Source organism: Hyla sarda, chromosome 1, assembly GCF_029499605.1.
Source record: "Hyla sarda isolate aHylSar1 chromosome 1, aHylSar1.hap1, whole genome shotgun sequence".
Classification (NCBI taxonomy): domain Eukaryota; kingdom Metazoa; phylum Chordata; class Amphibia; order Anura; family Hylidae; genus Hyla; species Hyla sarda.
Window position 1 is genome coordinate 40039116 of NC_079189.1, and position 144179 is coordinate 40183294.

Below are 144179 nucleotides of genomic sequence, written 5' to 3' on the forward strand. Positions count from 1 at the left end.
GCTCTCTTTATCAATCTCTCTCTTTATTGATCTCTCTCTTTATCGATCTCTCTCGCTCTCGATCTCATTTTTGTTTTTCCTTACTTTATTCTACGTTTTTAGCTGTGCTCAGGGTGTCCGGGTCCTTACAGAAGAGTACTGAGGTCATGAAAGCCATGCAGAATCTAGTGAAGATTCCAGAGATCCAAGCCACAATGAGGGAACTCTCTAAGGAAATGATGAAGGTAAGAGGAAAGCTGCCCATTTACTTAACATAGCTTTCAGATAAATGCTCATTCAGCCTAAGGCTATGCCCCCTGATTTCCCCATCATATACAACGCTCTGCTGGAATGAGTGTGCATGTACTCTGTACGGGAAGGGGAGAATAAGCAGCTGCTGGACATCTCGGGCAGCAATTTAACTCCTGTCATTATCTGATGTTAGAGGTGTCAGCAACATTACTGTGTTTATACAAGACAGACATATTTTCCTGCAGGCTGGCATTATAGAAGAAATGTTAGAAGACACATTTGAAGGAATGGAAGACCAGGATGAAATGGAAGAAGAGGCAGAGATGGAAATCGATAAGATCCTTTTCGAAATCACAGCAGGTAAAGATAGTGTCGCACAGAGAAAAGTTGTGTCATTTCCAAATAGTGATAGATTTTAATGTATATTTTAGTTGCCATAAACACATGGGCCAACATGTACTAAACTAAAAGAAAGCTTAAAAGGGGTACTCCGGTGGAAAACATTTATTTTTTATTTATTTTTTTTTATAAATCAGCTGGTGCCAAAAAGTTAAACAGATTTGTAAATGACTTCTATTAAAAAAGAAAAGAACTTTCTCTGTAGCATACAGCTGCTTAAAAGTACTGGAAGGGTAAAGATTTTTTAATAGACGTAATTTACAAATCTGTTTAAAGGGAACCAATCATCAGATTTTACCCTATATAACGCTTGGCAAAGCGTTATATAGGGTAAAATCTTTATTTTCACCATTCCCGGGGGACGCTCCTGCCCCCAGGGATGGTGAAGATATGAGGTTATAAACTAGTCGCCGCCGTAAGTAGTCACCTGGGCGGGGAGCTCTTCTCATCTACTCCCGTTCTTCGGCCGGCAGCGACACCCTCTCCGCTTGATTGATGGGCAGCGTCATCACTCTGCTCCATCTGTTCAGTGAGCGGAACAATGACGCAGCCCATCAATCAAGTGTAGGGGGCGTGGCTCCTGGCCGAAGAACGGGAGTAGATGAGAAGAGCTCCCCGCCCAGGTGACTACTTACGGCGGCGACTAGTTTATAACCTCATATCTTCACCATCCCTGGGGGCAGGAGCATCCCCCGGGAATGGTGAAGATAAAGATTTTACCCTATATAACGCTTTGCCAAGCGTTATATAGGGTAAAATCTTGATGATTGGTTCCCTTTAACTTTCTGGCACCATTTGATAAAAAAAAAAAAAAAATAATAAAAATGTTTTCCACCGGACTACCCCTTTAAGGAACTAGAGGCACATTTATTGAAAGGTTCAAATTACTATAAATATATTTGGACTAGATCACTCTGCTATGTCAAACTTTATGCCATTTCAATCTATTCTTGTTAAAAGGGTTGTCCACAATAACAAGTGTTACTGTAATTAGAAACACACATTACCCACACATGTCAAAAGTTGTTGATTGCATCGGGTCTCACTCCTGAGACCTGCTGCGACCGCTGAAGCCAGGAAAGTTTGCCGCAGCGTGCTGCTCACCCCCTGACTGTCAGTCAAATCCGACCTTTTCTTTGTATAAGTCTATGCAGACATGTACAGGAAAAAGATTGGATCGGCCGGCCGTAGAGTGAACAGCGCTATTGCTGGCTTCCCCGGCTTATAAGTAGCAATGGCAGTGACATGTCGTCATTTTTTCTTCTAATGACAGTATCCTTTTATCCTTTTAATAGTGTGGTTAATTTTCTGAACAATTAGAGCACTGTGCACAATAGTTATTGTTCAAATTCGACAGTAGATTTTTACAGCGGATTCACTTTTGCATAGGTGTAAACTGCAGTAAATAACATTTTCTGATCCATGTGTACCAGAGGCACAGAAATCTTAGTGCTCATACCATTTGTGGGCAGACAGCTGAAAACCGACCTGTGATCATATTGCGGTGCAACTGTTGGTGAACAGGGGGAACACCCTCCCCCTGTTAACACCATAGATGCCGTGATCAGGATTGATCACGGCATCTATGAGGTTAATGCTGCTGGGACTGGAACCATCTCTCCCCCTACAGCTGCGGCGGGACTCCACGTCCAGTTGCGCTAACAAGCTAGCAACTTGGACGTATCCAGAAGTCCTGGGGCGGGAAGGGGTTAAGATGATTTTCCAGGACATTTTTATACATCAATATGTGATCCGAGGAAGTCTGACACCCAGAACCCCTCTGATCAGCCGTGGCACACTCATATACAGAAAACAGCCAAAAGCAGACAGTGCTGCTCATTGTGTAATGGCTGTGTTAGGTTATTGCTGCTGAGCTCCCATAGCAGTGAATGGGTTATTGCTGCTGAGCTCCCATAGCAATAAATGGGTTATTGCTGCTGAGCTCCCATAGCAGTGAATGGGTTATTGCTGCTGAGCTCCCATAGCAGTGAATGGGTTATTGCTGCTGAGCTCCCATAGCAGTGAATGGGTTATTGCGGCTGAGCTCCCATAGCAGTGAATGGGTTATTGCTGCTGAGCTCCCATAGCAGTGAATGGGTTATTGCTGCTGAGCTCCCATAGCAGTGAATGGGTTATTGCTGCTGCGCTCCCATAGCAGTGAATGGGTTATTGCTGCTGAGCTCCCATAGCAGTGAATGGGTAATGCTGCTGAGCTCCCATAGCAGTGAATGGGCTATTGCTGCTGAGCTCCCATAGCAGTGAATGGGTTATTGCTGCTGAGCTCCCATAGCAGTGAATGGGTTATGCTGCTGAGCTCCCTTAGCAGTGAATGGGTTATGCTGCTGAGCTCCCATAGCAGTGAATGGGTAATACTTCAACACTTCTGTAGATCATGCATTATGAATTTTGCTGAAATACTATAGTTTACTTTCCTGTACTTACGATCACTGTGTGTTCCAGGTGCCTTGGGCAAAGCTCCCAGCAAAGTCACAGATGCCTTACCGGAGGCCGACATGGAGGGAGCCACAGCTGCCGCTGTATCTGATGAAGAGGAGGAGGACTTGGAAGCCATGCAGTCACGGCTCGCTGCTCTCCGGAGCTAATGACACACTGTACAGACTCTGATCTTATTTTACTTGTACCTTTCTTTTGTGAAAGCATTTTGGGTTATATACATATATATATATAAATACTATATTAATCTATCTATCCTTGGCTTATTAATGGTGGCATACTCCTGGTGCTGTCTTTTTACCCCCGGTTCCTGGTACTCACATCTAGCCCTGTAAGACAGTGTTTCCCAACCAAGGGCGCCTCCAGCTGTTGCAAAACTTCAATCTGATATTTTTTTTTACTTCCAGGTTTACAGCATAAGCTCCCATGCACTTGCAATTTTACTGCAGAAAAGACACTAAAATAAATTTAAAAAAACACACCTCTGTTTTCTATTAATTCTCTAGTACACACACATTCATAGTGACCTGCTTTACCAGTTGTCCTGGTGCGACAATTTTTTTTTTTCCAATAAACTCTACAGCTTATGGTCTACCATGTCGGAGCACAATGTCACTTTATCCTTACACCAAACGACTTAAGATAATTTTGTACTGTAGATTGGTTTGAAGATTGGGAGATTTAGCACTTAACCCCTTAAGGTTTTTCCGTTTTTGCACTTACATTTTTTCCTCCTTACCTTTAAAAAAAAATCATAACAATTTTGCACCTAAAAATCAATATGTGGCTTATTTTTTGCACCACAAATTCTACTTTCTAATTACATCAGTATTTTTATCCAAAATTCTACGATGAAACGGAGAAAAAAAATCATTGTGCGACATAATTAAAGAAAAAATAACATTTTGTAACTTTTGGGGGCTTCCGTTTTCTACACAGTACATTTTTCGGTAAAAATGACACCTGATATTTATTCTGTAGGTCCATACGGTTAAAATGATCCCCTACTTATATAGGTGTGATTTTGTTGGACTTCTGGAAAAAATCATAACTACATGCAGGAAAATGTATACGTTTAAAATTCTCATTTTCTGACCCCTATAACTTTTTTATCTTTCCGCGTATGGGGCGGTATGAGGGCTCATGTTTTGAAGTTTTAAGCGGTACCTTTTTTTGTATTGATCGGACTTTTTGATCGCTTTTTATTCATTTTTTCATGATTATAAAAAGTGACCAAAAATACACTATTTTGAACTTTGGAATTTGTTGCACATACGCCATTGACTGTGCAGTTTAATTAACGATATATTTTTTATAATTCGGACATTTCCACATGCGGCGATACCACATATGTTTGTTTTTATTTACACAGTTTTTTTTTTTTTAATGGGAAAAGGGGGAGGGGTTAAATGATCTTTATTAACCTCCCTGGCGGTATGATTCTGTCTGGAAATTTGTACCAAAAGCGGTACAATTTTTTTAACTGAATTTCACATCTCCCCTGTCACATTCCCCCCTCTCCCTTGTCACATCCCCCGTCACATTCTCCCCCCTCCTTGTCACATTCTTCCCCCATCACATTCTCCCCCTTGTCACATTCCCCTCTGTCACATTCCCCCCCTGTCACATCCCCCCCCTGTCACATTCCCCCCCCCTTGTCACATTCCCCCCCCTTGTCACATTCCCCCCCCCTTGTCACATTCCCCCCCTTGTCACATTCCCCCCCCCTGTCACATTCCCCCCCCTGTTACATTCCCCCTTTGTCACATCCCCCCCCCTTGTCACCTTGTCTTGTTCTGCAGCAGGATACACTGGGTTTGCCGGGCAGATTTCATACCTAGTGTATCTGCTGCAGAACAAGTCCTTTCCCCTTCAGCCAATCACTGGCTTTACACCACTGCGGCCTGTGATTGGCTGAAAAGTGAAAGGTCCTAGAAGATGAATAGTGAGGAGAGGACACCCCGAACCGCACGGAGGGGAACGGCATCTGCAGGGACCGGGACTAGGTGAGCAAAAGTTTTTTTTATTTTACTACTTCCTTTTACACTTAGCTCAGTGTTTTTCTAACAGGGGGCCTCCAGCTGTTGTGAAACTACTACTCCCAGCATGCCCGGACAGCCTTTGGCTGTTCGGGCATGCTGAGAGTTGTAGTTTTGCAACAGCTGGAGGCCCCCTGGTAGGGAAACACTGACTTTTAGTATTTTTCTTTACCTGCTCTGGCCGGCCCCCGCAACAGGAGCCGACCCGAGCAGATAATCGCATGTTTTCCCGGGGGGCCGCATCGCTATATCGCATTGCTTTTGCGATATATTGTGCAGCCCGGCCGGGAACTCTGCAATTCTACCCCGAGCGTGACTCGGGGTTACCGATCCTGGCAGGGAAAATTAACCCCGAGTCACGCTCGGGAATACCGCTCAGGAGGTTAAAGGGGTATTCTAGGATTTTATTTTATGTGACTATGCTACAGGGGCTGTAAAGTTAGAGTAGTTCATAATATAGTGTCTGTACCTGTGTGTGACGGTTTTCTCGGTGTGATTTTCACCCCAATATTTATTTTTACCAGCATACAAAATGACTGTTGTCCCAGATTTTTCCCAGCTTGCAATGCGGCCGAGGCCTGACTCACTAGTCAGCTGATGACAGGGAGCCTGTCTGCTTCAATGGGTGGAGCGATCACTTGGTGGGAGAGAGATCAATCTGCAACTAATACAACAGCTGTAGGCACCCTGATTGAAAACCACAGGTCTTTTGAATGAATGCAGCTCATTTATGTTTCAATGGGTGGGGTGGCTGATGTGTGGGAGGGAGGAAAATGGAATTATGGAATTTGTAGGCAAAAGAAAACTCAAACAGGAAATACCAGTTCACAAAAAGCTAGCCACAGTTTTATGGTAATCTCACAACATAGCCATTTAGCCCCAAGACAAGCGCAGATCCTTCCTAAGCATGTCCATTACTGCCTGGTGGATAACCCCTTTTAACTTTTTTTTTTCACTTTGGTTTTGCAATGTTATAGTTCCCATAGGGGGCTATAACACTGCACACACTGATCTTCTACATTGATCATTGTTATCCCATAGGATAACATTAATCAATGATTCTGCTGCTTGACTGCTCATGCCTGGACCTCAGGCACTGAGCAGTCATTCGGCAATCGGACACGCAGGAGGAAGGTAGGGATCCTCCTGGTGTCCTGCAAGCTGTTCGGGACATCCCGAACAGGTGACTGAGCTAGCCAGGGGTAGTTTACTTTCACTTTAGACGCAGTGATCAACTTTGAACGCCGTGTCTAAAGGGTTAATAGCGTGCGGCACCGTGATCAGTGCTGCACACTATTTGCCACGGGTCCCGGCCGTTGTTAGAGGCCGGGCTCAACCTGGACCCGTGTTATAGAAAGGGAGCGGACTCAGGGTGTACAGGTGCACCCTGTGTCCTTAACGGGTTAAAGGGGTATTCCAGTGAAAAAAAAATGTTTTCATATCAACTGGCTCCAGAAAGTTAAACAGATTTGTAAATTAGTTCTGTTGAAAATAATCTTAATCCTTCCAGTACTTATCAGCTGCTGAAGTTGAGTTGTTATTTTCTGTCTGACCGCAGTGCTCTCTGCTGACACCTCTGTCTCTCAGGAACTGTCCAGAGTAGGAGCAAATCCCCATAGAAAACCTCTCCTGCTCTGGACAGTTCCTGAGAGACAGAGGTGTCAGCAGAGAGCACTGTGGTCAGACAGAAAAGAACAACTCAACTTCAGCAGCTGATAAATACTGGAAGGATTAAGATTATTATTTTTTTAAATAGAACTCATTTACTAATCTGTTTAACTTTCTGGAGCCAGTTGATATGAAAAAAAAAATTTTCACTGGAATACCCCTTTAATTTTGTGCTATTGGCGCACGATCCCAAACGTATCTTAAGTGGAGGCTGCACTTCCTGTATTTTGCCCCCACAGGACTTTTTGCCTCCTGCACTGTAGGGTAGGGTTTTCCAACCAGTGTGACTCCAGCTGTTGCAAAACTACAACTCCCAGCATGCCCGGACAGCCGAAGGCTGTCCGGGCATGCTGGGAGTTGTAGTTTTGCAACAGCTGGAGGCACCGTGGTAGAAAAACACTGCTGCAGGATAAACAAGTATTGCCATCTCCTACCAGTAAGAGCTGCTCCACCTCAGTAGATAAACGGAAGAAGTGATAAAGGGGCAACACACCCTATAGAACAAGGCATCAGTCCAGCACTGTATCTGTCTTCATCCCTATTAGAGATGAGTGAACTTACAGTAAATTCGATTCGTCACGAACTTCTCGGCTCGGCAGTTGATGACTTTTCCTGCATAAATTAGTTCAGCTTTCCGGAGACTCTTTCGTATCGGCGTATTGCCGCTCCAAGCAGGCGCATGTAAATGCAGAATACAGAGGGTCCTTCAGCGGCGGATCTGCAGCGTAAAATACGCTGTAAATCCGCTCGTCTGTATGTACCCTTACCCATTACATATTACAAGGTAACTTTCCGGATTCCTGGCTCTGCCGAAAGAATGAGAAGGTTCATTCTTTTGGCGGAATTCCACGTGGTCATAGCGCCGAATGTTATAAGCAGCTGCTGCATATGGAAAATATTTCTCTGGGTGGATATTCTGTGGTGTGAATGGGCCCTATGGGGAGATTTATCAAGTCTTGTCCAGAGGAAAAGCGGAGCAGTTTCCCATAGCAACCAACCAGATGGCGGCTTTCATTTTTCTTTATATAGAATAAAAGAAGCAATCGAGTTGCTATGGGCAAATGTGCCACATTTGCTCTGGACAGGTTTTGATAAATGTTCCCCTAAGGGCCCATTCACACTATGGGGGGGGGGACATTTATCATTTTAGTTGTAAGTGAAGCATTTATCATTGTAGGTGTAAGTGAAGCATTTATCATTGTAGGTGTAAGTGAAGCATTTTTTTTTTTTTTACACCTTTTTTTTGTGCTGGTAATGTGTAGGAACGCCAAATTTTATTAAATGATCACAGAGCATTTCATAAATTTTGTGCAGTTCACATTGTTTGAAATTTTACTCGTCACATACCCAATGGCCGACATTTATCATTGTCTTTAGACAGTTTTTTGTGTCTAGAAAAGGCGCAAAAAAGGCGCAAGCAGGGTTTATTTGCTCCTTTTAGATTACACATTTCTGCTGATTTTGAGTTGTAATCCACTGTTTTTGGCAATACACATGATATGGACGGGTTTTATTAACTGGGCCTTTTTGTGAAAAGGCGCAAAGCCACTGAAAAGTCTCTAAAACTACACCAGCCCAGACATGGTGTAGCTTTTTGGTGCATGTGAAGAGAGAAATCTCAGAAAATGTCACCTGCACAAAACTTATCAATTGCTCTGTGATCATTTTAAGGGGTACTCCAGCCCTAGACATCTTATCCCCTATCCAAAGGATAGGGGATAAGATTTCTGAGCGCGGGGGACCCCGGCAAAATAGCATGCAGCACCCACCTGTATCTGCTTCCGGCAGCGCTGGAGGTTCTGGCTCCTGACCACCAGAACGGAAGATCGTGACGTCACAACTCCACCCCCGTGTGATGTCACATCCCGCCCCCTCAATGCAAGTCTATGGGAGGGGGCTGTCACGCCCCCTCCCATAGACTTGCATTGAGGGGGAGGGGCGTGACATCACGATATTCCATAGCACCCAATCAGATTTCTTCTTTCATTTTGCAGAGGCCTTTTTTTTTTTTTTTTTTAATGAAAGCAGCAATCTGATTGGTTGCTATGGGCGACTGGTCAACTTATCCTCTGGACAGGTTTTGATAAATTTCCTCCTTTGCGCCTTTTTTTGCTCCTTTTCACAAAAAGGCGCAGTTCATAAAACCCGTCCATATCATGCGTATTGCCAAAATCAGTGAATTACAACTCAAAATCTGCAGAAATGTGTAAACCAAAAGATGCAAATAAATACTACTTGCGCCTTTTTTTTTTTTTTTTGCGCCTTTTCTAGGCACAAAAAAAAAAAAACAGTCTAAAGACAATGATAAATCTCGGCCTATGTATTTTTCAAGCTGAATTCTGCTTGGAAAACCCGGTGCAGCAGCCTCCCATTGTTCTCAATGGGATTCTGCTTGTACCATTTACACAACAGAATTCTGCGGCAGAAATTCCGGACCTCAGACTTTGCTGAAAGAAGGCACCTAGGCAGCAATAGACTAGAGCTGTCCCATTGACCTGAGTATTGCACAAGAATAATTGTATCACACTGTGCAATGTTTCTAGAGAAAAATAGCTCCAAAACATTGGTCATCAAGGGGTTAACCCAACATTTTTTTTTGTTATCACCCATTCACAGATTATACAGACATAGAATAGTCATTAATGTGACTCTGATGTGATGGAAGTGACCACAATTCCTATGCTGCACTATGGATTATATTGGTTCTGTACAGTGGTCCCTCAAGTTACAATATTAATTGGTTCCGGGGACGACCATTGTATGTTGAAACCATTGTATGTTGAGACCAGAACTCTATGGAAACCTGGTAATTTTTTCTAAAGGCACCAAAATGTCATCCAAAAAATAGGAAAAAGTGAGAATTAACGAAAAATAAGTAGATAACTAATATAGATAAAGCAAATCCTTACATATAAAAGTAAGAAAGATCTGCTGGGAGCTGTAAATCACTGTCTATGTCAGTGTTTCCCAAGCATGGAGCCTCCAGCTGATGCAAAACTACAACTCCCAGCATGCCCGGACAGCCAAAGGCTGTCCGGGCATGCTGGGAGTTGTAGTTTTGTAACAGCTGGGGGCACCCTGCTTGGGAAACACTGGTTTATGTAGAGGACAGGAGCTTCTTCGGGGTCCTGTACAGTACACGCAATGTCCTTAAAAAGTAACATGAAGTCTCCCTCACCTGGTGTCCAGAGGAGCAGGTAACCCTGGTGTACAATGTAATACCTCCCTGTACTGTAGGGGGCGCTACCAGACACCAGTCAGTGCATACGCTTCAGTAATACAGGGGTTTTACCAGTGAATGCCCATTCTGATTGGTCAGATCTTCCAGCCATTGACACATTTCACAGATCTGGACTGTCCATAAGCATTGTATGTTGAGTCTGGTTTCTAGTTGCAATTAGAGATGAGCGAACTTACAGAAAATTCGATTTGTCACGAACTTCTCGGCTCGGCAGTTGATGACTTTTCCTGCATAAAGTAGTTCAGCTTTCAGGTGCTCAAGTGGGCTGGAAAAGGTGGATACAGTCCTAGGAAAGAGTCTCCTAGGACTGTATCCACCTTTTCCAGCCCACCGGAGCACCTGAAAGCTGAACTAATTTATGCAGGAAAAGACATCAACTGCCGAGCCGAGAAGTTTGTGACGAATCGAATTTACTGTAAGTTCGCTCATCTCTAGTTACAATAGTCCAGAAAAGACCATTATATGTTTAAACTATGTTGAGGCCATTGTAAGTTGAGGGATCACTGTATTTAATTTGCAGATAATCAATAAATTTTTTTCATCTTTGCAAGGCCCTCTTATAGCCACTAGGGGGCAGTGTATGTTTGTATTCAGACAATCACAATCCTTTCTTCCCATGTATGTGTGTACAGTAATGGATGGAAGCTCTTCATGGTTTATGGCTCAGGCTATGTTCACATCAGTGTTGGAAGCTCCGTTCGCTGATTCCATTGAATGGGCCCTTAGGGAAACATTTATCAAAACCTGTCCAGAGCAAAAGTGGCGCAGTTGCCCAAGGCAACCAGATTGCTTCTTTCATTCTTAAATAAAAATAAAAGAAGCTGTCAGCTCTTCTATACAATGATATTCCCCAACCTTAGAGCGGGTGCCAGTGTGGCGGCATCATCATCTTGGTGGCAGCGGGACCCGACCTGGTAGCAGCAGCAGGTGGTTAGGCCTGTGTGCCTCCTGCTGCTGCTGCATAACAACAAATCCCAGCATGCACAGCCAAAAGAGCATGCTGGGAGTTGTATTTATGCAACAGCTGGAGGCACATAACTACAACTCCCAGCTTTGGCTTTCTGTGAATGCTGGGAGTTGTATTTATGCAACAGCTCGAGGCACATAACTACAACTCCCAGCTTTGGTTTTCTGTGCATACTGGGAGTTGTAGTTTATGCAACAGCTAGTGGCACTTTTTGCCTCTAGCTGCTGCATAACTACAACTCCCAGCATGCACAGACAGCCAATGGGCATGCTGGGAGTTGTAGTAGTGTGCCTCCAGCTGTTGCATAACTACAACTCCCCGCATGCCCTTTGGCTGTCCATGCATGCTCGGAGTTGTTGTTATGCAACAGCTGGAGGCACACTTTTTGATAGAAAAAATTGTGCCTCCAGCTGTTGCATGACTACAACTCCCAGCATGCACGGACAGACAAAATACATTCTGGGTGTTCTAGTTATGCAACAGCTGGAGGCACATAACTCCAACTCACTTTAGGTGTTCATGCATGCTGGAAGTTGTAGTTTTGACTAAGCTAGTGGAACTTTTTTTTTCAAAAAATGTGCCACTAGCTGTTGAATAACTACAACTCCCAGCATGCACGGAGAGACAAAGGGAGTTGGAGTTATGTGCCTCCAGCTGTTGCATAGCTAGAACACCCAGCATGCCGTTTGGCTGTCAGATCATGCTGGGAGTTGTAGTTATGCAACAGCTAGCGCAGTTTGAGTTGCGGAAAATCCACTGTTTCTCAAGCTTGTAGCAGGAAACTCATAAACCAGACTGCGTGTACTTACTGTAAAACACCTACACTACACTAAAACAAAATAAGAGTAAAACACTACATATACACACATCATTACACAGTTATTTTCTCCAGTTGGAGGCACCCTGTTTGGGAAACTGCCGTAGGGTATTTTGGTGGAGGAGGCACCATGCTTGCATCCAAGTCCGCCCCTATGCAAATCCCTAGTTTAGGCCTCCGGAGCCCTACCGTATTTCAAGGAAACAATTTAGGGCCACATTTGGGGTCTTTCCGTACTCAGGAGAAATTGTGTTACAAATTTTGAGGGGCTTTTTCTCCTTTTACCCCTTATGCAAAGGATAAGTTGGGGGTCTACACCAGCATGTTAGTGTAAAAAATAAAAAATGTTACACTAACATGCTGGTGTGTCCCATATTTTTAATTTTCACAAGAGCTAAAAGGAGAAAAAGACCCCCAAAATGTGTAACACAATTTCTACTAAAAACAGAAGTACCTTATATGTGGCCATAAAGTGCTCTGCGGGCGCACAACAGGGCTCAGGAGTGAGAGCGCACCATGTACATTTGAGGCCTAAATTGGTGATTTGCATTGGAATGGCTAGTAGTTGCAGCGGTTCTGACATAATTGCAAAAAATAAAAAAAAATAAAAACACCCACATGTGACCCCATTTTAGAAACTACATCCCTCAAGGAATGCAAGGGGTGCAGCGAGCATTTACACCCAGCAGGCATTTTTTTTTTGAACAGTGCACAACCTACACAAAGTATAGGACCCAAACTATACAGCTGCTGAAACCACATCAAAAAAAGCTACTTGGCAAGACGCCAATCAAATAATAAACCTCCAACAACTTGCCCATCTATGTATAAATAGTCAACAGAAGTTAGTTTATAATCAAATGATAATCTTTATTGTGAATACATATCAATAGACAACATGATTAGTGTATCCCGCCCTCCCATTAAAAACATATACACATAAGACACATTCAAATCAATTGATTGGGGAACATCCAAAATGAAATATAATATAATGATAGATGGCAAAAAATCATTACATAAATATGCATCTGTTAAAAGCCGGGAGAATTAAATGTAAACAATGAAAATAACGTGACCTGTGCCAATATACACTGCTCAAAAAAATAAAGGGAACACTTAAACAACACAATGTAACTCCAAGTCACTGACACTTCTGTGAAATCCCACTGTCCACTCAGGAAGAACACTGATTGACAATCAATTTCACATACTGTTGTTCAAATGGAACAGACAACAGGTGGAAATTATAGGCAATTAGCAAGACACACCCAATAAAGGAGTTGTTCTGCAGATGGTGATCACAGACCACTTCTCAGTTCTTATGCTTCCTGGCTGATGTTTTGGTCACTTTTGAATGCTGGCGGTGCTTTCATTCTAGTGCTAGCATAAGACGGAGTCTACAACCCACACAAGTGGCTCAGGTAGTGCAGCTCATCCAGGATGGTACATCAATGAGAGCTGTGGCAAGAAGGTTTGCTGTGTCTGTCAGCATAGTGTCCAGAGCATGGAGGCGCTACCAGGACAGTACATCAGGAGACGTGGAGGAGGCCGTAGGAGGGCAACAACCCAGCAGCAGGACCGCTACCTCCGCCTTTGTGCAAGGAGGAGCAGGAGAAGCACTGCCAGAGCCCTGCAAAATGACCTCCAGCAGGCCACAAATGTGCACAGGGCCAGCTTTAGGGGTTCAGGTGCCCTGTGCAAGCTAACCTTGTGGCGCTTCCCCACCCAACCCCACCCCCCCTCCATAAACATACACAAAGAGGAAAAAAATATTTGTGACAAATATTTTTATATCTAATAAGTCCCCTGCCCCCTTAATCACTCCCATGTACCCCTTCACCAGTCCCCTGCTCCCCTTAATCAGATGCAATATAGTTCCCCCACATTAGGTGCAGTATAGTTCCCCACATCAGGTGCAGTATAGTTCCCCACATTAGGTGCAGTATAGTTCCCCACATCAGATGCAGTATAGTTCCCCTACATTAGGTGCAGTATAGTTCCCCCACATTAGGTTATCAGTATAGTTCCCCCACATTAGGTTATCAGTATAGTTCCCCCACATTAGATGCAGTATAGTTCCCCCACATTAGGCTGGCAGTATAGTTCCCCCACATCAGATGCAGTATAGTTCCCCACATTAGGTTCAGTATAGTTTCCCCACATTAGGTGCAGTATAGTTCCCCCACATTAGGCTGGCAGTATAGTTCCCCCACATCAGATGCAGTATAGTTCCCCACATTAGGCTCAGTATAGTTTCCCCACATTAGGTGCAGTATAGTTCCCCCACATTAGATGCAGTATAGTTCCCCCACATTAGATGCAGTATAGTTCCCCCACATTAGGTGCAGTATAGTTCCCCCACCACATTAGGTGCCGTATAGTTCCCCACATTAGGTGCCGTATAGTTCCCCACATTAGGTGCCGTATATGTTCCCCCACATTAGGTGCCGTATAGTTCCCCCACATTAGGTTGGCAGTATAGTTCCCCACATTAGGTGCAGTATAGTTCTCCACATTAGGTGCAGTATAGTTCCCCCACATTAGGTTATCAGTATAGTTCCCCCACATTAGGTTATCAGTATAGTTCCCCCACATCAGATGCAGTATAGTTCCCCCACATTAGATGCAGTATAGTTCCCCCACATTAGGTGCAGTAAAGTTCCCCCACATTAGGCTGGCAGTATAGTTCCCCCACATCAGATGCAGTATAGTTCCCCACATTAGGTTCAGTATAGTTTCCCCACATTAGGTGCAGTATAGTTCCCCCACATTAGGCCGGCAGTATAGTTCCCCCACATCAGATACAGTATAGTTCCCCACATTAGGTTCAGTATAGTTTCCCCACATTAGGTGCAGTATAGTTCCCCCACATTAGATGCAGTATAGTTCCCCACATTAGGTGCAGTATAGTTCCCCCACATTAGGTGCAGTATAGTTCCCCCACCACATTAGGTGCCGTATAGTTCCCCCACATTAGGTGCAGTATAGTTCCCCCACATTAGGTTGGCAGTATAGTTCCCCACATTAGGTAGAAGCAGGCTCCCCACATTAGGCAGTAGCCAGCCAACCAGAGACACAGAGGAGGGCGGGGTAAGTGAAACCTCCCTGTGTAATGAAGAAAACTGGGCCCTGAAGCGGAATGTGACCCTCCAAATAGGGACACAGATGAGGGAGGGTAGTGGGAATGGAATGAGAGGGAGCGGCCTGCAAAGCAGAAAACTGTGTCCCTGTGCGGAGGGTCACATTCCGCTACAGGGCACAGTTTTCTTCATTACACCAGCATTTAGCGCTGCTTGCCCGAAGCAGCGCTAAATGTCGGAAGAAGTTACCTGCCCGGCGCCCGGACTGCACATCGGGCAATACAAATTACATATACCTGGTGCGAGCTGTGTCGGCCGCCACTGTTGCTATGGCACTCTGTGCAGTCGCACAGCTCGCACACCCCTAAGGCCGGCCCTGAATGTGCATGTGTCCACTCAAACGGTCAGAAACAGACTCCATGAGTGTGGTATGAGGGCCCGACGTCCACAGGTGGGGGTTGTGCATACAGCCCAACACCGTGCAGGATGTTTGGCATTTGCCAGAGAACACCAAGATTGGCAAATTCGTCACTGGCGCCCTGTGCTCTTCACTGATTAAAGCAGGTTCACACTGAGCACATGTGACAGAGTCTGGAGACGCCGTGGAGAATGTTCTGTTGCCTGCGACATCCTCCAGCATGACCGGTTTGGCGGTGGGTCAGTTATTTGAGAGAGAGGGGAGAGAGACACAGGTAACTTTATTTTCATTGTTTACATTTAATTCTTCCGGCTTTTAACAGATGCATATTTATGTAATAGTTTTTTGCCATCTATCATTATCATATATTGTATTTCATTTTGGATGTTCTCCCATCAATTGATTTTAACCCCTTAAGGACTCAGCCCATTTTGGCCTTAAGGACTCAGACAATTTAATTTTTACGTTTTCATTTTTTCCTCCTCGCCTTCTAAAAATCATAACTCTTTTATATTTTCATCCACAGACTAGTATGAGGGCTTGTTTTTTGCGCGACCAGTTGTCCTTTGTAATGACATCACTCATTATATCATAAAATGTATGGCGCAACCAAAAAACACTATTTTTGTGGGGAAATTAAAACGAAAAGAGCAATTTTGCTAATTTTGGAAGGTTTCGTTTTCACGCCGTACAATTTATGGTAAAAATGACGTGTGTTCTTTATTAGGAGGGTCAATACGATTAAAATGATACCCATTATTACATACTTTTCTATTATTGTTGCGCTTAAAAAAAAATCACAATCTTTTTAACCAAATTAGTACGTTTATAATCCCTTTATTTTGATGACCTCTAACTTTTTTATTTTTCCGTATAAGCGGCGGTATGGGGGCTCATTTTTGCGCCATGATCTGTACTTTTTTTGATACCACACCAGCGATCAGACATCTTATTCCCTCTATCCTTTCAGGGGTCTGACCGCTGGGGCCCCTGGTTTGCTCGCCAGAGAGCATATGCCGACCACCACACAGGGACAGTTTCAGCAGGCATCCCGGTCCGGTCCCCGTCCAGCAAGGCCCAGAATTCCCACGGGCGTACAGGTACGCCCTTGGTCCTTATGTACCAGGGAGCCAGGGCATACCCATACGCCCGTGGTCCTTAAGGGGTGCAGATTCTATAATGGGGTAAATTAAACTCTGGGATTTCTTACAGAACATTACCTCAAATCCACTTCAAACTGAATTGGCCCCTGAAAAATTCAGATTTTGAATTGAAAAGTTTGAAAATTGCTGCTATCCTTTAGGCCAGGGGTCCTCAAATTACAGCCCGCAGGCCACATGCAGCCCGCCGAGGACATTTATCCGGCCTGCCACTGCCTGGGACATCCCTGCATCCCGAAAGATGTTTTTGGGACACAGGGATGCGCTCTGAGGCCCCACGTTTACTTTAAAAACACAGGGGCCGCTGGGAAGGTGGCGCACGCAGGGACGTCACCGATGTCCCGTGCGTGCGCCCATAGCAACGGAGCGGGGAGCAGTGATGAGGATGTGCGCTGGCCAGCTTGGTAAGTGTTACCAGCAGCCCATCAGCTTCGGGGCTCCGACCACCGCTCCTTCGGTCCCGGGACTTACTGCTATGTCCGGACCGGAGGAGCGGTGGTCGGAGCACTGAAGTGGGGCAGAACACATGCATACAGCCTCCAGCCATACACTGTATGGCTGTGGGGGATCTATAATAGAGATGAGCGAACTTACAGTAAATTCGATTAGTCACGAACTTCTCAGCTCAGCGGTTGCCGACTTTTCCTGCATAAATTAGTTCAGCTTTCCGGTGCTCCGGTGGGCTGGAAAAGGTGGATACAGTCCTAGGAAAGAGTCTCCTAGGACTGTATCCACCTTTTCCAGCCCACGGGAGCACCTGAAAGCTGAACTCATTTATGCAGGAAAAGTCAGCAACCATCGAGCTGAGAAGTTCGTGACTAATCAAATTTACTGTAAGTTCGCTCATCTCCAAATCTATACTGCACCTAATATGGGGGAACTGTACTGCACCTAATGTAGGGTAACTATACTGCCAACCCTAATGTGTGGGAACTGCAACCTAATGTGGGGGGGAACTTTACTGCCAACCTAATCGGGGGGGGGGGGGGGGGGGGACGACTGTGCTGCGTACTTAAAGGGGTAGTCCACTAATAAGATATAAGTGTGCATAGGAATTTATTCATTTTTTTTATATATCTATAGTCCGGGCCTCCAACGCTCTGAGGGACAGTGAACTGGCCCCCCGTTTAATAAGTTTGAGGACCCCTGCTTTAAGCCCTCTAATGTCTTCAAAAAGTAAAAAACGTCAACTTTATGATGCAAACATAAAGTAGACATATTGTATATGGGGATCAATATACCATTTGGCATGTCCATTTTACTTAAATTTTTTTAAATTTTCATTACATTTTTGAATTTTTCACAAAGAAATTATGCAAAACAAAAATTAAAAACACCTTTGACAATTACAGTATGGTTTCTTCATGGCAGAGAGTTGTGGTGGTGTAGTTCGCTCCCTTCCAGGATTTTCCCCACACAACAGCACCACCCCCAGGGTGTGCAGGGAACAGCAGCCAGCAATATTTATTAGAAGGTAATGGGAAGCTGAATTGTCACTGCAGCCCCTTTTGTCTCAGGACTAGTGAATAGAGATGAGCGAACTTACAGTAAATTTGATTCGTCACAAACTTCTCGACTCGGCAGTTGATGGCTTATCCTGCATAAGTTAGTTCAGCTTTCAGGTGCTCCCGTGGGCTGGAAAAGGTGGATACAGTCCTAGGAGACTCTTTCCTAGGACTGTGTCCACCTTTTCCAGCCCACGGGAGCACCTGAAAGCTGAACTCATTCATGCAGGATAAGTCATCAACTGCCGAGCCGAGAAGTTTGTGACGAATCAAATTTACTGTAAGTTCGCTCATCTCTAGTTGAGGGACCACTGTAAGTATCAGATATGGATTGTCGGCTGCTATACGTAAACTAGAATGTTTATTCACATACAACAGGTGTCCAAACTGTGGCCCTCCAGATGTTGCCAAACTACCACTCCCAGCATGCCCGGACGGCAAACGGCTGTCCGAGCATGCTGGGAGTGGTAGTTTGGCAACATCTGGAGGGCCACAGTTTGGACATCACTGACCTACAAGAAGAGATCATCCCAATGGTGAGGAATCCAGTATTAAAATCATTGTGACTAGAGATGAGTGAACTTACAGTAAATTCGATTCGTCACGAACTTCTCGGCTCGGCAGTTGATGACTTACCCTGCATAAATGAGTTCAGCTTTCAGGTGCTCCGATGGGCTGGAAAAGGTGGATACAGTCCTAAGAGACTCTTTCCTAGAACTGTATCCACCTTTTCCAGCCCACCGGAGCACCTGATAGCTGAACTAATTTATGCAGGATAAGTCATCAACTGCCGAGCCGAGAAGTTCGTGACGAATCAAATTTACTGTAAGTTCGCTCATCTCTACTAGTGAAGAAAAGGTCTCAGGACTAGTGAAGGTATCCAACCTGCAGACCTCAAGATTTTGCAAAACTACAATTCCCAGCATGCCCGGACAGCCAACGGCTGTCCGGGCATGCTGGAAGTTGTAGTTTTGCAACATCTGGAGGTCTGCAGGTTGAAGACCACTGGTCTGGAGGTTTAACAACCAACAACTGAAGTGATGGTATACAGTGAAATGGATGTGGCAGTGAAATAGTTACTTATTGATGAAGTAGTCAAGCAGCAAAGCAAAAACACCATCTATACGAACACAACTTTATTATTTTCTTCTCAAGTACTGAAGTAATAAAAAAAAAAAAATAAAAAAAAAATTACAAGTGTTCTGAAAGACCCATTGCTAGTGGGCCGCTGCCCTTATCCCTCCCCCTCCCCTTTCTCCAATATGGTCAAAAAGAGAAAACCCCAAGAATTGTTAAATTAAAAAAAGTCAAACAAGCAACGAAATCTATAACCAGAAAGGATTTAATTACACAATTCCAGGCACGTCAGTGCTAGTTCTAAATCAATGTAAAATGATAAGAGCCTGCTTATTTACATTACACTTAGAACGCGCATTCTAGTAATGCTTCATGGCTACAATAGCTTTTGCTTAAAAACGAAAAAAAAATTAAAAAAAATTCTATGTTACCATCCTACAAGCCCAAAAAATTATGGAAAAAAAAAAAAAGCATATTTAAATCAGATTTACACAATGTTTTCAGAGGGTCTCCAAAAACAAGAGGTATATTTTGTACAGTCTAAAAAAAGTTTTGGTTTTTCATCAAATGGTATATAGAGTATGGCACCTCTAAAAAGAGGAGTTAGTAGTAGTTAGGACAATGCAGCTCTGGAGAGTCGTGGTGAACATAGTCCTCGATCCCAGGGGTTGTAAACATCTCCTATAAAAGTTCATGTTGTGTACGAGGTAACGTTCATTGAGCTAGTGATGGGGGTAGAAGGGGCAGAGAAAGCTGCCAGTGGAAGTCTATTCAATGAATCCATGCGTCAGTGTTAAACCTTCCCTATACTCGCTTCATTAGCTTTCAGTACTGCAACTGCATCCTTCACTGCATGGTAGATCACATTCTTCACCTGCAAGAGAACACACAAGATACATTAATATGAATGAAAGTACCGTATATACTCGAGTATAAGCCGATCTGAATATAAGCCGAGGCCCCTAATTTCACCCCAAAAACCCAGGAAAAGTTATTGACTCGACTATAAGCCTAGGGTGGGAAATACATCATCCCCCCCCCCCCCGTCATCGTCCAGACCCCCGTCATTAACACCCTCATCATCATTACCCTGTCATCATCCCCCCCCTTCATCATTACCCTGTCATCATCCCCCCTTCATCATCCCCCCCCCCCCCCCCTCATCATCACAACCCATCATCACCGCCTGTCAATGTCTGAACAGTGGTCTTCAATCTGCAGACCTCAAGATGTTCGATGGCTGTCCGGGCATGCTGGGAGTTGTAGTTTTGAAACATCTGGAGGTCCGCAGGTTGAAGACCACTGCGGCCTTAGTCATCATCCAGACGACCCCCCCCCCCCCCCCCCTTTAGTTTTGTACTCCACTCCGCTCGGCAGGAAGGAAGGGTGAGCTGGTCCGGGCCATCTGTGCTGCAGGGACAGTCCAGTGGGGAGGGATACACATTCCGGGTTGTCCATCTTCACCGGGGAGGCCTCTTCTCCGCACTTTGGCTCCGGAATAGTGACGTTGACGACGAAGCACAGGGACATTGCGCATGAATGTCCCTGTGCGTCGTCGTCAAGGCCACGTCACTATTCTGGGGCCGAAGCGCGGAGAAGAGGCCTCCCCGGTGGAGATTGACAACCCGGAATGTGTATCCCTCCCCACCGGACGGTCCCTGAAGCACAGATGGCCCGGACCAGCTCACCCTTCCTGCCAAGTGGAGGCGAGTACAAAACTAGAGGGGGGTCGTCTGGATTATGACGAAGGCCGCAGTGGTCTTCAACCTGCGGACCTCCAGATGTTTCAAAATTACAACTCCCAGCATGCTGGGAGTTGTAGTTTTGAAACATCTGGAGGTCCGCGGGTTGAAGACCACTGAGGGCGGAGAGTTCACTCGAGTATAAGCCGAGGGGGGTGTTTTCAGCACGAAAAATCGTTCTGAAAAGCTCGGCTTATACTCGAGTATATACGGTATTTACGGAATAAAAACAAAAAACACCAATATAGTTATGGTCTAAGACCCCTTTCACACTGACTATGTGCCCCGTCTGAAAACATCCGTCAGGCACTTTTTTGTGCCTTAATGGACATTCTTTTTGACGGAAACAACAGGGAACAACGGTTCTGACAGATTCCATTTATTATGGGGTCCATCAGGTGTTGTTTTTCGACGGGAGTAGCCGTAGGAAAAATTGTTGCATAATGCGTTTTTCCTCCCGCTATTCTCCCCAGCTTCCGACGGATGTCACATTACCGTGTCCGAACAGCAGTGTGAAAGAAGCCCAAGATGGGCAGTAAATTTCGGCAGAATTTCTGAGCTGCAGCAAAGTCCCATTGATTTCAATGGGATTCTTCTGTACTGTGCACACGGCGTAAGGCTGGGCCTCGAGCTGTGTTTTAGCCTTGCACTGGATGAATGTTAGCAGACCCAACGTATCAGAAGTATAGAAGTATCATATAGTAGGATATAAACAACTTGACAAAAGAAGCAACTGGGCACTGCAGGCAAGGAAGGTAAGTGGATATAGCCAACAGGTGTCTATATGGCGGTGGGATGAAACGTGAAGCAGGGTACAGCGTGGTGCTCACATATAGCAATTGCAGTAATCTTTAAATGTGCACAAGAGAAGAAAAATTGGAGCACACCCCGGTTTGACTTTCTTGAAGTTGTTTATTTCAGTAAATTCTGATCCAACATCCCGACAGCCCTAGACCAAACAGAGCTGGAGCGGCAGGAGCTATGGACGACCGCACAGTTTCACGCTGACGGGCGTTTCTTCAGGTCCACGGTGACGGGATGTTGAATCAGAATTTACTGAAATAAACCACTTCAAGAAAGTCAAACAGGGGTGTGCTCCAATTTTTCTTCTCTTCTGCACATATAGTAGGATATGTTGCAGCTACAGAACAAACAATAAACAGTGTGCCCCACGACACGTGCAAAGGTTAACCTACTATACGACAGATAACCAGGGAGGGTTAATATCACCTTCTAATGCACATTTCCCAACTAAAAAAAAATTCTAACTTTCCAAATATAGTAAATCATTGGTGAGGGGGGGGGGGTATAATGATGAATTAAAGTCACAGCCTCTGTGCCTCATCATATATGAAATATAACTACTCTCAATGGCCAAGGCAAAAGCGTCACAACCAATATCCCTCTATATCCCACTTCTGACAGAAAGGGCCTATGAATTTCATATACAATGAGACACAGAGCCTGTGATTTTAATTCTCCATGATACTCGCCTCAATATTGATTTACTGCATTTTAAAAGTGCCAAGTTAAATTTATGTTGCAACACGTGCATTAGAAGGTATTCTCTGCTTCTGTCTATTATCTGTTGTATAGCTACAGAAAGAAAGCTCTGAAGATATAATTGTGCATACATGGGTGTATAGCAGTGGCCTCCACATAGTGGATCTTCAGCTGTTGCAAAACTACAACTCCCAGCATGCCTAAACCGCCATTGGCTGTTTGGGAGTTTTAGTTTTGAAACAAATTGAGATCCACTGGTGTATAGTATATTTATTGTAGCTGTCCATATACAGACAATTACATCAGAGCTTCCCTGGAGAACCTGGGTTAATCTGGCTCTGTAGTTTGCCTTCTCCATAGTGTACAAGTGTCTCATGTGGCTGCCTGCAGTAACACCGCTCTGGAGGGTGCAGGTCCCTGCACCTCCACTATGGGAAGCTTCAATAATAGACCGTGTCATCAGTGACGCTTTCCTGATGTAAATGCTAAATGTAGGCCACAAACCCAGTGTGAGCCCAGACTAGGTCTTGCAGTGTCTGCCAGAGGTGTAAGCTGGATACCACTGTGTGTTATACTTGATCCAGCTCAGTGGAATAGAGTCTGATCCTACCCCATCCAGCAAATCCCCATGTATATCACTTAAATAGGGGTGTATTTTACATATATAAGCCACTTATGGTAAATGTGCCTCACTGCAGACAGTGATTGGCTCCGCTGTCAGGTCCTGCTCCTGCCTGTCTCAAATGCAGAATGACAGAAGACTGAGTGACTGGACAAAGCCAATCATAGCTGCATGGAACCAGGGCTAGGCAAGTATAGTTTTTTTGCTATTTTTCCCAGCTTCAGCACAATAAGCCAAACTCTTATCACGTTTTAAGAAAAAGCTATCAAAAGCTGACTATTTCACAGTGCCCTGGCAAATACACAACCTATGAGTACAGCTGGAGATTTCGGTAGTCATTGTACCAATCATGTACACTTTGTATTTCTAATAGTCTAGACACAGAGGGTAGATACCTGAAGCTTGTCCTCATGGTTTGTATGTGTATGGGAGAGATAGCGGAATTCCTGAGTCAGCCAGAAGCAATGCTTCACGTGTTCCGGAGATACAAAGTCCTCAGCTACTTTTATGCAGCTGTACAAGTTGTGAACCTGAGATCATCAAGGAGAACAGAATTAGGACATCATCAGTTTGACATAAATAGAAGCCACAAGGTGCAGTGTGGTATATTATTAACAATAGGCATAACAGCTAGTAGACTCATACCTGATGAGGGGCTCCAGCCGGAATGAAGACAGCATCTCCCAAGAACTGTACAATGGCCCAGCCCTGAACCCCATGTTCTTGGAGAAGTCTCTTCCTTAATGTACTGTCCAGATACCAACTCTGATCATGGATGGGATCATGATCTGCAGGGTTCTCTTGGCCTTGCTCTTCTGCTACCTAATGGATACAAAAGCACAAAAATAAATAATCCATTCAGCTCAGCACCATATACCTATACAAGATCTGTCAAGCAGCAATTTTAAACTCAAACCTTATTAAAAAAGAAAAAAATCTCAGTTATGAGGTGTGCTAGTGATCTGAAAGGGTTTTTGTAGCTGACCTGAGAAACACCTTTTGATGTTCTGATCTCATCTGTAGGGCTGGAGCAGAATAGACTAGAATTGGTGGCTGGGGGTCATTTTTAGGTTTGGGTTACAGAATACCTTCCTGTCACGTAGAATGTGAAGCCTAAGCACCTGATGATCATGGAAAACCTGTACACATCACATAGAATATCTACAACTGCCATGTTGGAATCCAAAAGGGGTGTACACTTTTTTGGGCTTTATTTTTTACTTAAAGCGAGACTAAAGCCATTAATGTTAGTTCATCTTACTGTACAGCTCTATTCCCTAATAATCACCCAGTTCAGGTCCCAGCGCACTACATTGTGACTAGCAGTTCTACACATGAGTTGTTGTGTGAAGCAGAATTCACTTTCTCTATGTAACTCTAAGAGCATCTAATACTTGCATAGAGAAAGTGACTCACATTATTTGCAATGTCCCAATATTGGTGTGGTACTGCAGCTCCATTCCATTGAAGTGAATGGAGCCAAGTTGTAATAACACACAACCTGCAGATGAGTGTTTTTAAAGAAATTAGCTCCCCCCCCCATTTCTAGATCACCGCTATAACTTAGTCAATGTGCCACAAGACAGGATCAGGGTGTCAGGAGTGCACAGTGCAATCAAATTGCAGTCTTCTGACACATGGACCATGTCAGTATTTAACTCCTTAACAACGCAGGATGTATATTTACGTCCTGCGCCGCCTCCCGCAATATAACCCTGCGTCATATCGGGTCGGCCTCAGCGGCCGGTACCCGCGGCTAATACAGGACATTACTGATCGCGGTGATTCCCTGTATTAACCCTTCAGACGCGGCGATCAAAGTTGACCGCCACGTCTGAAATGAAAGTGAAAGTATCCTGGCAGTGCAGTCAGGCTGTTCGGGACCGCCACAATGAAATCGCGCCATCCTGAACAGCTTAAAGGACACCGGGAGGATCCCTACCTGCTCCTTGCTGTCCGGTTGGCGAATGACTGCGCTGTGAGATCCAGGCAGGAGCAGTCAAGCGCCGATAACACTGATCAATAGCATGTTAATACATGCCAGTGATCAGTGTAAAAGATCAATGTGTGCAGTGTTATAGCCCCCTATGGGAGCTATAACACTGCAAAAAAAAATAAAAAATAAAAAAAAAGTTAATAAACGCGATTTAACCCCTTAATAAAAGTTTGAATCACCCCCCTTTTCCCATAATAAAAGAAACTAAATAAAAATAGACGTGTGTGGGCATAATTTTAACCATATGGACCTACAGAATAAAGATAAGGTGCCCATTTTACAAATAAAATGCACTGCGAAGAAACGGAAGCCCTCAAAAGTTACAAAATTACGTTTTCTCTTCAATTTTGTCGCACAATTTTTTTTCCCCGTTTTGCCATGGATTTTTGGGTAAAATGACTAATGTCACTGCAAAGTAGAATTGGTGGCGCAAAAAATAAGCCATAAAATGGATTTTTAAGTGGAAAATTGAAATGGTTATGATTTTTAAAACGTAAGGAGGAAAAAACGAAAATGAAAAAAAATGAAAAACGCAGAGTCCTTAAGGGGTTAAGTTATGTGGTGAACGCAGGTAGAAGTTAAATACCTTTTTCAAGAATTGTCGGATTTTCTCAGTGTCCTTTGCTGCAAAGATATGCCACAAAGCTCCAGCCTTCTCCCGAAATTCCACCATTCGCTTTATGGTCAATTCATCTGCATCACCATCTTGTAAGGTCCTCAGCACTTCTGTTAAAAAAAAAAAAAAAAAAAAAACACAACATTGGAGCAACATCAAATTAGCAGTCACAAAACCAAGACTCGCGCGAACAGGAACTATACCTTGCTCTTGATCCCCTTCATCTTTCGGAATCCCTACATAGACCATGACATTAGCAGCATCAGATATATCCAGGTGAAGATTTGTTGTACCAAATTTCCGGTCCTCTGGAGTAATTAAACCTAAATAAATAAATAAGCATAGTAAAGAAAAGTTTATCAAAATGACTGACTCTACATGCTCTAAATAAGGAGATTTTTATGCTTACCGTAAAATCTCTCTTGAAGGTACACAGACCATGGGTATATGCTGCTGTCTCTAGGAGGCTTGACACTATGGCAAGAAAAGTCGGCTCCTCCCACCAGGGTATACCCGCCCACAGGCACCTGAGGTAATCAGTTTTAGTCCCAGAGCAATAGGAGAAGACCGACAGGTCAAGAGAAAAACCACAAACTGTCCGAGCAACCAGAAGAAAAAAAAGGTAACTAAACACACCCTCGGACAGATAACTGAAATAGGGTGGGAGCGGTGTCCCCCAATGGATCCTTCGAGAAAGATTTTACGGTAAGCATAAAAATCTTTTTCTCTATCGGCTCCATTGGGGGGACACAGACCATGGCACGTACCAAAGCAGTCCCTTGGGTGGGTAAGGAAATCAGGTGGACAGCTGGACCTCCGCCGCCTGCAACGCCTTACGGCCCAGAGGAGCATCAGCTGATGCCAAGGTATGAATCTGGTAGGACCTTGTGAAAGTGTGCAAAGACTACCACGTGGACGCTTTACAGAACTGCGAGGCCGAAGCTAGGTAGCGGAGTGCCCAGGATGCCCTGAAAAACGGGTGGAATGAGCTTAAACCCTGAAGGGTGGGATCTTCCCCATGCAGCGGTAAGCTTCCGAAATAGCAGACCGGATCCACCGAAAAATGGTGGCCGTAAAAGCAGGTTGTCCTGTACGACGACCTTCCGGAAAAACATAAAAGGGAGTCACACTGCCGAAAGGAAAGAGTGACTGAGAGACAAGTCCGAACAGCCCTCACCACAACCAAGTGGCGGAGCAAACTCTCCCAGGGATGAGAAGGGGCCGGACAAAAGGACGGTAGGACGATGTCCTCATTGAGATGAAAATTCCAAACCATCTCAGGTAAGAAGGACGGACCTGGACGGAAAACAACTTGTCCTGGTATACAACCAGGGAGAGAGAATGGTAGGAGAGAGCTGCCAGCTCTGACCCCTCCTTACAGAGGTAAGAGCAATAAGAAACGCCACCTTCCGGGGAAGGAGGCGAAGAGAAATGTCCCCTAAGACACCTAAGACCAAGTGTAAGTCCCAAGGGAAAGAAGGGGAATGATAGGGAGGGGCAGCTTGTGCCACTTCCTGAACCAGGTTCAGACATGACAATTGAACGCCAGAGGACGTTGAAAAAGAATGGAAAGGCCGAACCTTTGACCCTTAAGGGAGCTGAAAGCCAAACCTTGGGCCAGCCCCGACTGGAAAGGGGTCGGGAAGGAAAACCACGACCGGAGAAAAAAGACCGAGTTTCACACCAACGAAAATAAGACTGCCAAGTATGGTGGTAAATCTTGCAGAGGAAAGCTTGTGTGCCCTCAGCATGGTGCGAACCACTCGGGAAAGAGAAACCTCAAAAAGGTCCTCAGAACCGCTGTCTCAACCGCCACGCCGTCCAAAGTAGTGACTGTAAATAGGGGTGGCACAGAAGACCTGAGATAAGAGATCTAGACGAGAGAGAAGGCGCAGCGTTAAGTCGTCCAGGAGCCTGACCATGACGACGTACCACGCCTGCCAGGGCCAGGCTGGACCACGAGAATGGCGGAAATGCCCTCTGCTGAGAGTTTCCTCACGGCCCTGAAAAGAGAGGAAGGGGAGGAAACATAAGGTAGGCAAAGCCCGACCAAGAGAGGGGAACGCTTTGGTTGTGGCGGGACGGGCAGAGGTCCACGCCTGGAGCGCCCCAGGGGTTGCAGATCCCTGCAAACATCTCCGGATGTGGGGACCACTCGCCTTGGACGACTGAGGACCGGCTGAGAAGACCACATCCCAGAGACGCCTGGAATGAAAATAGCTGAGATGCCCGGAAATTAGGCTAAAACTGATTAAATCAGGTGCCTGTGGGCTGGTATACCTTGCTGGGAGGAGCAGACTTTTCTTGTTGCCATAGTGTCAAGCCTCCTAGAGACAGCAGCATATACCCATGGTCTGTGTCCCCCAATGGAGCAGATGGAGAAAACCAATATTTTGCACCTGTTCTTACCATTCTGATCCATATACTGTTAATCTGATAAATCTGTAGTATCTTACCGTAAGCATTGTACATTTTAGGTCCCAAGTCCGGGCGGACAAAGTATGTAGGAAGACGAGCGGCAAGATTTAGCTTCCCCTCCCTCCGCGTGTACTCAGGCAGTGGAATATTGTTCATTAAATCCTCAAACCTGTAAGAAGGAGCAATAAGTTTAATACATGAATGTCATCTGATCTACAGTAAAACTAACAGGAGGCTCAACTACAACCTACAGGGAAAAAGTTGTGGAAAACATACCGAGATGGCATCATATCTCTGAAATCTTCACCAGGCGGCCAGTCCTTCAGTTTCAGCACCATTGGTTCTCCAGCATCATTTTTAAGTCGTCCTGAAACAGAATGAAAGAAAACCTGAAGAAGGAGCTTATAAATCCACATATAAATTTAGCAATCTGACAAAAACTAGCTCATTTGTCTATAGCCCATGCACATAAATAAAATTTTTTTAAAAATCAGGACAAGTAAACACATTTTGTACATACTGGATAGGTCTTCAAAACCGTCCCAGAAATCGCCAACTGTGGCTCCTGTGATTATGTCATTCGTCCTACAATTCACCAGGTCAGCTTCTTGATCCCCAAATTCATCTCTAAAAGATTCAGGTCTCCACAGATCAATATTCAATTTATTGTGGATTCCAGATACCATGACAGGCTGGAAGGGAAAATTTAAAAGTATAAACCAAATAAGTTCAAACAGCATGTTATTCTGTTCGCAGCCTGCGACATGCAAAGGCATCTATAATCCACTCTAAGAGTTATTGCATTGGTTAGAGAACACAAAGCGAGATTACATGAAGTGCACCTATATAGTCCATTGTTGCATGTACAGATAACTTACCTGTCCTTGTTTCCAACATTCACGGAAGACATTCCAGTTGCTCTTATTGCTAGGATCTTGCAGACAAAGCAACCTATTGTCACAGAGCCAGTAGTGTGGTGTATTGAATCCCATCAAACTGGGCTGAACAGCGAGTCCTTGAGGCTTATTTACAGGATCAGTCACAGGCGGCTTGGTTTGAACCAAAGAGGCAAAGATGTCATCCAGCAGTTTGGGCGTGCTCTTCTCACCACCCTCAGGCTGCAGACAAGAAAAAGTGTTTTCAAATCTATAGTAAAAAAATTGTGTTTACTTATGTGCCTAAATGACATGTTCCTGATTTCAGAAGAAACCTCACAAATCTGAGTGAGGGGAACGTTAAATGGTCAGTTTGTAACAGCTTCTTTCCATCAATTCCTAACAGATTTGTCAAAAATTACTCCTTAGGCTGTGTTCACACAGCCGTCTAGACCCGTCCCGTTCTTCTCCCGTAAAAAAAAAAAAACCGGGAAAAAAAAAAAAAAACGACAATAACGGATCCAAATGGATGACATTAGAGGCTCATCCGTTTTCCATAGACTTCAATGTTAAATTTTCTCTGTTTTTTCTGCAGTCAAAAAAACCTGAAATGAGTACAGACAGGTACAAATGGATGTTTACGGATAGTAAAAAAAAAAATACCATTGAGCAAGAACGGAACTGAAACGGGGATAAAAAACCTGGGACAGCCGGCCATGTGAACGCACTCTTAGCTGGGGGGAAAAAAATAAATAAATAAATGACTATGCACCATAGAGGGACTCAATAACAGCAGTGAGCAATAAGATCACTGTCATTACTCTAACAAAACCATGCACGTTTAAAAAAGATCTTTTGGGAACACAAGGGATAGGAGGTCTGTTCGCAGGGGTCCCGCTGCTGGGAACCCCGCGATCTAGGTGCAGCACCCGGCATTCTTTTCCGGGCGCTGCCTCCGAGACGTAACAAGAAGAGAGGGGGCATGGCTGTAACATCATGTCTCTGTTTGAGGGAGCGCACAGAACAGAATGCCAGGGGCTACCCTGAAATCGCGGAGGTCCCAGCGGCGGAACCCCTGCAATCAGACATTTTATCCCCTATCCTTTGGATAGGGGATAAGATGTATAAAGCCCAAATGCCCTTTTAAAAGGATTATACAGGAAAAGAAAAAAACAGCAAATTTCTTCAAAAGACATTAATCCTGGATAACACAATCCCATAAATTAAAAACACTAATATGACAAGGACATAGGCTCACCTTTGTGCTTGAAGAATTGAGGAGGTTCCTTAGAAACCCCGAGGAGTTACTGCTCATAGGGGAAAGAATGGAGCTACTGAACGGGTGCAAGGCGGACGCTGGCTTTCCAAAACTAGCAAAAGAGGGTAGTGCTTTGTTTTCAGTTTTCAAGGCGGATGTGAAGATATTATCTGTAGGAATAGTAGTGTAGAAACGCATTAGAACAAGATGTAGGTGAAGCATATTACAACTGGAGTACACTACTATACCCATGAGAAGTTACACTAACCCATTCAAGAAAAAAAAAAAAACTTGCCAATTCAAATTAACTTTACTTTCGCTTAAACTCAGCATTATAGGGTTTTGTTTTATGTCAAACAAGTTATAGCACTAAAAAGTGATTGATATTTTTTTAATTATTTTTTTTTTTATAAGCCCATAAATTACTACAATATCTTACATGCCTGTGCAAAAATTACGGGATGACACAGATGTCTTAAGAGCCAGGAAAGGGTTAGTTGTCAGACTTACCTTTGTTCTCCTTGTTCACGTTTGTGTTGGGAAGATTTGTTAGCCAACTTAAAGGCCCAGAGACAGAGGATGAAGGAATTTTGCTACTATCCAATAACGGATCCTGGGTTGGTACCTTGCTTGGCTGAAGGGATACATTTGGGGGTTCAGGACTAGAAGAACTCTGTAAACAGAATTGCAAAGTTATAAGCTATCCCCTTGTAAAAACTGAAAAAGCCATACATGGCAACCAGAAATAAATACTCACCTGTTTGGGCTCTTCCTTTATAACTGGTCTAGGTAAAGGCTTTTGGTGCTTGTTGGAACACAGGCAATTTGACTTTATCCCCCATTTTCCCCTTACAGAGTGGACAACATCTCCGACATCATATAGAGCTGGGAAAAACAAAAACAAAGAGCTTAGTCTTCACCATCTGCAGAGTGTTTTGGAGAAAAAGCAATGTTTAACTTATTTTTACATCAGCATAGCTGTTCAGGGCCATGTTTTTTGCCCAAGTTGCAGAATATTTAGAAGTCACACAAGTTTAACCCCTTAAGGATGGACCCATTTTTTACCTTAATGGCCAGGCTTTTTCTCTTTTTTTTCTCCTTCATGCATCTCTTTAAAATGGTAAAAACTTTAGAACGCTTTTTCTGAGCGGAGCGATTCTGAGAGTTTTTTCGTGACATATTGTACTTTATATAAATGGTGCATTTTGTTGACATGCAGCATGTTTTGTGAAAAACTGGAAAATCTCTGGCGTTTTTTTTAATGGTGTACACTGTGCGGTAAAAGTGATGTTATATTTTTCTCTATCGGCTCCATTGGGGGACACAGACCATGGGTTTATGCTGCTGTCTCTAGGAGGCTTGACACAATGGCAACCAAAAAAAAGTCGTCACCTCCCAGCAGGATATACCAACCTCCTGGCCCTGAGCTTATCAGTTTCAGCTTAGTGTCTGAGGAGGATAGACACTGGTCTGGGATTCTCCTCAGACCAGGTCTTTTATTTTCATTGTTAGGGAATGTGTTCGTTCTTTTATTTCTTTTTCTTTCCGTTTTCAGGTGGGGACTCTGGAACTGCGGTTCACTGTTGCAAGAGGTGGCAGGCATCTTGGATGTACTGTTAACCCCCTCTCGCCAACGGTCAGCGCTTGGGGTTTTACCTCATGGGTCCGGGTCCCCCTACCTCCCTGTTCGCCTCGCTATGAGCTTGGCTTGCTGAAGGTGATAATGCTGATTGAAGACTTCATAGGGAAACCTTCATTGAGGTAAGTTCTTCAGCATGAGGCGAGGTGGCGGATTTTCAACCTCTGGAGACCCCCAGTATTTAGCCCACTATTACATTAAGTCAGGCCAGGAGGGTTTTTTCCCCTCCTTTTGTCTGCTTGGGGGTCCCTTTCTTTATTATAAGGCTGGGGGACAGAGCAGTGGTGTTTGTACATTCATAGCGGCTTGCTACTAAGCCGCGGCGGTTACTTTCGTTTTGTGCTACAGGTGCTTCTTCGGCCTGGCCGCACATAGCGCTCTATCATGTCTCTCTATCGGCAGCAGAGGTACTTCGCCGGCTCCTTTCCCCATTAGTTTGCATATGCGCTGGGGGCCTGGAGCGGGCGCCATTATTACTCAGCTACATTTACTTCAGCGGGCTGGGGCGCATTAGCTCTGCCCACCGGCTCGGCGGTGCTTTGTGCGGGGGCTAGTTATCTATTGGCGCTGTGCTCGCAGAGGGGAGTTTTCAGGGCCATTCAACAGCACCCTTGGTTTAGTACGGTCCCCTCTTGCCATTGGTGCAGTGTTCAGCATCTCTCCTCAGCCTGCCAGAGTTTTAAAAAAATTTTTAAAAAAAACTTCACAGCAGCTGCCTTGGGGGCTCAGACCGGGTTTTTTTTTTTTAACTTGTCCTAGCCCAGACCTGTTCCTCCCTCTAACAGATGACTAGGTCCCTGGTTTCCTTTCAGTTAAACCCACTTGTTCTGCCTGCACCACTGCTCCCCCAGAGCCCCGTTATTTCTACTCAGGATGTAGTCCCAGACCCTGTGGGTTCGGCCATCCTTCCGGTCTGGGTATTCCCTGACTTGGCTCAGGTCTCCCGGTATGGGGTGACTGCCTTGAAGAGGTCCTCCCTACACAGAGGATCCCGTTCTCCCCCGGTTCTGATGCTCTCGCAGAGAGTCATAGGGATGTTTCATCTGTCTCATCCCCTGAGTCTTGGGCAGGCACAGGAGCTCCCCTCACAGGTATCGCCCCGTTGCTCCAGCTTGTAGCTCGCGTCACTCCTCTAGTGGACGCTCCTATGGTCGCTGCTCTGGCTCTCCAGACCCGAGTACCAGGTCAATCTCTCACCTCTTTCAGGGCCGCCTCACGCGTTCACCTTCACCTGGAGAACTTGAGGATGAGGTTTCCAATTCGGCCTCCGATTCAGAAGACCACATGGCTATGTCGGACATGGTGTACTCATTGATTTCGGCCATAAGAGACACCTTCCATCTAGGAGGACCCAGGAACTTCGGATGTGGCTCCAGAAGTTTCCTTTCATCGTGTCTGACCTTTTCCAGGGCTGCCTCACCTCGTTCCCATTCACCTGGAAAACTTGTGGATGAGGTTTCTGATTCGGCCTCCGACTGAGGACCGCACGGAGACGCCTGATGTAGTGTACGTGTAGGACCCAGGAACTTCGGACGTGGCTCCAGAAGTCTCCTTTCTTCGTGCCCGACCGGCACCCAAGACTTTCAGCTCTCGCTGAATTTTACGCCCTGCTGGTATCCGCCTGGAAGCAACCTGACAAGAAGTTTCAGGACACAAAGAAGGTTCAAGCGCGGTATCCCTTCGCCAAGGACCTCATTGCTCGGTGGACCTCCTCTCCAACTGTGGATCCGCCGGTCTTCCGCCTCTCTAAAGGAGACTACCCGGCCGTTGGCTGATGCGGCTGCCTTCAAGGATCCAGCGGACATGAAGGTGGAGACTTTGGCAAACTTTGCCTTTGAGACAGCAGGTTCTTCCTGCTTTTGCTTCTGCCTGGGTGTCAAAAGCCCTTTCAGTATGGTCTCCCAACTCCGCCAGGGTAGTCTTCAAGATCCTTACGAAGGATTTATTTAATCTAGCTCTCCGATGCTCCTCAGCTGGAGATTTTCTGTGTTCTGCTTCCATGCGCAGCCGCTGTGCTGCCTTTGCCACAAGCTACCTGGTAGCCACCATGTGACTTAAAGCATGGAATACCAACACCGCCTTCAGGAAGTGAGGTGACTGGCGGAAAAGAGTTCTCTTTCACCTCTGGATAAGGCTCACAGAACCGCTTTCAGTCGGATGTACTCCGCCTTCCGGTTCTGCGGACCTTTGGTACCAACAAAGGGTCCAGCAAGGCGCCTTCACGGGAAGGGGGCTTCCTCCTTCCGGACCTGTCCCTCCTTATCCGTTCCGGCCGTTTGGCGGCCACATCAGGCAACCGTAGGCCTTCCTCGGCCTGAAGGGTCGCCCCCCCATCCGCCGACCTCTCTCGGGTGGTTGGTCGATACTCTTCCAGGATGCCTGGACCACAAACATTCAGGCTCCCTGGGTCAGGGATGTGGTAGTCAACGGATACAGGATCGAATTTGCTTCCCTTCCATGGGATTGCCTTTTTCTTTCCTGGACCTCTCTAGCTAAGGCAGTTCGGAGCGCGCTCCAGCTCCTTTTTGTCCAGGGAGTAATTGTCCGGTTCCTTCAGGGGAACGTTTTTGAGGTTTATTCCAACCTCTTGTGGTCCCCAAGAAGGCGTTTCTGTTCGCCCAATCTTGGTTCTCGAGTATCTCAGGCAGCATTTTCTGCTTTTCCATCCCTGGCGTCCGTGGTTCAAGGGAAGTTTTCTTCCTTGGTGGACATCAAGGATGCCTGCCTCCATACCTCATTGTTTCCCGGTCTTCAGCGGTACCCCCGCCTTGCAGTTCCGGACGGTAATTTTTCATTGTGGCTCTTCATTTTGGTCTGGCCACCTCTCCGTGGACCCTTACCAAAGTCCTGGCGCCTGTGATAGCCCTTTTACGGATAACAGTTGTTTCCGTAATTCCTTACTGGACGACCTCCTGATCAGAGCTCCAGCCAGGGCCCGGATCCTGGAGAGTCTTCGTCTTCAGACCTTATCTCACTTCGGCTGGATGGTCAATCGGGACAAGTCCAACCGCTCTCCTGGGGATCCAGTTCAACGCGGCCTCTGCCCGCTTTAGCCAAGCAATCTAGAGTCCGATGACTTTGGCACCCTGCTCCAGTTTACATTCGCTTTTGCATAGATGTCCTGGGTCAGTTGGTGGCGGCCGTGGTCGCCGTGCCATTTGCCCAGTTTCATCACTAGAGATGAGCGAACTTACAGTAAATTCAATTCGTCACGAACTTCTCGGCTCGGCAGTTGATGTCTTATCCTGCATAAATTAGTTCAGCTTTCAGGTGCTCCGGAGGGCTGGAAAAGATGGATACAGTCCTAGGAAAGTCTCCTAGGACTGTATCCACCTTTTCCAGCCCAAGGGAGCACCTAAAAGCTGAACTAATTTATGCAGGATAAGTCATCAATTACTGCGCCGAGAAGTTCGTGACGAATCGAATTTACTGTAAGTTCGCTCATCTCTATTCATCACCGACCTCTTCAACTGGTGATTTCCTTCCGGTGGGACAGGTCTCCATTGTCTCTCGACCGCAAGATTGTTCTCTCTCGACAGTCTTGTCGGTCCCTTTTATGGTGGCTTTGTTTCCCCCCTGTTGTTACAGGGGCGCTACTTCCTGCCCCTCCCTGCCAGTCTGTCGGGCTGGGGAGGTATTTTCAGTGACCAGCAGGTCTGGGCCTTGGTCCCCCTAGAGCCCTTTTCCCTCTTCAACATGTTGGGGCCTAGGGCAATTCTTTCCTTGCTTGTTTCTTGGGAAATTCCCTTCTGGGCGGAACTCAGGTTTCCGGCCATCTTTGCCATCTTCATTCTGGCCGTTTCTGAGCTGCGGTCCTCAGTCGTCCAAGGCGAGTGGTTAGTTGTCCACTGCTTGTCCCGCTACTACCAAAGCATTCCTCTTTCGTGACCCAGCCTGGCCCCGGCAGGCGTGGTATGTTGTCGGGTCAGGTTCCTGCACGACTCAAGGCTGCGCCTTCCCCATTTACCGTCTCTGCCTTTGCTGGCATGGCGGTTGAGACAGTGGTTCTGAGGACCCACGGCTTCTCTTCCCAAGTGGTTCGCACCATGCTGAGGGCTCACAGGCCTTCCTCTGCAAGATTTGCCTCCATACCTGGCAGTCTTCTTTTCGTTTGGTGAAACTCAGCCCTTGTTTCTCCGGTCGTAGTTTCCCCTTCGGACCCCTTTCCATTCGAGGTTGGCTTTTCAGCTCCCTTAAGGGTCAAAGGTTCGGCCCTTTTCCATTCTTTTTTGAACGTCCCCTGGCGTTCAATTATCATGTCCGAACCTGGTTCAGGGAGTGGCACACCTTGCTCTCCTTCTCAGTCCCCTTCTTTCCCTTGGTACTCACTCTTGGTCTTAGGTGCTCTGCAAGGCCCCCCACTTTTGTACTTCTCAAGGACATTTCTCCTCGCCTCCTTCCCCGGAAGGTGGCATTCCTTATTGCTCTGACCTCTCTTCGGAGGGTGTCAGAGCTGGCAGCTCTCTCCTGCAGTTCTCCCTTTGTTTTATACCAGGACAAGTTGTTTTCCGTCCGGGTCTGTCCTTTTTACCTGAGATGGTTTTGACTTTTTCATCTCAATGAGGAGACCGTCTTACCATCCTTTTGTCCGGTCCCTTCTCATCCCTGGGAGTGTTTTTTCCACAACCTGGTTGTGGTGAGGGCTGTTCAGACTTCTCTCTCAGTCTCTCCTTTTGGCAGTGTGGCTCCCTGTTTTCGTTTCTCTGGAAGGTCGTCGTACAGGACAACCTGCTTCTGCGGCCACCATTTTTTTCAGTGGATCCGGTCTGCTATTCGGGAGCTTACCGCTGCAAGAGGAAGATCCCAGATCTACTCTGGGCTGTAAGACGTTACAGGTTGCGGTGGTCCAACCGTCCACCTGTCTGATTCCTTACCCACCCAAGGGACGGCTTTGGTACATCCCATGGTCTGTGTCCCCCCAACGGAGCCGAAAGAGAAAAGGAGATTTTTTTATGCTTACCATAAAATCTCTCTCTCGAAGGATCCATCGGGGGACACAGCTCCCACCCTTTTTTCTGGTGTTCCCATTTCAGTTATCTGTCCAAGGGTGTGTTCAGTTGCTTTTCTTCTGATTGCTCGGACAGTTTGTGTTTTTTTCTTGACCTGTCGGTCTTCTCCTATTGCTCTGGGACTAAAACTGATTACCTCAGGGCCTGGAGGCGGGTATATCCTGCTGGGAGGAGCCGACTTTTTTTTGGTTGCCATAGTGTCAAGCCTCCTAGAGACAGCAGCATAAACCCATGGTCTGTGTCCCCCCAACGGATCCTTGAAGAAAGAGATTTTACGTTAAGTATAAAAAAAAATCTCCTTATTCTGTGGCTCAGTATGATTATGGCGATACACATTTTATATAGCTTTCTATGGTTTTTTCCTTTTCTGAGCGAAATTATTTATTGTTCTGCCATTCATTTTCCAACAGCCATAACTTTATTTTCCGTCCAACGCCATTGAGTGAGGGCTTATTTTTTTGCAGGATGAACTCTACTTTTTATTGATATCATTTTTGCAATACGTGCTTCCTTTTGATCATTTTTATTCCACTATTTGTACCAAAATTTGCGAATTTTGTGCTTTGTGTTTTCATTTTTTACGACTTTGCCTGTGCAAGATAATTTACATTGTAGTTTTATAGTACACGTCATTACAAACATGGCAACACCTATTATGTATATAATTTGTGTTATTGATCTTTTTTGGTGATAATACAGAGCTTTTATTGGGAAAGGGGCATTTTTTTGTTTTTTTACACTTGATACTTTTATTGAAAAACTTTAATTTTTTTAAAGGTTATACTATGTTGAAACACATTTGTACTGCAGCACAGTATGACCCGATCAGCTGCACACAATACAGCCTGTGGCTGGATCTCACAGGCTTCCGTAGCAGTCAGACAGGTGGTCATGATCTGACCTCCTGCTGCCATAGCAGCCAACGGCGACCCCCCCCCCCCCGTCAACAAAATAGATTCCGTGATCAAGCTTTATCACGGCATCTATGGGGTTAATCCTGCTGGGACCGGCACAATCGTCGCTACAGGCAGCTGCAGTGGGACTCGCCGCCGATCTCCTGCACTACCTGCAGGACATCTGCATACATCCAATCGCGCGAACGTGTCATGTGCTGGGACGTATGCATACGTCCTATAGCAGGAAGGGGTTATCCAGGATTAGAAAACCAGATCTAATACAGCAAACACCACACCTGTCTTCAGATTATGTTTAGTATTGCAGCTCAATTACATTTAACCAAAAAAGGTGCCACGTTGTAATAACCCACACAGCCTGAGGAGAGGATAACCACTTTGTTTTGAAGCCATCCCCCATGCTATCCTTTACTTAGAAACCTCAGGAAACTTCTGAGCATAGCCTTTCTCACAGGGGATTTACTAGTCTGTACTTCATAATTATGCCCTTTTCCTAATAGAACTCCCCTCTAAATGAAGGATAAAGTGGATAAGTACATTACCTTTCCCTGGTACAATCTGGGTGGGCATTAGATTGTCAGGCTCATGTAACTGCCCTTTTGCACACTTCAGCCAGGAGAACGACTCTGCTCCATCATTTTCTTTAAAGAAAAGTAAAATATAAATTAAATTGCACACTGATAAGGGCAAAGTAAAAGGATAAGCCAACGATGAAATGCAAGAAAACTGTATTTTATATTCATAACACTTACCACTGTTCATACTCTTCTTTTTCATCCGATGACAGTCTACACACACCCCAAAGCCACATTTAGGACACACCCAATGGAGATTAAAGATGGTTGTGTCACACACATCACACATTTCCCGTACACCACGCACGGCGCGTTTCCAGGCCACTGGTTCTGAAGAAAAAACAAACATGTATTAAGCAAACAAGGATATTCACACTAAGTCTCACAATTTCTGTTCAATCAACATAGGGTTCTTACTTTGTGGATCGACAGATGCCATAACCTCCTTTTCAGACATTACAAGCTTGCAAAAGTGGTCTCCGATGTTTGCCACGATGTATTTGGCTGTGTCAAGGTCCAAATCCACAACACTGTTCACTAGAGGAAGCCACAGGTTTATTGCTTCAGCATCATATTTATTAGGAGTCAAAAAGCCTCCTTCCCGCAGAAATCCGTGCTTATTGAAGTGCAACCTGGAAACAAAGACAAACTTAATGTTTGAGGAGATTTAGGACACCAAAAATGCAAGATACTAGTCAGCATATCCTAAGCTTTTAAAAAAAATAAAAATAAAATAAAATAAAAAAAAGACTACATTCATTTTTCAGAAGATTTCATTGAAGTTGCCATGGACTGCAGATCAATTATCCACCATTATACCGATGCCTCCCCTTAGTGTGAGACAATACAGACTTTACTTGGACTCCACCATTTCTCTGGAATACAATACTCCGAACCCACAGACTTCTAACCAACATCCATAGTTTTATACATTCCCTAAAGAAATCTCTTCAAATAGACCTATAACATTTCATAATTCCCTACTATTGCTTTGCCCCCTTTTGAGATCAGAGTCTTGCAGACATCAAAAGTGCAATATTAATACATCTTCCCCCTATGCTCTTTAGACATTTAAAACATCTGGCGATTGTCTCACCCACCTTTATGTAGCCTACTTATAAATAGTGCTGGACCACTGAATTAATAAAGCACTTTCTGCCATTTACCTCAACCCCATTGCTCAATATTTAGCGTGTAAAATTGTAATGTCTGATACTGATCTTTATTTGAACCCCCAAAATTGTAAAGTTCTGCAGAATACATTGGCGCTTTATAATTATTATTATATATGTGTTTAGCCCTCACAGGCAGAAAAATAAAGTTACAGGGGTCAGAATAATGCAATTATAAGCTTACTGTAATAAATATAATTATACACACACAAACCATGGCCAGTTTGACGGATAAGTGCACTGGTTTCACTGCAGATTTTGTGGTAAAGATTTGTGATGTCATTACAAAGTGCTGAAATTTGTCCTGCATAAAACAAGTTCTAGTTTGTTTGGGTCTGTATTTGGAAAATGAAGAGTTATGGCTATTAGAAGACTGAGAAGGGGTGAAAAAAGAAAAACCAAAACAATAACTCACCTCCTAAAGTGAAAGAAGCGGCAGAAGACTGCAGCATCCCGCTGTTCCTTGCTCCGTCCAAAACGATCCAGGCGGCATTCTCTACACTTGTGTAAATGTGGAGCAATGTCATTACAAGAGCCATCCTGTACAAAGCAATCACCACTTGATTGGAGCCTTTTCAGCTTCAGTGGGTCCAGCAATATAGATCTGGGGTATGTGACTGCATATAAGAAAAATTATCGGTCAATTTGCATACAATCTGCAATGTCATATGCCCCTTTTACAATCATCTTTACTAGATTTTATAGTAAAAACAAAAAACACAAAACAAGCTTAGTTGTAAAAGGTTTCAAGTAGTAGTTTGTAACTACTTACCACCATCGCTTTTACTTGGGCTCTTGTGGGGACTAATTTCCCTTTTTATGGACTTCTGAACAGGAATGTGTAGTGATTTTGACTTTAATTCATTTTTTATGGATAGCAGGTGAGCAGCAGGTTTGGTCTCGGTTGCTGAAGATTTGCCAAATGCGCTCGGTGGTTGCAGCGATAAGTTTTTACAAGCCCCAGAACTTCCCAACCGTGGAGAGTCTTTCACCTTCAAGGTGTTTTTGTCAGGAAAACGTTCCACGGAAAACTCAAAGCCCTTTGGGAACACAGTTGTGGATTTTGCAAAGGCAGCAAAGATGTTTTCGGCTTTAGGTCCATCGTCCTGATCAGCCCAGGAGGAGAAGCCTGCACCTGATGAGAAAGGGCCAGTTCCTGACCCTTTGCTTTGTGACTTTGCAGCACTGAGAAATAAGTTATTCTGCTCTTCTTTTCCGTCACCATTAAGAATGGAGGATGTTTCACTCGGTAGGTTTTGAGAACCTTTCCTGCAATGGTATTAGTTAAAATTTTTTAGATTAAAACAAAAAAACAAAAACACTTCTATAATTCAATATGGGAGAAGGAGGGTAACAACCATACCCTAATATGAAAAAAATCTAAGAGTTTAAAAGGCTTTCTCCTGCCTCTCTACTCAGTGAATTTCAAATAACCATAGGCATCAAAAACACAATAAAGAAGGAAATGGGGGGGGGGGGGGGGGGGGGCCTGTCTTGGAGGATGCCTAAAAACAGAATTATAGGTAAAAACTAATTTTCTCAAGCTGTAGCCCTTGATAGCACCACAGAATACAAAAACCGCCATCTAAGGGTGGGACTACTGCTTGTAGAACTTTTCTCCTGAAGTAGAGATCCTTCACTGACAATTGATTCAGCAGATGGACAGGTTTTTCCTTTAATAAAGACCCTTTTCTTCCTATACCACTTCCATGAAACTGAATAAACTTTTATCAATTCTCCAATGTTTTGTAACCCTACAGGTATTGAAAGATAGTTCTGCTAACATCCAGACAATAGAATTCATATCAGTGGCTGGAAGCCTACAAAAAGGAGGGTAAAATGATATCTTGAGACAACAGTTGGTCTAGTTTCAATACTCTTCTGGCTGTAGCTATGGGTACTAAGAAGACTGCTTTCCAAGGGAGGAATAGTTTTAATTTCACTAAAAGTGAGAATGAGAACCAAATACCAGGTTAGGATGCCAGGAAGGAATAATATTGGAGATTTTAGGAGAAAGGTGAGAAGCAGCAGTGCGAAAGCACTCCAATCACCTAACATTAGCAAGATGTAAATAAATATTATATATATATACACATACACACACACATATACACATATATACATACATATATATATATATATATATATAAATAGATGACAGTAGATACTTGGACTTTTAAAGTGCTTGGCTTAAAGAGAATTTGACAGCTAATTAAGCCACACTAAACCCACTATACTGAATTATAGTGCAGGTGAAGAGCTGTAAAATGGAGGGGTTACTCCTTGAAATCTGTTCTAGCTTTATTCCTAAGGAGTATCAGCACACACTGGGAAGTGGGGAGCCATCTGGCCGAGCTCGCAAGTTTTCTCCGTATTTCCCTATTGGCCTCACCCCCTTCATTCATATGCTAATGAAGGCCGAAGGTGAGTGCCCTGCTTTGTGCTCACTCATGGCCTTCCATAGCATTATATTGAAGGGGAAGGGGCCATTGGGGGAATACAGATGAGGCAGGTGAGCTCAGCCAGCCGGCTCCCTGGCTCCAATGCACGCTGAGGCGTATTAGGAATAAAAAATTTTAAAAGAAGGACGCAGCATCTAACAAGGAGATATTTTTTTTAGACTTACCGTAAAATCTCTTTCTGGAAGGATCCATTGGGGGGGGGGGGGGGGGGAACGACACAGACTCTGGGTATATGCTGCTGTCTCTAGGAGGCATGACACTATGGTAACCAAAAAGTCGGCTCCTCCCAGCAGGATATACCCGCCTCCAGGGCACTGAGCAATTCAGTTTAGTCTCAGAGCAACAGGAGGAGACCGACAGGTCAAAGGGGGGGGGAGAAAAAAAAAAAAAAAAAAATGAACTGTCCGAGAACCAGAAGAAACAATAACTGAACACTCCCTCGGACAGATAACCGAAAAGGAACCCCAGAAAAAGGGAGGGAGCTGTGTCCCCCCAATGGATCCTTCGAGAAAGATTTTACGGCAAGTCTAAAAAAATCTCCTTTTCTCTATCAGCTCCATTGGGGGGGGGGGGGGGGACACAGGTTCTGGGACGTACCAAAGCCGTCCCTTGGATGGGCAGAGAAAAACGGTCAGGCAGTCGGCTGTACCACCACCGCCTGCAACACCTTACGGCCCAGACTAGCATCAGCTGATGCAAAAGTATGAACCTGGTAGAATCTAGAAAAAGTGTGCAAAGACGACCAGGTGGCCGCTTTACAGATCTGCGAGGCCGAGACCTTGTTTCGGAGAGCCCAGGATGCTTCCACAGAGCGGGTGGAATGAGCCAAAACCCTGAAGGGTGGGGGGGTGGGGCCCTCGGGTGGGGCCCTCCCCTTGCAGCGGTAAGCTTCCAAAATAGCACATCGGATCCATCAAGAAATGGTGGCCTTAGAAGCAGGCTGTCCCTTACGACGGCCTTTCGTAAGGACGAAAAAAGAATCGCACTGACAAAAGGAAGATGTGACGGAAAGATAAGTCCGAACAGCTCGTACCACATCCAATTTGTGGAGCGAGCTGCGATGAGAAGAAGCAGGACAGAAGGACGATGTCCTCGTTGAGGTGAAAAGCCAAAACTACTTTAGGCAAGAAAGACTGATCTGGTCGGAAAGCAACCTTGTCCTGATGAACAATCAGGAAAGGAGAACGGCAGGAGGGAGCTGCCAGTTCAGATACTCTCCTAATGGAGGTAATATATGAAAAGCCACCTTCCAGGATAGGAGGCGAAGGGGAATCTCCCTAAGAGGCTCAAATGGTGCGTCCTGAAGAGCACATAGAACCAAGTTCAAGTCCCAAGGGGGAGAAGGGGACCGTAAGGGGGGCAGCATGTGCGACACCCTGAAGGAAGGTCCGGACATGCAAATTGGAAGCCAGAGAACGCTGAAAGAGAATGGGAAGGGCGAAAACCTGACCTTAATGGAACTGAGAGCCAGCCCTTGTTCCAACACAGACTGCAAGAAGGAGAGGAGACGGGGAACGGAAAAGGTAACTGGGGAAAAAATCTGAGCTTCGCACCAACGAAAGTAAGCCCGCCAGGCACGGTGATAAATTTTTGCCGAGGAGGGCTTGCGAGCCCTGAGCATGGTGCGAATTACCTGGGAAGAGAATCCGAGGGCCCTTAGAACCGCGGTCTCAACCGCCACGCCGTCAAATGCAGCAACTGTAAATTGGGGTGGCAAAGAGGACCCTGGGATAGTAGGTCTGGACGAAGTGGAAGACGGAACGTTGTCCAGAAGCCAGACCACGTCGGCGTACCATGCCCTTCGAGGCCAGTCTGGAGCCACCAGAATGGCGGGGACTCCTTCCGCCTTGAGCTTCCTCAGAACCCTGGGAAGGAGGGGGAGAGGAGGGAACAGGTAGGGCAGTACGAAGCCCCACCACGGAATTACTAGGGCATCCACAGCTAGAGCCAGGGGGTCCCTGGACTTTGACACAAACATCGGAATTTTTTGGTTGTGACGAGACGCGAAGAGGTCCACGTCTGGGGACCCCCAGAGGTCGCAGATCTGCGCGAACACCTCCGGAAGAAGATATCACTCTCCGGGGTCGGCTGAGGACCAACTGAGGAAATCCGCTTCCCAGTTGAGCACTCTCGCCGAAATGGCTGGAACTACTTGTTCCGACCAAAGGAGGATCTTTGACACCTAGGACATGGCCGCTGAGCTGCGAGTGCTGCCCTGCCGATTGATGTATGCCACAGCCGTGGCGTTGTCTGACTGGACACTGACAGGGTGGCCCTGAAGCAGGGACTCCCAATGCTTCAGACTAAGATAAATCGCCCTCAGTTCCAGGATGTTTATGGAAGGATGGGCTTCTTGGGGAGGCCAGAGGCCTTGAATCGTCTGATCCCTGAACACACCCCCCCCCCCCCCCAAGCCCGACAGGCTGGCATCCGTGGTGACCACCTGCCAGTGGAGGGGGAGGAATGAACGCCCCTGAAGAAGAAGGGGGAGCGGAGCCAAACAGTAGAGACCGACGGGTCTGGAGAGGGAGAATCGCCAGCTGAAGAGGACGGCAATGAAACTGGGCAAAGGGTACGGCCTCTATGGCTGCCACCATCCGGCTCAGGGACTTCGATGCAAGAACGGATGGCGACCGGGGATGGTATCCGGAGGGAGTGGACTCCCGACAAAAGGGCCAAACGTTTGTCCGGCAGAAGGTGAATCCGAGCAGAGTCAAACTGAAGCCCCAAGAAGACCAGAGACTGGGTGGGGGAGAGAACTGACTTGTCTCAGTTGACCATCCACCCGAAGCGACCTAAGGTCTGAAGAGTGAGGCTCACATTCTCCAGGGCATAGGCTCTGGGGGGGGCTTTGATGAGAAGGTTGTCATAGTAGGGTATGACTCAGACCCCTCTTGACCGCAACAGAGCTACCACAGGCACCAGAATCTTGGTAAAGACTCATGGCGCTGAGGCCAGACCGAAGGGGAGAACCACAAATTGATAATGACTTCACTGAATCACAAAGCGGAGGTACCGCTGGTGTCCGGGAAAATTGGAACGTGGAGGTAGGCATCCTTGATGTCCACCGAGGAAAGAAACTCTATAACTCTAAAACACACACACACACACACCTTAATAAAGTGCCCCCTTACTGTGTACTGTAGCCACTGCTCCCCCAATAATAAACAAACAATCCCCCTGCAGGGAACAATAAGATAACTCAGGCCAGCCCCAGCTTCTGCAGGATAGGGCCAAAAACAGAGGGTCTCCAGCTGTTGCAAGACCTAGGGAGAGAAAGATACTCACCTCATGCTGAAGAACTTACCTAAAGAAGTCTTCAGACTGTAGTCTTCAGTCAGCCATTTCACCTGCGGCAAGCCAAGCTCATAGCGAGGCGAACAGGGAGGTAGGGGGACCCGGACCCATGAGGTACAACCCTAAGCGCTGACCGTTGGTGAGAGGGGGTTAACAGTACATCCAAGATGCCTGCCACCTCTCGCAATGGGGAAACAGTGAACATTGCGTTCCTGTGTCCCCACCTGAAAACAGAAATAAAAAAAGAACTAACTTTCCCTAAACCTAAAAAATATGAGACCTGGTCTGGAGAACACCAGACCATGTCCACTTCCTTAAGACACTAAGCAAAAACTGAATTGCTCAGTGGCCTGGAAGCGGGTATATCCTGCTGGGAGAAGCCGACTTTTTGGTTACCATAGCGTCATGCCTCCTAGAGACAGCAGCATATACCCCGAGTCTGTGTCCCCCAATGGAGCCGATAGAGAACAACAGATTTTAATCAGTAACCCCTAATTTTACAGCTGTTCACCTAAACTATAACCCAGTACACTGGGTTTAGTGCAGGTGAACTAGCTGTCGGACTCTTTAAGACCCTTATCCAGACCAACCTCAAGAATAAAGATTTTAGACACCTTATGATGAAACTGTTCATTCAAAGAGCAGAAATTCTGCCACAGATTAGAAATGAATGCCATCAGTAACATGTTTTCTGCTCTGATTCAAAGTATGTATCACCGAACCTGAGAAACCATTTGCTTTCAAAATGGTTTATTCAGATAAGATGAGGACTAACTGGATTAGGATGAAAGACGGGACCCTGAAAGATCTTGTTTCACAGGAAGAAGTAGGGGACCTTCCAAGAATAGGTTGTTTAGAAGGTCAAACCAGCTTCTTTTAGGAATGTGTGGAGCCACTATAATTAATAGAGTTGATTCTGACATCTTCTGTTGAATCCTCAGAATGAAAGCTATAGGAAGAAAGGCATAGGCAATCTTAAAGTCCTATTTGTGGGTTGCTAACACATCTACTGCTATTGCCGAGATCTTTGGCTTAAGAGATAAGCATGTTTGTACCATGTTTTGCCTGTACGTGAAAAAGATCCACTTGAGAGTGATCCCATAGAGTCTGGAAGGTTCAAGGACCATTTCCCCAGATTGAGATCTTTCATGCCCAGGTAGTCTGCCTGTAGATTTTTGGTCACCCCTTCAGAAGGACAGCTATCAGGAATATTAAGATTATTTTCCACCCACTGGAAAATCTTGTAGATTTCCCAATTTGGAGCTTCCCATATGTTGTAGGAGGGCCACTGTCGTAGTGAGCTTCTCAGGAAGGGTAGAGTCACCGGAAGAGCCTCTGAGACTACTGCTATGGCCTTAACGTTTGAACTGGTGGATTACCCCTTCTTGGCCAGACTCCCTGGGAGGACCATCCCCTCTTGATTACATCTGTTTTAAGTCATACTAGTGTTTCCTGACAGGAAAAAAAACCCTCGTTTCACCGCCACCACGAGCGGGATCTCATCACCTGACCTGATAGTGTTCTCTCCTTTTCTAAGGATAAAGGTCTGTAATTCCATGCAGACAGGATATGTGGATGAAGAGGTAATGAATTTGTTTGTTCCAAAGACACCGCTGGAAGGCAAGCAGTTTTTACAGGAATAAAGGGATTTTTGTCTTACCAAAAAATCCTTTTCTCGGAGGATCCATTGGGGGACACAGACCTTGGGTATATGCTGTTCTTGCTAGAAGACTTGACACTATGGAAACCAAAAAGTCGTCTCCTCCCAGCAGGATATACCCGCCTACAGAGCCTGAGGTAATCAATTTAGTCACCAAGCAGTAGGAGATGACCGAGAGGTAGAGAACCAAGACCAGTCTGAGGCAACAAGAACAAAAAATAACTGAACACATCCTCTGACAGGTAACCAAACACAGGAACACCAAAGAAAGGGCGGGAGCTGTCCCCCATCCCTCTCCATAACCAGTTTGTGGAGCAAACTCCCTGGGATGAGAAGAGGCCGGACAAAAGGACGGCAGGACGATGTCCTCATTGAGATGAAAAAGTCAAAACCATCTCAGGTAAAAAGGACTGACCTGGATGGAAAACAACTTGTCCTGGTATACAAACAGGAAGGCAGAACGGCAAGAGAAAACTGCCAGCTCTGACACCCACCTAACAGAGGTAAGAGTAATAAGGAACAACACCTTCCAGGGAAGGAGGCGAAGAGGAATGTCCCTGAGAGGTTCAAAAGGAGTGCCTTGCAGGGCACCTAAGACCAAGTGTGAGTCCCAAGGGGGAGAAGGGGACCGAGAAGGAGGGGAGGTGTGCCACTCCCTGAAGCAGGTCTGGACGTGAGAATTCAACGCCAGAGGACTTTGAGAAAGAATGAAAAAGGGCCGAACTTTGACCCTAAAGGAAGCAGAGAGCCAACCCTTGGGCCAACCCTGACTGGAAAGGGAAAAAGGGGTCGGGGAAGGAAAACCATGACCAGAGAAAAAAAGGCTGAGATTCAATGAAAATAAGACCGCCAGGTGGTACGGTGGTAAATCTTCGCAGAGGAAGGCTTGTGAGCCCTCAGCATGGTGCGAACCACTTTGGAAGAGAAACCGCGGTCTCAACCTCCACGCCGTCAAAAGCCGAGATGGTAAATAGGGGTGGAACAGGGGACCTAAGATAGGAGGTCTGGGCGAGAGGGAAGGCACAGCGGTAAGTCGTTAGGAGCCTGACCGCGACGACGTACCACGCCCGCCAGAGCCAGGCTGGGCCACGAGAATGGCGGGAACGCCCTCTGCTTTGAGTTTCCTCAGGACTCTGGAATGAGAGGAAGGGGAGGAATCAGATAAGGTAGGGCCAGGCCCGACTAAGAAACAGATAAGGTAGGGCAAAGCCAGGCCAGGAGAGAGGAACTCTGCAGTTGTGGCGGGACTAGTAGAGGTCCACGCCTGGAGCGCCCTAGAGATTGCAGGCCACTGCACACACCTCCGGATGTAGGGACCACTCGCCTTGGATGGCTGAGGACCAGCCGAGACAGACCCACTTACCAGTTGAGTATGTCCGGAATGAAGATCGCTGAGATGGTAGGAAACCTGAGTTCCGCCCAGAAGAGAAAGAAGAAGCAAGCAAAGATAGAATTGCCCTAGTCCCAGCATGTTGATGGGGAGAAGGGCTTCTGGGGGGACCAAGGCCCCAGACCGGTCGGTCCTCGAAAACACCTACCCAGTCCAACAGACCGGAAGGAAGGAGCGCCCCTGAAAGGCAGGGGGGGGGGGGAAAGCCACCATAGAAGGGACCGACAAGACTGTCGAGAGAGAACGATCTTACAGTCGAGAGACAAAGGGGACCTGTCCTACCGGAAGAGAATCACCAGTTGAAGAGGTCGTGATTAAACTGGGCAAAATGGCACGGCTTCCACAGCCGCCAGCAACTGACCCAGGACAGTATGGAAAAGCAAATTGAAACTGGAGCAGGATGCCCAAGTTATCTGACTCCTGACAAGAGAGTCTGCCGAATGTCCGGCAGAGACGAAAGCGGGCAGAGGCTGCGTCGAACTGGAGCCCCAGGGGAGAGGTTGAACTTGTCACGATTAACCATCCAACCGAAGAGAAAACAAGGGTTGGAGGTTGAGACCAAGACTCCCCAGAGTCTGAGCCCTGGTTGGAGCGCTGATCAGGAGGTCGTCCAAGAAAGGATTCACTGAAACAACTCTTGTCCGTAACAGGGCTATCACAGGCATCAGGTCCTTGGTAAGGAGCCGCGGAGTAGTGGTCAGAAAGGGAGAGTCACAATAGAAAATGGCCGTCCGGAACTGCAAAGCAGAAGTACCGCTGATGACCGGGAAATATTGGAATGTGGAGGCAGGCATCCTTTATTTCCACCGAGGGAAGAAAAACTCCCCTTGAACCATGGACTCACGCACCGAACGGAGAGACTCCATTTGGAATGGGAAGCAGAGGATGCTGGTGGAGATGCTCGAGAACCACGATTGGGCGAACAGCAATGCCCGTCTTAGGGACCACAAAGAGGTTGGAATAAAAAAAAAAACATTGAAAACGTTCCCCTGAAGGAACAGGGACAAAATACTCCCTGGATGAAAGGGAACTGGAACGCACCCACGAAATGCCTCCGCTAGAGAGGAGGACCGGGGGGTCCGGGAAGAAAAAAAGCAGTCCCATGGAAGGGAGGCCAATTCGACCCTGCATCCATTGGCTACAACATCCCTGACCCAGGAAATCCGGAAAGTGCGTGTCCAGGCATCCCGGAAGAGTAAAATGACCAACCACCTGAGAAAAGTCTGTGGGTGGGGGGCGACCCCTCAGGCCGAGGCAGGCCTACGGGTGTCTGCTGGGGCCGACAAACAGCCGGAACAGTTAGCCGACCTCGGGGATGGACGGGTCAGGAAGGAGGTAGCCCTCTCCCCGTGAAGGCGTGTTGGCACCAAAGGTCCGCAGGTCCGGAAGGAGGAGGACTTCAGATGGAAAGTGGTTCTGCGAGCCATATCCAGAGGTATAAGGAACTTTTTCCGCCCGTCGCCTCACTACTTGAAGGCTGTGTCCGCATTCCAGGCTATAAGCCACATGGAGCGAAGGAGGGCTACCAGGTAGCCTGTAGCAAAGGCAGCACAGGAGCTGCGCATGGAAGCAGAACCCAGAAAATCTCCAGCATAGGAGCCTCGGAGAGCTAGTCTAGTTAAATCCCCTGAAGGGATCCTGAATACTACCCTGGCGGAGTTGGGAGACCATACTGAAAAGGAATCTGACACCCAGGCAGAAGCAAAAGCAGGAAGAAAGGAAGAACCTGCTGTCTCAATGGCAAAATTTTGCCAAGGTCTCCACCTTCTTGTCCGCTGGATCCTGGAAGGCAGCCGCAAAAGCAAACGGCAAGACAGTCACCTTAGAGAGGCGGGAGACCGGTAGATTCACAGTTGGAGAGGAGGTCCACCAAGCAAGGAGGTCCGTTGCGAAGGGATACCATGCTAGAACCTTCGTTTTCTTAAACTTTTAGTCCGGGTGCCTTCAGGTGGATTCCAGCAGGGCGTCAAACTCAGCGAGAGCTGAAAGTCTTGGGTGCTGGTCGGGCACGAAGAAAGTAGACTTCTGTAGACACGTCCGAAGTTCCTGGGTCCATTAGCTGGAAGGTGTCTCTTATGGCCGAAACCAAAGAGTACACCACATCAGGCATATCCGTGCAGCCCTCTGAGTCGGAGGCCGAATCAGAAACCTCATCCACAAGTTCTCCAGGTGAATGAGAGCGAGGTGAGGCAGCCCTGGAAGAGGTCAGGCACGATGAAAGGCAACTTCTTGAGCCACGTCCGAAGTTCCTGGGTCCTCTAGATGGAAGGTGTCACTTATGGCCGAAACCAATGAGTTCACCGTGTCGGCAGAATCCGAGCGGTCCTCTGAGACGGATGCCGATGCGGAAACCTCATCCACGCATTGAGGCGGCCTTAGATGAGGAAGAGACTGACCTGATACGGGGCTCTGGAGAGCCAGAGCGGTGACTGCGGGAGCATCCTCTGGAAGAGGGATGCTTGTGATAAGCTGAGGTAGTGGGGCGAGACCTATGATGGGAACGGAACACCCGTACCTGTCCGAAGACCCCGGGGATGATTCAGAGGAAACACCCCTATTACGCTTGCGAGAAGCGTAGGGAGAAGGGGAGCGAGTCGCACCGGAGGGAGGACCTCTCCAAGGCAGTCACCACAGAACGGGAGACCTGCGCCAGTCGGATATAGACTGTGGAAGGGAAGAAACCCAGGCTGAAGGGAAGGCCGAACCCAGCGGGTCTGGTAGAACCTCCCGTGTAGGAATAGCAAGGGGGTCTGGGGGAGCAGTGGTGCAGGCAGAACAAGTAGGTTCAGCAGAACCAGACATTTGTGTTACAGCTATTACAGGTGTAATAAGTAACTAAGGACCTAGCTATCTGTTTAGAGGAAGGAACAGTTCTGGGCACGGACATAGTAATAAAAAGGAACAGTCTTACCCTGGTCTGTGTCCCATCCTGAAAGGCTTCGGCAGCTCAGGGTGGGCGGAGCTAACGCGCACCGGGCTGCCGAAGAAATAACCAAGATAATGATGGCACCCGCTCCCAGCCTCGAGCGCACCTTGTGAACGCATGTGCGCCTTGGGGGAACGGAGTGGGCAAACGCCGTCGGCAGAACACAACATTAATGCCACTGCTCAACCTCAATAAAAACTTTCCCCCATAGAGTAAGAGGGAGGGAAGAACCCCTCCTGGCCAGTCACATAAACCCTTATAGAAAAAAGGGTGTCTCCAGCTGTTGAGTCCAATACCTAAGAAAAAAGGGGGAAATATACTCACCTTAGTCAGAAGAACTTGCCTAATGAAGCCTTCAGCCAGCTTTTAGTCACCTGCATCATGCCGGGCTTGAAAAGCGAGACGAGCAGGGAAAAGTGGGGACCCGGACCTGTGAGGTACAACCCTCCAGGCGCTGGCCGTTGGCGAGAGGGGGTTGACAGTACATCCACGATGTTTGTGTCCCCTCATTCGCAACTGGGGGAAAAGTGAACGCTATGTTCCTTAGTCCCCACCTGAAAACAGGAAAATAAAAAGGAAATAAGGAACTAAACGTCCATATCTGAAAAAAAAAAAAAAAAAAAAAAAAAAGTTAGACCAAGTCTGGGGAGAACCCCAGACTAGTGTCCATCTCCTCCAGACACTAAGCTAAAACTGATTACATCAGGCTCTGTAGGCGGGTATATCCTGCTGGGAGGAGCCGACTTTTTGGTTTCCATAGTGTCAAGTCTCCTAGCAACAACAGCATATACCCAAGGTCTGTGTCCCCCAATGGAGCAGATAGAGAAAAAGATATTTTCCCCCAAAGGGAAGACATTTTTCTCTTTTGGTATAAGAAACATCTGAACTTTAGAATCCAGGAGTATCCCTAAAACCACTTTGCTTGTAATCATTTTAAATGTCTGAGAAAGTTAGGTTGGATCATCAACCTTCAAAAATAGCACTATGGGGGAGATTTATCATAACCTGTGCAGAGTAAAAGTTGACCAGTTGCCCATAGTAACCAAATTGTTTATTTTTCAGAGCCCTTTTTAAAAATTAAAGCAATCTGATTGGTTGCTATGGGAACAGGTCAATTTTGCCTCTTCACAGGTTTTGATAAATATCCCCCCTATGTTTACTCCCAACTCCTTAGGTAAGCTACTATCAGTCAGTTTGGTGAAAATTTTGGGAGACCGTGATAGGCCAAAATGGGAGCACCTGAAATTGAAAATAAAGGATCTGATGATTCAGGCGGATAGCAAACTTCTGGTTTTTAAGGAATGGAGGAAAACAAATACAAACACTGACTAGAGAGAAAAAGGAGGAGCTTTTTAAACACTGCTTTTTTTCCTGTCCCTATTAGGAGATAAACATTAACCTCCTGTGGTGCTATCATGTCTGACAACTTGACAGCACTTTTAGGACCTCTTAATTGTAAGAATGAAGGGTACAGTGCTGGTTTAGTGCAGTAAGCCCTCAGTTTTCCCTACACAACATCCTACACTCTACGTAAACTGCAGCTAGCCCTTTAACTTGAATGGTGCTGTGATGCGGTTCCCTTGCACAGTGGGTGGCTGGGGGAGCCTTTGTTCTTGTAGCTTGTGGAAGTCCCTTAGGTTGAACCAGTGTTTCCCAACCAGGGTGCCTCCAGCTGTTGCAAAACTACAACGTCCAGCATGCCCGGACAGCCGCATGCTGGGAGTTGTAGTTTTGCAACAGCTGGAGGCACCCTGGTTGGGAAACACTGGGTTGAACCCTAAAGGATTATAAAATGCTGTCATGTGCTAGCACTATGCCATCACTTTATAGGATGGGAAAACTTTAGAGGTTTATTAGTATCCAATTTTTGGGGTGTAATCTAAACCAGCAAAAAAAAAAAAAAAAATAAAAAACACCAAACTGCTACAGGGGAGTTCATGTTATTTAAGTGCACAATAAAAATTTTTTTTACCCTGGAGGTGTTGCAGCACCAAAGCTTGGAGGAGAATTTGCTTGGGGTGGAGTTGCACGGGAGGTCTGGTTTTGGCTGGAAGGCGTAGTGGCAGTACATCCCAGCAATGCTTCTCCATATCCAACGGGCACAGACTGCTTAGTTGTCAGGTTTTGAGCAGTCTACAAAGTAAAATACACATATCAAGTAAAACAAAATAAAAAAAATTGTGACATATATGAAATCAATTTAAAGTGATTTCAACATCCGACTCTGGTTTCCCCTGATTGGGTTTGTTTGTTTCTCCCTCTCTGTTGTCCATGTTGTGGACTTCTTTGATATTGTACTTTTTATCTTTGGCCTTGTACCTAACTTGTATATTATCGCTTCTACAATACCCTCCCGTGGGTCTCCTGGCTACAATGTTTGTACTTTTTCACGTACTCATTTAATAAACTACTTTGTTTGACACTAAAGTGATAACTATGAAATCCACTCATTGATCAAGATTTACACTGCTCAAAAAAATAATGGGAACACTAAGATAACATCCTAGATCTGAATGAACTAATCGTATGAAATACTTTCCTCTTTACATTGTGATTTTGTTGAATGTGCTGACAACAAAATCACAGCATCTCCAGACTGTCATGTGCTCAGTGTGAACCTGCTTTCATCTGTGAAGAGCACAGGGCACCAGTCCTGCACTGTGTTGGGCTGTAAGCACAACCCCCACCTGTGGGCATCGGGCCCTCATACCACCCTCATGGAGTCTGTTTCTGACCGTTTGAGTGGACACGTGCACATTTGTGGCCTGCTGGAGGTAATTTTGCAGGGCTCTGGCAGTGCTCCTCCATGTCTCCTGATGTACTGGCCTGTCTCCTGGTAGCGCCTCCATGCTCTAGACACTACGCTGACAGACATCGCAAACCTTCTTGCCACACCTGAGCCACTTGTGTGGGTTGTAGACTCTGTCTCATGCTACCACTAAAGTGGAAACACCGCCAGCATTCAAAAGGTGACCAAAACATCAGCCAGGAAGCATAGGAACTGAGAAGTGGTCTGTGGTCACCACCTGCAGAACCACTCCTTTACTGGTTATGTCTTGCTAATTGCCTATAATTTCCACCTGTTGTCTGTTCCATTTGCACAACAGCATGTGAAATTGATTGTCAATCAGTGTTCTTCCTGAGTGGACAGTGTGATTTCACGGAAGTGTCATTGACTTGGAGGTACATTGTGTTTAAGTGTTCCCTTTATTTTTTTGAGCAGTGTACTAAACTGAAAGCGGACACTCTGGGGAAGATTTATCACAATCTGTCCAGAGGAAAAGTTGCCGAGTTGCCCATAGCAACCAGATTGCTTCTTTCATTTTTCAGAGACCTTTAAAAAAAAAAAAAAAAAAAAATGAAAGAATCGATCTGGTTGCTATGGGAACTTTCCCTCTGGACAGGTTTTGATAAGCCTCCCCCCTCTTTTTTTTTTTGCCATGTGTTTTGAGTTTTTATAAGGAGTTTTCTTGTGTTTTTTGTCTAGAAACCCATATGTCCCAGGACAGTCATCCCCATGCGAACATTTTTACAGATTAGCAGGAAATTAACCTGTGTAGGGTTTCTAGGAGTCTGAACATGCCGCCTCAGACAAGGTTACCTTTTTACGTTCACCACATATTAAACAAAAATGGAAACTATTAAAAACCAATCGCATCCTAGACAGTTGCTTATAAGGTATGTAGAGAAATACATAACATCCTATGCTAAAAAAAAAAAATAATAAATAAATATCCACTTACCATTTGATCCGCTTTTCCACCATCTGTTTTTTTCACGAAATTCATACGAGAGTTCCCTGAGGACTTGGGGTTGTCCACCACTACCAACGTCTTTCCATCATCCCTGGAGTAGGTAATGAAGCTCGGCTTCTGAACTGGTCGCTTTGTTGATGGCTACACAAAACATATTGAATAAGGGAATCTGCACATCCACAAATGGAGCTACATCAGATCAAGCAACAAGTCCCCTTACCCTCCCTCTTTTCTGTTTTGCACTCCTTTTTACTGGCGTTTCTGAACTGGGCCGCTTCAAAGGTCTCGTGATGTGAACTAGAAAATACAAACAGTATGTCACGCAAGAATATGTCACATGTAAAGCCTGCCATTAATTGGATCACATCCACAGGTAAAGCTTGTGTATGGCACAGCGACAACTTACCAGAAGTATCAGAATAGTTATGCACAAGTTCAACATGTATCAGAGCTGGATCTATTATCTTTAGACTGGGAACCTATTGGAGAACACAGTGATGAGTGCAAACACCAACAAAGCATGTCAATAATCATTGTTATCCATGAGATACCCCTCCCCTTACTCCACCCAAAGAATATATCTGGATCTTTACCTGTTCACATTTAATCTGCAGGGTCCGGGTAGTAGCACTCGCATTCACCACTGAGGCATTGAACCACTGATAGCCTTCACTCATACTATATACTCTTATAGATGACCCAACTAAATTCTTGGCACCTTTAAAATGAAGAGAAAACAACTGTGACATAAGGATCGTGCAAACTCTTTCATTTCCATTGTACATCCAGATACAAATGTCACAGGCCGAAGTAAAGCAATGCAGAAAGAATGTTCGTCCCCACCCAACCCTCCAGTCTAGATATTGTGATGTCTCCTAACTGGGATATATGGAGGGAGACTGCTCAGAGAACAACTTCCCCACCTCAAAAAATAAATAAAATAAACACTACGCCCCCTCCTATAGACTTGCATTGAGGGAGCGGGGCGTGATGTAACACGGGAGCAGAGTTGTGACATCACAATCTTCCGTCCCCGTGGTCGGGAGCCAGACCCTCCAGCGCTTCCGGAGAATTAACAGGTGGGTGCTGCGTGCTATATTGCGGGGGTCCCCAGCGGTGGGACCCCTGCGCTCAGACATCTTATCCCCTATCCAAAAGGATAGGAGATAAGATGTCTAGGGATGGAGTACCCCTTTAAGTCTTTTTAGAGTGGCAATCTTAGGTGTGCATATTTAAACATGCTGGCTCACCTTGCAGTATACGACTCTCATCCACACTTTTTCTGATGAGCTCCTGAAAGGCCTTGTTAAATGTTCTGTTTCCCTGCATAAATTGCTTCAAACTCTCTCGATCCTGTAATAATGAATAAAAAAAAAAAAATAAAAAGTTATAGGTAGCGGGTGACCTTTAGGGCGCATGCACACTAGGATTTTTGCATGCAGCAGCCAGATCTGGCCAGAAAATGTCATAACTGCCAGATGTGCGACGTACCCCAATTATTTTTAATAAGCCGAACAGTAAGCTAGTGACTAGTCCAGTGGCTCCCAACCAGGGTGCCTCTAGATGTTGCAAAACTACAACTCCCAGCATGCCTGGACAGACTTTGGCTGTCCAGGCATTCTGGGAGTTGTAGATTTGCAACAACTGGAGGCACCCTGGTTGGGAAACACTGAACTAGTCATTGTCCAGCCCAAACCAAAAACCATGGTCTTTTGCAGTCATCTGTTCTGTTCAAAGCTGGATACATTCAGAAAATTAGCCAACTGGAGTCGCTAGCTGCCGCTGCTCAGGTCAATGAAATTAATGGGGTACAGCACAGACACCACAACAGCCTGTCTTTAAATTCTGCCGCCAGATGTACAAGTTGTGGTGCGCATGCACCCTTAAAGGGTCTTTGTCAGCTGCATACCAGGTACAGAGATGTAGATCCTGGCAAATAGGTGCCTGGGGGATAAAATCAACTATACCTTAAGTTCTGCTGATCGCCCGTCATCAGTTTGACACGTCTGCTGCTAACAAAAAAGGCACTTTTAGAACCGCGATCAGCAAAACTAAAAAGGGATGGTTCATTTTATTTATAGTGGTTGACCACAATTTTTTTATGTCAAGATTCAAAAATGGATTAAATCCTAGGATTACTTTTTTTATTTTTATTTACTTTACATTCTGTGCAAAAAACATTCTAAATTTCTTATCACTGAAGGTTCTGATCCATTTAATTGTACTTTATTTTAAAAAAAATTTAAACACATGCACAATAGTTTAGGAATAGTATAGAAATTATGAGAAAAAAAAAAAATGAGTATTAAAATAAAAAAGTAATTTTTAGCATAAAGTTCCCTACCATTTTAGGCCAAACATTTAAATAATATATTAGATGGATGTAAAATTGGAACGTGAATAGAGCCAGATATGTCGATATGTCATGTCAGCATTTCTATTATAAGGGATATAGTCACACTTCAAGGATTTGACTCTAAACAAGCTTAATGATTAATATTAACACTTTTTTTTTTATGTTAAACAGTCAGGACAAAACTATAGAAATCTAGTAACAAAGTGATAAAGGTCATTCAAAAATAGTTAACCCAGATCCCAAACCATTAACCCAAATGAGACAGGAGGTACAGGCATGAGATGTAAGCAGTGACATGTCACCCATTTATAACAAGATCATTGGCCAGCAACTAGTTACCCAGAGTGCCCCCCCCCCACCCTATCATTACTATACGCAACATGTTCAGCAAAAATAAAAAATAAATATGAATATGCAACAAGACCGTTTACCCGTAAAGCCTTCACCACATCCTGATTCATGAAAACTTTATGTTTATCTCCAAGAAACTGTATACACGTCATGGGCTCCATGGATGTCTTTGACACCATTACTTTATATTGCTGCCGATGGGAGAAAAAAAAATAATAATTTAAATGTTATAGCATTGTTACGTTTTTTGCAATTAAAACAACAGAATAATAACACATCTGAAGAGAAGAGACCTGATGGCACACAATTGCCTTAAGAGCTACATTAGCAGGACAGAGAAGACAAGGAGTGACTTTACACAAGTTAGGCTGGGATCACACCTGCAGTTTTCGATGCGGCTTTCTGAGGCAGCAATGGCGACCAAAGGACTTTTTTTCTCTAAAACTCACAACTCCTCTGTAATTCTAGCCTTAGGGTACATTCACGAGCAGATCCCCAGCGTATTTTACGCTGCAGATCTGCCGAAGAACTGCTGTATGGTGCCTTTACAAGTGCCTTTTCGGAGAGGCAATACGCTGCTTCGAGGAGACACACTGCAGCAATGTGCGAGGCGCCGTGCATGTGTGGTGTACTCTCACATCACGGCCGCTCCCACCGCTCTATGAGCTGGGCCGAAAGCTGCCACTAAGTGCCAGTATGCCGCTCCGAACAGGCACATGTAAAGGCACCATACAGCGGTCCTTCAGCGGAGGATCTGCAGCGTAAAATACGGTGTGGATCCGCTTGTGTGAACGTACCCTTAGGCTGGAAAAAGGAGTCGTCGTCCCCCCCCCCCCCCTGGGTTTTTTGGGACCAAAAATGATGCAGTCAGATGTAAGCTGGAAGCTAATAGGGCAATATAGAATGCTTAATCAACACAGTGTTGTATGTTTTCTATTTTTTAACCCTTTGCCAGTGTATTCATGCTTACAGTATGCTGAGCTTACTTGACACAGATGTCCATGTAAACTACATGACTGAACACAGCGGGATACTGTACGTGTGAATAGACCCCAAGACCGTTTTTTCAAAATTGCTGCAGGCTAGGGCTTCTCCTGAAAACTTTTAGGGGCTATTTACATGTACCGTTAGGCTGGGATTCCATTGGGCAGTCTTGTTCCAGAAAAAAATAAAAATAAAATCCCAACATCCATTGCATTAGAAAAAACAAAAAAACAAAACAAAAACGTATAGATTTATATTGCTTTTTTTCCTGGCAAAACTCTGCCCAGTAGAATCCACGCCTAAGGGCAGGGGCGTATCTGCAGAGAAGTTGACGTTGCGGACGCGCTGACGGCAGTCACAGAGGGGTTGCTCTGTGTGTCAGCTTGTAGTGGCGGATTTTCCACTGTAGAAATAAGTCAATATGAGGGCACACACAGAGCTCCCGGCCGCAGTTGGAAGCTCGCTCTGCAGTCCCATTCCAGCATGAAATACACTGCAGATGCGCACCATGTGACCCTGCCCTAAAGGAGTGTTCACACTGCAGTTCAGTTCACTGCAGATTTTAAATACAAAGCCAGAAGTGGATCCAGCAGAAAGAAAAATGCTTACATTAAATGTCCAACTATGTGCTATTACAGGCAAGGTTATATTCAGAGTGTATGGTATGGATCATACATACACTTATATTTACAAGCAAAATGAGCCTCAAATGTTCAAGCATTTTGTTAATTGCTTTTGGAGACCTGTAGCATTTATCTTATGGACCATCTCTTAGGCATTCCTAGCTCTGCTTATGTGTTTTTCCATACAAATCACATTATTGCTAACCAATCTAAAAGTAAATCTGTCAGCAGGTTAAAGGGATACTCCGCTGCTCAAACTGTTCCAAACGCTAGAGATGGGAGCTTGTGACGGCATAGCGCCGCTCCCTCAATGCAAGTCTATGGGAGGGGGTGTGACTGCCGTCACGCCCCCTCTCATAGACTTGCATTGAGGGGGCGGGGCTATGAATTCATGAGCTCCCGGCACCTGCTCCAGCGTTCGGAACAGTTTGTTCTTAGAGTGTGGAGTGAAACACAAATGGTAAATGATGCAAAGAAACAAAATTTAAATTGGAACAAAATTATAATTACTGGGCAAAACCATTCCATATTAGAAAAACTATTGAACACAATATTTTCTCAATTTGATAAGGACCTTGGGAGAAAAAAGTTTCAGTTCTTTTAATCCAGCAGTTTTATTTTTGAATTGTTGGATTAAAAAAAACTTCTTTAAAAGATGCATACCATGTTATTCTATACGACTGTACTGTGACTAATATCCATATATTTGTGTAATAACATTTAGCCATGCAAAGCTAAATTTCACATATAACATTACAATTACTTATTATTGTAGTTTATTAGTATCAAATTTACAAAATATTTTTGGCTTTCTGCAGCAGTTTGACATTCCTTGGCCTGGTTTTCCTCACTCCCCCTCTTGTAGCAAGGTCATAAAACATTCTTCAGACATACCAGCCACAACACACACATTAGGAGAGTCCTTGTTTAAGAATCTGCTTGTGAAATATTTATCTTTTAGGATAAAAAAATAAAAAATAAAAAGTCAGATATGTTACCATGGTTTTCAGTCCAGCCCCAAAACTGGATACGGGGCAAAAATGAGCCGACCAGAGTCACTATCTCTGACTAGTCGGCTCGTTCAAAATGAATGCGATGCGGGCCGGGTTCGGCTGGGATACGAGAGAGCCTGGTTTTGACACTTCCCAGCCAGATCCGGTGACCGTATGAAGAAAACATGGTGTGAATGCCCCCTTATTAGTTTTGCAACAGCTGGAGGCACACTGGTATAAAACCATTATCCCTTGTTACATTAATGTGTGGGCTTCCGTGTTCAGGCTAGCCCCCTTTTGACTTCACAGCCTGCCCCCTTAATGAAAGTCCCCCTCCCAAAGACTTGCATTGAGAGGGCGGGACGTGACGAGGGGGCGGGCGTGAACACGGAAGCCCACAAACAGCATTCACTTACTCAAGGTTCCAGACGCTGGGGAGCGGAGTAACCTTTAAGGACTCTTATTTTTACGTTTTTGTTTTTCCTTGCCTTCTAAAAATCATAACTCTCATATTTTCATCCGCAGACTAGTATGAGGGCTTATTTTTTGCGCAACCAGCTGTCCTTTGTACTGACAACCCTCATTATACCATAAAATGTATGGCGCAACCAAAAATATACTATTTGTGTGGGGAAATTTGATAAGAAAACCGCAATTTTGGAAGGTTTCGTTTATGCTGCACACTTTACAGTAAAATAGACCTGTTTTCTTTATTCTGTGGGTCAATACAATTAAAATGATACCCAGGATTACATACTTTTCGATTATACCGTGCGTTTAAAATCCCTCTATTTTGCTGACTTATAAAACTTACATTTTTCCGTATAAGCAGTGGTACGAGGGCTCCTTTTTTTGCGCTGTCATCTGTACTTTTTTGTGATACCACATTTGCATATATACAACTTTATAAAAAATGTTTTTATCAATTTTATTTGGAATAAAATGTTATAACAAAGCAGCAATTTTGGACTTTTTTTATGTTCACTGTATGGGATAATTAACATTATATTTTAATAGTTTGGATATTTATGCATGTGGTGATACCAAATATGTTTATTTAAATTTTTTTTTTTTTTTTTTAACTTTTTTGGGGGGGAAAACTGACAATTCACAATTTTATTTGGGGGGGATTTTTCTAATTTTTTTACTTTTATTATTACACTTTAATAGTCCCCATAGGGAACTATTTATAGCAATCATTCAATTGCTAATACTGTTCAGTGCTATGCATAGGGCATAGGTCATCTTCTGCTCTGATCTGCTTGATCTCAGACCAGAGCAGAAGACCCATTGAAGGAAGCGGAGGCAGGTGAGGGGACCTCCGTCTGCCGTTCTGGATGATCGGATGCTGTGGGCAATCAGATCATCCATTTTAGTGACTGCAGCGCTGCAGATGCCGTGATCTGTTTTCATCACGGCATCTGAGGGGTTAATGGCAGACATCCGCGGGATCGCGGATGTCGGCCATTACCATCGGGTCCCTGGCTGCTATCAGTAGCCGGGACCTGCCGCACATGACCCGAGCATCGCTTCGATTCTCGCCGTTATGTATAGGACGTAAATGTATGACCTGGTGCGTTAAGTACCACCTCACCAGGACGTACACTTACGTCCTGCGTCGTTAAGGGGTTCTCTGCTTTGGACACTCCCTGATGTGATGTAATCTTGCAGCTCCACCATACGAGAAATTAAGCATTATACACTTGTCCATTTATATCAACAGACTGTCCATGTAAGCGAAAGACGCCCTTTGTAACCCAAACTGGATACATAACAAATCATCGGCTATGTGACCAGAAGTAGGTTCTAGAACTGAATATTAGCCTCTACATGTTAATATAATTGTTGACATTCACTGATCGCAATCATGCCTTGAAAATGACTCGTCACAACATACAAACCAACAAACTTTACAATAGAAGCCACTGGGGTGCAAGAGGTTCTATCCCTCAGGGAAGTGAGGTGCCCACAGATACAAGTCAGCGTAATTCAGTAATACTCACCATGGCCGGGCACAGTACAGACATAGAAGGGTTACTGGGACATTTGCGGTCGGCAATTGCCAGGCTGTGTTCCACCAGAAACAACTGGACTTGGGGGCCGTGCAACTCAATCCATGTTCTTTTCTCCCAGGGCTCATAGTCAAACTCCACACAAACCTGCAGACAGAAGAGGTAAGAGATTAGCTTGTACCCTAAAAGAGCTTTTCCCAACCAGTGTGCCTTCAGCTTTTGCAAAACTACAACTCCCAGCATGCCCGGACAGCCAACGGCTGTCCGGGCATGTTGGGAGTTGTAGTTTTGCAAGATCTGGAGGTACCCTGGTTGGAAAACACTGGTCTAGAAGAAAACTACACAGCATTGTTGTCCTTTAGCTGTAAGTGAAGCATTGGACAACAGGCAGGGCTGCGTACCACGTGTATCCTCAATAGCCGACAAAGGTCCCACCCACATAAAGCAATGGATCCCGGCCAGAAAATAACTCATGCATGCTCACATCTCTGAGACTGCTGACTAAATGCATCTACATTAAAGTCTGTAAAAGGCAGCTACGAAAATAGAGAAAGGCGGAGAGGAACACACCTGGTAGAAAGCCATGTTCCCCAACCTGTGCCTCTCATGTTCCAAAACTACAACTCCCATTGTGCCCTGGCAGCTGAAGGATGCCGGAGCATGAGGAGAAGAGTTTTAGTCTTGCAACAGCTGTAGAGTCACAGGATCGGGAACACTTATAAAAGTAATAAGTGTAAATTCCAAAAACGCAAAGTAGTATCATCCGGCACCGATATTACAGACGTTGCGGGGAATCCAAGTACCGTGGAGAAAGCATACAGCACAAGTCACTGTTAATACGAGCTCCCTTTGTTCCTGTGTAAATGTAACATACGCTTGACGAATAAAGCTTGAACACTGCCGCAGAAGCTCCTGGTGAGTGATCCGTTCTTTCATGCTTGGATTATATAATAAATGTAAATGTGTGTGCTAAAAGTATATCTATATGAAAAAAAATTTTTTTTTTAAAGAACTACTTTAACCCCTTAAGGACCAGGCCATTTTATACCTTAAGGACCGGAGCGTTTTTTGCAATTCTGACCACTGTCACTTTAAACATTAATAACTCTGGAATGCTTTTAGTTATCATTCTGATTCCGAGATAGTTTTTTCGTGACATATTCTACTTTAACTTAGTGGTAACATTTTATGGTAACTTGCATCCTTTCTTTGTGAAAAATCCCAAAATTTGATGAAAAAAATGAAAATTTTGCATTTTTCTAACTTTGAAGCTCTCTGCTTGTAAGGAAAATGGATATTCCAAATATTTTTTTTTTGGGTTCACATATACAATATGTCCACTTTATGTTTGCATCGTAAAATTTATGAGTTTTTACTTTTGGAAGACACCAGAGGGCTTCAAAGTTCAGCAGCAATTTGGAAATTTTTCACAAAATTTTCAAACTCGCTATTTTTCATGGAGCAGTTCAGGTTTGAAGTGGATTTGAAGGGTCTTCATATTAGTAATACCCCATAAATGACCCCATTATAAAAACTACACCCCCCAAAGTATTCAAAATGACATTCAATAAGTGTATTAACCCTTTAGGTGTTTCACAGGATTGGCAGAAAAGTGAAGGAGAAAATTCACAATCTTCCTTTTTTACACTCGCATGTTCTTGTAGACCCAATTTTTGAATTTTTGCAAGGGTTAAAAAGGAGAAAATTTTTACTTGTATTTGAAACCCAATTTCTCTCGAGTAAGCACATACCTCATATGTCTATGTTAATTGTTCGGCGGGCGCAGTAGAGGGCTCAGAAGGGAAGGAGCGTCAAATGGTTTTTGGGGGGCATGTCACCTTTAGGAAACCCCTATGGTGCCAGGACAGCAAAAAAAAAAAAAACACATGGCATACCATTTTGGAAACTAGACCCCTCAGGGAACGTAACAAGGGGTAAAGTGAACCTTAATACCCCACAGGTGATTCACGACTTTTGCATATGTAAAAAAATAAATAAAATGTTTTACCTAAAATGCTTGGTTTCCCAAAAATGTTACATTTTTAAAAAGGATAATAGCAGAAAATACCCCCCAAAATTTGAAGCCCAATTTCTCCCGATTCAGAAAACACCCCATATGGGGGTGAAAAGTGCTCTGCTGGCGCACTACAGATCTCAGAAGAGAAGGAGTCACGTTTGGCTTTTTGAAAGCAAATTTTGCTCTGGGGGCATGCCGCATTTAGGAAGCCCCTATGGTGCCAGAACCGCAAAAAAAAAACACATGGCATACCATTTTGGAAACCAGACCCCTCGGGGAACGTAAAAAGGGGTAAAGTGAACCTTAATACCCTACAGGTGTTTCACGACTTTTGCATATGTTAAAAAAAAAAAAAATTTTTTACCTAAAATGCTTGGTTTCCCAAAATTTTTACATTTTTAAAAAGGGTAATAGCAGAAAATACCCCCCAAAATTTGAAGCCCAATTTCTCCCGATTCAGAAAACACCCCATATGGGGGTGAGAAGTGCTCTGCTGGCGCACTACAGGTCTCAGAAGAGAAGGAGTCACGTTTGGCTTTTTGAAAGCAAATTTTGCTCTGGGGGCATGCCGCATTTAGGAAGCCCCTATGGTGCCAGAACAGCAAAAAAAAAACCACATGGCATACCATTTTGGAAACTAGACCCCTCGGGGAACATAACAAGGGGTAATGTGAACCTTAATACCCCACAGGTGATTCACAACTTTTGCATATGTAAAATAAAAAAAAAAATTTTTACCTAAAATGTTGGTTTCCCAAAAATTTTTGATTTTTAAAAAGGGTAATAGCAGAAAATACCCCCCATAATTTGTAACACAATTTCTCCCGAGTACGGCGATACCCCATATGTGGCCCTAAACTGTTGCCTTGAAATACGACAGGGCTCCAAAGTGAGAGCGCCATGCCCATTTGAGGCCTAAATTAGGGATTGCATAGGGGTGGACATAGGGGTATTCTACGCCAGTGATTCTCAAATAGGGTGCCTCCAGCTGTTGTAAAAGTCCCAGCATGCCTGGACAGTCAACGGCTATCTGGCAATACTGGGAGTAGTTTTGCAACAGCTGGAGGCTCCGTTTTGGAAACAGTGGCGTACCAGACGTTTTTCATTTTTATTGGGGAGGGGAGGGGGGCTGTGTAGGGGTATGTGTATATGTAGGGTTTTTTACTTTATATTTTATTGTGTGTTAGTGTAGTGTAGTGTTTTTAGGGTACAGTCGCACGGGCGGGGATTCACAGTAGTTTCTCGCTGGCAATTTGAGCAGCGGCAGAAAATTTGCCTCAGCTCAAACTTGCAGCCGGATACTTACTGTAATCCTCCGCCCATGTGAGTGTACCCTGTACATTCACATTGGGGGGGGGGGGGGGAACATCCAGCTGTTGCAAAACTACAACTCCCAGCATGTACGGTCTATCAGTGCATGCTGGGAGTTGTAGTTTTGCAACAGCTGGAGGCACACTGGTTGTGAAACACCGAGTTTGGTAACAAACTCAGTGTTTTGCAACCAGTGTGCCTTCAGCTGTTGCAAAAGCTACAACCCCCAGCATGTACGGACAGCGGAAGGGCATGCTGGGTGTTGTAGTTATGCAACAGCCGGAGGCATACTACTTTGGCTGGGGATGCTGGGGATTGTAGTTATGCAACAGCTGGAGACACACTGGTTTGCTACTTAACTCAGTGTGCCTTCAGCTGTTGCAAAACTACAACTCTCAGCAGTCACCGACAGCCAACGGGCATGCTGGGAGTTGTAGTTATGCAACCAGCAGATGCACCACTACAACTCCCAGCATGCACTTAAGCTGTTTGTGCAAGCTGGGAGTTGTAGTTACACAACAGCTGAAGGTACACTTTTCCATAGAAATAATGTGCCTCCAGCTGTTGCAAAACCATAAGTCCCAGCATGCCCATAAGTGCATGCTGGGAGTTGTGGTGGTCTGCCTCCTCCTGTTGCATAACTACAGCTCCCAGCATGCCCATATTGCATGCTGGGAGCTGTTGCTAAGCAACAGCAGGAGGCTGTCACTCACCTCCTGCTGCTGCTTGATCGCCGCACAGGTCAGTCCCGCCGCCGCCGCCGTCGTCGCTCCTGGGGCCCCGATCCCAACATTAACGCCGGGGATCGGGGTCCCCAGCACCAGGGGTGCACGTCCCGCACCCGCTCACGTCCTCCGGAAGAGGGGCGGAGCGGGTGCGGGAGTGACACCCGCAGCAGGCGCCCTATTGGTCGGCCGGTAATCCGGCCGACGAATCAGGGCGATCGTGAGGTGGCACCAGTGACGGCCCCGATCAGCCAGTAATTCCGGGTCACCGGGTCACTGGAGACCCGATTGACCCGGAATCGCCGCAGATCGCTGGACTGAATTGTCCAGCGATCTGCGGCCATCGCCGACATGGGGGGTCATAATGACCCCCCTGGGCGATATGCCGCGATGCCTGCTGAACGATTTCAGCAGGCATCGGGCACCGGCTCCCCTCCGGCTAGCGGCAGGGGGCCGGGAAAGGACAGGACGTACTCCTACGTCCTCGGTCCTTAAGGACTCGGAAACGGGGGCGTAGGAGTACGTCCATTGTCCTTAAGGGGTTAACAGTAGACCAAAAAAAAAGATAAAAAAATAAAAACAATATCAAATATATAAATATACACACACACACAGGAGAATACAATATAGCATTTCATGTTTCATCTATATCTTTGTGCTAGCAGTGTGCTGCTGTATTCTCCTGTTTATGTATATTTAGCCTAGCAGCGTGCACCTGTATGCTGGGTCCATGCAGTAGTTTCGATGTCAGTGTGTGTGTGTGTGTGTGTGTGTGTGTGTGTGTGTGTGTGTGTGTATAATAAATATATATATATATTTTTTTTTTAATTCGTGTGTTTATTTTTTTTAAACAGACACTAATAAAAAAATAAAAATAATAATCTTTAATCTTGCCAACAGCCCTAAGACAGAAAGAAGTGTTAAAACTCAATGTAAACCATCCTTCTATCCCTCATCTGCTTATTATGGGAGGGGGAAGCTGGGTTCTAGCCCTATTCACACTACAGGGATTTTGTGCTTTGTTCTCTAGTGGGCTCCGCTCGACACAGCCTTCTATTGATTTCAATGGGAATTCCACTGTTCTGTTCACACGTTAAGGTTTGCATAAGAACTTCCACCGCAATCCAATTCCACGTCTGAACATGTTCAATCTTTAACTCACCAGAAAAGTGCAGTTTCTCAACAGCATTGCAGACAGCTTTAAACAGGCCAGATGCACTCGCTGCACTTTCCCTTACCATCCTACGTTCTGTAAGCCTCCAGAAGTTCAGAACATTATACTACATGGGAAAACATAGATGACTATTTCTGATACAATAAGGTAAGATTCACATGGGTAACAAAATAAATAAATGATTTGGATGATAAATCAGCGCTTGTTTTTTGCATGAAAACCAGTAAAGGTTTAAAACCATATTTATTGGTAAACATTTATTTAAAAAAAAATTATTATTATTTTTTTTATCCTCACAGAGACATGTCCTTTTTCTGTACAGTTCTGCTTGGAAGCTCCCAATGAAATCAGTCACCGCTCTACATATCCTCAAGACCAGTTTTCAGAGTGGACTCCTACCACCTTAAAGAAAGCCAAAAAGACCATTGTGCAGAGTCAATGCCAAGAGCTTGCTAAACACAACGCTGAATGAGTTGACGCATTATGGAAACAGAGCCGAATCTGATCATGAACCCCCCTCCCGCCACCCCCACCTGAAGATAAAAATGCTGATTTGAAGAATATGACATTTCCCCTTTAAAGCAAAAAAAAAAAAAAACATCAAAAACAAGAAGCCGACAACGCTCAACAGACACTAAGTTCCAGATGTGGAACGGCTCACATATTGTAACTATAGAGCCAGATGGAAAGTCGAGAAGGGGGGGGGGGGGGTTGAGACTGCAGCAATGTGTGTAGTCCCCAGAGTCCTCATACTGTCAGAGAGGGCGGGCATGCCTCCACAACCACCGCCCACTTACAGCTAGAGAGGGGGTGTGCCACCACATGGCTAATGTTTACATGTGCACAGGCCCCTGAAGGAGGTGACAAAGTGACGACTACGAGCGGGCTTGGCTTAGGAAGGTCTCTGCCACCTTTTGCACAATGTAATACACTAAAAGGTAGGGTTGACTGTACAACACACCTGGCAACTCCGAAGACTTCCGGCTTCTCACTAGGATATGATGTTTAACTCCTCTCGTACTTGAAGAGAACACGTCTTCTAAAACCATCTAGTAACGTGGGCATATTTTTATATCACAAGATGGCCCCCCCCCCGCCACAGAACCAAGACAAGACCTTGTTAATCTAGACAAAAATTAAGAGCTACGAAAGCCAGGGACCTCTAACCTAGGAGTTGTTTCGGGCATCAGAACTAATACTTCGAGACTTTGCCCAGGTGGCTCCTGGATTTAGTATTTGGAATCATCAGGACCGGCCTCTACATTCTAATGGCAAAACAAGTATCAGATCATCTCACCAAGTTAGAGTCTCCTCAGAAGTACAATGATCGGACCCAGGTAAGAGGCCCTTCCGTATGGTCTGGGCAGAGGAGGCTCAATGCTGACTGTATGCTGATCTCCTTCCTAATGCTACATACAGCTGTCACCATCTCTGCTACCTTTGTGGTATACTTCTATTTAAAAAGGAGAAGCCAAATCTGGCATGTAACCAGTCTATGTAGGTTTTTCTGTACAGTAACACCGGCCCGACAGGACAAACATAGGATGATGAGAAGAGCCCTCATACATGATCACACCTTACATGGTGATGGCCCTTGACCTGTGGGGACATTTTGTTGCCCAGTTTCTGACAAACCCACGGTTCCATATTTAATCCAATTGAGGATCCCAGCTGCTTGTCTAATCCTCTCAGCCCAGCACAAAGCCTCGCATGGGTTCCTTTTATAGAAAGCAATTTGCAAGGCAAGCAGCAAACATTCCCGTCTCCTCCCTGCCTATTCCTACAATCTGGCCATATCCCCTGATATTGGGGAAATGTAGGCGATCCAGAGCACAGCTAGAAACCATTAGGTAAATTCAATCCCCAACTAGAGGGGGGGGGGGGGGGGGGTGGGCTGCTCCTCAATGCAACCGGGTCTATAGTAAGAATCAAAAACTAAGCAACCCTCCATCTGTGATCAATCAACATGGATGAAATAGACAGCTTATTTAAAAAGGTGTAAATGAATTATAATTATATATATATATATATATATATATATATATATATATATATATATATATATATATATAATTTTTTTTTTTTTTACACATATACTATATACACACACAGCTAATGGCAATGCTCATGTGACATCCCCCCCATATCAGCCAATGATCACAGAGCTGAAATTGAAAGGAAGACTTGGGTTGGCTTGATTGTTCATGTGGGAGGAGTCAGGATTTATAAACAAACTGGAAGTATACAGATAATGGAAACAGTATCACTAAATGCAAAACAACCACTTCATGGTTAATAATCCTTCAATTAAGGAGCCAAGGGCCCAACTTTTACAGCAAGGGAGTCTATATACAGAACTATACATTTCCACCTACAGTAAAAAATAAAATCTAAAATTGTATATTTGCTTTTATTAGAACACAAAAATGTATTATAAATAAAATAAAAGATTGCAGCTAGTATACCCACAAGAGGTCAAAGTCATTGAATGCAAAACAAAGAAACTGTCCATGTGACACCCTGAGGGGGCGACAACTATGGTGGACAAGACCGATACGGACACCAGCGCCTTTAACAACAAAGTGCAATATTCCCTATACTAAACCAGCGCTGTGCACGCAGAGAAGGGACGCTGTCACATACAATAAAGGCTGGCTGGGCAGGGATACTCCCCACATAACATGACTCACAAGCACAAGCCAGGGCGCTCAGGAATCTGCTGCTTCTAAGTTTACACATACGATAAGCAACTACCCCCTCCCCCTCCATGGAAAGGCAGACGGCACGTACACAGAGGAACTTCCAAATGCATAACAGCTGGGGGTGGGGAGGGAGAGACGACAGCTCTACAGACTTGCAAAGGACGTTCAGAGGAAGACAATGGCTTTCATAGCTGCCTGGACTTCGAGCCATGTGCCAGAGGCGCATCAGAGAAAGCCATTCATTGGGGGGGGATGTGAAACTAATACAATGCAGACCAGGAAGGATAGGGGATGCCGAAAATCAGGATTTTACTGATATTTCATGGATTATTTTATGTATTCTGCCTAGTAACCATACATGCACTATAAGAATAGGATCATCAACATGGGCACAATGGCATCAAGACGCCTAAGATGTCCTGAGATGCTGGTGTAAAGTCAACAGGGACCATAGCACCAGTCTTAGCCTTTATATTGTGGACGCAGCCAGTGGGCTGAACCTAAACAGAACGCACACGAGGTTGGGAAACCGGTGACGTTACTAAGACACAAGGGATTAATCAGAGTCTAATAATACGATACACCACGGCTTCCCCAAAGGTCTCACCACCGCTGGGCTCATGCCAGGAGCCAATGTACACATTAGACATATGTATCCCTGCCCATCAGCCATGTACAGTCCTTACAAGACACTGCTGGAAAACCTCCAGCTCTCCATACAATAACCTGTGTAAGACGGCTCTCAGTCTTATTGGTGGAGACCACCTCATTCGTGGACAGACTGGGTGGCTGTATAGAGACGTACCACCACCATGAGGTCACTGACTGACCCCACAACAACTAAGCCTCGAGTCTATATTCATCACTGGAAGTAAAAATCCAAAGTCTCCCCCTCCCGTCATCAATTACGAAACGACCAGACACTATCCTGGGATGTCCTGGAGCAGCCCAATCTATGTACTTCTGGTGACCACAACTACTACATAAAGGCAGCATGGCCACCAAAACAGGAAGTGTCTGAAAGCCAGGAGGAGGAGGAGTCAGGGGATATTAGTGCAGAACACAGAAGTGGTGGTAACATATTACCAGAACGAGTAGACTTAGGCTTGTATCGCCTCCAGGACCAAGTAGGACAGGTAACATAGCAACACAGGTTTTTGGTGCAGTCATAAACAAATCGTCTCCTTTTGTGTAAGGAATATATTGAGGTTCAGCAGTGCAAGAAGACATTTGTATATATAAGAAGTGTGGAGTCGGGAACTACTTGCAACGATAAATCACGGTGCTGTGATACGTAAGCGGAGGTCAGTGAAATGAAGCTTCCTGGAGGTGCTCAGCTATAAGGCATAGGATCCTAGGTAAAATCCCTGGGTCCAGTAGGCACAAAAGTATAACAAGAGAAAAATGGAAAGCAGCAACTCACCACGATTAGCAGGTTAAAATCTTCAATGCTTTATTACGTGCATCTTAAAACTGTAAGATAGCAACGAGGACGGCTGTAGCTACTTTGTGAGCATCATGCGCTTCGTAAGGCTCGTCCCAGACTTCTGAGCGGTGGGTAAAATACCCTACTTCTCAGGTATATCCAGCTGAAGAGCTTAAAGGGGTATTCCAGGCAAAACCTTTTTTTTTTTTATAGATGTATCAACTGGCTCCGGAAAGTTAAACAGATTTGTAAATTACTTCTATTAAAAAATCTTAATCCTTCCAATAGTTATTAGCTTCTGAAGTTTTCTGTCTAACTGCTCAATGATGATGTCACGTCCCGGGACGTGAGTCATCAGAGAGCAGTTAGACAGAAAACAACAACTCCACTTCAGAAGTTAATAACTATTGGAAGGATTAAGATTTTTTTATATAGAAGTAATTTACATATCTGTTTAACTTTCCGGAGCCAGTTGATATATATATATATATATATATATATATATATATATATATATATATATATATATATATATATATAAAAAAAAAGAAGTTTTGGCCTGGAATACCCAGGCAAGAAGACAGCCTACAAAACGGTGGTAAGACATGACCAGTGAATAGAGAGAACACCAGGCCATAGTCAAGAGAAGGTGTCAGAGTTCCCAGGTCAATTTCAACCATGATTCTATTGTGGAAATGCAAGTTCACAGTTGTCTTAACAGGAGAATGGACTAGGTAAATAATTTAACAACCAATACCTTGTTAAACGAAAAGGGGTGACTTGGGCCCAACCAATAGTTTAGTACAGACTGGGAGTAAAACGGCACTGACCACAACCGGCCCAGGAAAGCAGAAACCCACGTCAACTCCATTAAGTAACTTCGTCATACAAAAGGATAATTTTTAATAGTGCGAGACGGAACACAACGCGGTTATAACAGACTAATGAGCACCTCCCTGCCAGCATAAGGAACACTGCCCAAATGTCACTGTATTTCTATTCGATGTGTACAAACACCTTCAGTTCGCCATTCTTTCCATCGCTATATCACTTAAAGTATTCTAACTTCAGAGACCCCAGACAATACTAAGAATGATGGGGTACCGCTCCGATTTATTGCTGCAGCCCCTTCTCAGTTTGCCACACTCCTGGCAAAGAGCAGCAGTCAAGTGAATGGGGTCAGATGCAGATTCATGCACAGCCGGGTGCAGGAAAAACTGGGAAGAGGCTGTAGCAATGAACCGATGCTGCACCTATTAATTCTCTGTGTCCCAGAGGTTAGGCCACTAATGGTAATTTTGCTGGAGCATACCGGCAAACAACAAGTATCGATAGACCCATTGTATTCTATGGCCGCTGTTATTGCTAGAGAAAAAGACGGTGCAAGCACTATTTTTTCTCCGGCTTTTCTCAATCCTAAAATAACGGGCTTCAAACTGCCGGCAGTGTGAATGTAGCCTTAGGATGATGTCATTTGTAGTTTCCGTCAAAAAATAAATAAAAAACACACCTTTTGGATTCTCGACTAGTAACGCTACATTTGTATCTCATTTTATGCCTTAAAAAAAAAAAATCCCTTAATTCACAGATATAGCAGAACATGTTCATCTAGGTGACCCATATATGCTATGTGCCACACACACAATATATAGTAAATATTACCAAGGAGACATGGGAGCCTTAAAAGGGGTACTCCGCTGCTCAGCGTTCGGAACAAAATGTTCCAACCGCTTAGTTCTGGTGCGCTGGGGACTCGTGACGTCATGCCCCAGTCCCCTTTGGCCGTCAAGCCCACCCCCTAAATGCAAGTCTATGGGAGGGGGCCACGACTGCAAAAGGGGACCGGGGGTGAGTCACGAGTCCCCGGATCTAAGCGTTCGGAACATATTGCTCCGAATGCTGAGCAGTGGAGTACCCCTTTAACTAGAAGTCCATACAAATAAACCAATGGCCAACCACTGCTGTATGTTACTGGCCTCTTCTGAAGGGTTGTATCATAGGGTAGACACATCCTAAAGCTTGTCATACACTATAGAGAGCCATCAGCCTAACACTTGCGTTCCTCCAGAACACCTTACATGCACAGTGTTGTGTCAGGAGAAGGTGACCAATCCCAAATAAATTGGAGGGTTCAGCTGACAATATTATATATATGGTCAACTTAAGGTTCCCATTAGTCAGTCACTCTGCTCCAATCAGAATGTGAAGCCCTTGGAGATGCTCTTCTGATGTTACATGAAGACAACCAGCACACTTCCCATTCTTGGAGCCACTTCAATGCCAGGAACATGAACCCAGATATAGATTATGACCAGCTTCACTGACTGCTCCAAGATAAGAACATCCTGAGGTTTAAGACAGACCAAGAATACTAGTCAACTATCAACAGTGTCTACGAGAAGCGCCTCATGTCCATACTAAAAGAGACAAGCCATTGGTGTATCCACCAAATCTAAAATACAGTATGTCCTAAGATGACTGCCCCCGAGATGCCAGCCCCATTACAGAAAAACGCCACTATAAGCCAAACATATCCATACAGCTCTATGTACCAGACAGTGTCCCCCATGGCCCCAGTATATTTTGAGTTATGAAATGGTGTACACCACATGGTATGCATCTTCACATTCCATGTGGTTACTCTCTGAAGCTCCTGTTGAGAATAACAACTACAGCTTCCAGGCTGGTAACACACAGACAGTGCAACACTCCAAATAGGCATGGGTTCTGCCTGTATAAACATACCCTTAGACTGACAGTCCTTAAAAAAAAGGGGTGCTCCGCTGCTCAGCCTTTGGAACGCACGCTGAAGCCGGGAGCTTGTGACAGCCGTCACGCCCTCCCCCATAGATTTGCATTGAGGGGCGGGGCGCAATGTCATGAGGAGGGCCGGGGCTATGACGTCACGAGCTCCCGGCGCCGGCTTCACCATTCGGAACAGTTTGTTCCAAACACTGAGCAGCAGAGTACCCCTTTAATTCAAGGCTGTAATACTGATGCAATGCACCTGTGAAAAGGTGGGCTATAAGAAAAGCTGGTATCCATTTTGGTCTCTTGAGAACGACTAAATGTCTACATCAACCGGATGCTGCCACCCATAGATGTCTGGTATGACACATCCCTAGGAGACCCCAGAAATGTCTGCTATGACATTGTCCTCCTATGAGAGCACAGAGCATCATTTCAGACTTCCCTGAAAACATGACAACTTTTTCCAAGGCTAAACTAATCAATGAGCGATCCGGCAAACCTCACTGCAGATTAGCTCTTCTATAGATTTAAATTCATGACAGATTACAGTGTTCTAATAAAGTACCAGAAAATCAACAGGGACTTGGGCTGGGTTCACAACAGATTTTACCCTACATTTGGCATGTACGTGCTAAACTCTGCTCTGAGGTCTGAATCGGCCATCAATTTGTTTAGTCTTGAATTTGTTCTGCTCTGAGGTCTCCTAAGAAAGTAACACTTAAAGGACAACTGCAGTGGTACACATTTATATATGCCCGTGCCTCAAAAAACAAACAAAATAAACTCACACATACCTTCCTACGATCCCCCGTTGGTCCGGCACAGGCCTCACGGTCCGGCAATGCCAACGTCATTCCACTTCCTGGGATGGGGACGCCACAGAGCCGTCAGCGTATCACCGGTCGTAGCGATGTCCCGTCCTGGTCGGTGATAGGCTGAGCCCACTTTTATGTAAGAAGCCGGCCAGAGCTCCTTACATGACAGTGGGCTCAGCCTATCACCGACCGGGGCGGGACATCGCTACGGCCGGCGATTCCCTGACGGCTCTGTGGCGTCCCCATCCCCAGGAAGTGGAATGACGTCAGCACTGCCGGACCGTGAGGCCTGTGCCGGACCAACGGGGGCTCATAGGATGGTATGTACGAGTTTATTTTTGACGCCTGGGCATATAGAAAAGTGTACCACTGCAGTTGTCCTCTAAAGTTGAATGACTATTAGAGATGAGCGAACTTACAGTAGATTCGATTCGTCACGAACTTCTCGGCTCGGCGGTTGCTGACTTTTCCTGCATAAATGAGTTCAGCTTTCAGGTGCTCCCGTGGGCTGGAAAAGGTGGATACAGTCCTAGGAGACTCTTTCCTTGGACTGTATCCACCTTTTCCAGCCCATCGGAAAGCTGAACTAATTTATGAAGGAAAAGTCAGCAACCGTCGAGCTGAGAAGTTCGTGACAAATCGAATTTACTGTAAGTTCGCTCACCTCTAATGACTATGTTAAAGGGGTACTCCACTGGAAAATATATATTTTTTTTAATCAATTGGTGCCAGAAGGTTAAGCAGATTTGTAAATGACATTTATAAAAAAAAAAAAAATAGATATATCTTAATCCTTCCAGTACTTAGCTGCTGTTATGATCTCCAGGAAGTTCTTTTCTTTTTGAATTTCCTTTCTGTCTGACCACAGTGCTCTCTGCTGACACCTCTTTCCATTTTAGGTACTGTCCAGATTAGGTGTCAGCAGAGAGCACTGTGGTCTGACAGAAAGGAAATTCAAAATGAAAAGAACTTCCTGTGGAGCATACGGCAGCTGATAATCCTTCCAGTACTTAAGTTTTTTTTTTTTTATTTACAAATCTGTAACTTTCTGGCACCAGTCGATTTAAAAATAAATATATGTTTTCCAGTGGAGTACCCCTTTAAGGCTGAACAAGTCCATGGTCAATCTAACAAATCTCCCTGTAAACCAGCTCATCTCTAGATTCAAGGTCATGGACAAATCCCAAATGGGCAACTAAAGCCCCAGCACATCGATGGGAATAGGACGGGTTATACGACGACCGTCATCGTTTGCCTTTTGGTATGAAGCTCTGAGGTCTCAAGACAATTCAAGGCCGATTTGAAGCACTTACAGCCAGTTAGTCTTATTGTAGTACAACAAAAATAGAGAAACGCATCCACCATTTGTATTTTGATCTACTTTGTTCCTCAGCATAATTTAAAAAACTAACAGGTTGTTGAGAAACTAGTACAGTGATCCCTCAACACACGATGGTAATCTGTTCCAAACGGACCATCGTATGTTGAGGGATCCGTGCAATGTAAAGTAAAGGACAGTGGTCTACAACCGGCGGACCTCCAGATGTTGCAAAACTACAACACCCAGCATGCCCGGACAGCCAACGGCTGTCCGGGCATGCTGGGTGTTGTAGTTTTGCAACATCTGGAGGTCCGCAGGTTGTAGACCACTGTTAGAGGAAGTTGTACTCACCTGTCCCCGCCGCTCCGAACCGTCACCGCTGCCCTGGATATCGCCTTCCATCGCTGTCGCCACGTCCCCTAAGTGTCCCCGATGCTCCGGCAAGGCCTCTGCTTCCCCGGCATCCGCATTCTCCGTCGCCACCATCACGTCGCTCCTATTGGATGACGGGACGGCGTGCGCAGCGACGTGATGATGACGACGACGGAGAGCGCCGACGATGCAAGGGATCCCGTAGAGGACGTGCCGGAGCCCCGAGGACAGGTAAGTGATCGTCAGCGGAACACACGGGGCACCGTAAACGGCTATCCGGTGGCAGCTGAAGCAGTCTGCGCTGCCGGATACCCGTTTATGCGATGGCCCCGACATACAAAAGCATCGTATGTTGATGCTGCCTTCAACGTGCGATGTCCTCTGAGAGGCCATCGCATGTTGAAATTACCGTATGTCGGGGCCATCGTACGTCGAGGGGTCACTGTACATAATGGTGGATGTGTGGCTGTGTTTCTCTATTTTAGTCTTCTCGTAGATCCACAAATAACACTTTACTAGTAAACTGTGTCCCTGGACCATCAGGAACCCTGCAACCAAAGGGTTTACAATAAATCCTTAGAGATCTAGTAATAACACAAAGCAAAAACCCAATGCCGATCCTCAGCCGATATAAACACGTCCATCATGATCTGCGATGCAGTGACCACCGATACGGTGCCGCCGCCGCTTACCTTGAGCTCAGTACAGTTGATATCCTTGTGGGACGCGGCTCGGATGACGCCGTTCTTCCATGGCCAGTCGTCTATGTGTCTGATATCCAGGTCCAGGCCGCTCCCCAGCACGCAGGTAAATTTTTGCCCCACAAGCACGTGGATGCTCTCCTGATGCATTAGCACCATCATGGTGAAGCCTGCGAGAGAGAGAGAGAGAGAGAGAGAGAAAGGAGAAAATCAGCACAGGCCATGAAGGGTTAACGACAAAGCACCCGCCCCCTTTACTACATGACAACACGTGAACCTCAGGTGGCCGAGTATTTACATACAAGCTCGGCGGGCCAGGATAGGCACATTTGGCGCTGTCACCCCAGTTTTAGAGACAAACCATGACACTAGTCGCCATGGCGATGCCAAATATATACACTGGCAAGGCTGATACCCGCTACCGCTTTAAAGCCACGACACAACTTTGGCGTCATGTGACTGACACGACAACTGTCACAGGCGCACACACACTTTTCCGCCAGGGTCGGTGGCGTTTAAGTTTGAGGGCATAATGACAGTAACCTGAGGGAAAAAAGCAGCTAACAATATATGCTAATTAACTAGTTATAATATATGCTAATTAATTACTATGCACGAGGTTTTTCCGGTTCTAAACGCAACTGCGGTTTATGACAGTGCAAATACCAGGTGTGAACGAGACCCTAAAGCCGCTTGGCGCTTCCCCTGACACTCACCGTTTGAAGTCGCTCTGTCATGCGCCGGTAATCGATATGGCAGCCAACGGGAGCCTTAGCGGCTCCGGCGGGGTTTAGACGACCGCTGTCCGATCTATTGTCGTCCCTTTCAGCCTCTCTAGCTCCGGTCCAGGACACTACTATGCAGGAGAGGCGGACAAACACTACACGCGTACGCTCCAAGACACGCCCCAACTCCGCCTATTGGAGGAATAGAAACAGGAGGTGGGTCTAAGTCAGGTATCCCGATAACCATTGGCGGAAGTGGTCTGTCAATCAAACATGAGTTGCCAGGCGCCCGTAACCTCGCCTCCTTTCACCGCCTCCACTTTCAACTTAGAGCAATACTTAACAGCACAGGGGACTTTCAGCGAACGGATACCACAGAACGTATCCCTCCGCCGCCTTGGTATTACACACGGCCTGCCAAAAAGAAATAGTCCGCCCTCCGCCTACTAAATGCAAACGGGATTATACTGTAAGTGAAATGCGAATAAACACCGATATATCGAATTTACCTATCAAGTAGCGACGTGTAAAACACACAGGCGATGTCGAAGTGCGGTGCTAGGCGTAATACTGCGACAGGACAGGGGTAAAATAGTTCCGGCCAGCGGAGGCAGCAAGATATTTTCGTCTTGACATGGACTACGTGCAGCTCTGTGCATCCGCAGCGGGGAAAAAAATGTCTAAAGGAGGGGGTGGGGCAGGAAGGCAGCTGGTGCCGGGGGGAGGTGTCCACAGCCAACCCATTAGTCATAGCCAGAACGAGGTTGTGCCTTGTTTTCTTGGCTGCCATCTTGGTTTGTTCGACGCGTTTGGCAAAACACAAGTCAATAAGAAACGAGGAATCTGGCGGCGATAGACGCGCGATTTCTTTTAGCGAGCCCAACCCCCAGAGCAGTGCCTGTTGGACCCGTCCATTTCCCGCCATAGCGAGGTTTCTGTTTTCCCGAGAAGCGAGTCTGGGGGAAGGGCGGGGAGTGACAGTTGGCGGCCATTTTGTCCATCTCTCCAGTCAGTTGAGTTGACTCGTAATGGCGGGCGGCTTGGTCATAGCCCAACCCTACTCTTCATTGTGTGACGAACTTGAATGGAAATGGGCTTCTAAGCTCGTTTTTCCACTGAATTCCCATTCTAGATGACGAAAAATGAACATTAAAGACGTTTGTTGGATACAATAGGCATTTTATAGATCTCTACACAGGGAAAAGTCTACAAACCCCAAATATGTCTTCAAAGCTAGTCATGGGGATTCATTATACCAATGAATTCTTCCATATTAGATTCAACATTACACAGTTACATATATTATCCAACAATGATGTATAATAAATAAAAAAAACTATTTTTATTATTTTGTCAAAGGTTGACAAAATACACAAATTTTATAATTTTCATGAAAATCAGTAAAAAAAAGGTTACAGTGTTATGTGATAGGTTTTATTTATATATATATATATATTAGAAAAAAATAATACAATTTATGAAGACTGACTAATTCTAAATTCTATAATTATTTTGAGGGGGGGGGGGGGGGGATTTATCAACATTTCATGCCAGTGTTCCTGGCTTTAGAAAAATACTTTTTGGCTGATTAATGCCCCACCTGGCCACCATTTATTACTGTAATTTACGTAAGTGACCTGGAGTTAATCCAAGCTACAACTCTACCTAAACTCTACCTAACTCTAATCCTTTACCCTAAACCTAACCCTAGAGTCTTTCCCTACCCATTACCTTAAACCTAATCATAAAGTCTAACCCCTGTCCCTAACCCTAGAGTCTAATCCCTTACCCTAACCCTAAGGTTTCCCTTTATCCTAAACCTAACCCTAAAGTCTAACCCCTTACCCTAAACCTAACCCTAAAGTCTAATCCCTTATCCTAACCCTAAGGTCTAACCCCTTACCATAAGCCTTATCATAAAGTCTAACCCCTTACCCTAACCCTAAGGTCTAACCCCTTACTGTAAATCTAACCCGAAAGTCTAACCCCTAAACCTAACCATAAAGCCTAACCCCTTACCCTTATTCTAAAATCCAACCCATTACCCTAATCTAAGCCCTAACCCTAAAGTCTAACCCCTTACCCTGAACTTAACCATAAAGTCTAACCCCTTACCCTAAATCTAACCATAAAGTCTAACCCCTTACCCTTAATCTAACCATAAAGTCTAAACCCTGACCCTAAAGTATAACCCCTTACCCTAAACCTAACCATAACGTTTAATCCCTAAACCTAAAGTCTAACCCTAAACTCATCTGCACCTAACTGAGTTTTTAGCACTAGGTGGAAAAGAGCAGCACTTTGAGCAGAAGCATGATCAGCAGAATGGCTCTGCCATCGAAGACTACTGCCTGTGGGTGCTATCATTTTTGACGAACAGAGCATGGATGGGTGATGTGCCATCATGCCTGCATAACAACTCTCATGTCAGAGGACTAGTTGAGACCAGGTCATCGATAGTGACGCCATCCAACTTTTTGACGGATTGAGTAAAATTGACCTTGCCGTTCTTTGTAAATTCCCCCGATACTATTTTTTTTAATTGTAAAAAATAATTATTTCACATTTCAAAATTGGGTTCCAAATGTACAATCAGATATAGTATTGAAGATAAAAAACATCAATTCATTTTTTTTATTAATTTTAACTTTTAGGAGGTGAAAATCATAAGATCTGTATAGAATCTGTTAGAAAGTGTAAAGAATAAAAATCTTATAATAATAATTATTATTAGGGCACAGTTAATTTTCATTTCTGCATTTTTGTTTTTTGCCTTTTAAGAGGCGGAATTCTATATTATTTTGCGTGACCAATTGTACTTTATAATGCCACTTTTTTTTTTTTTTTTACTATAAAATTTAAAGAGAAACAAATAAATTATTATTTGTGGGGGAATTTAAAACTGCCAAAAAGAAAACAGCATTTTGCAACTTTTTGGGTACGTTCACACATACAGGATCTGCTGCATATTTTTGCTGCAGATTTTGTGCAGCTGATTTTGCTACCCATTAACTTCAATGGGTAGCAAAACCAGCTGCAGAAAATATGCAGCAAAAATATGCAGCAGATCCTGTGTGTGTGAACATACCCTTAGGAGGTTTTATTTTTAGGTAGTACACTTTATGATAAAAATGACATGTTCTTTGCATTATGTAGGTTAATGCAATTAAAATGACACCTGGTTCATATACCGTAGTTTTTCTATTATTGTACTAAAAGAAAAAAAAAATACTTTATTTTTAACAAAATCAGTCTCACGCACTGCTGGGGGTTTCAGCATAACAAAGTTCCCAAATGTTAACATACGATGTACGTGGCACTCTCAAGTCTTTATCCAATGCAACTTCTTTACAGCTTTATTTATTCTGTTTGAAGTGATCATGCACAAAGACAATCAGACTCTTGTATTACAAAATATTTCCAATATGAACCCTGGTGAACGTTTTTGCCTAATGCCCCCCCCCCCCCCCCCAAATCAATGGCCAATATCTGTCTGGGTTTCTGTAGCATGGGTGCTGAGCATAGACATCTGCCATTTTATTTATTTATTTATTGTATAATTTTCTAATATATTCTTTTGATATATACCAAAAAAGTTGTCTTCACCTAATAATTTTTTTTTTCAAATGTAATATAGGACCCTATTGTTACCTTGTGTTTTATACACTCAATTTAACATGCTGTTGTTCATATGGAATAGAGAACAGGTGGAAATTATAGGCAATTAACACCCCCAATAAAGGAGTGGTTGCCACAGGTGGTGACCACAGACCACTTCTCGGTTCATATGCTTCCTGGCTGATGTTTTGGTCACTTTTGAATGCTGATGGTGCTTTCACTCTAGTGGTAGCATGAGACGGAGTCTACAACCCACACTAGTTGCTCAGGTAGTGCAGCTTATCCAGGATGGCACATCAATGCAAGCTGTGGCAAAAAGGTTTGCTGGAGACAGGCTAATACATCAGGAGACATGGAGGAGGCCGTAGGAGGGCTAAACCCAGCAGCAGAACTACCTCCGCCTTTGTGCAAGGAGGAGCACTGCCAGAGCCCTACAAAATGACCTCCAGCAGGCCACAAATGTACATGTGTCCACTCAAACAGTCAAAGACATACTCCATGAGGGCCTGATGTCCACAGGTGGGGGTTGTGCTCACAGCCCAACACCGTGCAGGACGTTTGGCATTTGCCAGAGAACACCAAGATTGGCAAATTCGCCACTGGCGCCCTGTGCTCTTCACAGATGAAAGGTTCACATTGAGCACATGTGACAGAGTCCGGAGATGCCGTGGAGAATGTTCTGCTGCCTGCAACATCCTCCAGCATGACCGGTTTGGCGGTGGGTCAGTAATGGTGTGAGGTGGCATTTCTTTGGGGGGGGCCGCACAGCCCTCCATGTGCTTGCTAGAAGTAGCCTGACTGCCATTAGGTACCGAGAAGAGATCCTCAGACCCCTTGTGCTGGTGCGGTTGGCCCTGGGTTCCTCCTAATGCAAGACAATGCTAGACCTCATGTGGCTTGAGTGTCTCAGCAGTTCCTGCAAGAGGAAAGCATTCTGTCTCGCCCGTTGCCCAGACCTGAATCCGATTGGATATCATGTCTCGCTCCATCCACCAACGCCACGTTGCACCACAGACTGTCCAGGAGTTGGCGGATGATTTAGTCCAGGTCTGAGAGGACATCCCTCAGGAGACCATCTGCCACCTCATCAGGAGCATACCCAGGCGTTGTAGGGAGGTCTTACGGTCACGTGGAGGCCACACACACTACTGAGCCTCATTTTGACTTGTTTTAAGGACATAACTTCAAATTGGATCAGCCTGTAGTGTGGTTTTCCACTTTGACTCCATATCCAGACCTCCATCGGTTGATAAATTTGATTTCCATTAATAATTTTTGTGTGATTTTTTTGTCAGCACATTCAAATATGTGGGAAGCCTACGACTGAATTTGTGGGAGGGGCCGGGTGTATTTAACGTTCGGCCTCTCTGCAAGCCAGCACGTTCATCGCACAGCGTTGGGTACGTCACAGAAGGGACGTCAGCAAGCGGGGACTTCCGGTTCCGGTCGGAGAGCGGCTTGCGTTGAGCGAGGGTACACGCATCGGTCTCCAGGACTGAATTCAGAGGACGGGTAAGTGCTGGCTACAGGTGCCTTTGTAGTGGTCACGCTCGTGGAACATACAGCTCCGCGAACGGTTCCTCGCCAGGGGGGACGGCAGTTTCGCAGCCAGCTGATTCTGCCGGGGACGCATAGATGGCAGTGCCAGAGTCTGTGAGGGGGGGGGGGGGTTGATTGGCGGCACACATCCGTTATTTCATGAGTAATTTCCGGCGGTGGTTGGTTGTGACAGGGCACGTGCCAAATGCATATCGCTGACAAACATAAGGAGGGCATAAGGTCTTCAATCCTGGCGATGGTTATAAATTATTATGTGGCTGGGTATTGTTATATTATGCATTTATACTTTATAGGCATAAAAGTGCGTGGGACAAGTCCTGGCAAAACAGTCAAAACTCATAGGTATGTTCCAAGGTATATGTATTAGCACTGGGAACCGGTAGTTGTCACAATTGATGCACATTACTGAGATACACTGACAGCAATGGTTGATTTTGACAGGGCACAGGCTGTGACTACTCTGGAGATGTGATCACGGGGATACTACGTGCAGTGGGGCGGAGGTCATGTCTCCAGGGGGTCAACAGCCGCAGGTCATTCGGACAGATCCCAGTATACTACAATAGAACAGGAGCAAACACAGGCCAAACCTCTGAAACAACTATTGGCTTCGGACGCATCAGGGCATGCATGCGCAGGTGTACGCACACGCAGAGGTGTGAGTGCAGATGCGTATGCATGTACATGTGGGTGTGCATAGACGTACATGTATAGAAAAAAAAAAAAAAAAAAAATATATATATATATATATATATATATATATATAAAAAAAGATATATAAAAAAAAAAAAGGGGGAGGAGTGTTACTCCTTGGACAGGCCCCATGACTAGCTTCACAGGACATACAGAACGCCACACAGGAGCAGATATTATTGACACTCCCGCACGACAAGGACTACTGACACGTGGCTAGAGCACACCGTATAGCTCACGTTACGGCACTCATAGGAGTAACCAGCAACCGTATTCCGACACGATTTAGGGGCAGCAGTCCACAGCTGGTCATCTTTGACTCGTTTCCAGGTGTGCTACTGACACGTTTTTCAGAGCATACCACACGTGACGCACATATGTAGGAGTTTAACCTGTTGTCCTGACACGCTTTCAGGGGGTAACCTACAGCCAGGTTTGCTACTGACACGTCTTTCAGAGCATACCACACATTACGCACATTTGTAGGAGTTTAACCCGTTGTCCTGACACGATTTCAGGGGGGTAACCTACAGCTGGTTTGCTACTGACACGTCTTTCAGAGCATACCATCACGTTACACACATGAATAGAAGTGAACCATTACCCTGACACGCATGCAGGGTGGCGGGGGGATATAACAGTTATTGGCTGCTGACACGTTTTCAGAGCGTACCATACGTCATACATGTGTAGGAATTTAACCCGTTGTCCTGACGTGTTTTCAGGGGGTAACCTACATCTGGTTTGCTGCTGACACGTTTTCAGAGCATACCACACGGTACACACACGATTAAGCGCAGATCCACTTATCCTGACACGTTTCTTCAGGAGGGTAGCTACGACTGATTGCTGCTGACACGTCTTCAGAGCAATACACAGCAACAACAAGTAATCATACTATCTCCTGAAACATCTTGCAGAACGGAACCACGACAAGCCAGTTGCTGACATATTTTCAGAGCAATTCGCACGAGGCAACACGTTGCGTTCACACGGTTCACGACAGGGGCTTGTGCTTCTTCAGGCCTTAGAACTTTATGTGCAGATATGTCACGGTGGTATCAATGTTGGCGGCTGTTCCACGATCATGGTTTTCACGACAATTGGGATGGTCTAGTATAGTCACGGTTACCGGGCCAGGAGAGTTGTTCCAGGTAGTACACGGTGAGGTGGTAGGCACCTGAGCCGATAGTAGGAATATTATAGCATGTTTAATATATCGTGTTGTTCTAGGTCCTTGCCTGACGGTTGACGGTGGTAGTTGGCAGGTTAGTAGCAGAAGGGGTCATCAACTAGAATCGGGAGGCATACATGGTTTTCATGTTTCATTAATCTCTCCCCGGCACCCGTCATGGCCCGGACAGGTGGTGGCATCATGTCGAACGCATCAGACATTGAAGACACGTTGTCTGTCCCAGAAACCCCTGCCAGGAGTTCCGAGCAGGGAATAGGCACTGCGTACAGATCCTGGACAATTCCCAGATTGATGGAGGAGCTTCGCAAGAAGGGAATTCCATTTCCGGCGTCAGCTAGGAAAGCGGAATTATACAAGCTGCTAATATCAGGACAGGAAGCGAGCGGCAGTCAGCAGGACATGTCGGGGCAGACAGTGGCCACGTCCCTGGCACAACTGCATTCTATGATGAACAGCATGATGTCCTCTTTGTCCAGCCTGGAATCCAGAATGGACACATTCGAGAGGGGTAGTGCGTCCCAAGCATCAGTCCCCCTTGCGGTGGTTGCACCCACAACCCCAGCTACACCCGTGGTGGCAGCTCCTGTAGGTAGGGGAATAACACCTCCAAAAATCACGCCATCACACTTCATTCCCGCTTCCATCCGTAAGGATATTCTGGACGGCAAGGACGTTAACCTGGCATCCTTGCTTATCAGCACTCAAGACGTCACTGAGACGAAGACGGTAGCATGTGGGGAGGTCTCGGTGGTCTTCAAGAGCAAGGATGCCAGGTTAAACCGCAAGCTCACAATAGTAGAGTTTGTGATTGCTTTCAGTCTATACAGGGATGTGATCTGCACAGAGAAACCAGAGAGGAGGGAGGAGCTGGATCTATATTTATACAAATTATCAGAGTTTGCTTACAAATATGGCGGGTCGTACTTCTACGAGTACCACAAGTCCTTTGCGGCAAAGGCTGCGGCAGGGGTCAGTCAGTTCGCTTACGAAACAGACTGGGGAGTGGTGGACACCGAACTGTTTTGTAAGCATTTTGCTGGGTTGAAGGCACCGACCTGCACCATCTGCCAGTCTATTTCGCACACAGCCCCGTGGTGTTCCAGCATCAGTCATGAGCCAGAGCCAAGTACCAGTAGGGGGGTCACGGCTTCTCCTGCTCCCGGGCACAAGTTCTCGACTGCTGTAGACAAACTGGGGCGCCCTGTGAGGTACCTGGGCAGGAGCCAGGTGTGCAACAACTACAACTTGGCGAGTTGCAATTTCAGCAACTGCAGGTTGTTGCATGTGTGCTTGCTTTGCTTCCGGGCCCATCCCAGCTCAATGTGCTCTCAGAGGTCACAGCAGTCTTGACTAGGCGGGGTCCAGGTGGATGCGTTGGCTGGTGTGTTGGCAGATCACCCGGAACAAGACTGGGTACAATGGTTACTCACAGGCTTTAGGACGGGTTTCCACACAGGCTTAGTGTCTTTACCTCAATCTACTTTTGAGTGTGAGAATTTACGGTCAGCCACGCAACAACCCCAGGTCGTTACGGAATTAATTCAACAGGAGTTGACCAAAGGCTTCATCATCGGGCCATTCCAGACGTCACCCTTCGAAGTTTGGAGGGTCAGTCCGGTCGGGGTGGTGACAGGAAAATTCTCCAATAAAAAACATTTAATTTATGATTTATCTGCCCCATATTCCTCTGTAGTACCCAGTTTGAATGCCCTGATCCCATCTGAAGAATTTGCTATGAAATATGCTTCAGTCGACCTCGCAATACAAATCATTCTTCAGTTGGGACCAGGTACATGGTTAGCAAAGGCAGATATTGCCGATGCCTTCAAGTTGTTACCAATAGCAGAAGAGTTGTGGAAGTGGTATGGCATAAAATGGCAGGGCATGTACTATTTCGCCTCAAGACTAACGTTCGGCTCCAAGAGCAGCCCGTGGTTGTTCGAACAGCTGGCACGAGCCTTGCACTGGGTACTGGTAAATGTGTCAGGTTGTAGACACGTCATACATTACTTGGACGACTTTCTCCTGTTAGATCCCACAGGCGATAATCCCAACAGTCTGCTAGCACTGAGGTCTTTATTCGACACCCTGGGTATACCAGTATCTCATGGGAAAACGGAGGGACCATCAGTCAAGATTACATTCCTAGGTGTGGTACTAGACACAGAGAGAATGCAGGCTAGCCTGCCCGCAGACAAACTCAGTAGAATCAAAGAAACCATCCAGAAATTCATGAGAACACAAGTGACGTCAAGGGTTGAACTCCAGAGCTTGCTAGGCATGCTGGCTTTCGCGATGCGGTTAATTCCGCAGGGTAGATCTTTTGTATCAAGGTTGTTGGCACTACTGTCACTAGCAACAAAGTCAGGTAGTCAGGTCAAGTTAGGTCCTGAGGCGTTGGCAGACTTACACATGTGGCATGATCACATCAGTCAGTGGAATGGGGTTTCAATTTTCTTGCCAGCTGTCACTATCGACTCCCCTAAGGTGTACACGGATGCCACAGGCACACTGGGTTTCGCAGCAATCCATGGCTGTCACCATTCGGCTTACGGGTTGTGGATCCGCTGTGTCAGCGAGGGATTGGCGTGGACCGTCTAGTGGACCGGTTCTAAGAGGCTACTGGTTTTCACCAGAGCCCGCCGCAAAGCGGGATGGTCTTGCTGCGGCAGTAACAACCAGGTCGTATCCACTAGCAACGGCTCAACCTCACTGACTGCTGAGAAGGCGTGGGACAGAAGGACAAGGCAGAGGCAAGGTCAGACGTAGCAGAAGGTCGGGGGCAGGCGGCAAGGTTCGTAGTCAGGATGGATAGCAGAAGTTCAGGTACACTGGCTTTGGACACACTAAACGCTTTAACTGGCACAAGGCAACAAGATCCGGCAAGGGAGTGCATGGGAGGAGATCAGATATAGCCAGGGAGCAGGTGGAAGCCAATTAAGTTAATTGGGCCAGGCACCAATCATTGGTGCACTGGCCCTTTAAGTCTCAGAGAGCTGGCGCGCGCGCGCCCTAGAGAGCGGAGCCGCGCGCGCCAGCACATGACAGCAGGGGACCGGGACAGGTAAGTGACCTGGGATGCGATTCGCGAGCGGGCGCGTCCCGCTGTGCGAATCGCATCCCCGACGGCCATGACAGTGCAGCGCTCCCGGTCAGCGGGACCGACCGGGGAGCTGCAGGGAGAAAGACGCCGTGAGCGCTCCGGGGAAGAGCGGGGACCCGGAGCGCTAGGCGTAACAATGGCGATCAGTGGATGGCCAGCCGATGGCCACCGGAGGTTATGGATGTCCCTGGGTTCAGCCGCACTTCCGCCTTGTTCGAAGTGTATCCCATAGTGGCAGCAGCACACGTCTGGGGATCCTCATGGTCCAATTCCACGGTCACGTTTTTCTGTGACAATTTGGCCACAGTACAGACAGTTAACAAGGGCAGATCCAAATCATTACAGGTCATGAGTTATTTGCGCAGGCTGGTATGGATAGCACTACAACACAATTTCAACTTCATTGCAGTACACATAGCGGGAACTTGCAACACAGCGGCTGATGCCTTGTCTAGGGGTAACTATGATCTTTTTTTTCAGGTCTCACCAGGTGCGGAGCCAGTAGCCACCACAGTGCCTTCACATCGGGTGCTAACCCTGGATTGAGGCGTTACTCCCTGATAGCAGAAACTTTAGTGAAGAGTTCATTAGCCCCAAGGACAAGGAAGGCTTACGCAGCAGCCATCAGCTTATATAGCTCGTTTCTGGACAGACACGCCTTGCCTTGGGGCTTTAGCATTTCCACTATACTACAGTTCATTGCCTTTTGCCACTCTGACCTGAGCTTGTCATACAACTCCATCAAGTTGCATATATCCGGGATTCAACACTACCATGCATTACAATTCCCTGAGGAGCCTTCCATATGCTCAGTACATCTCATCAAAGCTGCATTAAAAGGGGTTAATTCTAACTCCATCCCGCGGGTGGGTACACGGCAACCTATCACAGGGGAAATCTTCAGAGACATGTCGACTCTTCTCGACTCCGCCCCGTTCGGGTGGTTTCATAGCAAGGTTATCAAGGTCGGCATATATTTAGCGCTCTATGGGTTTTTGAGGCCTGGGGAGATCACTTGTGCATCACGTTCAGCACCTTTCGTGGACAAAGGCCAACTTAGCATCAAGCAAAGTCATGCAGAGCTGACACTACGGGTCACAAAAACCTGCAGGGAGTCCACTGTGGTGCGGTATTATCCCTCCGGCAACCCCTGGTGCCCCCTAGCGGTACTCGCGGAGTGGGTAAACATCATGAATGGCAAACCGGAGGTAAGGCCATTGCTGCCATTTGATTCAGCTCCTCTCACCACCGCTCAGTTTGTCAGTCATGTACGCACATTGATTAGGCTGTTAGGTCTTGACCCATGCTGCTACTCAGGACACTCGTTCCGCATTGGAGCAGCCTCCGCAGCCTCCAAACACGGAGTACCGGTCCATATACGTAAAAAATTAGGAAGATGGAACTCAGATGCCTATGCGGCATACATTCCCAACCCCCAGTTAGAAATGGCGGATGTATTCAGATTTTTAGTGCTGTAACAAATAAAGTCATTTGCTTTCACCATTTACCTAACCGTGTTATCATTTTTGCCCACTATAGGCGTGCCCTCGTTCGCGGTTTGGGCACAATTCAACCGCTGTTAAGATTCAGTAATAGGGTCAGTTAGTATCAGTCCAGGTTAAGGCATGTGTGTTCAGTGGCAGGATGTGTTTTACAGGTGGACGAGTTGTGAAAACAAACAGATCAAGACAAGCATTGGTAAGTACGTCCAATTCCACTATCATGGGCCACGACCACAAGTGGGAAGCCTACGGCTGAATTTGTGGGAGGGGCCGGGTGTATTTAACGTTCGGCCTCTCTGCAAGCCGGCACGTTCATCGCACAGCGTTGGCCACCCTCCCAAACCCATTTTTCATTTATCACCAATAGGGCATGCCCACTATAGGCGTGCCCTCGTTCGCGGTTTGGGCACAATTCAACCGCTGTTAAGATTCAGTAATAGGGTCAGTTAGTATCAGTCCAGGTTAAGGCATGTGTGTTCAGTGGCAGGATGTGTTTTACAGGTGGACGAGTTGTGAAAACAAACAGATCAAGACAAGCATTGGTAAGTACGTCCAATTCCACTATCATGGGCCACGACCACAAGTAAAGATGATTAGTTCATTCATTCATTCAGATCTAGGATGTGTTATCTTAGTGTTCCCTTTATTTTTTTTAGCAGTGTACATAGTAGGGATCGACCGATATCGTTTTTTTAGGGCCGATACCGATAATCGATGGAGGTTAGGGCCGATAACTTATACCGATATAAGTTATCGGCTATTTATCCCCCCTCGACACCGCTGCAGAACATTGATTTAAATGCGCAGTGCTCTCTCTCCACCTGAGCGGGGTGCGCATTTGAGGCAACAGGTTAGGGATGGCCACACACATCACATTCCCAGAATGATGATTCAGAGCATAGGGTTTGGGGTGGGCATATTCTTTAGTTTTGGCTATGCTCTGGGTCATCATTCTGGGAACATAACCTGTTTTATAATTCATTCTGGGAACATAACCTGTTTTATCCAGACATAGATTGGGGTCGGGGGTTGGCTAAAACTTCACAGGGGTGACAATTCCTAAATTTATTGCAGGATAATTTTATGGGCCAGTTTGTGGAGGACCCAACAAGAAGTGATGCCTTGTTGGATCTGATCATTTCCAACAACGCAGAGCTGGTTGGTAATGTAACTGTGCTGGAAAACCTTGGTAATTGCGACCACAAGATAGTTATTTTTGATTGTAAAATGTAGAAAACAAAGACAGACGGGGAAGGCAAAAACATATAACTTTAAAAAGGCAAATTTCCCTGGGTTGAGAGCTGCACTATAGGACATAGACTGGGGGGAGGTGTTCTCAAATACTTCGACAGAAGGTAAATGGGAATATTTTTAATCAACTCTAAATAACTATACAGCTAAATATATACCAAAGGGGAACAAATATGAACGATTAAAACTAAATCCTACATGGCTGACAAATGATGTTAAAAGAGCAATAAACAATAACATAAAGGATGGAAATGTAAAGTGTATGTTCACAAATGCCAGAAGCCTAGCAAATAAAATGGGGAAGCTTGAGGCCTTGATACTGGAGTAACATATTGATATAGTTGGGGTCACTGAGACATGGCTGGACTCCTCGCATGACTGGGCTGTCAATCTGCAGGGGTTTACATTGTTTCGCAAGGATAGAATGAACAGAAAAGGTGGTGGAGTCTGTCTGTATGTAAGAAGTGGTATGAAAGTCAGTGTGAACGATGCCATAGTGTGTGATGATTCTGAGGAGGTGGAATCAGTGTGGGTAGAATTACAAAAGGAGGGAAATACTGAAAAAATAGTATTTGGTGTAATCTACAGACCCCCTAATATCACTGAAGAGATAGAAGTTCGGCTTCATAAACAAATAGAGAGGGCCGCCCGGGCAGGTACAGTGGTAATAATGGGAGATTTTAACTATCCAGATATAGATTGGGGTCCGGGGTTGGCTAAAACTACAAAGGGGCGACAATTCCTAAATTTATTGCAGGATAATTTTATGGGCCAGTTTGTGGAGGACCCAACAAGAAGTGATGCCTTGTTGGATCTGATCATTTCCAACAACGCAGAGCTGGTTGGTAATGTAACTGTGCGGGAAAACCTTGGTAATAGCGACCACAATATAGTTACTTTTGACTTAAAATGTAGAAAACAAAGACAGGCGGGGAAGGCAAAAACATATAACTTTAAAAAGGCAAATTTCCCTGGGCTGAGGGCTGCACTACAGGACATAGACTGGGGGGAGGTGTTGTCAAATACTGATACAGAAGGTAAATGGGACATCTTTAAATCAACTCTAAATAACTATACAGCTAAATATATACCAAAGGGGAACAAATATAAACGATTAAAACTAAATCCTACATGGCTGACACATGATGTTAAAAGAGCAATAAACAACAAAAAAATAGCCTTCAAAAAATACAAATTTGATGGGTCAGCTATAACATTTAAACAGTACAAGGAGCTTAATAAAATCTGTAAAAATGTAATGAAAACAGCAAAAATTCAAAATGAGAGACAGGTGGCCAAAGAAAGCAAAACTAATCCTAAATATTTTTTTAGATATATAAATGCAAAAAAAACCTAGGCCAGAGCATGTAGGACCCCTTAATAATGATAATGGGGAGGTTGTCACAGGCGATCAAGAGAAGGCGGAGCTACTGAATGGGTTCTTTAGTTCTGTATACACTATGGAAGAAGGAGCTGACATTGGCCAGGTCAGTGCTGGTAACACATCATGTAATGTACTGAACTGGCTTAATGTAGAGATGGTACAAGGTAAGTTAAGTGATATAAATGTAAGCAAATCCCCAGGACCGGACGGACTACACCCAAGAGTTCTTAGAGAGGTAAGTTCAGTAATATCTGTACCCCTGTTCATGATATTTAGAGATTCTCTGGTGTCTGGTATTGTGCCAAGGGACTGGCGCAAGGCGAATGTGGTGCCAATCTTCAAAAAGGGCTCTAGGTCTTCCCCAGGAAACTATAGACCGGTAAGTTTAACGTGCATTGTGGGTAAATTGTTTGAAGGACTTATAAGGGATTACATACAGGAATACATAGGGGATAATTGTATTATAAGTGATAGCCAGCATGGGTTTACTAAGGATAGAAGTTGTCAAACCAATCTAATTTGCTTTTATGAAGAGGTGAGTAGAAGCCTTGACAGAGGAATGGCTGTGGATATAGTGTTTCTGGATTTTGCTAAAGCGTTTGATACTGTCCCTCATAGACGTCTGACAGGTAAGTTAAGGTCTTTGGGTTTGGAAATTTTAGTTTGTAACTGGATTGAACACTGGCTCATGGATCGTACCCAGAGAGTGGTGGTCAATGATTCGTACTCTGATTGGTCCCCGGTTATTAGTGGTGTACCCCAAGGTTCAGTACTGGGACCGCTGTTGTTTAATTTATTTATCAATGATATAGAGGATGGTATTAACAGCTCTGTTTCTATCTTTGCAGATGACACCAAGCTTTGTAGCATAGTACAGTCTATAGAGGATGTGCATAAGTTACAAGATGACTTGGATAGACTAAGTGTCTGGGCATCCACTTGGCAAATGAGGTTCAATGTGGATAAATGTAAAGTTATGCATCTGGGTACTAATAACCTGCATGCATCGTATGTCTTAGGGGGGATTAAACTGTCAGAGTCACTGGTAGAGAAGGATCTGGGTGTACTTGTAGATCACAGACTACAGAATAGCATGCAATGTCAGGCTGCTGCTTCCAAAGCCGGCAGGATATTGTCATGTATCAAAAGAGGCATGGACTCAAGGGACAGGGACATAATACTCCCCCTTTATAAATCATTGGTACCCCCTCACCTGGAATATGCTGTTCAGTTTTGGGCACCTGTCCATAAAAGGGACACTGCGGAGTTGGAAAGGGTGCAGAGACGCGCGACTAAACTAATATGGGGCATGGAACATCTTAGCTATGAGGAGCGATTAAAGGAGTTACAATTGTTTAGTCTTGAGAAGAGACGTTTAAGGGGGGATATAATAAACGTATATAAGTATATTAATGGCCCATACAAAAAATATGGAGAAAAACGTCCGGGTTAAACCCCCCCAAAGGACGAGGGGGCACTCCCTCCGTCTGGAGAAGAAAAAGTTTAGTCTCAAGGGGCAACACGCCTTCTTTACCGTGAGGACTGTGAATTTATGGAACGGTCTACCTCAGGAACTGGTCACAGCTGGAACAATTTACAGCTTTAAAACAGTATTAGATACATTCCTGGAACAAAATAACATTAATGCTTATGAAGAAATATAAAATCTCATCCCTTCCCAATATCGCGCCACACCCCTACCCCTTAATTCCCTGGTTGAACTTGATGGACATATGTCTTTTTTCGACCGTACTAACTATGTAACAAAAAAATAGCCTTAAAAAAAATACAAATCTGAGGGGTCAGCTATAACATTTAAACAGTACAAAGAGCTTAATAAAATCTGTAAAAATGTAATAAAAACTGCAAAAATTCAAAATGAGAGACAGGTGGCCAAAGAAAGCAAAACTAATCCTAAATATATTTTTTTAGCTATATAAATGCAAAAAAACAAGGACAGAGCATGTAGGACCCCTTAATAATAATAATAATAATAATAATGGGGAGGTTGTCACGAGTGATCAAGAGAAGGCGGAGCTACTGAATGGGTTCTTTAGTTCCTTATATACTAGGGAAGAAGGAGGAGCTGACACTGGACAGGTCAATGCTGGTAACACATCATGTAATGTACTGAACTGGCTTAATGTAGAGATGGTACAAGGTAAGTTAAGTAAAGTAAATGTAAGCAAATCTCCAGGACCAGATGGACTACACCCAAGAGTTCTTAGAGAGGTAAGTTGAGTAATATCTGTACCCTTGTTCACGATATTTAGAGATTCTCTGGTGTCTGGTATTGTGCCAAGGGACTGGCGCAAGGCTAATGTGGTACCAATCTTCAAAAAGGGCTCTAGGTCTTCCCCAGGAAACTATAGACCGGTAAGTCTAACGTGCATTGTGGGTAAATAGTTTGAAGGACTTATAAGGGACTACATACAGGAATACATAGGGGATAATTGTATTATAAGTGATAGCCAGCATGGGTTTACTAAGGATAGAAGTTGTCAAACCAATCTAATTTGCTTTTATGAAGAGGTGAGTAGAAGCCTTGACAGAGGAATGGCTGTGGATATAGTGTTTCTGGATTTTGCTAAAGCGTTTGATACTGTCCCTCATAGTTGTCTGACAGGTAAGTTAAGGTCTTTGGGCTTGGAAACTTTAGTTTGTAACTGGATTGAACACTGGCTCATGGATCGTACCCAGAGAGTGGTGGTCAATGATTCGTACTCTGATTGGTCCCCGGTAATTAGTGGTGTACACCAAGGTTCTGTACTGGGCCCGCTGTTGTTTAATTTATTTATCAATGATATAGAGGATGGTATTAACAGCTCTGTTTCTATCTTTGCAGATGACACTAAGCTTTGTAGCACGGTACAGTCTATAGAGGATGTGTATAGGTTACAAGATGACTTGGATAGACTAAGTGTCTGGGCATCCACTTGGTAAATGAGGTTCAATGTGGATAAATGTAAAGTTATGCATCTGGGTACTAATAACCTGCATGCATCGTATGTCTTAGGGGGTGTTAAACTTGCAGAGTCAGAGGATCTGGGTGTACTTGTAGATCACAGACTACAGAATAGCATGCAATGTCAGGCTGCTGCTTCCAAGGCCAGCGGTATATTGTCATGTATCAAAAGAGGCATGGACTCGAGGGACAGGGACATAATACTCCCCCTTTATAAAGCATTGGTACAGCCTCACCTGGAATATGCTGTTCAGTTTTGGGCACCAGTCCATAAAAGGGACACTGTGGAGCTGGAAAGGGTGCAGAGACGCGCGACTAAACTAATATGGGGCATGGAACATCTTAGTTATGAGGAGCGATTAAAGGAGTTACAATTGTTTATTCTTGAGAAGAGACGTTTAAGGGGGGATATGATAAACATATATAAGTATATTAATGGCCCATACAAAAAATATGGAGAAAAACTGTTCCAGGTTAAACCCCCCCAAAGTGCGAGGGGGCACTCCCTCCGTCTGGAGAAGAAAAGGTTTAGTCTCAAGGGGTGACACGCCTTCTTTACAGTAAGAACTGTGAATTTATGGAACAGTCTACCTCAGGAACTAGTCACAGCAGGAACTATTAATACATTTAAAACAGGGTTAAGTACATTCCTGGAACAAAATAACATTAATGCTTATGCAGAAATATAAAATCCCATCCCTTCCCCCAATATCCCACCACACCCCTACCCTTCAATTCCCTGGTTGAACTTGATGGACGTATGTCTTTTTTCGACCGTGCTAACTATGTAACTATGTCCCACTGTACCCCATTTTAGTAACTTACCCCATGTATCGTTTATTAATTACCCCATGTAATGCCCCTTGAGGGGGGGTCCCACTGCTCTGGCTCCACAGGCAGCGATTTTGAAGCTCAATGCCCCTGACTGCACTCCTGTTCTTCTGTGACCGGTCCAGATATGAGGTATGTCCTTATTCCAAAGAAATGTATTTACAAATAAAAAATTTTTTGCTGTTCTGGCACTAAATGTGACATGCCCCCCCATTTCAGCAAAATTTGCAAATGTGGCTCTTTCTCTTCTGAGCATTGTAGTGCGCCCGCAGTGCACTTGACGTCCACACATGGGGTATTACCATACTCAGAAGAGATGGCGTTACACATTTAGGGGGGCATTTTCTCCTATTACCCTTTCTAAAAATCTAAAATTTGGGGAAAAAAATTCATTTTAGTAAAAAAAAATAAAATAATTTATACATCCAAAGTAGTCAAACACCTGTGGGGTGGTAAGGCTCACTGGACCCCTTGTTACGTTCCTTGAGGGGTGTAGTTTCCAAAATAGTATGCCATGTGGTTTTTTTATTTGCTGTTCTGGCACCATAGGGGCTTCCTAAATGCGACATGCCCCCCAAAAACCATTTCTGCAAAATGTGCTTTCCAAAAGCCAAATGTGACTCCTTCTCTTCTGAGCATTGTAGTGCACCCGCAGTGCACTTGACGTCCACACATGGGGTATTACCATACTCAGAAGAGATGGGGTAACAAACTTTGGGGGGCATTTTCTCCTATTACCCCTTGTAAAAATGTAAAATTTTGGGGAAAACTAACATTTTAGTGAAATTTTTTTTTTTTCATTTACACATCCAACTTTAACGAAAAGTCGTCAAATACCTGTGGGGTGATAAGGCTCACTGAACCCCTTGTTATGTTCCTTGAGGGGTGTAGTTTCCAAAATAGTATGCCATGTGTTTTTTTTTTTTACTGTTCTGGCACCATAGGGGCTTCCTAAATGCGACATGCCCTAGAAAAAACATTTCAGCAAAATGTGCTTTCCAAAAGCCAAATGTGACTCCTTCTCTTCTGAGCATTGTAGTGCGCCCGCAGTGCACTTGGCGTCCACACATGGGGTATTACCATACTCAGAAGAGATGGGGTTACAAATTTTGGGGGGCATTTTCTCCTATTACTCCTTGTAAAAATTTAAAATTTGGGGGAAAACTAGCATTTTAGTGAAATTTTTTTTTTTTATTAACACATCCAACTTTGACATGAAGTTGTGACACACCTGTGGGGTGTGAAGGCTCACTGTATCCCTTGTTACGTTCCATGAGGGGTGTAGTTTCCAAAATAGTATGCCATGTCTTTTTTTTTTTTTTTTGCTGTTCTGGCACCATAGGGGCTTCTTAAATGTGACATGCCCCCCAAAAACCATTTCAGAAAAACTCACTCTTCAAAATCCCATTGTCACTCTTTCCCTTCTGAGCCCTCTAGTGCGCCCGCCGAACACTTGACATACACATATGAGATATTTCCTTACGCTAGAGAAATTGGGTTACACATTTTAGGAAGATTCCTCTCCTTTTACCCTGAAAAATTTCTATTTTGAAAATTTTGTGAAAAATTGGAAAATTGCTGCTGAACTTTGAAGCCCTCTGATGTCTTCCAAAAGTAAAATCATGTCAACTTTATGATGCAAACATAAAGTAGACATATTGTGTATGTGGATCAATGTATAATTTATTTGGAATGTCTATTTTCCTTATGCGCAGAGAGCTTCAAAGTAAAAAAGAAATGAAACAAGTATCGACAAAATTTTACCACTAACATAAAGTAGAATATGTCACGAAAAAACAATCTCGGAATCAGAATGAAAGTTAAAAGCATCCCAGAGTTATTAATGCTTGAAGTCACAGTGGTCAGATGTTCAAAAAATGGCCGGGTCCTTAAGGTATATTTGGGCTGGGTCCTTAAGGGGTTAAAATGGGAAATGGGTGGTGATATATACTTTTATTAGGGGAGGGGCTTATTCACATATATTGACTTTTTTACCATGAAATCTTCTGATTGCACATACTGAACAATACTATGCCATAGCATAGCATTGATCAGTGTTATTGGTGCTCTGCTGCTCTAGCCTGCATGGCAGACTTGGAGCAATAGTAGACCGATCGGATGGCGAGGAGCCAGGTAAATACCCTCCCGCTGTCCTCTCATCTGACCGGGACATCGCAATTTCATTGCAATAGTCCCGATCAACTCCGCTAAGCTACTGGGATTCTTTCACTTTTATTTTAGGCGCCGCAATCAACTTTGATTGCGGCATCTAAAGGGTTAATGCCGGGCATCGGCCCGATTGATGATGCTCGGCATTAACCCTGGGACCTGGCTGCTGATAGCAGTCGGGACCCACTGGGTTTAAATCGTTCTCCGCTCGTGAGAACGCTTTAAAAGCCAGTAACTGGACCAGGGAGTACAGGTACACCCTGAATCCTTAAAGCATACCCGTCAGATCCAACAAAAAAAATTTTTTTTTTTAAATATCACTTAGTACCTAATCCTGACCATGTACATCAAATTTTTATGTGTCTAGCACCTTTATTTATTAATTAATTTATTACTTTTAATTTAGCTCACTAGTCTGAATTCCTCTCACAGGTAGGGGGCGTGGCCTCACTCTGCAGGTCTCCGCCCCCTCCCTCAGTATGCTGTCTGCTCACATCTCCCCTAGCTTTAGCAAAACTACAACTCCCAGCTTGTCCTCACTGACAGTAGCGGGACACAAGCTGACAGTGGGAGGATTTTTCTTCCAGCTGTGAGCCCAGCACTCACAGCTGTCAATCAAGGAAGTGTGTCCATGACATAGGTGAGGATGCATGGACACAGCAGGACTAGTATGTGTCCAAGCAGGCAGGGGGGGCAGTTGTTTGACTGGCTTTTTCTGTATGAAATACTGAAAATTTTCTAATGAAAGCAATTGCAAAATCTATTGGTTTTGCATGCTTTACAACATATCTAAAGTTTTTGTATCTGACAGTGCCCATTTAAGGACTTGGGGATGGGGGAGTACCTGTACGCCCTGCGTCCCCAAGTGGTTAAAAATTCTATTTTATTTATGTATTTTTTTGTTAAAGGAAATCTGTCAGTAGTATCATCTGCACTAAACCTGTCACACAGGCTTGTAGTGTGGGTGATGCTGATTAACACGGTACTGACATTGTCCAGATTTGCCCAGCCGTTCCACTGCAAATCGTGTTTTTCTTTTTATGCTAATGAGGGCCTTGGGGAATGGGCGGAGCTCCGATCCGAGCTTGGGGCATGCTGATGTTATCTTCACCGGGCGGCCGCTCGTCATATTGCTGATGTTCGACGCATGCGCCGTACATTAACAAGGGCTAAGGAGCAGGGAGGGGGGTTATGAATATTGATGAATACTATATATATATTGAATACTTTAGTTTGACAAAATATTTAAATTATATAGGATCATATCAATAAGTGTAAAACAGAATTAATTAACAATACATTATATAAAATTAGGTTAAAACAATATTATTTTATTAAAGCTCTGCAAAATAAGTTGAAGCCACATAAATGTTATCATTATTATTATTATTATCATTTTGAGTTCACTCACAAGGTTAGACCATGCTTAACCCCTTTATTCAAAATCAGGTACTTCCCGCATCACCACGTACATGTACCTGATTTCATTAAACTGTCACAGCGCGGCTGCTGTGAAAAATAAATAAATAAAATTAATTATATGTGTATATAATACACCCCCCAAAATAGTCCCCCCAAATACATCAACATGTCCCTCAAAAAAAGAGTCCTCACACAGAATCTGGCGACTTACAAACATTATTATTTTTTTAAATAGTTTTTATGCCATAAATGAACTAAAATATTTTTGAAAAAGTATATAAATTTGGTATCGCCGTAATTGTATCAACCTGCAGTGTAACGTTAACATGTCATTTACACCACATGACGAACGACCTTAAAAAAATTAATAAAAACAACCGAAGATGTATACCACCTCAGAATTTTTTTTATAAAAAACGATCTGTGTCACATGTACCCCAGAATGGTACCAATGAAAGCGTCAACTTGTCTTCCAAAAATATTTTTGCATGCCAAGGCCCCTGTAATTTTATATGATGCCAACAAAATATCCTCAACTAAAAGGATGCCCCCAAAATCCACACAGCACACCTTCATGTCTGAGGCCTGTGTGGGTGACACTTAGTGCCACATATGGCATATTTCTAAGTACGTCAGAATTCAGGGAATAAATCTTGAGTTTTATTTCTTTGTCAACACCTACTGTGTTACAGAAAAAAATTGATTAAAAGGAAAAATCAGCAAAAAAATAAAATTTTAAAATTCCCCTCCACTTTGCTTTTATTACTGTGAAACGCCTAAAAGGTTAATAAACTAATTTAATGTCATTCTGACTACTTTAACCCCTTAAGGACACATAACGTACTGGAACATCATGTGTCCGCTCCCGATCTATAACGCGGGGCCACGGCCTATAACAACGGCCGGGACCCGTGGCTAATAGCGCGCGGCTTTGATCGTAGTGCTGCGCGCTATTAACCCTTTAGACGCGGCGTTCAAAGTTAACGCCGCGTCTAAAGTGAAAGTGAAAGTATGCCGGTTAGCTCAGTGGGGTGTTCGGGATAGCCGCGGCGAAATCGCGGCATCCCGAACAGCTTACAGCACAGCAGGAGGATCCCTACCTGCCTCCTCGCTGTCCGATCGCCGAATGACTGCTCAGTGCCTGAGATCCAGGCATGAGCAGTCAAGCGGCAGAATCATCGATCACTGGTTTCCTATGAGAAACCAGTGATCAATGTAATAGATCAGTGTGTGCAGTGTTATAGGTCCCTATGGGAGCTATAACACTGCAAAAAAAAAAGTGAATAAAGATCATTTAACCCCTTCCCTATTAAAAGTTTGAATCACCCCCCTTTTCCCATAAAAAAAAAAAACCACAGTGTAAATAAAAATAAACATATATGGTATCGCCGTGTGCGGAAATGTCCGAATTATAAAAATATATCGTTAATGAAACTGCACGGTCAATGGCGTACGCGCAAAATAAGTCCTATCAATGCAAAAATGGTACCGCTAAAAACTTCAGATCACGGCGCTGCATTGAGGGGGGGTGTTAGTTGCTGCTTCTTACTGTGGTCGACGTGCCCCATTCAGGAGAAGAACCGAGGCCCCTGTACAGCAGATCACGGATGGTCCCAGCGGTTGGATCCCCACAATCTGACATTATCCCCTAACCTTTCCTGGTAAGTTTTATCCTGTTGTCCATGTACTAGTTTAGTAGCTCTTCTCTGAACATTCTCCAATGTATTTATATCTGTTACAACCTGCGCTCCGGCCGCACATGTCGGCCGCGAGCGCACTGTCCCTGCTCCCGGCAGGGCCGGGATTCGCATCGCAGGACGTGTCTGTATGCGAGTCTCGGCCCGTCACTTACCTCGTTCCTCTGCTGCCTCCTCCACTGTGTCTCAGCTCCAGCGCACGTGTCCCCGTCTCCTAGGGCGCGCACGCTGGTGCTCTGAAATTTAAAGGGCCAGTACGCCCATAATTAGAAATGCACCTGAACAGCACATTATAAAGTTGTTGCACCTCCCACACCGCCCTGCCAGTTACCTGTGTGGTCGAGCCGTGTCGGGGGTAGCGACCTGGGTGTCGCCTTCCATAGCAAATCCATCCTGCTTTGCGGTGGGCTCTGGTGAAGACCAGCAGCACCTTAGACTCCGCTCCCCGATACGGTCCGAGTCATCAGCCACACAGGTAGAAGATCCACTACCAGCTCCGTGACAGCCCGCTATCAGGTGCGTGACAATATCGTTCTGAAGAAGCGCATTGGCGTGAATCGTGAGTTGGGGTAGGTGCAGGTAACGTTGTGGTAATATACACTTGTCCCTCTCTCTGACTGTTGTTGCACTTGTACTCAGTTTATTTAGCTATACTGCATTGTCTGTATTCCTTCATTGAGTCCCCTGCTTATGCAACGTTTGTCAGTTTTCTTTACATTCAATACCTTTCACTTTGAGCCTGTATGTTCCTGCCTTCTCTTCCAGCTGTGTACACTGCTTTTTATTTGCTATGATGAATATTTTATATAATCTTCAATAAATAAACTTATGCAATGTTTCATACATCCTTGTTGCTGATGCTTTTGTTGTTGGTGTTAGATTTTCCCAGTGGGTAGCTTCGGCAACATACTCTTTGTTACATTACCTTATAGGTGACACACCTAAAACAAAACTAAAACTGTCTCTGCAGCTCAGTGGAGCTGATCGGGACTATCGCGACAAAATCGCAATGTCCCGATCAGCTTACTGCACAACGAGAGGGTCCTCATCTGCCTCTCTGTCGTCCAATCGGTGATCTACTGCTCCATGCCTGCTCAGCAGGCAGGAGCAGCAAAGCACCGAGAACACTGATCAATGCTATACTATGGCATAGCATTGATCAGTACATGCAATTAGAATATTGCATATTTTAGCTAAAAAAGAAAAAAAAACAGGGTAAAAAAGTTAATAAAAGTTAATTAACCCCTTCCCTATTAAAAGTTTAAATCACCCCCCTTTTCCCAGTTTTTAAACAAAATTATGTAATAAAAAGTAAAAAAAAAATCATATGTGGTACCGCCGGGTGCGTAAATGTCCGATCTATTAAAATATAAGGATGGCATACTCATAAAAAATTAAAAATTATGCATTTTTGGTCACTTCATATACCATAAAATTTTTTATAAAAAGTGATTAAGAAGTCCCATCAAAACAAAAATGGTACAGATAAAAACTAGAGTTGACGGCACAAAAAAATGAGTCCTCATACAGCCCCATATATGGAAAAATAAAAAAGTTAAGATGTCAATTTTAAACATACAAATTTTGGTGCATGTCATTTTTTTAAGTATTAAAATAAAATAAAACCCATATAAATTGGGTATCCTTGAAACCTTATGGATCTACAGAGCAATATATGTTTGCTATGGGGATTTTCTCCTACTCTGGACAATTCTTAAAAGGGACAGATATGTCAGCAGAGAGCACTGTGTTCCAAAAAGTATAAGTACTGGAAGGATTTAGATTTTTTTAATAGAAGTAATTTACAAATCTGTTTAACTTTCTGGCACTAGTTGATTTAAAAAAAAAAAAAAAGTTTCCCACTGGAGTACCCCTTTAAGAGGGTAACCCCTTCCCGCAAATGGACGTACATTCACGTCCACTGCGGGCTCCCGAGATATGACGCACGGACAGCAGGTAAGCCCGCATCATACCCGGTGGGTCCCAGTTTCTATCAGCAATAAGGAGCCACGGCCAGGGCCAGATCATCATTGGCGCTCATGGAGCGCCTGCTCCGGATCCGCAGGGGGCCCCCGTCACATTCGGGACATCCCTGTGTCCCAAAAAATCTTTTCAGGACACACGGATGTCCCGGTGGTTACCTCTCTGCGGCGGCCCCCGCGTTAACTTTAAAAACGCAGGGGCCGCTGGGAGATAGCACACGCAGGGATGTCACTGACGTCCCGTGCGTGCGCCCATAAGAGAAAAGCGGACCGAGGCAGTGAGGAGGACGCACGCGCATGGTAAATGACCAACGTCACGTAATTTTCAATGTTTTCCGACCTCCGCTCCTATGGTCCCGGGACCTACTGCTATGGCACATAGGCCATATCAGTAGATCGTGGCCGAGGTCCCCGTACCGGAGGAGCGGTGGTCGGAACACTGAAGTGGGGAAGTAAACGGGCATGCAGTCTCCAGCCATACACTGTATATGGCTGAAGGCTGTATGTCTGTGGGGGAACTGTTCTGCACCTAATGTGGGGAACTATACTGTACCTAATGTGGGGGAACTGTACTGAACCTAATGTGGGGTAACTGTACTGCACCTAATGTGGGGGAACTATACTGTACCTAATGTGGGGGAACTGTACTGTACCTAATGGGGGGACTATACTGCACCTAATGGGGGGGAACTGTACTGCACCTAATGTGAGGGAATTATACTACACCTAATGTGGGGAGTTATACTGCACCTAATGTGGGGGAACTGTACTGCACCTAATGTGGGGGAACGGTACTGCACCTAATGTGGGGGAACGGTACTGCACCTAATGTGGAGAACTATACTGCACCTAATGTGGGGGAACTGTACTGCCAACCTAATGTGGGGGAAACGTTTATTAGGGAAGAGGTTAAATAACTTTTTTTTTTTTTTTTTTACACTTGTATAGCCCCCATTGGGGACTATACCATGCAATCTACTGATTGCAGACACTGATCAATGCTATGCCATAGCATTGTATTGATCAGTGTTATCGCGCGCTGCACTGCTCCTGCCTGGATCTCAGGCATGGAGCAATAGGGCGACTTATACTGCCAAACTAATGTGGGGTAACTACAACCTAATGCGGGGGAACTATACTGCCAACCTAATGCGGGGGAACTATACTGCACCTAATGTGGGGGAACTATACTGCACCTAATGTGGGGGAACTGTCGGGGGGGGGGGGGCATCATAATGAAGTGCTCAGTCTTCCAGGTAGCCTTAATCTGACCCTGCCCGCGGCTAATGCCGGACATCGCCGATCGGGCTGATGTTCGGCATTAACCCTTTAGACGCGGTGATCAAAGTTGATTGCAGCATCTAAATGCAGTTAATTCTGTTGCTGTTTCACTCAGTGGGCTGATCGGGACTGCCTTGGCGAAACCACAGCATTCCGATTAGCTGAGAGGACGGGGGAAGGTCTCTTACCTTCTTCCTCACCGTCCGATCATCGCCCTATTGCTCCATGCCTGAGATCCAGGCAGGAGCAGTGCAGCGCGTGATAACACTGATCAATACAATGCTATGGCATAGCATTGATCAGTGTCTGCAATCAGTAGATTGCATGGTATAGTCCCCAATGGGGGCTATACAAGTGTAAAAAATAAAAAAAAATATGTTATTTAACCTCTTCCCTAATAAACGTTTGAATCATCCCCCTTTTTCCCCCATTTAAAAAAAAAAATGTTAAGAAAAATAAACATATGTGGTATCGTCCCATGCGTAAATGTCCGAACTATAAAGATATAACATTAATTAAACCGCACGGTCAATGACGTATATATGTAAAAAAAAATCCAAAACAAAAAAATTTTAATTGATCAAAGAGTCCCATCAAAACAAAAATGGTACCGATAAAAACTTCAGATCACACGGCAAAAAAAATTACTGTATGTGGAAAAATTAAAAAGTTATAGGCGTAGAAGATGACTTATTTTAAACATACAAATTTTGGTGCATGTAGTTATATTTTTTTTAATAGTAAAATAAAATTAAACCTGTATTCCCACCCTTATCCTGTCCTGTTCCCCTTATACGTCTTCATGTTAGCGAATGCCGGTCTTCTCTCCTTCATTCATGTTGCTAGATTGAGGGAAGATCGCATTGACTACATTGTATTGCATGATGTGTTATTGTTGATGGCAACCATAGCCTTTTTATACGACTGTTGATATTGTATTGTATTTTTATCTATTGCTACCAATAAATTTCTCATTTTGACACTAAAATAAAACTAAACCTATATAAGTTGGGTATCCTTGAGACCGTATGGACCTACAGAATAAATATAAGGTGTCAATTTTACCGAAAAGTGCACTGTGTAGAAACAGAAGCCGGAAAAAAAAGTACAAAATGGCTTTTTTTTTTTTATTTTGCCCCACAAATAATTTTTTTCTGGTTTTGTCGAAGATGAGTATTACAAAGTAAAATTATTGGTGCAAAGAACAATCCCTCATATGGGTCTGTAGGTGGAAATTTGAAAGTGTTATGATTTTTAGAAGATGAGGAAAAAAAAAGTGCAAAAAGGAAAAATGGCCCGAAAGGGAAGGGGTTAACCCCTTAAGGACTCAGGGTTTTTCCGTTTTTGCACTTTCGTTTTTTCCTCCTTACCTTTCAAAAATCATAACCCTTTAAATTTTCCACCTAAAAATCCATTTTATGGCTTATTTTTTGCGTCACCAATTCTGCTTTGCAGTGACATCAGTCATTTTACCCAAAAATTCACGACGAAACGGGAAAAAAATCATTGTGCGACAAAATCGAAGAAAAAACGCCATTTTGTAACTGTTGTGGGCTACCGTTTCTACGCAGTGCATATTTCGGTAAAAATGACACCTTATCATTATTCTGTAGGTCCATACGGTTAAATTGATACCATACTTATATAGGTTTGATTTTGTCGTACTTCTGGAAAAAATCATAACTACATGCAGGAAAATTTATACGTTTAAAAATGTCCTCTTCTGACCCCTATAATTTTTTTTTATTTTTCCACATACAGGGCGGTATGGGGCTCATTTTTTGCGCCGTGATCTGAAGTTTTTATCGGTACAATTTTTGTTTTGATCGGACTTTTTGATCACTTTTTATTCATTTTTTAATGGTATAAAAAGTGACCAAAATACGCTTTTTTGGACTTTGGAAATTTTTTGCGCGTACGCCATTGACCGTGCGGTTTAATTAATGATATATTTTTTTAGTTTGGACATTTACGCACGCGGGGATACCACATACGTTTATTTTTATTTTTATTTACACTGTTTTATTTTTTTAATGGGAAAAGGGGGGTGATTCAAACTTTTATTAGGGAAGGGGTTAAATGACCTTTATTAACACTTTTTTTTTACTTTTTTTTTGCAGTGTTATAGGTCCCATAGAGACCTATAACACTGCACACACTGATCTCCTATGCTGATCACTGGCGTGTATTAACACGCCTGTGATCAGTGTTATCGGCGCTTGACTGCTCCTGCCTGGATCTCAGGCACGGAGCAGTCATTCGTCGATCGGACACTGAGGAGGCAGGTAAGGGCCCTCCCGGTGTCCTGCAAGCTGTTCGGGACGCTGCGATTTTACCGCGGCGGTCCTGAACAGCCCGACTGACTAGCCGGGATACTTTCACTTTCGCTTTAGAAGCGACGGTCAGCTTTGACCGCCGCTTCTAAAGGGTTAATACCGCACATCGCCGCGATCGGCGATGTGTGGTATTAGCCGCGGGTCTCGGTCGTTGATGAGCGCCGGGATCAACGCGACCCCGCTTCATATCGTCGTTAAAGGGTTAAAGTGACAAAAAACAAACAGAGACTTTAACAGCCGTTATCGACAGGGAGCAACAACAGTGTGAAAGGGGCCTTACTTTGGCCATGTTGCCCACTTAGCAACTCCCTTCCCCCCCACACCCCCGCTGCAGGCTCCAGACTTCCTCTGCTGTACTTCTACAGTTTCTGGTGAACCATGTAGGGGCTGTGCATGTACTTGTATTGTCTCTTTATTGGCTTGTGGCATATCCCTGATTTCAGTCCATATATAACACTGCTCCATCCATTCCCTAAATCCTGAGCAACATTGTAGTTTACTTTAGCGAACGATCCTAGCTATGCTAAAACACCAACTCAGATATTCTACAGCAGACTCTGTTTGCTGCACTATTACCATCTACAGCGGAATCTTGCCCCTGCGGCCTGTATCCACGATGCTTGGTACCAGCTACTGGCCAGCTGCCATTTAACTGGAAACACTCTTGTCGTAGTGACCTGGTATCTCTCCTGCAGCTGATGTCCAGCTTCTGCCTCCTGGAGCGGGATAAAAGGTGAAAACCTCCGCTTCCACTGTAATTGGCACAGAAGTAGAATCTGTTTTTTTATAGTCTAATTTATTATGATCCACACTTGGTTTCAGCTTCAAAACTTTACAGTATAAGACATAGGGGGAGATTTATCAAAACCTGTCTAGAGGAAAAGTTTCTGAGTTGTCAATATCAACCAATCAGATTGCTTCTTTCATTTTCCAGAAGCCTCTTTAACCCCTTGGGGACAGAGGGTTTTCCAGTTTTTGCAGTTTCGTTTTTTCCTCCTTACCTTTTAAGTCCTTTTCAAAAATGAAAGAAGCAATCTGATTGGTTGCTAAGGGCAACTCAGCAACTTTTCCTCCATTTTGATAAATCTCCCCCTATATGCCGAGTATTTAGGATTGATACATAAATGTGTGGCTTTAAGGGGTAAATCATCAGAAAATAACATTTAAACCAGGTTTTGTTATAAATTTATTTTAATTTTTTATGTGACTGTCCACATCTTTTTCTCAAACATTGCAGTTTTCACATTAGCCCACGAGCAGACACCTTCTGTCTTTCACAGCTCACTAAGGCTGCATTCACACTTCGTTTTTACATTACGGTGCCGGATCCGGCTGGGGGAGGGGCAAACCGGGCTCTCCCGTACCCCAGCCGGAACAGCGCTGAAATCCATTTACTTTAATGAGCCGACCGGAGTCAAACGCTGACTCCGGTCGGCTCATTTTTTACCCATATGCGGTTTCCTGACCGGACCTAAAACCGTAGTATACTGCGGTTTTAGGTCCGATCACAAAACCGGATATGGGTCAAAAATGAGCCGACTGGAGTCACCGTTTGACTCCGGTCGGCTCATTAAAGTAAATGGATTTCAGTGCTGGTCCGGCTGGGGTACGGGAGAGCCGCTTTGCCCCTCCCCCAGCAAGATCCGACACCCGTAATGTAAAAATGAAGTGTGAATGCAGCCTTATCAGCTTTGCTTTGTAGACTGGAACAAAATGAGCAGAGGTAAGGAGATTTTGCATTTTTGTTTTTTTCCTCCTTACCTTTTAAAAATCATAACCCTTTCAATTTTGCAGCAAAAATGATGCCTTATTTTTTGCGCCACCAATTCTACTTTGTAATGACATCAGTTATTTTACCCAAAAATCTACGGCTAAACGGGAAAAAAAAATCATTGTGCGACAAAATTGAAGAAAAAATGCAATTTTGTAACTTTTGGGGGCTTCCGTTTCTACACAGTACATTTTTTGGTAAAAATGACACTGTTACGCCGAGCGCTCCGGGTCCCCGCTCCTCCCCGGAGCGCTCGCTACACTTCCCTCACTGCAGCGCCCCGGTCGGTTCCACGGACCCGGGGCGCTGCGTTACCACCTCCGGCCGGGATGCGATTCGCGATGCGGGTAGCGCCCGCTCGCGATGCGCACCCCGGCTCCCGTACCTTACTCGCTCCCCGTCAGTTCTGTCCCGGCGCGCGCGGCCCCGCTCCCTAGGGCGCGCGCGCGCCGGGTCTTTGCGATTTAAAGGGCCACTGCACCGCTGATTGGTGCAGTGGTTCCAATTAGTGTTTACACCTGTGCACTTCCCTATATCACCTCACTTCCCCTTCACTCCCTCGCCGGATCTTGTTGCCCTAGTGCCAGTGAAAGCGTTCCTTGTGTGTTCCTTGCCTGTGATTCCAGACCTTCTGCCGTTGCCCCTGACTACGATCCTTGCTGCCTGCCCCGACCTTCTGCTACGTCCGACCTTGCTTCTGTCTACTCCCTTGTACCGCGCCTATCTTCAGCAGCCAGAGAGGTTGAGCCGTTGCTAGGGGATACGACCTGGTCACTACCGCCGCAGCAAGACCATCCCGCTTTGCGGCGGGCTCTGGTGAAAACCAGTAGTGACTTAGAACCGATCCTCTAGCACGGTCCACGCCAATCCCTCTCTGGCACAGAGGATCCACTACCTGCCAGCCGGCATCGTGACAGTAGATCCGGCAATGGATCCCGCTGAAGTTCCTCTGCCAGTTGTCGCTGACCTCACCACGGTGGTCGCCCAGCAGTCACAACAGATTGCGCAACAAGGCCAACAGCTGTCTCAACTGACTGTTATGCTACAACAGTTACTACCACAGCTCCAGCAATCATCTCCTCCGCCAGCTCCTGTACCTCCTCCGCAGCGAGTGGCCGCTTCTGGAATACGACTATCCTTGCCGGATAAATTTGATGGGGACTCTAAGTTTTGCCGTGGCTTTCTTTCCCAATGTTCATTACACTTGGAGATGATGTCGGACCAGTTCCCCACTGAAAGGTCTAAGGTGGCTTTCGTAGTCAGCCTGCTGTCTGGAAAAGCCCTGGCTTGGGCCACACCGCTCTGGGACCGCAATGACCCCGTCACTGCCTCTGTACACTCCTTCTTCTCGGAAATTCGAAGTGTCTTTGAGGAACCTGCCCGAGCCTCTTCTGCTGAGACTGCCCTGTTGAACCTGGTCCAGGGTAATTCTTCCGTTGGCGAGTATGCCGTACAGTTCCGTACCCTTGCTTCAGAATTATCCTGGAATAATGAGGCACTCTGCGCGACCTTTAAAAAAGGCCTATCCAGCAACATTAAAGATGTTCTGGCCGCACGAGAAATCCCTGCTAACCTACATGAACTCATCCATCTTGCCACTCGCATTGACATGCGTTTTTCCGAACGGCGTCAGGAGCTCCGCCAGGATATGGACTCTGTTCGCACGAGGCGTTTCTTCTCCCCGGCTCCTCTCTCCTCTGGTCCCCTGCAATCTGTTCCTGTGCCTCCCGCCGTGGAGGCTATGCAGGTCGACCGGTCTCGCCTGACACCCCAAGAGAGGACACGACGCCGCATGGAGAATCTCTGCCTGTACTGTGCTAGTACCGAACACTTCCTGAAGGATTGTCCTATCCGTCCTCCCCGCCTGGAAAGACGTCCGCTGACTCCGCACAAAAGTGAGACAGTCCTTGATGTCTACTCTGCTTCTCCACGTCTTACTGTGCCTGTGCGGATGTCTGCCTCTGCCTTCTCCTTCTCTGCTGTGGCCTTCTTGGACTCTGGATCTGCAGGAAATTTCATCTTAGCCTCTCTCGTCAACAGGTTCAACATCCCGGTGACCAGTCTCGCCAGACCCCTCTACATCAATTGTGTAAACAATGAAAGATTGGACTGTACTATACGTTTCCGCACGGAGCCCCTTCTAATGTGCATCGGATCTCATCACGAGAGGATTGAACTGTTGGTCCTCCCCAATTGCACTTCTGAAATCCTTCTTGGACTTCCCTGGCTTCAACTCCATTCCCCAATCCTGGATTGGTCCACTGGGGAGATCAAGAGTTGGGGGCCCTCTTGTTCCAAGGACTGCTTAAAACCGGTTCCCAGTAAACCTTGCCGTGTCCCTGTGCTTCCTCATGTAACCGGTCTCCCTAAGGCCTATATGGACTTTGCGGACGTTTTTTGCAAAAAACAAGCTGAGACTCTACCTCCTCACAGGCCTTATGATTGTCCCATTGACCTCCTCCCGGGCACTACTCCACCCCGGGGCAGAATCTATCCTCTGTCCGTCCCAGAGACTCTTGCCATGTCTGAATACGTCCAAGAAAATTTAAAAAAGGGCTTTATCCGTAAATCCTCCTCTCCTGCCGGAGCCGGATTTTTCTTTGTGTCCAAAAAAGATGGCTCTCTACGTCCTTGCATTGACTACCGCGGTCTTAATAAAATCACGGTTAAGAACCGCTACCCCCTACCCCTCATCTCTGAACTCTTTGATCGTCTCCAAGGTGCCCATATTTTTACCAAACTGGACTTAAGAGGTGCTTATAATCTCATCCGCATCAGAGAGGGGGATGAATGGAAAACGGCATTTAACACCAGAGATGGACACTTTGAGTATCTGGTCATGCCCTTTGGTCTATGCAACGCCCCTGCCGTCTTCCAAGACTTTGTTAATGAAATTTTTCGTGATCTACTATACTCCTGTGTTGTTGTATATCTGGACGATATCCTGATTTTTTCTGCCAATCTTGAAGAACACCGCCAGCATGTCCGTATGGTTCTTCAGAGACTTCGTGATAATCAACTCTATGCCAAAATAGAGAAATGTCTGTTTGAATGCCAATCTCTTCCTTTTCTAGGATACTTGGTCTCTGGCCAGGGACTACAAATGGACCCAGATAAACTCTCTGCCGTCTTAGATTGGCCACGCCCCTCCGGACTCCGTGCCATCCAACGTTTTTTGGGGTTCGCCAATTATTACAGGCAATTTATTCCACATTTTTCTACCATTGTGGCTCCTATTGTGGCTTTAACAAAAAAAAATGCCGATCCCAAGTCTTGGCCTCCTCAAGCGGAAGACGCCTTTAAACGACTCAAGTCTGCCTTTTCTTCGGCTCCCGTGCTCTCCAGACCTGACCCATCTAAACCCTTCCTATTGGAGGTTGATGCCTCCTCAGTGGGAGCTGGAGCTGTCCTTCTACAAAAAAACTCTTCCGGGCATGCTGTTACTTGTGGTTTTTTTTCCAGGACCTTCTCTCCGGCGGAGAGGAACTACTCCATCGGGGATCGAGAGCTTCTAGCCATTAAATTAGCACTTGAGGAATGGAGGCATCTGCTGGAGGGATCAAGATTTCCAGTTATTATTTACACCGATCACAAGAACCTCTCCTACCTCCAGTCTGCCCAACGGCTGAATCCTCGTCAGGCCAGGTGGTCTCTGTTCTTTGCCCGATTTAATTTTGAAATTCACTTTCGGCCTGCTGATAAAAACATTAGGGCCGATGCTCTCTCTCGTTCCTCAGATGCCTCTGAAATTGAACTCTCTCCTCAACACATCATTCCTCCTGACTGCCTGATTTCCACTTCTCCAGCCTCCATCAGGCAAACTCCTCCAGGAAAGACCTTTGTTTCTCCACGCCAACGCCTTGGGATCCTCAAATGGGGTCACTCCTCCCATCTCGCAGGTCATGCGGGCATCAAGAAATCTGTGCAACTCATCTCTCGCTTCTATTGGTGGCCGACTCTAGAGACTGATGTGGTGGACTTTGTGCGAGCCTGCACTATCTGTGCCCGGGATAAGACTCCTCGCCAGAAGCCCGCTGGTTTTCTTCATCCTCTACCTGTCCCCGAACAACCTTGGTCTCTGATTGGTATGGATTTTATTACTGACTTACCCCCATCCCATGGCAACACTGTTATTTGGGTGGTCGTTGATCGATTCTCCAAAATGGCACATTTCATCCCTCTTCCTGGTCTTCCTTCAGCGCCTCAGTTGGCTAAACAATTTTTTGTACACATTTTTCGTCTTCACGGGTTGCCTACACAGATCGTCTCGGATAGAGGCGTCCAATTTGTGTCTAAATTCTGGAGGGCTCTCTGTAAACAACTCAAGATTAAATTAAATTTTTCTTCTGCATACCATCCTCAATCCAATGGACAAGTAGAGAGAATTAACCAGATCTTGGGTGACTATTTACGACATTTTGTTTCCTCCCGCCAGGATGACTGGGCAGATCTTCTACCTTGGGCCGAATTCTCGTATAATTTCAGAATCTCTGAATCTTCCTCCAAATCTCCGTTTTTCGTGGTGTACGGCCGTCACCCTCTTCCCCCCCTCCCTACCCCCTTGCCCTCTGGTCTGCCCGCTGTGGATGAAATTTCTCGTGATCTTTCCACCATATGGAAAGAGACCCAAAATTCTCTCTTACAGGCTTCTTCTCGCATGAAGAGATTCGCAGATAAGAAAAGAAGAGCTCCTCCCATTTTTTCCCCTGGAGACAAGGTATGGCTCTCCGCTAAATATGTCCGTTTCCGTGTCCCGAGCTATAAGTTGGGACCACGCTATCTTGGTCCTTTTAAAGTTTTGTGTCAAATTAATCCTGTCTCTTACAAACTTCTTCTTCCTCCTTCTCTTCGTATCCCTAATGCCTTTCACGTCTCTCTTCTTAAACCTCTCATCCTCAACCGTTTTTCTCCTAAATCTGTTCCTCCCACTCCTGTTTCCGGCTCCTCGGACATCTTCTCTGTCAAAGAGATTTTGGCCTCTAAAAAGGTCAGGGGAAGAACTTTTTTTTTAGTGGATTGGGAGGGTTGTGGTCCAGAAGAGAGGTCCTGGGAACCTGAGGACAATATCCTGGACAAAAGTCTGATCCTCAGGTTCTCAGGCCCCAAGAAGAGGGGGAGACCCAAGGGGGGGGGTACTGTTACGCCGAGCGCTCCGGGTCCCCGCTCCTCCCCGGAGCGCTCGCTACACTTCCCTCACTGCAGCGCCCCGGTCGGTTCCACGGACCCGGGGCGCTGCGTTACCACCTCCGGCCGGGATGCGATTCGCGATGCGGGTAGCGCCCGCTCGCGATGCGCACCCCGGCTCCCGTACCTTACTCGCTCCCCGTCAGTTCTGTCCCGGCGCGCGCGGCCCCGCTCCCTAGGGCGCGCGCGCGCCGGGTCTTTGCGATTTAAAGGGCCACTGCACCGCTGATTGGTGCAGTGGTTCCAATTAGTGTTTACACCTGTGCACTTCCCTATATCACCTCACTTCCCCTTCACTCCCTCGCCGGATCTTGTTGCCCTAGTGCCAGTGAAAGCGTTCCTTGTGTGTTCCTTGCCTGTGATTCCAGACCTTCTGCCGTTGCCCCTGACTACGATCCTTGCTGCCTGCCCCGACCTTCTGCTACGTCCGACCTTGCTTCTGTCTACTCCCTTGTACCGCGCCTATCTTCAGCAGCCAGAGAGGTTGAGCCGTTGCTAGGGGATACGACCTGGTCACTACCGCCGCAGCAAGACCATCCCGCTTTGCGGCGGGCTCTGGTGAAAACCAGTAGTGACTTAGAACCGATCCTCTAGCACGGTCCACGCCAATCCCTCTCTGGCACAGAGGATCCACTACCTGCCAGCCGGCATCGTGACAGACACCTTATCATTATTCTGTAGGTCCATACAGTTAAAATGATCCCCTACTTATATAAGTTTGATTTTGTCGTACTTCTGGAAAAAATCATAACTACATGCAGGAAAATGTATACGTTTAAAATTGTCATCTTCTGACCCCTATAACTTTTTTATTTTTCTGCGTGCGGGGCGGTATGAGGGCTCATTTTTGGTGCCGTGATATGAAGTTTTTTGCGGTACCATTTATGTATTGATCAAACCTTTTGATCACTTTTTATTCATTTTTTTTATGATATAAAAAGTGACCAAAAATACGCTATTTTGGACTTTGAAATTTTTTTGCGCGTACGCCATTGACCATGCGGTTTAATTAACAATATATTTTTATAATTTGGACATCTCTGCACACGGCGATACCACATATGTTTATTTTTATTTTTATTTACACAGTTTTTATTGGGAAAAGGGGGTTGATTCAAACTTTTATTAGGGAAGAGGTTAAATGATCTTTAATCCCTTTTTTTTTTCACTTTTTTTTTGCACAGTTATAGCTCCCATAGGGGGCTATAACACTGTACACACTGATCTTTTATATTGATCATTGGTTTCTCATAGGAAACTACTGATCAATGATTCTGCCGCTTGACTGCTCATGCCTGGATCTCAGGCACTGAGCAGTCATTCGGCGATTGGACAGCATGGAGGAAGGTAGGGACCCTCCTGCTGTCTTTACAGCTGTTCGGGATGCCGCAATTTCACTGGGGCAATCCCGAACAGCACACTGAGCAAACCGGCACTGCTTTACTTTCACTTTAGACGCGGCGTTCAACTTTGAATGCCGCATCTAAAGGGTTAATAGCATGGGGCACCGCGATCAATGCCGCGCGCTATTAGCCACGGGTCCCGGCAAGTGTTAGAGGCCGTACCTGACCCGCTATGATGCGGGGGCACAGCGTGGCCACGCTATATAGACAGGGTGCGGGCTGAGGGCGTATAGGTACACGCTCTGTCTTCAAGGAGTTAAAAATGAAAGAAGCTATCTGATTGGTTGCTATGGGCAACTCAGCAACTTTTCCTCTGGACAGATTTTGATAAATCTCCCCCACAGTGTGAGAATGGTGCCTGAAATCATTGGCCCCTATTTACTAAGAGTGGAGTGGAGTTTTCTTTGTGGGTTTTAATTCCCTACCATTTTTTTTCCACAATATTTACAATGGTTTCCCTACATTTTGCACTCTTCCCTACATTTTGCTTTTTTTTACACATGCTCTGAACTGTAGGGTTTTCCTCAGCTCAAATCCACCACATTTTCTGTGGAAACCTTAGTAAATGTGTCAGAATCTAGCGCACAACCCAACAAAACATGTCGGGTTTACAATAGTAAATCAGGTCCATTGTCTTCTTCTGTTAACTATAATTACTTTTAAAAAACATGTGCACTTATCGTTGCTTTCCATCAGAAGGACATTGCCACTTGTACGATTGCCCCTAAATCATCTGCATGCACAGTGAGGGAAAGGCATTTGGAGGTGCTTGGCATCAAGATGGGCAGCAAAGAAGCCACTTCTTTCCAGGAAAATAATCATGGACAGACTAAACTTGCTATTGGCAACTGCACCACTCTTACCCTACACAGGTTTTGATAAATCTCCCCTATTGTCTCTGATGAAGCCCCCTTTAAACTGTTTGGGACATCTGAAAGAATCACTGTCTGGAGAAGTAAAGGTGACACTATTGTGAGCCCTGTGTCATGCCAACAGTAATGCACCTGAAAACAATTCATGTGTGATTCATGAGTTACTTTTCATCCAAGGTAGATCCAAGCTCACAATGTTGCCTAAGAACATGGCCATGGGTAAAGATTTAAAAATCATCTAAGAGCAACTTCTCCCAACCATTCAGGAGCATTTTGGTAATGGACAATGCTTTTTCCAGCATGATGGAGACCTTGTCACAAGGAAAAAGTAACTAAGAGGAACAGTGAACCAAACATTGAAATTTTTTGTTCTTAGTCAAAAAAACTCCCTAGTTCTCAATCCCGTTGAGAACCTGTGGTCAAGCCTCAAAAATTGGGTGGGCAAACAAAAACACAGAAATTGTGACAAAGCACTGAATAGGCAGGAATGGGTTGTCACTAGTCAGGATTTGGCCCAGAAGATGAAATCCAACATGCCAGGGCAAACTGGAGAAGTCTAAAATATTTAATGTCAGCACTTTAAATATTTACATCAACTTAATGTATTTGTCAATATAAATTTAACATGTTCTTACATTTTCATAATTGTACTTCATTAACCATAGAAACATCTGATAAAAAAAATCTAAAAACACAAAGGCTAAGTTTCCACGGCATTGTCCTGCGTTTGGCGTTTGTTTTTTTTTTGGCCTTTGTGTGGAAATTGCATTCCATATCGTCCCTCGACAGCACACAAATGGTTAACATATTTCATATTTTTCTACTGGACAGAAGAATGTGACCCATTAATCAGTTAATTAAACAATTAGGCACCTTTGAACAACCCCTCCCTCTATGATATAAAGAACCCAAAGAAGGAGAAACGCACGTTTTGGGGGTTAACCTGCACGCTTTATCAGTGCAAGTTCTTATAGTGGCTGTTTATTTCTTTGCAGAATGGGAGGTCCAAAGGAACATTCCTCCAAGAAGCAACGCAGAAAAGAACATCATAAATTGTATCTGCAATGTTGTCGGCCTTTGCCGGATGAATATTGTCTGGATGTCTGCAGTTCTTGTTCTCCTGCTGCCCCGTCATCCTCTGCTTTCCAGTCAGAAGCAAAAGAGTTACTTGGTTTGTTCAGATCTAGTCTGAAGTCTACATTGTCCGAGGTAACAAATCAACTTAAAGCGATTTCAGCTAAGGCCTCTAAATCCTCTTCATAGCCGTTTTTTTTCTTCTTTGGCATCTTCAGCATCAGATGAGGATGAGATTGCATCTTCCTCCAGTTCTGTGGTGCCTGATAAGGGTGCTCCTAAGGATTTTTATTTATTAAAAAAGGACAAAATGCATTCCTTAATTAAATCTGTAAAGAAAACAGTAGAAGTTGATCCTTCTGAGGAAAACCTACCAAAGAAGCAAGCTCTTTTTTATTTTCCTGAAGCCAGTCCTTTTTCTCTTCCAGGTCAAACTCTCTTGGAGTCCTTGATTAGGGCTGAGTGGCACAAGCCAGAAAAGAAATCTGACATGGTGTCCAGATTTAAATCTGCATTCAACATGGATCCGGGGAGCTCAGAGTCATGGGATTATGTTCCCAAGGTAGATTTGGCAGTTCCCATCTGAAGTGTCCCTCCTGGAGGATCAGATGGACAGAAGGGCAGAAGGTTCCTTGAAAAGGGTTTATTCTGCCGCCGCCATGTGTTGCAAAGCCTCTCTTGCATGTGTCCTAGTAGGTAGAGCTCTCCAGATCTGGCTTTCTCACCTTACGAAGGATCTCCCCTTGATGTTTTATTTCTTAGCTCTAAGATCCTAGCCAGCTCAACAGCAGCCAGAAGAGCTCTCTGGCTTAAAGAGTCGTCAGGGAATCATTTTTGCTCTCTACCTTTTGAAGGAAGTAATCTTTTTGGTTCACAACTGAACCCTATTTTGGAGGGGATGAGCATTAAGAATTTAGGTCATCTACTCAACGTAGAAGGAGTTTTGCTAAAAAAAAAAAAAAGACAACAGAGACGATTTCATAATCAGTCGTCCTTTTTCAAAAATAAATCGCCTCCAGGAGGAGACAAATCAAAAGGTTTTTGATGCCTGCTTACAGTCTCCTAGATACTCTCTCAGTTTTCTTCAGCCTGGTCTCTAACATCATCGGACTCGAGAGGATATGCCTTGGAGCTCAGAGATCTTCCTACAAACAGGTTTTTCATCAACAGAGAAAACATCCGTGTCAGTTCACTCGTCTCAGAGTTTCTCCAAAAAGGCGCTCTAGAACCTCTACCAGTCGGTCAAAGAGGACTCAGTGTATATTCCAGGGTCTTTCCAGTCCCTAAAAAAGAAGGTTCTTGGAGATTAGTCATAGACTTGACCAACCTGAATATGTTTATAGTCAAGAAAAGATTCAAGATGGAATCTATCCGTTCGGTTGTAGCAGTTTCTGAGCAAAACTATCTCATGGCTACAATCGATTTGAGGGATGCATATCTACACATACCCATTCTCAAGTCACACCGCAGATTCCTCAGAGTAGCACTCCTTATGGATCACCAAATCATGCATTTCCAGTTTTTGTGTCTTCCGTTTGGCCTTTCATCAGCACCACGAGTATTCACGAAGGTGGCAGTGGTCCTAACAGCGCATCTGAGGCTGCAAGGAGTGTATCTCATGCCCTAACTGGATAATTGGCTGATTCTGACTCACGCCAGAGATCTTCTGCTTCATCACATTTAGCTGATGCTTTCATTATTGGAGAATCATGGCTTCCTGGTGAACTATCAGAATTCTCATCTGTCTCCAACATCCCTGGGCAAGTTTCTAGGCTTCAGGATCGATTCATCTGCCAAGAGGCTTTTTCTTTCGGAGGACAGGGTCCAGAAGCTGACGTCAGAGGTTGTCAGACAGACCAGTTGCACAGAGTTGACAGTCCGTTCAGTGATGAGCGTGCTAGGCCTGATGACGTCGTCGCTGGATGCGATTCCATGGGGGAGAGCGCATATGAGGCCTCTACAGCTGGGCATATTAGCCCAATGGAACAGGAGATCCTGGGGATTAGACAGGGCAATGTCCCTGTCCAATTACACGAGACAAGATCTTTCATGGTGGTTGCGTCCGGACAAGGTGGGTACTGGAAGATCTTTGTCATTTATTCCTCAGGTGCTTCTGACGATGGATGCCTCTGCCAGCGGTTGGGGAATGCATTTGGGCAACAGTTGGGTCCAGAAAAGATGGTCCAGTTTTGAGGCATCTATGTCCTCCAATCGAAGGGAGTTAAGAGCGGTACGCCTGGCCTTGTCTCATTTTGTTTCTCTGTTGTAGGATCACAAAGTCCTTATTCAGTCAGACAACCTCCCAGCGGTGTTCTACCTGAACAAACAGGGAGGAACGAGTTCATCACAATTGATGGAAGATTGCAGACTTCTCATGACATGGGCAGAGAATCACCTTGTCGACTTGCATGCTGTCCATATTCGGAGTTCTTTGAATCACCGTACCAACTTCCTCAGCAGGAAATAAATCAATCCGGCAGAGTGGAGCCTCAACAAATCAGTCTATCTTCAAGTGATTCAGAAATTCGGAGTACCAGAAATGGATGTCATGTCAACCAGAGCCAATCGGAAGCTCCCTTGATTTTGCTCCATCTATCGGAAGGACCTCCCAGACATCTCTACAGCCTGTCATTCTCCAGGAACAACAAGTTTTTCTATGCTTTCCCCCCGTTCCCGTTGATCCCGCGGATGCTGCTCAAAAACAAGCAGAACAAGGCCAAGGTTCTGGCAATTCTTCCGCTTTGGCCGAGGAGGGCATGGTTCAAACTCATATTGAGGCTTTCGAGAGGCTGTCATTGGGAACGGCCAATCCAACCAGATCTTCAAGAGGGTCTGTATCATCTTGCTCTCAGCAAATTGAGACTCACAGCTTGGCTCCTGAAAGGATGACCCTTAGTTCGCAAAGGGTTCTCAGAAGATCATATTGACCTGTTGTCAGCCTCCAGAAAACCTTGCACCATTAATGTTTACTGTAGAGTTATTAAGATCTTCCAGGCCTGGTGTACAGAGCATCATATCACCTCATCTGTTATAGCTCAGGTTCTTCAGTTCCTTAAAAGGGATTTGATAGAGGACTTAAGCCTAACACTCTTCGAGTACAGTTTTCTGCTATCAACAATTTTCTTCAAAATGTTTTTTCTAACCACCCTTTGGCAAGAAGATTTTTTAAGTCGATTGATAATCTCCGGCCTGCTGTGAATCCCCCTATTCCTTCATGGGATCTACCTTTGGTTCTCAGAGTCCTAATGGGTCAACCATTTGAACCTATTGATGTGACTGACATAGAATTTTCATCCTGGAAAGTTATCTTTCTTGTGACCATAACCTCTGCAAAAAGTGTGTCAGAGCTGCAGGCATTATCGATTCAAGCACCTTATTTGAGAGTTCTGCAAGATTGTTTAATTTTATGCCTGGATCCTTCTTTCAGACCTAAAGTCTGTTCAGTGGAGAATCTCAATCAAGAATTTTTCTACAAGATTTTTTTCCTCAGCCGGAGGATGATCGTCAGTCATCTTTACATATGCTGGATGTCAAACGAGCAGTTCTGTGTTACATCAACAGGACACAATCCTTCACAGTGTCTAAAACTTTTTTTTTCTCTCCAATTTTTGGGTCCTAATAAAGGAAAACCATCTTCACAAGCTTATCTCTCAAGGTAAATCAAAGATGTGATTACATTCTGCTATTTGGTTCTTGGTCAAGAATGCCCTATCCAAGTGCATGCCCATTCTACCAGAGCAATGGCAACTTCTTGGGCCAACTTAGCTCAAGTTTCCTTGGACCAGATCTACTGAGCAGCGACATGGTCATCTTCAGACACCTTTGTGCATCATTATAAGTTGGATCTCATGCCTGGAAAGGAAACGTCCTTTGGCAGACAAGTGCTGGAAATGGCTACTTCTTGAGACCCCCCCCCCCCCCCTTTTCTTTATATTGCTTTACATATCCCTTTGTGTGCTGCCGAGGGACGATATGGAAGCTTTAAATTTACTTACTGAAATGTCTTTTTTGCATGAGTCCCAAGGCAGCACAACTTTCCCATCTGATTGAATGTATTATTGCTGCACACCACACAGCGTGTCTCTCCTTCTTTGGGTTCTTTATACCATAGGGGGAGGGGTTTATGTCTAATTGTTTAACTAATTGATTAAGGAGTCACATTCTTCTGTCCTGTAGGAAAATAGGAAATATGTTAACCCTGGCTAGGATTCCACTTGGTTTTTTTTCCTGTGTTTTTTTTTCACAGAAAAAAACACCAGAAAAAACGCCAGTGCAATTTCCTGCATCTGCTGTTTTTTCTGGTGTTTTTTCATTTGAGTGGAAATTGCATTTTTGGCATTTAAAAAAAAAAAATTTGGGGTACCAAAAAAATAAATAAATTAAAAAAGGATGCAGTAAGGAAAAAATTTGTTTAACGAAATTTGTGTTTTTTTTTATAACAAAATTGTAATTAATTTTTAATAAAGTGTATGTCTTTCACTTTTTTTTTCTATATTTTTAAATTTTTTCAGGTAGTACTACTACTCCCAGCATGGTACAGACTGTTCCATGATGGGAGTAGTAGTACCTGTTCTAATAGACATATCGCCCTGGGTGTCACTCCTGACACCCAATGCGATTGTCAATAATATAGCAGAGATGCGGATCGGCTCTATACAGCGCTCGCATCTCTACACTATACTCCAGCTGGCCAGTGATATGAATAGAAATTCACATCACTCATTCTTATTTTCCGCCCAGAGTGGGGATTGGACGGATGGTTGCAGCCAATCCCCGCTCTCAGAGGGAAATATGAATGATGGAGGAGTCACCAATTGTGAAATAAACATACGATACAATATAAGAACATCATCACATAAACAGGTTTAAAAGATTCAAATGTATGAACTGTGGAAAAGACTTCTGTGCACAATTCGCATGCAAGCAGTGTGTCATAACATATGATTCAAGAAAAAAAACGCTAGGTTATTCGCTTGCCAATGTACACAGAGGCTTACATATTCATTGGTGAATGGAGACAGATGTAACACTAGAATGTTGCTGATATATGTTAATAGTGAAACATAAGTTCCTTTCTTTTATTTAACACTTAGGGGGGGCTCTTGTCTGGAGCGCAAACTGCCAAAATGCCTCGCGGCTTAACAGTCTGTGCTGCAGATCCCATCCTCGCGTTTTCTTTCTCTATTACATACATCCTAAAATTACTGATACTGGCATTATGTTTTTCAACGAAATGTAACAAAGCCCCAGACTTATTTCGGTTCCCGTTCAAATTGACAACATCATTTAAGTGTTCCCTGATCCTTGTTTTCAACTTGCGAGTTGTGCATCCTACGTATTTTAAACTGCAAGCCGTACATTCAATTATGTATACTACATTTGCAGAATTGCAATTCAAATGTTGCTTCATTTTATATGTGCAACTGCCCATAGTATCAGTGAACTCTTTTATGTGAATGACTTCACAGGCCTTGCATCGTGTCGCTCTGCATTTGTAGAAGCCGACACAGCTGAGCCACTTGTTCACATGTTGCACCTCTTTTGGGTAACACTGCCAGTCCAGTTGGCAAGATTCTGGATAATTTCACGTCATCTTTGACTAAATATAGATGCTTGTCCGGTATATAATGTTTTTTATGGCTTTGAATTGTGGACTGTAAGTGATGGCCCAAATGGGTCTGGTAGGATTCTTTGCAGTTCGAATTCTATTGTTTGTATATTTGTCATTGTCCCCCTAAAGTTTAGTAGTAGTACCTGAAAAAGTAAAAAAGAAAGAAGTAAAAAGAAGTAAAAACACACACACTTTATTAAACACATAATTAAAATATGATACCAAAAGAAATAGGGCTATGCAACTGTAAATCAACAACAGGTGTGTTGCTACAATAGATAAACTTCCATAAACACACCAGAACAATTAATATAAATAATTGTTAATCTTTATAAGACATACATTGTTTAAAAACATTAAAACAAGGGACAGCAACAAGACAGACAAATCATGGCTCCTGCATAGATGGGCTGTTGATAATATGCAAAAGATTGATGTGCAAAGATACAAAAAAATAAAAACTATATTAAAGTGACTTATGCAATCTATAAGGCTGCCAAAGGGCAGCATAAAGTAGATATAGACAATGTAAACACTTCAATATGTAAACAGTAAATATTATGGCCACAGCCAAATAATATTGCACATAACAAAGTGACACAAAGAAAGGGGTCAGAACAGTGGAAAAGCCTGCACTTGTCTGATCCGTGACTGAGCTGGGCAAGGGAAACACCTATGATGTTGGTGGGAAAGACAAAAAGCAAAACCCACCACATCAAAACCGGGTGTCAGCTAGTAGGCTGAAAGGTAAATTGCCTCAGCAGAGTGACGGGTCAGACCCATGGTACACACATACCCCTATGCAGCACGCCAGACCCCAATGCCGTTTCGCCGTGAAGGCTTCCTCAGGTAGACATAATTAAAATACATAACTAATAAAAGTTTTCACAGAATTCATTATAAAAAAATATATTATTTTTACAATTAAATGGCCCTTTTATAAATTTTTAATAGCGTCGGCTACATTTAAGGTAAAATAAATTGGTCCCTATTTAAAAAAATATAAATTTCGTTAAATAAAATTTTTTCCATCCCTACTGCATCTTTTTTTTTTTCTTTATGGTACCCTACGAAATTTAATAAAAAAAAAGGTATCCCCATCCCTTTTTTGATTGCTAAAGTCCAAAAAAGAATAAAAACCGCCTGCAAAAATGGCAAAGTTAAAACCCACGTGGCGCTTTTCTTGGCGTTTTTTCACTTCCATAGATTTCAGTGAAAAAAATGCTGTAGTCTCAACATGCTGCCATTTTGAAAAACTGCCAAGAAGCAGGAAAACACCAAAGAGGAGTGAAAAAACGCCAAAAGGATTAAAAAAAAAAAACGCCAAACTGAAAAACGCCAAGTGGAAAAGGCATTTTGTGTTTTCCTATTGACTTGCAGCTAACATCTGGCCGCATGGCGTTTTTATTGGCATTTTTGCAAAAAAACAAACTAGTGGAAACTCTGGCTTAGGAGCAAACTTTGTGAAAACCATGGCTAGAGTGCCTAAAGCACCATTCACAGCTGAGATAATTCTGGCCACGGAATTATTATTATTTATAGTAAGGAACCATTAATTTCAGGGTGATGTACATATGTAAAAGGGGTTTAAGTACATAAGACAAGAAACAAGTAGGACAGACAGGAACTAAGTAAATTATAGTTTAGTTCAAAGGTGGAAAGGAATCTGTACACAAAATTATATGTTTACAACACTTCAGTCATTCGCTTCTAAATATAGAACTACTGTGTATATATATAAAGTTATACTTCAAACTCTCAACATTATTTTATAGTTATGAACACGTCTTTATCTCACTTTATAGAGCAATAATCATCATAGACCTCTAGAAAGTAAAAGCAATGTCTCCACCTAGTGGTGATGTAGTTGCATTTATGCAGTTCCAAAAGGCTATATAAGTTTGTAAAGCTCTATGGGGGAGAATTATTAAAACCTGTCCAGAGGAAAAATTGCTGAGCTGCTCACAGCAACCAATCAGATCGCTTCTTTAATTTTTCAGAGGCCTTTTCAAAAATGAAAGAAGCAATCTGATTGGTTGCTAAGGGCAACTCAGCAACTTTTCCTCTGGACAGGTATTGATAAATCTCCCCCTATATGCCCAGTATTTAGGATTGATACATAAATGTGTGGTTTTAAGGGGTGTAACATCAGAAAATAAAATTTAAACCAGGTTTTGTTATGAATTTATTTTAATAAATGTGTGGCTGTCCACATCTTTTTCTCAAACATTGCAGTTTTCACATTAGCCCTAGAGCAGACACCTTCTGTCTTTCACAGCTCACTTATCAGCTTTGCTGTGTAGACTGGAACAAAATGAGCAGAGGTAAGGAGATTTTAATGGGTTGGTTAACCACTTAAGGATGCCACCTGTTTTACCTAAATGACCAATCCCAGTTGTTTAAAGCTGTTATCCACCACAAGGTGATTTTAGTAGTTACCTGCCAGACAGTAATGGACATGCTTAGTAAGGATCCGTGCTTGTCTTGGGGCTACATTGCTATGTTGTGAGATTACCATAATGCTGTGGCTATCTTTTTCTGAACTGGCTATTTCCTGTTGGAGTTCCCTTTTTCAACTACCAGTCCCATGATTCCTTGTTTGTACGTGTGAGGTCATTTTTCTCCCACACTCCATGCCAACCCACCCATTGAAGCATAAATGAGCTGCATTCCATGCAAAAGACTGGTGTTTTCTAACCAGGGTGCCTCCGGCTGTTGAAAAAATACAATTACTTGCAGAATGATCTCCCGCCCACCCAGCAGTTTCTCCCCCCATTGAAGCAGACAGGCTCCCTTTCATCACCTGACTAGTGATGTAATGTCTCGGACCACACTGCAACCTGGGAAAACCTGAAAGGACACTAAACTTTGTGGCAAAAATCACAGAAAATTTGTGAGACCACCATGAAACACAGGTACAGACACTATATTATGAACTACACTAACTTTACAGCCCCTGTATAACAGTCAAATACAAAAAATATTCTGGAATTCCCCTTTAATTCTGACATGCGTCTCTTTAACTTTGTAATGTTTTTACTAAGCGAAGCGATTCTTAGATTGTTCTTTCGTGAAATATTATACTTTATACTGTAGCATTTATATAGCTTTTATGTTTTCTTTCCCTTTTCATAAGAAAATCCTTTTTATTCCCCTTTTTTGTGTTGCCATGTTCTGAAAGCCATAACTTTTACATTTTTCATCTGACCGCATTGTGTAAAGTTGTGTGAGAGCTTATTTTTTTGCGGGACTAAGTGTCTTTTTTGGGACCATTTTTGCAATACATGCTACCTTTTGATCTTTTTCATTCCACATTTTGGACCAAAATTAGCTTTTTCTTTTTTTCAGGGTTTACTGTGCGAGATGAATAACATTATGGTTTTTACCAGTGATGATACAGGGCTTTATTGAGATAGGGGTATTTATTTTATTTTTTTACACTTTATTTTTTGAAAAACCTTTTATTTCTACACTTTTTCACTTTTTACCTGTTATACTATGCTGCAGCACATCTTCTATACTGCAGCACAGCATAACTATCAGTATTACACTGACATTCAGTTTATGCGATCTCACAGGCTTCCATACTCTGCAGACAGGAGGCCAACCAACGGGACCCCGCGATCGCATCCTATCACCATTGGGGAATGGGGGGATCCTCCTCCCCCTGTCAATCCCATAGATGCTGTGATCAGTACTGTTCACGGCATCTATGGGATTAATGCTGCCGAAACCAGCGCGATCTTAGCAGCCTCGTGGGGATCCCAGCTGTGCAGCAGCACAGGAGACTAGCAGGACATATGCATACATACTGTAACAAGAAGGGGGTTAAAAAAAAAAAAACAACAACCCTTTTACAAAAAAGAAAATTAGACAGTGCAGTCCACAGAGGAATTTATTGTCTAAGCATACATTTCTATTGAAGAGGCCATTGTACAAGGAAGCATACATGGTGGCCAGCTCTTGAAATGCATATACAGTGGGGCAAAAAAGTATTTAGTCAGCCACCAATTGTGCACGTTCTCCCACTTAAAAAGATGAGAGAGGCCTGTAATTTTCATCATAGGTATACCTCAACTATAAGAGACATAATGAGAAAAAAAAATCCATAAAATCCCATTGTCTGATTTTTAAAGAATTTATTTGCTAATGATGGTGTAAAATAAGTATTTGGTCACCTACAAACAAGCAAGATTTCTGGCTCTCACAGACCTGTATCTTCTTCTTTAAGAGTCTCCTCTGTCCTCCACTCATTACCTGTATTAATGGCTCCTGTTTGAACTTGTTATCAATATAAAAAGGCACCTGTCCACAATCTCAAACAGTCACACTCCAAACTCCATTATGGCCAAGAGCTGTCGAAGGACACCAGAAACAAAATTGTAGACCTGTACCAGGCTGGGAAGACTGAATCTGCAACAGGCAAGCAGCTTGGTGTGAAGAAATCAACTGTGGGAGCAATTATTAGAAAATGGAAGACATACAAGACCACTGATAATCTCCCTCGATCTGGGGCTCCACGCAAGATTTCGCCCCATGGTGTCAAAATGATCACAAGAATGGTGATCAAAAATCCCAAAACCACACAGGGGAACCTAGTGAATGACCTGCATAGAGCTGGGACCAAAGTAACAAAGGCTACCATCAGTGACACACTATGCCGCCAGGGACTTAAATTATGCAGTGTCAGACGTGTCCCCCTGCTTAACCCCTAAAGGACACAGCCCATTTTGACCTTAAAGGGGTACTCCGGTGCTTACACATCTTATCCCCTATTCAAAGGATAGGGGATAAGATGCCTGATCGCGGGAGTCCCGCAGCTGGGGACGCCCGGGATCATGCACGGGGCACCCCGTTTGTAATCAGTCCCTGGAGCGTGTTCACTCCGGGTCTGATTACGGTCAACCGCACGGCCGGCGGCCCCCGCCCGCTATCACGCCCCCTCCCATAGGCTTGCATTGAGGGGCGGAGCGTGACATCACACGGGGGCGGAGGCGTGACGTCACACGCCGCTGGCCCTGCGGTCGCCGGTAATCAGTCCCGGAGCGAAAACGCTCCGGGGACTCATTACGAACGGGGTGCCCCGTGCATGATCCCGGGCGTCCCCAGCTGCGGGACTCCCACGATCAGGCATCTTATCCGCTATCCTTTGGATAGGGGATAAGATGTCTAAGCATCGGAGAACCCCTTTAAGGACACAGCCAATTTTATTTTTGTGTTTTAGTTTTTTCCTCCTCGCCTTCTAAAATCCATAGCTCTTTTATATTTCCATTCACAGACCCATATGAGGGCTTGTTTTTTGCGTAACCAGTTGTAATATGTAATGACATCACTCATTTTACTCTAAAATGTATGGTAAAAACCAAAAATTATTTTTTGCGTAAGGAAATTTAAACGGAAATCATAATTTAGCAGATTTGGGGGGGGGGGGTTTCGTTTTCACGCTGTACACTTTACGGTAAAAAATACATGTTTTCTTTGTTCTCTGGGTCAATACAATTAAAATAATACCCATGGTTACATACATTTCTATTATTGTACTGCTTTTAAAAACTCTCAATTTTATTTATTTTTTACAAAGTCAGTACGTTTAAAATTGCCCTATTTTGGCCACCTCTAACTTTTTTATTTTTCTGTAGTCAGAGATGTGTAGGGCTAATTTTTTTGAGCCATGATCTTTAGTTGGTTTTTTTAGTACCACTTTTGGGTATATTTGACTTAAAATGTATTGTTTTTTACGCTTTCTTGTATTAATATGGGGAAAAGGGGTTATTTTAAACTTTATTGGGGGAGGGTTTGTTTCACTTTTTTTTTCACTTTTTCTAAAACTTTTTTTTACATTTATTTTACACTTTTTATGTCCCCATAGGGGACTATTTATAGCAATCATCAGATTGCTAATACTGTTCAGTGCTATGCATAGTGCATAGCACTGATCAGTATTATCGGTAATCTTCTGCTCTGGTCTGCTGGAAGGCAGATCAATGCAGAAGACCCTGGAAGACGGACGGAGGCAGGTGAGGAAACCTCCATCCGCCATCTTGGCTGATCTGATCCCTGCTGCAGTGCCGCGGGCGATCAGATCAGCTATTTTAAATGCTGCACTGCCGCAGATGCCGTGATCTGTATTGATCACTAGTGTTGCTCGCGAATATTCGCAATTCGAATTTTATTCACGAATATCACATATTCGCGAATATTCGCGAATGTAGCACTATATATTTGCAATTACGAATATTCGTTTTTTTTTCTTCACAGTACACATCACAGTGATCATCCCTCTCTGCTTCCAGCTTGTGTGGTGTAAAGAAGGCTCTAATACTACTGTGTGAGACTGGCGTGCTAATTTTCGCATATGCGAATTTTCGGTTATGCTAATCTTCGCATGTTAATTTACCATATGCGAATTTTCGTTTATGCAAATTTTCCCAAATACGAAAATTTTGCATATGTAAATGTTCGCATATGCGAATTTCCGCTTATGTTAATCTTCGCATATGCTAATTTTCATATACGCTAATTTTTTTCATATGCAAATTTTTGCACATGTAAATGTTCGCATATGCGAATTTTCGCTCATGCAAATTTACCCATATGCGAATGTTCGCATGTGCTGAAATAAACGCGGATATTACGAATAAGAGAATTTAGCCAATATATGACGAATATTCGTCCATATATTCACGAAATATCGCGAATTCGAATATGGCCTATGCCGCTCAACACTATTGATCACAGCATCTGAGGGGTTAATGGCACACATCAGCGCGATCACTGATGTCCGCCATTACCGGCAGGTCTGTAGCTGCTGACAGCCGCCAGGACCCGACGCGAATGAAGCGAGCGCAGCTCCTGCGCTCATGTCACAGCCGCGCCGTAAATGTACGGCGATTTGCGCTAAGTAGCGCTAATATCCTTAAGGGGTTAAGCCAGTATATGTCTGGGCCCATCTGAAGTTTGCTAGAGAGCATTTGGATGATCCAGAAGAGTATTGGGAGAATATCATATGGTCAGATGAAACCAAAGTAGAACTTTTTGGTAAAAACTCAACTCGTCGTGTTTGGAGGAGAAAGAATGCTGAGTTGCATCCAAAGAACACCATACCTACTGTGAAGCATTGGGGTGGAAACATCATGCTTTGGGGCTGTTTTTCTACTAAGGGACCAGGACAACTGATCCGTGTAAAGGAAAGAATGAATGGGGCCATGTATCATGAGATTTTAAGTGAAAACTTCCTTCCATCAACAAGGGCATTGAAGATGAAACGTGGCTGGGTCTTTCAGCATGACTATGATCCCAAACACACCGCCCGGGCAACGAAGGAGTGGCTTCGTAAGAAGCATTTTAATTTGCCTAGCCAGTCTCCAGATCTCAACCCCATAGAAAACCTTTGGAGGGAGTTGAAAGTCCGTGTTGCCCTGCGACAGCCCCCAAAACATCACTGCTCTAGAGGAGATCTGCATGGAGGAATGGGCCAAAATACCAGCAACAGTGTGTAAAAACCTTGTGAAGACTTACAGAAAACGTTTGACCTCTGTCATTGCCAAGAAAGGGTATATAACAAAGTATTGAGATGAACTTTTGTTATTGACCAAATACTTATTTTCCACCATAATTTGCAAATAAATTATTTGAAAATCTCACAATGTGATTTTATGGATTTTTTTTCTCATTATGTCTCTCATAGTTGAGGTATACCTATGATGAAAATTACAGGCCTCTCTCATCTTTTTAAGTGGGAGAACTTGCACAATTGGTGGCTGACTAAATACTTTTTTGCCTCACTGTACATGGTTGGTCTCTCCCCTCTTAGTTCTGGCACAAAGAGGGTGGTCCTCTTTCTTTCATGCCCTCTCTTTTTTATTTTTTTATGCCATATTTAAGATGCACTCATACAGTGCCAATGATTTAATTCCAGTCCCACTGCATCCATGCATTTCATGACTTTAATTTGTTCATGTGATGACCAGCCACACAGTAAAAAAAAAAAAAAGCCTTGGTGGAGGTGTATAACTATTATGTGTCCTGATCTCATAGAAATAGCAGCAGTATATAGATAGAGCTGGAGGGGAGGTATATAATTACTATGTATCCTGATCCCATATAAATAGCAGCAGCAGTATACAGAGCTTGGCGGGGAGGAGAGGGTCTGGGAGCTAGCAGGATTGATCTGATAGGTGAGGATGTCATCCTGTAGTTCACATGAAGTCAGCTAACCCAGGACTGACCACTTCCTCTGACATATTAAGCACTGTGATATTCTGTGGGTTAGACTGGTGATCAAATGACCCAGTCACAGTAACATGTATGGATGCAGCTGTGGAATAAAAAAATGGTGCTGTAAAAGTGCTGGAGGGGCAAGCTGTGCATAACTAGCTTGCCCCCTGACTGGTGAGCAGTTAAGGGGTTAAGAAATATACAGGCAATGTTTTTTAGCCCCCTCCCCCACCTGTAAAAACTTGTTGGTAACTATAGTGGTATGTCCCATGGGTGGGGGGGAAGGAGTGAACCAATCAGGGGTTTAATAGTTTCCCGGGCTTTCAGGGGCCCTCCCCTGGGTATTTATAGCTGTGGTGCCTCCCTTCCCCCCTCAATCTGCCCAGGACCCAGAGTTTTGCCCTCCCTCCCTCCCTTTTTGTATCTCTGTTTATTGTAAGTCACAGCTTGGCGGTAAGAAGACGGTGAAAGCGGGGTCAACCCGGGGTAGACCTCCACACAGAACGGTGTGGCAGCACCTCTCGGGTTGGTAAGAAGCCAATCGGTGTCTTTGTTACAGTTAAATTGTTATTTATATAAGTAATTTTATAAATAAAGCTGTGGCCGATCCCCACCCACGGAAAAGTTGAATTGTTGTTGTGTCAGTTATTATTTAATTAATTATTGTAGTAAGGGGGAGGGGTAGTTATAGCCTGTTAGGAGCTAATTGGGTCTCAACAGTCTTCTTTTTCATGTACACCCGTTATACTTCTGTGAGCCGGTAGTGGACATGCAGAATTGTCCTAAATGGGGTTGCTAGTAAGTACAGCGCATGACTGACTTGCTGCAGCAGTCACATTCTGGTATACGCACCATCACTGGCAGTCTGTAAACAAAGACAAGTGAGTACCTGTGCTGCATCGGTGGAGAATTTCTGTATATATATGGATGCAGTGAGCTTTCTCTAGTGGCAGCTACAGATAAATGCTATAAAAATATTACAGCAAGCAGTGGAAGCAGTTCAGTGCAAAGCCTCTTCCTACAATAGACCCCAAAGCAGTCTATAAAGTATAAATAGCACAACCTTAGATGATTTACAGAGCCTGATATCCCTGTGTAAACAGTCGTAACTTCTCCAGAACCACTGGGACATGCACTAAGGACTTTAGCTTGTATACAGTAAAGGCTGATCTGCTTTCCAACATAACATAGAAATATGAGCAGTCTTCAGATAGTAAACATATGTGCAAATTATCACTCCCAGGAGAACCTTAAGTGCTTGGACTATCCAATAATATCTTTAGGCGCTGCTCGTGATCAACTACACATGTACATCAATGCTCCGTCCTGTGCTTCTATACACCAACATAACATGTCCTAAGCTGCCAAAATAATATTTATAACACACGCCTGACAATTATACTCCAAATAAGGGAGAGAGACAGATTTTACTGCACTTACCAAATAAGACAGTACTCAGTCACTGCAATATTTTTAGTGTTCTTGCTTTCTGGAACTTACCATGCTTTTTTGTTTTTCTCCCCAAATACAAGTGTGGTAGCAGGATGTGATGAGGGCAGATCTTGTTACCCTAGGGGCAGATGGCATTAACCCCTTGTATTCGTGACGCCAGGGCGTTGGTTTAGCCTAAAACCACCCAAAAGTATACCGCTGGATCCTTGGCTAGGCACGGGGCAATAAAGACTCCGACGCCAAGTTACGGACAATGGTAGCTTTACTGAGGGTAGACAGTTGGTAAAGTCTATACAGCTCAGCCAGGGCCCAAGGAGGTGACTAGTGATGCAGAGACCTTAAGGGCTTGCTGGGACTGGTAGTAGGACTGGATAATTGAATGCAGACCATGCTGACTTGACAGATGACAGGGGCTGCCTTGACTTGACTCATAAAGCTGTGACTTTAGCTTACTTGAATTGATGGTGGCTGCAGGACTTGATTTTGAGGCCTCCAACACTCTGGACACACACACGAGGTACAACTGCACTGGACCTCAGCAGGAAGCAAGAGCTAAGAGCCAAGAGAGGTAAGCTAGCTCCACCCATGGCTTAAATTGGGGAAACTAGCAGGGAGCCCATAGGTCACTCTTGGGATCACCTGATCACTGATACCTCCTGGGTAACAATCACATGACATAACTCTTAAAGATACAACACATTTTATAATACAATACACTGCAGAACATATGTACAGGGGGGAAAACAGGTACAAGGGGCCCTGGGGACACTGAAGGAGGCTGCCTTACAGGGCAGCAAGGTTACGGGATAACATCTCCCGTACTGGGCCACCACAAACTCCCCCTCTTAATTACAGTTGTCCTCGACACCCAGTCCTGGAGGGCAGAAGACTGAAGTGGCCACTGGGGCCTAGTGACAGTTCCTGGGGCATTATGCAAAATGTCCTTCACAGGTCTGGTAATTGAACAAGGTAGAAACGAGTCCATGTAGTACTGTAAATGTGCATACATGCTCTTTGGTTTGGTAAACACGTGGGATTAACGAGCTTTTTAACTGCTCTATTAATACATTTTAGACCATAATACACACAAGTTTGCAAGTTGGGCTGCCAGAGGCTATCTACCCAATGCTTTGGATGCAGGGGCCCCTTTGGTTCTTAACACTTCTCCCCAGAACTCCACAAGTAGTGGGATACTATATAACCGTTTTACCTCTGCATAATGTACTCTGCCTCTACACGTGTCTTACTTTTAGTTCAAGGGGAACCCTCTTTCCAGTAGAGTACATTGTACACGAGGACAGAAAAATGTTTGACAGATATATATATATATATATATATATATATATATATATATATATATATACATTGGACATTTGTGGACTGGGACTACAAGTAATGTTACAGTCCTAACTTAAGTGTTGAAATGAACTGACTATGTGTGGTACATAACTGTGGTACATAACCCTATACACTGTATTGTGAGCTAATCTTTGTGCCTTGCAGGAATTTTTACTTGTGTTAACCTTTGGGACCTGTGCAACACCAATTCTGGAGAGTCTGGAATGCCTTCATTTTCGGGAGCTCTTGGAACCTCTGGAACGGCAGCTGGCTCTTCCTCAGCGAACTTGGGAGCTGGTATTAGTCCAGGACTAGTTGGATTCAGAGTCGCTGGCAGCAGTGGGAAGAGACTGGTGACAGGGTCGGCACTCTAGAGAAGGGGGTATAAGCTGGAGCCAACGGTGACAAGACTGGGACTGGTGTGGAGATTAGTGTTGGTTGGACCGACCCCAAGGTTGGTGAGACACAGAAGATCGCAGGCTGACTCGGAGAAAACATGGGGAAATCCCTGGATGGATCCCTTCGCCTGGGACGTACTCTCTGGCAGGTCTGACGGCTGGAGGAGATGGTGCTGGGAGCACTGGCAGATCTTCTTTTAGATACAACTTGATCTGGTTTCGGTGAACAACTTGCGGCTCATACCCATGTTTTTGTACTTCGTACACTTCAGAATCTGGATAGGGTATGGCCGTCACCGTGTACGGCTCTGTCTTTCAGATAGAGTCTAACTTATGGGTTCTTGGAAACTTCCACAGCCACACTTTGCCGCCCAATTGAAGTGCTTTGGCAGAGGCATGATGATTATAGTCCTGTGGTTGTCTTTGCTGAGCCTCGCCCATCTTCTTGTCAACAATTTCTTTGACTTCTTGGATTCTTCTCTGGTGGTCAGAGACCCACTCCGGGGAGGCTTGCGGAGAGTTGTTGAACGGGGCTTGGAGCCCAAATGCTCGGTCCTTAGGCAGCTGCCCATGTCGCTCCATCATCAAGTAGAATGGGGTGTACCCAGTAGAACAATGGACTGTTATTATAGATCTCCAATAGTTGGTGCAGCAACCGGGGCCACTCTTCATGTCTGGAGACAGAGGCTGCTCGCAACATGTGGATAAAGACTTGATTGATGCGCTCACAGAGCCTGTTCCCCTGGAGGTGGTAAGCAGTAGTCCGGAGTTTCTTATAGGCATGGAATTGGCACAGTCCGTAAGGACAGACTGCGGACACCCAAGGGTTTGCACCCAATTGGAGTAGAACATCTGGGCCGCTGTCTTGGCTGTGAGGTCTTTAACGGGTACAACAACAACCCATTTGGAGTAGTGATCCACCATGGTGAAAGCATAACTGTACCCGGACCGGATAGGAGACAATTTGACATGGTCTAGCACAACCAACTGGTTAGGCCTTTCACTCTGGATGAAATGGAGGGGTGCTCTTGCGTCCTTGCACACATTCTTGGTGACGTTACAGACTGCACATTCACTGTACCATTTCTCAATATCGTTCCACATTCCGATCCAATAGAATCTTCGCCTGACAGTAGCTTCGGTCTTGTGGACTCCAAAGTGTCCCGACTGATCATGCTATGCGTTGAGGACCATCACCACGTCTCTTCGGGGAACCAGGATCTGATGAAGTCGATCACCAGAGACCGGATCCAAAAAATTTCGGTACAACAATCCTTTCCGCACAAACAGTCGCTTCCTCTATCGCCACAGACATTTCAGCTCATAGTCACACTGTGCCCGGCGTAGACAGGTTAATACCTTTTTCGCCAGAAGGTAGTCCAACAGATCCCCCATGACTCGACTTTTATCTTGAAGAGCTTTCCAGGTGTATAGGTCTTCTTTAACCTTTTTGGACCTGGGTTCACCGTCCATGAGGGCGGTCACAACATTCTGGTTCACAAACCATTGATAGAATGGGGGCATCTCCATGTCTTCCCACACGTCTCCGACAGGGGGTTCTTCATCGGGGGTCATCCAAGACTGTACATCGGCATTGACATTTGACTAGCCGCTTCTGTACTTGATGGTGAAACTGTAGTTGGCTAATCTTGAAGCCTAACGCTGTTCTATGGCACCCAACTTGGCAGTATTCAGGTGGGTCAACTGGTCATTGTCCGTGTAGACAGTGAATGGCGTGGCAGCCAAATATTCTTTGAACGTTTCGGTTATGGCCCATACCAGGACGAGAAGTTCCAACTGTAATTTGCATCGTTCTTCTATGCTCCTCGCAGGTTACGACTGGCATAGACAATTACTCGCTCTTGCCCCTATTGGACTTGGGACAGGACAGCTCCCAGACCTTCAAAACTGGCATCAGTATACAGCTGGAATGGCTGACTGTAGTCTGGATACGCCAAGATGGGGAGGGTTTCTGTCAGCACAAAGAACAAAACAGTACACATAAAGCGCACACCCGAATAAATGTACAAAAAAATCTTTATTAGAAAATACACAATACACTTACAATATGTCTAATCAGATAACAAACAAACCCCCATAAAAACATTTAAAAAGGCATAAACATGCCCTCCCACAACAGGGGGGAGCCCCTTGAACTCCTCCCAGGACACCTGTATCTATATTAAACTTCTAACACCACCTCTGAATATATATCCAAATAACACAAATATATCCGTATATCTATACAGTCTGCATGTATTATCACAAAAACTCTCTGTCAAGTACAAATATTTTGTATACAACCTGATCCACAGATATGACAGACACCCCTGTGGAAGTCACCAGTAGGTGACGGAACGCGTGGGTTTCTGGAGGACACCTGTACAGGGATTTTTTACTGCACTACCTCTGGTTCTTGCATTTCCCAGCTTCCTGTCTGTCATATCTGTGGATCAGGTTGTATACTATATATTTGTACTTGACAGAGAGTTTTTGTGATAATACATGCAGACTGCATAGATATACGGATATATTTGTGTTATTTGGATATATATTCAGAGGTGGTGTTAGAACTTTACTATAGATACAGGTGTCCTGGGAGGAGTCCAAGGGGCTCCCCCCTGTTGTGGGAGGGCATGTTTATGCCTTTTTAAATGTTTTTATGGGGGTTTGTTTGTTGTCTGATTAGACATATTGTAAGTGTATTGTGTATTTTCTAATAAAGATTTTTTTGTACATTTATTCGGGTGTGCGCTTTATGGTGTATTGTTTTGTTCTTTGTGCTTTGATTACTAGTTTGTACACGCGGCAGCACCCCCCTCTAATTATTTGGATACATATATAGCTGAGCCTGCTAGTGTTTTAAAGTGTGGGTTCTGTCAGCAGACATTTAAGAGCTTGGAATGCTGTCTCTTGCTCTTCGGCCCATTCAATAGGTAGTCTTCCATTGTAGTTCTCCTTCGCCCTACAAGAGAGCTGTGAGGGGTTCTGCAATCTGGGCAAAGTAGGGAATGAACTGGCAGTAGTAGCCGGCAAACCCCAGGAAGCTCCTGACATCTTTCACCATGCGCAGGGTAGGGCAGTTCTTGACAGCTTCCACCTTTTCAGGATTGGACCCCTTCTGCACTGACAACATGACCCCAGTAATGGACCTGAGGCTTGAGCAGGTGACACTTGGATGGTTTAATCTTTAATCCATGCTTGTTTAAGACTTGGAAGACGTCTGACAGATGACTGAGGTGTTCCTGATAGTACTTGGAATACACAATGACATCGTCCAGGTACAATAGGACACTTTGAAAATTCAGATGGCCCAGGCACCTTTCCATCAGATGCTGGAATGTAGCAGGGGCATTGCACAGCCCAAACGGCATACTTTTAAACTCGAACAGTCCCATGGGTGTCACGAAGGCGGTCTTCTCCCGATCCTCCATGGCCCCCCTTGCCAATATCAGCTGGTTAAGTCCAGGGTGGAGAAGTAAGCAGCCGACCCGAGGGCTGTGAGTGACTCCTCAATCCTTGGCAAAGGATAAGCATCTTTATGGGTGACATTGTTCAGTTTCCTGTAATCAACACAGAAGCGGATGGTTCCATCTTTCTTCTTGACCAGGACAAGTGGCGCCGCCCAGGGGCTCTGACTTTCTTGAATTACGTCTACCTCTTTCATGTCGGCCAGCATCTTCTTGACAGCCTGAGACATGCCTGGCGCGACCGGACGGTGTCTTTCCTTGATAGGTGGGCTATCACCTGTGAGGATTTGGTGCTGGATCATTGAAGTATGCCCATAGTCTGTGGGGTGCTTGCTGAAAACATCATGATACCTCTTGGCGACATTGAGGATTCCATTGACTTGGTCCCTTGGGGTAGTGTCGTCTCCAACCTGGAGTTGCGCCCACCAGGGCTCTGGAGGGCTCCCAATGGATCCTTCGGCCACTTGAGCTGCATGCTGTCGGGCCACCAGACGTTCTGTCACAATGTCCTTCGACTCTAGGAGGTACAGCTGGGCTACAGAAGTGTATTTGGGCAAGACAGTAGCAGAATCAGACAGGTTTACTAACCACACTGGGACTCTCCTATTGGTGACAGTGACAAGGCTTCTCGCAGCTCGAACAAGAGGACGATCTTCCAGTTGCATAGGTTCCAGCAGGGCCTGATAGTCCCTATTCTTGACTCTGGGACATGCACAACACCAGATGATGGTCTCGTGTTGGGTTGTAAGGTCACCGACCTGATGTCTTGAACTTATACTCTGCAGATTTCACCTTGCTTGCTGGCAAACTTCTGCTCCGCCTGTAGAACTTTCAAGCACGCTGGCCTGAAGATGGGGAAGAGAGGCATGCAAGGCATCTAATATTTCAGCAAAACAACTTTTCATAATTTACATCCCCAATATAAACTCGGCAAACCCCTTATCTGTCATATTAGTTACAATCACTCCCTGCCTTCTAAGTACATGCTTTCCCAACTGAATAGTTGGCTCCCAGTATCCATGTCTGGGGACTGGTTGCCCATTACCCGCAACTACTCAGAAGTTAACATCATCAGGCTCACACAATAAATTAGCATCTAAATGCTGATAGAAAAACTTTTAGGTATAGTAGACACTTGTGACCCTGTATCTATCAACGCCTCCAATGGTACACCTTCAACAATTTTTACATAGAGGCAGGAGTCCAACCCCTGACTTAGGTAATTCGGGGTTGGACCTGATGACTGTTTTCTTGAGGGTCGGTCCTCGACCCCAGGGGAAATTGTCCTGTGAGCAATTGCACCTGTTGATTAGGAGAGAAAGAGTAAAAGACAAACTCTGGATTCTCTCTTTGAAATCCCACAGGGTGAAGGGGTCTCCATTATGGGTAGGGGGGACAGGGTTCCCCATAAATACCAGTGCAGACGCTGGAACACCAAGACTGTTGATGCTAACTGCAGGTAGAGCTGGCAAGATCCTGGCTGCTGGGGCAGGTGATGACCTCGCTGTTGGAGATGTGGGGCGCTGTCGCCTGGTTGATCTGGAGAGCGGGGTTCTGACATCTTGTTGAGTTTTGAGTGCGCTGTCGCTTTAAGAATAAGGTGCTTTCCCCTTTAAGATGATTGCTGAAGTGCTGCAGTGGCTTGGACTTGACTGGTGGAGGTACTGTAATGGATGCTCCCCCTCTATTTTGCAGGCACCCGGTTGTAATCCGTCTTGCGACCAGACTTGCAGGTACTAATGGGTTAATGCTAGCAGGTACTGACACCGGAGACTTAATACTGACAATCGTTGGTGTTTGCAGAGTCTGCGCTGCAGCGGGTGATTGACAGATAGTGGCAGAGCCGGACGCAGCAGCCAGAACCTCCAATATGGCTGCGCCCAGGGAACTTCCTGTTTTGGTAAAATCTTCCCTGTGCAACACAGGGCGGCAATTTGGTTCCTCCTTGCTTGATTGAAGAGGCATCACCGCTTGGGACTGACGGGGCGGAGCTGCGACCGCTCACGCGTGCGGGAAGCACCGGGCCAACTTAACCCTTTCACGTACTACCTCTGTACAGTTCACAGTAGCTGATAACAGTCTTTTCTTCACCTCCCCCTCAATTTCACAAGCGCCATGAGTAAACCACTTTTCTTTTGCAAAGTCCCATACACTTTCTGACGCAGACTTAAATCGCATCGGCATGCGGTTTTTACAGACAAAATTGGACACAGTTCGGACTAGGGGAGGACTTGTGGCATAAGGCGCACACACATGTCCTGTTCGAAGGATGCCAAAAGTTGTGGTAGCGAGGTGCGATGAGGGCAATGTTGTTACCCTAGGGGCAGATGGCATTAGCCCCTTGTGTGCATGATGCCAGGGCGTGGTTTAGCCTAAAACCACTACCGCTGGATCTTGGGCTAGGCACGGGGCAATAAAGACTCCGACGCCAAGTTACAGACAACGGTTGCTTTACTGAGGGTAAACAGTTGGTAAAGTCTATACAGTTCAGCCAGGGCCCAAGGAGGTGACCAGTGATGCAGAGACCTTAATGGCTTGCTGGGACTTGTAGTAGGACTGGACAATTGAATACAGACCACGCTGACTTGACAGGGACTGACTGGACTTGAATCATAAAGCTGTGACTTTAGCTTACTTGAATTGATGGTGGCTGCAGGACTTGACTTTGAGGCCTCCAACACTCTGGACACACACACACGAGGCACAACTGACCTCAGCAAAGACTTATCTCCAAAGAGAGAAGCTCCACCCAGGGCTTATATGGGGGAGACTAGCAGGGAGCCCATAGGTCACTCTTGGGATCACCTGGTCACTGATACCTCCTGGGTAACAATCACATGACATCATTCTTAGGCCCCTTTCACACTATACCTTCATCCGTTTTTAAAGATCCGTTATAATGTTCCGTTATGAAAACCCTGAAAATCGTCCGTTAAACGGCCGTTACAAAATCCCATTATAGTCTATCGGATTTTTACATTATCCGTTTTAACCCGTCATAGCCCGTTATTAATAACGGATGTTATTTTGTGACGGGAGAAAGTAACGGGAGAATTAGTGCATGCACTATTTGTTCCGTTCTTTCTCCTGTCACAAAATAAGGAGCCTTAAAGATACAACACATTTTATAATACAATACACTGCAGAACATATGTACAGGGGGGAAACAGGTACAAGGGGCCCCGGGGACACTGAAGGAGGCAGCCTGACAGGACAGCAAGGGTACCGTGCAACATCTCCCGTATTGGGCCACCACACAAGTAATAATTACTTTTCATTCATACTTTTACGTATATATACAAATGGATAAGATATCTTTTTTTGTAAGCTTTGGTGAGCAGGGCTATGACTCCTCTTGTTTTAATAATTGGTGTAATATCTGATTTTTGTCTTTATATGTAAAGTTCTGTGGAATATGTTGGTGCTATATATAAATAAATTAATTTTCTATTATTACAGTCATGGCGGTAATTGTTGGCACCCCTGAAATTTTTCAAGAAAATGAAGTATTTCTCACAGAAAAGGATTGCAGTAACACATGTTTTGCTATACACATGTGTATTCCCTTTGTGTGTATTGGAACTAAACCAAAAAAGGAAGGAAAAAAAGCTAATTGGACATAATGTCACACCAAACTCCAAAAATGGGCTGGACAAAATTATTGGCACCCTTTCAAAATTGTGGAAAAATAAGATTATTTCAAGCATATGATGCTCCTTTAAACTCACCTGGAGCAAGTAACAGGTGTGGGCAATATAAAAATTACACCTGAAATCAGATAAAAAGGAGAGAAGTTCACTTAGTCTTTGCATTGTTTGCCTGTGTGTGCCACACTAAGCATGGACAACATTAAGAGGAGAAGAGAACTGTCTGAGGACTTGAGAACCAAAATAGTGGAAAAATATCAAGTGGCCAGCAATGAGTCCAGATCTAAATCCCATTGAACACCTGTGGAGAGATCTTAAAATTGCTGTTGGGAAAAGGCGCCTTCCAATAAGAGAGAGCTGGAGCAGTTTGCAAAGGAAGAGTGGTTCAACATTCCGGCTGAGAGGTGTAAGAAGCTTATTGATGGTTATAGGAAGCGACTGATTTCACTTATTTTTTTCCAAAGGGTGTGCTACCAAATATTAAGTTAAGGGTGCCAATAATTTTGTCCAGCCCATTTTTGGAGTTTGGTGTGACATTATGTCCAATTAGCTTTTTTTCTTCCCTTTTTTGGTTTAGTTCCAATACACACAAAGGGAATAAACATGTGTATAGCAAAACATGTGTTACTGCAATCCTTTTCTGTGAGAAATACTTCATTTTCCCAAAAAAATTTCAGGGGTGCCAACAATTAAGGCCATGGCTGTATATATAAGAACATATCTAAGAATCTTTAGATTTTACCTCCCTGCAGTACAGAAATTGAAAGTTTTTTAGATTTAGGTTCATGTAGTTATATGAGGCCATGTTTTCTTATCATTATTTATCATTTCTGGTCTCAACATCCATATAAATATAAGTCAGTCTGTATTGTGAGAGAATGAGTGTTGGTTCAAGCGGCCATGAATTAAGTTGCCCATGTTCCGTCGATTTGGACTCGCTTCTATTATACTTACTTAACTACCGTATTTCTGCATAATTGGGACACTTGGCTTCCGACTATCCTTTCGTCTTCCGATACTGTACTGCGAGCTCTGTTGGTTTTGATTTGGCCTGTCTGACTATGCATTCTCTGTTTGTCTGTTAATTCCCCATGTTTTGCACTTTGTGCTTGTTACACCCACGCATGTACTTAGAACAGGGACCACCATCCAGTTGAGGATCCGTCATTTAGGGCAGAGCTGTGGGTGAGCTCGGGGCTGCACTTATCCCTGCCCTACTTGACTTCATCATTACATTCATACATATATAAAGTTTTATGTGACTAACACCTTCTTGGTGCATCATTTTTTGTTAATGTTTTTATTTTTATTTAAGTCTACCATTTTTATAAAATAATTGATACATGGACGGACAATTGACTGCCCCTGACATCTCATTACAGCACATCTGTATTTCACAATGTTATATTATTGTCCGCCAGACAGGGCAGCAGGACAGCCTTTCCCCAGTTTTCTGAGTTTATTTTGTTTCTTCTTCCTGCCACTAAATACCCCTTTGTTAGAATCAATTGCAATTTACCATCCTGGTTAGCCCCTTCCGAACCATAATGGAACTTATCTGTCATGGGGCTGTTAGCAGTGTATTGAGCGGGCTCAGGATTCAAACTGGCTCCATACCTAGATTTTAGTAGCCAGGGGCTGCTGCTGCTCATAGCCTGTGTGTAACGATTGGTGTTTACTTGCTTTGAACCCTGTAGACACTGTCAAAGTTGGCAGCGGCATCTAAATGACAGTTAAGAGTATCATTGGTGACGCAATGGGTTAGATCTCCTGGCAGCGACACAATCATGGCCGGGAGATCCATTGTTCCAGCAGCCAAAGTTCTTACCTAAGCCTCCTTGGCTGCCAGGGATCTTCTATTGATAGAGCCTGCCTGATGGATGGGTGCAGGAGCACTGAGACCCAGACTGATCAAAACTTTTGACATTTACGTGACATGTCAAAATATTCTTTTTTTAAAGGACAGTAAGCTTTAAGTTTGCACTAAGATTTAAACTATTTTAGTACATTTCCACATTTGGGGAATTTACTAATAGTTTTTAGACAGTGCAAACATAGATGGACAAATGTGCCAGATTTTTTCAAAATGGCTCAGGCTGATTGATAGACTGCTGTCGACAGTAGTCAAGTGTGCACACTGCTGCTCTACTAATTGTCTGTAAGACTGTCGAAGACAGCCATGCCTTGTACTTGGCTATCTCTGACAGCCCCCAACGATAATAAATGAAGCACATGCATCTGCCACTCCACTACTATGGGAAAGTCTGGACTTCATTCTCCAGATCGAGGAGGGGTCCCAACAGTAGGACCCTTTGTAATCATACACGAAAAGTGTATTCTGTGGGTGAGCTATAAGTGTCAAAGGGGTTATCCAGCTTTTAAAAATCTATCCCCTATCCCCCATCTTGAGTTTGTTTAGTAGATATAATAGATAGATAGACAGATAGATAGATATACATATATAATAAAATTATTTTAGAAAGCTGAATATCTTTCCATTACAGATA

At 44.8% G+C, this 144179-nt stretch overlaps 2 protein-coding genes across 5 annotated transcripts in view; one reads left to right on the forward strand and one right to left on the reverse strand.

Moving 5' to 3' along the window:
* Positions 1-3335, forward strand: part of CHMP3 (charged multivesicular body protein 3) — a gene marked incomplete at its 5' end in the record, with an annotated part of 4804 nt that extends 1469 nt beyond the window's left edge. The window contains 3 exon segments of the mRNA XM_056554288.1: positions 103-224; positions 477-591; positions 3091-3335. Coding sequence (XP_056410263.1) covers positions 103-224; positions 477-591; positions 3091-3233 — 380 coding nt within the window.
* Positions 3336-19177: 15842 nt separating this feature from the next.
* On the reverse strand, positions 19178-79470 carry KDM3A (lysine demethylase 3A). Of its 4 annotated transcripts, XM_056554312.1 has the most exons (28): positions 78756-79465; positions 78238-78438; positions 77513-77691; positions 62198-62353; positions 57676-57786; positions 56139-56241; positions 55482-55606; positions 55295-55367; positions 55109-55185; positions 54877-55029; positions 53106-53266; positions 40171-40667; positions 39814-40015; positions 38644-38858; positions 38404-38556; positions 38194-38292; positions 30847-30974; positions 30600-30762; positions 30090-30259; positions 28835-29074; positions 28477-28648; positions 28233-28323; positions 27995-28125; positions 25742-25861; positions 25509-25648; positions 23572-23748; positions 23322-23456; positions 19178-19933 (listed from the first exon to the last, which is right to left on the reverse strand). In XM_056554312.1, the coding sequence occupies exons 3-28, from the start codon at positions 77681-77683 to the stop codon at positions 19853-19855; spliced, it is 4044 nt and encodes a 1347-aa protein (XP_056410287.1). In that variant the 5' UTR covers positions 77684-77691; positions 78238-78438; positions 78756-79465; the 3' UTR covers positions 19178-19852. The 4 variants fall into 4 exon arrangements, with proteins under 4 accessions (XP_056410287.1, XP_056410288.1, XP_056410279.1 ...); XM_056554313.1 differs by lacking the exon at positions 78238-78438 and having other exon boundaries at positions 78756-79470; XM_056554304.1 differs by lacking the exon at positions 78756-79465 and having other exon boundaries at positions 78238-78571.
* Positions 79471-144179: the final 64709 nt, after the last annotated feature.

What these genes read in the sequence shown, in the direction of transcription:
- KDM3A (XM_056554313.1), bottom strand. Translation starts at nt 77,683, where the DNA reads ATGATGGTGCTAATGCATCAGGAGAGCATCCACGTGCTTGTGGGGCAA. An exon ending in ATGTGGTGAAGGCTTTACGG is followed by an intron (nt 56,242 to 57,675) that starts GTAAACGGTCTT and finishes TCATTATTACAG; the next exon opens with GATCGAGAGAGTTTGAAGCA. An exon ending in CAAAACAGAAAAGAGGGAGG is followed by an intron (nt 55,030 to 55,108) that starts GTAAGGGGACTT and finishes TGTTTTGTGTAG; the next exon opens with CCATCAACAAAGCGACCAGT.